At 43.8% G+C, this 116,221-nt stretch overlaps 1 protein-coding gene across 1 annotated transcript; it reads left to right on the forward strand.

Annotated features, from left to right (window-relative positions):
• Nucleotides 1-21,319: 21,319 nt before the first annotated feature.
• On the forward strand, nt 21,320-91,847 carry SYT12 (synaptotagmin 12). The gene is made up of 8 exons (XM_063118740.1): nt 21,320-21,424; nt 38,263-38,324; nt 40,122-40,315; nt 45,091-45,480; nt 78,717-78,932; nt 79,917-80,037; nt 83,173-83,306; nt 91,411-91,847. The coding sequence occupies exons 2-8, from the start codon at nt 38,291-38,293 to the stop codon at nt 91,582-91,584; spliced, it is 1,263 nt and encodes a 420-aa protein (XP_062974810.1). The 5' UTR covers nt 21,320-21,424; nt 38,263-38,290; the 3' UTR covers nt 91,585-91,847.
• The last annotated feature ends 24,374 nt before the right edge of the window (nt 91,848-116,221 follow it).

Below are 116,221 nucleotides of genomic sequence, written 5' to 3' on the forward strand. Positions count from 1 at the left end.
TTTTGGGGTGGGTGATTGCACCAAATTCCTCAGATCTTTTTCATGTCTAGAACTTCCTAGTTTTCTACAGAGGTAAAACACAATGGCTAGAAATGTAACTCAAACCTGCAGTTTTCATAACAAACTAGTGGGGCCGGAGCCACTCGTCAAAATATTGTGTACTATTGGAATTTGCTCTGTAATGAAGGGGCATTAAGATGGCTGCTTTATTGTGATTTTACAGGCAAGGAATTCTTGCTTCTGTTTGGGTTGGCAGCTTTGGAGTTTTCACATTCCCCTATAGTGTTGCTTCTTACTTGCTAGAGGGGAATGTTACTAAACTTATTCTCCAGCCTGCAGGCATCTCAATTATGCTGCATAAATATAAACCACTCTTTTTTTGTGCCAAATTAGCACATGTCATCTAGATTATGATCTGCAGTTTTTATGTGTTTAGGATGGATACTGCCTAAATGTAGGAGATTAATCAACATAATTTTCTTGTCCCCTCAATCTTCAGTTCTCTGATATAAAGAAAACATTCCTACAGAGAGAGGGGGGAATTAGAAAGAAGGGGAACTATTTCCTAAAATTAGGCCATCCATACACCAAATTATTTGCTCCGTTTCCAATTTCTTTAACCAATTTGATCAAGGATAAGAAACCTAGTTTGAGGAGTGCAAATGTTGGGAGACGGATGGGATGCTTCCTTAGCCTATGATATATACCCTTGTGAATTGCCACATGAGTAATACGTTCAGACCATATTAACATTGAGAAAGTGGTACATAGCTGCCAGGTTGCTTATTCAAAAGCCCATTGATATAGACTTGCAATGTGTTGGGAAATTACTTTGAGTTTTTTTTCTTCAGACTAGATCTGTCACACTTCCAAGAACCCTAAGCCTAAGAGAGATGGCCACAGAATTAGCATGGTTCAAGAGGCTGCCTGCCTCGTCACTTCTTGCTCGGATATCAGTTTCTTAGTTTGTGTAACAGAGAACCAAAACTCTTGACCCGTCTTCTGAGTTTCTGCAATTTGACCTTTGGTTAATGGAAGCACAGTGGTGCTCTCTCCCAGCATTCCACCATCCAGAGTTAAGAGTTCATTGGGAGCTTGTGTTGCAGTGCCATAAGATGTGGAGTGGGTTCAAAGAGTGCAGAATAAACTGCAGCTGCCTTGTTATTAATATTACCTACTGTGGATTTTTATTTAGCTACTTGTGTAAACAAAGGTGTGAGAGCTGTCCTCTATATCATATCCATAATCCCATAGCTTGTGCATCATGGTAAGGGTCACAAACACATTCTGGCTTCTTGTCAATATGGGCCTTTCACTTAATCACTTGAAATCAATTAACAGCAAATTTAAACCTCTTCTAGCTGTTTAGCTTAATATGTATTTAAAATAATGTTAGTTTATACAGTATTGGGTGCTTGTGTAATATTTGCTCATTAGAACTGATTTTGACTTCGGTGTTCAGGTGATATCCAGAAATGCATGCAAGCAAATGAATATAATGGTTATTCTTTTTATTACTCTATATCAGATTTTAATTAAAGTTTGGCTTAGGGAACTGAGCTACATTGCACAAGAGGAAAGCCCTCTACTGCCCAGAGAGCTTCAGCTTTTGGATGATACAAAATGTAATAAATAGGAAGATAAATAAGAAATGTCCCATATAAATGTCTGTTACACAAATTAGCATTCATTTAAGCAACTCCTGTGTCTAAAAAGTATAATAGGCCAAAAGACATGCAAGGAAAACAAATCTGTATACCAGAAAGCTTACATAGGAATAACCGCTCCAAAAGGAAAAGTTTGAAAATGTCTTAATATTGTTGTGAATTAGCACTTTTGCCATCATATTTATCTGTTATCCCAGGCTCTTGTCAGAGTGGGCCAGGTTAGTACTGTTTTCAATTGGCAGATTAGGAAACAGGTGGAGACACTGTGGCCTGTCAAGGTATATTCAGCATGTAGAACCAGTGTGGTGTAGTGGCTAAAGTGTAGGACTGGGAGTCGGGAGATCCAGGTTCTAGACCCCACTCAGCCATGGGAACCCACTGGCTGACTTTGGGCCAGTCACAGACTCAGCTCAACCTATTTTATTTATTATTACACTTATATACCGCTCCCATAGCCAGGGCTCTCTGGGCGGTTTACAGAAATTCTAAAATTGAGGAAAAAACAAGTATTCAAAATTTAAAACTCTAAAACACAGAACATACACACATAAAGCATTAAAAACCAATTAAAAACTAAACGTGGGTAATTAGGATGTGCCGCCATATCCCTGTGCAAAGAGGAAAGTCTTAATCTGGCGCTGGAAAGATAGCAGCGTTGGTGCCAGGCGAGCCTCATCAGGGAGATCATTCCACAGTCTGGGGGCCACCACCGAAAAGGCCCTATCCCTTGTTGCCACACTCCGAGCCTCTCTCGGAGTAGGCACCCGGAGGAGGACCTTAGATGTTGAACGTAGTGACCGGGTATATTCACGTCGGGAGAGGCGTTCCGTCAGGTATTGTGGTCCCAAGCCGTGTAAGGCTTTATAGGTCAAAACCAGCACCTTGAATTGGGCTCAGAAACATACAGGCAGCCAGTGCAAGCGGACCAGAGCAGGTGTTATATGGTCAAACCTTCTGGTTCCCGAAATCAATCTGGCCGCTGCATTTTGCATGAGCTGCAGCTTCCGAACCGTCTTCAAAGGCAGCCCTACGTAGAGCGCATTGCAGTAATCTAACTTGGAGGTTACCAGAGCATGGACAACTGAAGCCAGGCTATCCCTGTCTAGATAGGAGCGTAGCTGGGCCACCAACCGGAGTTTGTAGAAGGCACTCTGTGCCACTGAGGTCACCTGAGCCTCAAGTGACAATGATGGGTCTAAAAGAACCCCCAAGCTACCTCACAGGATTGTTGTTTTGAAGATAAAATGGAGAGGAGGAGGAGGAGGAATTGGGTTCCTTGGAGGAAAAAAGGCGGGATATAAATGCAATAATAAATAAAAATAAATGTGAAGCTGGTAATCCTTGTTGCAGAATCAATCAACAAACATGGTCTGTGGCTGCCCAAATGCAATGGCAGCCTACCCCAAATCTATGCCCAGAGAATGCCTTTGTGTCTTCATCATCCCAATAACATTTGATAGCTATGTTGGTTTTTTCACAAAATCTTAAAAATTCTAGCATGGAATAGAGTAAAAAAAAAGTATAAGAAGAGGGAAATATGGTTAAATAATATAGTAGGACAGGATAGTGGGCATAGTGAGCTAATGAAGCCTCACCATTTAAATGGAAGCTGTGATAAACCAAAGAATGCTCTATCAGCCTTTAGCAGATAGTGCCTTGCATATTTCTAAATATCTCTTTGCAACTATTATGATGGAAGGGCAGGCCATGTATACTCAGATGCTGCGCTTGCCATGTGACCATAAATCCCCATACCCATGCTGCAAGTCAATGAGCCCTCCTTCATTGGCACTCCCGGTTAATTTGAGCTCAGAAATATGTGGCTGGAGCTGCTACCTAATTGTCTTAATTTTGAAGGGTTTCATGCTGAATTAGAAAAATGATGCTTGGTGTGAAATGGTGAAGGAATTGTTTTTCGGAGTCCATCGGAAAAGTCAGCACTTGCACGAAGCCCTAACCTGTCGTAAACAATGCTGGGGAAAGGGATGGGATGGACGGGCTTCAATTTACAATGGTATTCAACTCCGTGTCTGCCTACCGTCCTCACAAAGGAAGTGTCCCCTTCTAAAGATAGAAAATGAAGATATTCTAGATGAGTTGCCATGAGCAAACCGCTATTGGTGTTGGCTTCAGTGTGAAACTCTGCTGTGGCAGTAAATGTTTCCGAAAAAGGGTTGGGTGTACAATGTATATTAAAATATATCAACTGAACTCAGGGCAAGGTACAGTAATAACAACAATCCAACAAAAAACCAATCCATTATCAACAACAGTTCAAGCAACCAAGCTACAGTCAATAAGCCCCAAGAGCTGGGTTTTATCTTGTCGCTGACCAGCCAGGCCTCTGAGGGGAGGAGATTCGGTTACTGGAACCACAGCCCTCATGTCTCTACGTAATGTACAGCTCCCAACGGTGGGATGCAGGAGAGAGACTGCTCCTCAGTATTTTTGAAGGTATATACATGGAAAGGTTCTCCCTCAAACCTGTATAAGTCTTTAATGTCACTAACAGCTTGGAGTGGAGACGTATGGGTAGTCAGTGCTGTCCCATTAAAACTGGTGGTACATGATTTCTACAGACTTCCCAACGGTAATCTAGTGGCCACGTTCTGCACTAGCTGCAGTTTCCCAATTCTCAAGAGAAGCCCCACACATTGCAGCAGTCTGAAGAGGACATTACCAGTGCATGAACTATTGTGGCCAGATTATCCCTGTCCAAGAACAATTATAGCTGGTGGGCCAAAAACATTCCGAGTCACTACAGCTACCTGAGCCTCTGGTGACAAAGATGAATCTAAGAGTACTCCCACGCCATACACCAGTTCCTTCAGGCCGCATCTAAGGCAGGTTGATGGACAAACCCCTATATATTGATATAGCTCAACAGTACCCTTAGAGCATCTGGTAAGCTGGCCCCATGCTAAGGCATCTGAATAACCTTATCTCACTTCCTTGCTCTCCAATATGCCTCCAAAGCTTTATGCTAGTTCAAACCACCTGGATCTTTTGAGATGTTAGTTTAGGGTTATTAGGAAAGTGGGTGAAGCCAGTTTTGTGACAAACCCACTACAGCAGGGAAGTTGAACCTCTTTCAGCCTGAGGACAGAATTCCATTCAGGAGAAGATCTCTTGGGTCTCTTTCCAGTGGTGGGTGGGGCCAAAGGCAAAAGTGGTGGGGCCAGAAAAAAAGAAGATGCCACTATATTTTAACTTAAAGCTCTTACTGCCAATAAATAAGTCTTAGGAGAGACCTTTCAACCTTTTAGAAAGGGTGGGAGGATACTGCACAAAAGCCATGAAATCATCAAAAGATTGGTGGCTGGGGGAAAGGGGGCGTGGCCTTCTCGAGAATCCCAGAGGGCCCGATTTGGCCCCCAAGCCCAAGACTGACAGCCCAGCTTTATGCCATGCTCATTTACTAAAAACAAACCAAGTGTAATATTTATTTGTTTATTTAAACTTTCAATAATGCCTTTCTAGGGCAGGACATGTATGGAGGTTCACAATAAGAAAGATTAAAAAATATAAATGTTAAAGAGAAATAAAATGGCTCTTTAAAACAGACAGAAGGGAAACTGACAGGATTAATGGTCAACAGTAGTTAAACTCTGCCAAATGCTCTTTTAAGACCCAAGTTTAATGACTCATTTTGGGGGCTCCATTCTGCAGTCTAGGTGCTGCAGTTGAAAAGATCCATATCACCTGTTGCTACCATTGGATGGCAGTATGGAAAACATCAACTGGGTTTTGGATGTTGAAGAGAGTGCCTAGGCAGGCTCATCTGAAAGGAGATGGATCTTTTGCTCCCAGATGTTTTGAGTCTTAACTGTACTTCTAGATGGTACTAGGATACCACACATACATCATCTCAGTAATCTTTACAACGACAACCCAGTAAGGTAGTTTGGTATCCCTATGCTGCAGATGGAAGGTGTGTGTGAAGTGGAGATAATGGTCACTTGCTTAAGCTAGCTGGGGAGTTCGTGGTAGAGATGAAATTTGAATCTGGTTCACCATGTCACACCAGTATGCAGCGTAAACACATACATGCTAATTTGCACAGTGTATTTTGCCCCCTTGCCTCTCATACCCTTTTTTTAACTGAGGAAATCTAGACTTGCCTATGTTGAGTTTAGCAGCAAAACTAAATACAAGCTACCACAGTGGAGAGTGCTAGATCTATGCGACTAGGTTTTGTCCAGGCCGCTAAGCAGTGATTGGAAGGCAACTTGCATTAACAGCGGGTTTGTTTTCCAGGTGACCTAGAAACACTTCCATTCTATTTCCAACTGATTTGGAAATATTTTCTTTGTAACTGTCTCTGTCTGAAGATGAGCACAGTTGACATTTCCTTGGAACAACAGTGTGTCCTAAAGTCCACTCTGTTGCACAGGCTGCAATGTAATTAACCCCAAAGAGAAAACAAATATTATGGACTCCTCAGACTTATTAGTGTTGTACTTCAGGGAGCCCAAAAATGAAAGCAAATTTCTGTTTGGAAAAAATTCTGATTGGAGAGGTCAGCAATGATTCATTTTGCTAAAGCATATTAGTACCATTTAGGTTCAATGGTCCCCATTTTGGAAACCAAAACAAGAGCTGACTTTTAAATCTCGATTTCGGTTTTAAATACTAATTCATTTCCGCTCTAAAAGACACCTTTGATTTGAACATTTCTTTACTGCCTGCTTTTCCAGGAGAGCTCATCCAGGTTTACAATATAAAAGAATTCAAACTGTGTTAAAGATTGACAATGTAAGGCAGCCACAGGAGCAGTCTTCTGACTGCTTTAAATTTTTCAGGAGCAGTCAATCAAGTTAATTTGGGTCCAAAGCTTTCTTTGCAAGTCACACTTTGGCGGCTCACCAAAAGGTAGTTGAAAAAGGAATTCAGATGGAAGGAGACTAATCAACAAGTAGGATCATATGGAAGGGCCCTATGCTCTCCCTGACATGCACTGCACCCAAGCAATTTAGGGCTGGGGTTCCCAGCACAGTGGCTGTGGATGCCTCCTTTGGCATCTGCCAAACTCTTTATCCCTCTTGATGATGATGATGATGATGAAGATGATTTTAAAAAAAATGTTTAATGGTGAGGCAAGCATGTTGCAAAGCAAAGTGCTGGCTCCAATGCCATCTTTAATTCTAGAGGCCCAAAGGCATCCTTGGAATATAAAAGTGGCTAATGACTGTAGTCCAGCACTTTGTTTTGGAGCATGCCCAGAAAGAAGACAAAAAAAGTTGGTACTAGGGAGTGTCACTGGGGGCTAGATGGGTTAATGGGAAGTGATGGGAGCAGCTTTACCCGTGGGCTGAATTTTGCCTTTTGGGGTTGTGTATGTGTTTATTTTGGTGTAGCGTGTGTGTTTTGCCTGGTGTTGTTTTTGTAGTGTTTGTCTTGTCTGCCTAAGCATGTGGAGGAGAGTTTTGCCAGGCTTCTGAGTTACTATTTCACCCGGGTTTGTTTACTTGGGTTCTTTTTTTATTCGGCTGTGTGTGCGATCTTGCTTGTGTGTGTGAGCTCAGTGTGACCTCACTTGTACATAGGCTCATGGGCAAATTGCTTTTGCCTTCTGGGAAATAGATGTTTTGTGACTGCTTGCACCCACCATGGCAACCATTTTGTGAATGGGCAAGCCCTCCCCCATAGCAGCCATTTTGGAATGTCCATAACATCTCTCATAAATTTCCAAATGTGCCCACCTGCCCAAACTCATGGTGGGGTGGTGGTTTAGGACATTACAAGTTAAGAGCAGCACTTATTTGGTAATCAGCCCTGAGGTAATGCAGTCAGAATACCTCACACCCATTGATAGTCTAGTAGCTGTGTTCTGAAAGTTCTTGATGCTTTTCAGACACAGCCCCCATGGAAATCATGTTGCATTAATTCAACCTGGACACAGCAAGCTGCTGAAAATGAGAAGTTGACCTGAGTGTTATCAGTATTAATATCTGGCCAGCCTCACTCAGAGGTTTCACATGGGAGGTTTCACATGGGAATAAGATGGTACCCTGTGGCACTCCACAGGCCAGGGGCTGAAGCAGTAGTCTCCCAGGCTTACCTCCTGAACCCATCCATCCAGGCCAGTCTGGAGCTGGTGAAATATGGGTACCTCTGTCCCAAGAGATGTTCCAGAAGGACCATCATGGCTGGGGTTATTGAAAACAGCTGAGAAGTCCTCCATGAGTTAACAGGGTCACACTGTTGCCACCCATCTCCCAGGGTAGGTCATCCATCAGTGTGACCAAGGCCATGTAAGTCCCAGAACCAGGATGGAAGCCGGATTGGTAAGGATTTGGATATTTGGAGTTGTTCAGGAAGACCTGGAGCTGCAGCATGATGAAATTGCTCTTCCAATGAGTGAAATGTTAGTGAACTTCATTAGACAGGATCATCCCTGGAGGCGCCCTCTGACCTATGTGGGTCAAAGGTATCTTCTCCTCCCCCACCCCTTGCTTCCTTTGAGCCAAGTTATCAGGGCTATTGCTACTGAAAAACCGCACCCTTTCCTAAGAAAAGTAGTCTTTTTGTCCAAGGCATGGAGGGCGGGAGGGGCTTTGCTGCTTAAATAAAATACCAACTAGCTAACTAGAGAACAATACATTTTTGATGCTTTTATGCCCACAACTAGGCGTTAAGGAAAATATCATCACAATAGTGGCAATGAGGTTAGTTGCTGAGGGGGGAAAATGGCTCCTAAATATAATTGGGAAGGAATGAGGAAGAAGGAAAGTGTAACAATGTGAAACCTCATTAGCAGGGCTGGTGCGAGACTATTTTGCACCCGAGGCAGGTGAGCTGCTTTCACCCACCCACCCCAGCGTACCTGGGCGCCGGGCGCCATCTCGCCCGCCTAGCGGAAGCGAAGCCAGGATGCTGGGGTTGGGGAGCCAGCGGGCGGGCGGCTATGGAATGGCACGCCCAGCTGGAAGCTGCTCTAGGAGAGCAACTTCTGGGCGCACCGTTCCGAAGCCGCCTGCCCGCCCCAGCATCCTGGCTTCACTTCGGCTGGGCCCCCATCCAGCTGAAGCAAAACCAGGACGCCGGAGTGGGGTGTGTGTGTGGCTTTGCTTCGGCTGGGTGGGTGCCCAGCCAAAGCAAAGCCAGGACGCTCGGGCGAGTGGGTGGCTTCAGAACGGTGCACGCGGAAGCCGCCTTCTCAGAGCCGCTGTGGGAGAGCGGCTTCCAGGTGCGGCGTTTGGTGCCCCCTTACCTTGGCGCTCTAGGCAGCCGCCTGAGTGGCCTCTATGGTAGCACTGGACCTGCTCATTAGTAACATTTCTATAAATTTTAACAAATATATCTATCATCCACAAGGGGGTGGTAGTGTACAAGGATTCAAGAAGCATAGAAGGTAGCTAGTAAAACCAGTGTAATGGACAGGAGAAAGCCCAGGCCTACTGACCAAGTTTAGCTACAGCAGTGTGCAAGGAGTGAGTTACATCATGGCAGCTAAGGTATGTTGTCTAGTAAAGGATGAGGTCTTTCCTTGCTTCCCAGGCAACTCTCTTCCTTGTTGTGTTTTACTTCTCTCTTTGCGTGATGGCTTCTAAATTCCCTTGTTGTCCTAAAAGGCCAACGCGATGTCATTCAAAGGGGACTGGATAGGGATGACCCTTCCCTGATTGTTCTGCCCCAGGATCCACAACCAGAGCTTGATTTGAGTTAAATGTTGCCTTCTTGAGTTCTCTGCTCTGGGATATGTCTAGTAATAGCATCTTTGACCTTATGCAGAGTTTATGTCCTGTACCTCTTAACTAGTGCCATCTCACCTTCATGTATGTGGGATGAAGACATAGTACTTACTCCTTTTTCAAATGTGTATCCCTCCATCCCAGAAATGCAGGGTGGCATAATCCCCTGCTTTTGAAATCGCTTGGGTGAAGAAACCGTGAGCTGTCCTAGCCCACTGATCTACACAAGCACTCTAGAGCATAGAGGGCACAGGTTCCAGGCAGGCATGAGTATCAAATGGCTGCCAGTCCATTTCTGGGGCTGATTCAAAGTGCTGGGCCCTGCTTTCATGGTGCTGCATTGCTGCCATGTTGCCACTAACTCCTGCGGTTTAGCTGTTATGGGGTGACCACCCCCTGCTCAGCTTTTGGCAACCAATCACCAGTTGCCATCCGCCTGGAACGCCCTTGGCTCAAAGCCAGAGCGAGGTCGCTTCGGAGGGGAAATTCGGGGAAAAGCCCAGCGGTGGCTGCAAATCAGCAGCTGCATCATATAACCAATGCAGCACTGATTTGCAGGGGTTTAAAGATGTATAGACAGCCCCCAGGTATTGACACTAAAAGCCCTAAACACAGTGGAGGCTGGTGATCCAATTTCGGTGGGGCTGTAATTCCATTCTGGCTAGAACTCTGAAGAAGCTATCGAGGTTCTATCCAGCAAATAGGTTCAGCACCTTGGATAGCTTTTGCAATCCTGTCCTATCTTTTTTGGAGTAATTTCTCACTCTCATGGCATTACCTGTCCTTGCTAGAAGAGTCCAGATGTCCATTTAGTCCAGTATTTTGTTTCCATCACCAGCAGCTAGCCAATCAGATGTCCCTAGAAGTTTACAAACGGGATTTGAAGCCGATGTATTTTTCCTATTATTTGTCACCAACATCTGATATTCTCATCTTCACAACAACCCTGTGAGGTTGGTCAGGCTGAGAGATAAGAACCAGACATCAAGCTTTGTGGCTGAGTGGGGATTTGAATCTGATACCCTTACTCAGGAGTGGGGAACTGTGGTGCTCTAGATGGTTTCTGACTTCAACCCCAGCCAGCATGGCCAATGGTCAGGAATTATGGGAGTGGTAGTCTAGCAACATCTAGAGGGCCATGGCTTCCCCACCACTGTGCCCTAGGGAGCAGCTGCCAGTCAGTGTCAACAATACTAGGCTAGTTGGACCAGTGGTCTGACTCAGTATAAGGCAGCTTCTTATGTTCCTATGTACACCGCAATAGTGCAACACTTATGTTCCAATCCTGCAGAAAAAAATGGGGCAGCCCACCCTCAACCCACTCCGGGTTGCTGTTGTCTCTGCCATCGGTCCCAGGTCATTGGGGAGACGAGCAAAGCAAAAGGCCTTCTTCTTCCTCCTCCTCTCTTTTTTGGACCCCTTTCAGGTTGTGAGTTTCTGCTGGCATCCTGAGTTTTATTTAGCTCAGGCGCTGGTTTGTCTGTCAGGGAAGCTCGGTGTATCTGGTTCAGTGAAAGGCACCGTCTCTTTATGGGGCTTTTGTCCCTTCGCATAGCTTAATGCTAGCATGCCTTTTATAGGCGCTGTGCCTTATAGTCAAGGGGATGAAGAATGCCTTGGAATAAATAACAGCTAAGTAGCATTTCTGCTAGAAATGGGCAGAAAACTATCCCCCCCCCCCAACCACATCAATCAATAATCTTTACGTTGAAAAATCGAAGCAGACGTTTCTGTTTAATGGCTTTCCATTTCCCATTAAAATTTCCATTAGTCACATTTTCCATTAAAATGTTTTCATTGTATTTGCTTTGCCTCTCTGTTGTATTTCAATGTTGTCTGTGGAAATCACTGAATGTTGGACGTGCAGCAGTCCCTGAGATTATTTGCTTTAGACTAATGTTTTTTAGATGGACGTTTTGGAGGGTGGGCAGAGCAGGTGTCCTGATTCAATGCATCCCACACCCCAAAATGCAGAGGGACAGTGTTAGGAAACGAGCAGGGTCCGCATAGCAGACAAGATTGTACAAAGCACTGCAGAACTTTAAGGCTGGGACACAATACAAGGGGTTGAAACTCAGGCACGTGGGTCAAATTTGGCCTGTGGGATTCCCTAGATGGCCACGTCCCATTCCGCTGACCCCCCCAACATTTCACCTGACCACTGATCATTGAGGAGTTTCCTGGCTTTTCTGTATCACTCACCCCCATTCTAAAAGGTTTCCTATTCCTGCCAGTAACTCAGGATTAGTTACTGGCAGCAAGAGTTTGAAGTTAAAATGTGCTGGTATATTCCCCCTTTTGACCTCCCTTCTTTTCCTTGTACCCCCACCCTCCAATGGAATCCCACCTCTGAGAACGTCTCTGAAATTGAATCCAGCCTTTCAGCTAAAAGCTCTTCACCTCTTCTATACATACTCATCTGAAAATAAGTCCCACTGAACTCAGTAGGGCTTACTTCTGAGTAGGCACCTAAAGGATTGATCTGTAACCCCTTCCCCGCTGCCAAATCCAATTTCCTACACTTCTCAATAATAAATTATGCAGTCAATGGTATGAGATGCTTTCTGCTAACTCTCCTGCCATTCCTCATTGGCTCAGTCAAACTTTTCTACTTCCATCTCCTCGTTCTGAGAGAACTCATGTCCTGCTTGTGGGTTCCTGGTTGATAGCTGGTTGGCCACTGTGAGACAACATGCTAAACCACAGTGGTTAAGCATTTTGAACTAAACATTATGGCTTAACGTGTCATGTGAACCATTCCTAACCATGGTGGCTACATAACCACAGTTTAAACATGCTCACTAGCCATTTGCTACAAAAGGGTTAGTGGCGTAACCATGGCTTAGCGTGTTGTCTGAACAGGCCCTGTGTGAACAGAATGCTGGACTAGACGGACCCTTGGTCTGATCCAGCATGGCTCTTCTTATGTTCTTAACAGGAGCGACTTTACCAAGTGTACGATGAAGGAAGAACACTTGCGCATTCTGGTGGTGAAATCCCAACATTTCACAGGGCTCATCTCAGTGCCCAAAGTCAGGATTAAAAACATAAGAGCAATGCTGGATCAGATCATGGGTCCATCTAGTCTATGAAAGCAGTATATGGAATGTGGATTATGCCCCAACAGTTATCAGTGCACTCCAGTAGTTCTGCTAAGAAGCATTAGTATAGATCTAGCCTAGTTCCGCAGAATGATCACTTTATTGAACGTTGGTTCCCTTTCATATCATATGTTCATAGGAACCCAGCCATGCAATATTTTGCTCAGTCTTGCTCCACATTCTGGAAGAATGGGATCTCTTCATAATGGACACCCACAATGGGACCCCTCCCTCAGTAAGTCTAACTTACCACCACCATTGTCACTAGCAGCTATTGCTCCTCACCCTCTTTCTCATCACTGTCTCTACTTACTTGCTTGTCTGGGCCAGAGCCAGGGCTGGTGCCAGACTATTTTGCGCCCTAGGCAAGGTGAGCTACTTTCACACACACACACCCCAAAAAAATGCCAACTTTGATTTTTAAGAACATATGTTTCCTGGAAAAAATAAGAAGCACAAAACTTGAAACTGCTAAATTTATTTTAAAGTGCAAGAAATACGTCATGCCAATAATAGCAAACAAATTGGAAAGGAACGTCTATGGGTCTAAAATGCATTATTTAATAGGTATATCACCTCCAAATCATCCCCCCCAACTCACACGTGCACACATACACACACTCAGCATCACTCACTCCAAACAAACACACGCATGAACACATGCATTCACTCAAAGACCTCATGCACCCCATTCACCCATACATTCTCTCTCTCTCTCTTCTGGGCACGTTCCGGAAGTCCGAACATGGAGCTGCCCCACCCCCACCCCAGCGTCCCTGGCTTCGCTTCGGCTGGGCGGGCGCGGGGCACCATCTCACCCGCCCAGGCCCAGCTGAATCCTTGGGCCGGCTCACAGCCAACGCACGTGAGTGCTGCGCCATGCCTGGCACCCCTCTTAGTTTGGTGCTCTAGGCAGCCGCCTGAATGGCCTCTATGGTAGCACCGGCCCTGGCCAGAGCAAGAGGCAGGTGAGCAAGCAGGCTGCAGTGGGGAAAGAGAAATGACCACTGCAAGGGGTCTTGTCAGTAGGCCCCTACTGGAGGGCAGACTCTTGGCAGGTGCCCAGCCATGCCTACCTTTGACGCCGACCCTGTTCAAGAATACCATCTAATGACTACACTTTAGGTATGAATGTTTTTTCATACTTATTTTCTGGCAAAGTGAATCACTTCATTGTTGTTCAGTCTGTTTGAAGGGAAGAATCGACAACAAAAATTGGATGACATCACAAACCGGGGAGGGGGGGGAGAGGAAACTCCAGATGCAGAAGGTTTATTGGTAGGTCCTAAGCATTTCCTTAGCGGCATTATATATAACACCATTTTCAACAATGATCCACCAATGCTGCGGAAAGATTCTCAAAATGCGCTGGGCCTACCAGTACATCTTCTTCCAGCACGTGGAGTTTTGACTCCTTTTTAACCAGATTGTTTGAAAAATTCCTGTCTGTTAGAGCATTACGACGATGGAACTAATGACCTAGGGAGGTCATGGGCTCTCCCACACTAGAGGCCTTCAAGAGGCAGCTGGACAACCATCTGCCAAGGATGCTTTAAGGTGGATTCCTGCATTGAGCAAGGGGTTGGACTCTATGGCCTTATGGCCCCTTCCAACTCTACTATTTTATGATTCTAAGGCCTATTGTTTTTTTCTTTGAATTTATTATAATTTTTAAATATAGTTGTCATAGTATGAAGAGGAGGTTGTTGAGAGCTCCTAGACAAGGGGTGCATGGCCCACATGCGGCCTTTGGCTTTTCCCAGTGGGGACCCTGCCCAGAGATCAGAGATAATAGTAGGGTTTTCCTTCAGATCTCTCATGAGTGCTAGCAAGAGAACCCCCTGGCAATGAGACACCTGGGGAGTCAAAAGGGGCAAGCAAACCAATGACAGCGGTGAGAAGGTGCAGCTGTCGCCATTCGCTTGCTCACCTGCCACTTCCCCCTAACAAGTTTGCAGGTAATGCTGGTGAGGAGGAGCATCTGGCAGCAATGGTAGCGAGTAGTAGGAGTGAGAGTCCTTGCCCTTGGGTCTTCTCAAACCTTGAGCTGGTACTGTAGGGTGGCAGAAGTGTAATATTAGGGTCTTTGGTACAGCAAGACTGGAAGGGGCTCAATGCGGAGGGTCTGCCATACCTTGAACCCCAGGGCCCAACACGATTGCCGTTTATTGTTTGACCCCTGATGTCAAAATGACCTTGGATGCTTTCTGAATCCGACACTGTCGCTGACACAGGATCCAGCCAGAGAGACGGGATGGAATGGGACCACTGATGAGGCTGCTGTCGAAACTGAACTGCTGCTCAGCCATGAAGCAAGATCGGGTGGTGGGAGTAGCTCCTCACATAGTGAGCGCTTGGAAGGCCTCCTTCCCAGTCCTTCCCTTCTTGTTACTCGCTCAGAAGAGATTGGAAGTGACAGCTTAAAAACCACAACAGCTAACTTCACATTTCCTTTTATCTAAAAGGACAGAGCCAGCAAAGAGCAGCGTATAAGCTTGAAGGGAAGAAGTTATTTAAGCCAGGTGTCAAGGGGCTGCTCAGCAGCAGGCTTGAAGAGTTCGGTGGTGGATACCCACAGGGCCCCCTTCTGCTCAGGTTCTCTCTGACTGCGAAAAGCAGTTCAAATCTCTCTTCAAACCCCACCTTTTCTGTGAAGCTTTTGGCACAACCCCCTTGGTTCTCATGCACTGCTTCCAAGCCTCGTGCCCTCCAGATGCATCCCATTCTTGATGGGAGTTGTAGTCCAACACATCTGGAAGGCATTAGATTTGGGGAAGCTACCCTACCTAGCCTGGAACCAAGTCTTGTGTATTTGAAACAACTGCATAGTGCTTCCCTGTACACCCCACCTCCCCTTCCCCTTTGTCAGGTTATACACTGAAAACTCTTTGGGGCAGAGATCTGTCCTCTTGTACCTGTAAAGCATCATACACAGGGGGCCTTACTACTACTACTACTACTGATTATGATGATGACGACAACAACAAAAAGTCTCTCTTTCTCACAAAATATAATATATATCAACTATGAGATACTTAGATACATGACTTAACAATGGGGCCATCCTCATTGGGGACAGCAGCTACATCTCCACAGAAAACATGCCTTATACCATATCCAAGCCTGGACCTTTGCTGGGAAGCCAGCCATCTCCTCAGAGTGACCCACTTCCATGTAACACTCAATTTTTGGTTAAGCAATTCAGGAATTGGTGTGGCCATGCAGGAGCACATGCATACACTCCCGCCCTCTCCTTTGTCACTTTCGCTTTCTGAAACAACACAGGAACACCCCATTCCTAGGTTGTTTCAGGATGTCCAAACCCAGGAATTCTAGGTTGTTTGAGGGATAAACAACATAGTTAACCCAACAACAAACCATTGCTTAACTCTGGGTTGTTTAACCCCCAAACAACCCAGAATTTCTGGGTTTGGACGTCATGAACATATTTCTGGGTTGTTTCAGAAAGAAGAAGTGACAAGTGGGCGTAAGGCAGCATCCTTGCTTGCTCCCATGTGGCCACTCCAATTCCTGTGTTCTTTGACCCAGGAACTGAGCATTACATACGAATCAGGTCATGTCTTTACATGTTAAATGCTTGCTACTCTTTATTTACTGCTACTGATACATTACAACCAACACCACATACACATGTACTAGTGCAGTTACCCAATTAAAGTTGGGGTTGGGGCTTGCTCCTCCCATATCTGCCAGCTTTCTGAATTGCTCCTCCCAGATCTGCCAGACATAACGTGGAAGGTAGATCTCCAGATGTTTTGGACTCCCAGAAGCCCAGTCTGCCAACATGACCGGGAATGCTAAGTGTTGACATCCCAAACATCTGGAGATCTACTTTCTGCCCTAGAGTGCAAGGCCTGTTGCTCTGGTGGAGCTTAGAACAAGAGCACTGCTTACCTGAAATACAGGAATTCAGCAAGGAAAGAATTTTTACAAAAGTATGTTCTATATCCTTATTGTATATAATAATTTTAAAAATAGAAAAGCTATCTATGGAGAAAGATCATGAATGGACCATGAGGAAAGCTATTAGCCAGCCTTTGGTCTTACATAGCAACCAACAAATATTTCCCATAAGCCCTATGTCCAAGTTAGAATCTGGCTGTCCAGCTGCAGCAGCATCCATCTAGATACATGGTGCTGGAAGACCATTTGGTGTTCGTTTTGTGAGGCATTCAGTTGCCATCTGCACTCAGACTTATTGTTGCAGTATTGTCAACATTTTATAGAGTGCTTTTGTGTGTTTGATAATGCTTCCATGTGCCTTATCTCAGTTAGCCATGCAAACACACACTTTGCTCAGCCAACCTTGATCCTTTGGTCTTACATAGCAGAAGCAACCTTTAAGGAAGGTTAGTATCCTTATGCCCATAGTGCAGATGAGAGAGAATGATTCACTTTAGGCTCCTTGGTGTGTCAAGGGCTCAGGCAATATTTGAACTGGTGACTTCCCAGCTCATACCACCAGAAATGAACTGGAAAGTAAACATATCATGCTGCTGCTGTTGTGGGTGATTTGTCTGTTGTAGGAACTCTCTCCACCTACCGAAACAACCTGTTTTTGTCACCAGCAGTGAAAAGTAGTTGGAATGGGCAGCGAGTAATGGAAAAACACTCCACAGTCCTGACAAAATCTTCAATCCCCCTCCCCCCCCCCACCCCATTCTCATATGCAAGGTCTAGCCCTACCACCAGGCATAATGAGGTTACCTACATTTTGGGAGGCAGGGTAGCATTAAAGGACAGCAGATTTTAGTTTAGAGTTTTGTGTATTTCTGTACGTGCATTAGCGGTAATGTGAGTTGAACAGTTAATGTGCATAGCAACCAGCCATTGTTCATGGAGAATATGCATATAAACTGTTCCTGAAGAGGGAATTGTGCACATTCTCGGGTCATTATGCAGAATCTCCAAATGGCCTTGGAGAATGGGGGACACCATTTGCATTTTCTGCTTCAGGCACCAACATGTCTATAGCCACTCCTGCCAAGGTGATTAGCAACATAAGAGGGCAGGCCTCCTCTCCTTGGAAGAGGGAACATGGCAGGTGCAGCTTTTCTCCCTCCCCTGGGTTGGGTTTGAATTGGAGGAGACCTGTGTGTGTTTGCTGTTGCCCTCCCTTACCAAGCAGCTGCAAGCAACTTCTGCTCTTCCCTCAGGTATTTAAGAGGAGGCAACCAGAGGTACCTTGCCTGAGAGAGGGTTTGGTTTGAATTGGAGGAGACTTGAGACTCCCAAGTATGTGTGCTGAGCCTCTTATGTCTACCCAGAGTAATTCCTGGCTTTCTTGGGAGCTGTGATGAAACAGTACAGCATACGTACCCTCCCATCCTTTGCACACATGCCAGGGAGGGCAGGGAGGCACTTAGGACACTCGATGTCTTTTGAAATTGGCAGGACTTGCTTCTGAGTAAGCATTGCATTATTAGCCCAACACTAAAACCTTAGCATTGCATTCTAAACCAACAAACATGCCCCATTCTTAATGAGAATGATCCTGCACCCAAGCATTGGATTACAGACTTTTACAAAAGAAAGAGTATGGGTGGAAGCCTTATTTCTATGGGATGGAAATGATGCAGGGGATACATTAGCTTTCCCTTTGCTTTCAGCACATGGCAGGGTGGGGGGATCTCCCTTAACTACAACCAACCCCAGGCAGTCAAAAAACAAGTGGCTACCTCCTATATCTTGACAAAACTACATGTCCTAGCCATGGCAAAATAGAAGAGCACTGTGTGGGGCTCAAGTGCTTTCCCAAATTTTAAAGGTTTTTTTTAATTGGTAATGCTTTTCTTTCAAGATAAGTCTCCCCTGCCCCAAACCTCACCCTACACTACATATTCCTCCCCAGTTATCAACATTAAAACCCAACACAGCTAATAAGAGCCCAAGCAGTTAATAAGAGCCCTGAGCCCAGTTATTAACATTAAAACCCATCACAGCTAATAAGAGCCCGAGCAGGATATGCCAATATTGTGATTCCTGGTCAGACTGGATTGCCAGAGTAGGGTGGCCAAAGGAGGGGAGAACTTTCCTCGAAATATTCCTCCTTCCCACCTGCTTTCCCAGTGCAATGGGGCTCTTCTCCTACACCCTTCCCATCGTTATACAATCAGGGCCCAATGACCAGTCCAAAATCTCATCACCTGGCCTGGACTCAATGTTTGGTAATTCATTAACTGATAATTTTGTTTTCTCAGAATTAGGATGGAAAAAATAGTTATTTTGGACTGCTAATGGGCCTTTGGACTGCTTATGAGTCACAGGTACCAATCCCAACTGTTTATACCCTCCTCTGGGAATCAGAGCTAGCAGCTAGCAGCTCTCCAAACTGTACTCCAGCACCAGCAGCCACAGCAGCAAGAACACCCTCGGAAGAATTAATTTGCTTCTTCCATGGACCTCTTCCTTTTTTTTCTCAGGACAGTAGGCTATGAAAAATGAGAGGGGGAGGAAAGAATTAATCTGTACTTTCTCCACATCCTCCTTTTTTTTTCTCCTGAGAATTAGGACAGGAATGGGGGGTGGGGAGAATTTACTCACAGTGCAAGCATATTATTATTATTATTATTATTATTATTATTATTATTATTTATATAGCACCATCAATGTACATGGTGCTGTACCGAGTAAAACAGTAAATAGCAAGACCCTGCCGCATAGGCTTACATTCTAATAAAATCATAATAAAACAATAAGGAGGGGAAGAGAATGCAAGCAGGCACTGGGTAGGGTAAACAGGCATTGGGTAGGGTAAAACTAACAGTATAAAGTCAGAACAAAATCAAGTTTTAAAAGCTTTAGGAAAAAGAAAAGTTTTTAGCTGAGCTTTAAAAGCTGTGATTGAACTTGTAGTTCTCAAATGTTCTGGAAGAGCGTTCCAGGCATAAGGGGCAGCAGAAGAAAATGGACGAAGCCGAGCAAGGAAAGTAGAGACCCTAGGGCAGGCGAGAAACATGGCATCAGAGGAGCGAAGAGCACGAGCGGGGCAATAGTGTGAGATGAGAGAGGAGAGATGTTTACCCATCAATGAATTCCACCATATTCAATGCCTCTTATTTATTTCATTCCATATTACAAAGGCAATGGACTGCAATAAAAAAAACCCAGCTTCATGAAAGCGGTATCTAATAGAGCCATACTACTGCATAGTTAAAGCAATGGTATTCCCCGTAGTAACCTATGGCTGCGAGAGCTGGACCATAAGGAAGGCTGAGTGAAGGAAGATAGATGCTTTTGAACTGTGGTGTTGGAGGAAAATTCTGAGAGTGCCTTGGACTGCAAGAAGATCAAACCAGTCCATACTCCAGGAAATAAAGCCAGACTGTTCACTTGAGGGAATGGTATTAAAGGCAAAACTGAAGTACTTTGGCCACATAATGAGAAGACAGGATACCCTGGAGAAGAGGCTGATGCTAGGGAAAGTGGAAGGCAAAAGGAAGAGGGGCCGACCAAGGGCAAGATGGATGAATGATATTCTGGAGGTGACAGACTTGACCTTGGGAAAGCTGGGAGTGGCGACAGCTGACAGAAAGCTCTGGCGTGGGCTGGTCCATGAAGTCACGAAGAGTCGGAAACGACTGAACGAATAAACAACAAAAACTGCATTATAGTGGTATTGAACTGTACTGACAACTGTTGGGATCCATTCACACATACCATACGGTGCTATATCCTGCTTGGTGTGGCTCCTGCCTTTTAGATACCACTTTCATAGTGCAATATCCTGCTTGGTGTAGATTAGGTCTAAGAGCCTACCTTCCTGTTTCTGCCTGCACTGGTTCAAAAGCAACTGTTTCCTAAAGAAAATGTTCCATCTAATCTGTATGTCAAGGAAATGCTATTGTAATGACTGTACCTTTTTTGAAAGCCTTTTTCCTTACAGTAATTTGAATTTGGATAATACATGCTATATTTTTTTTAAAAAAACTCCACACTAAATTATCAATATATGACTAATTTCATTATATATGTTTAGGATGGCAGTTTTAGTGTGAGATATACCATTATTTTTCTTTCAGAGATCTTAACATGCGGGATACAACCCGCCCACCTAGAAATATTCTTTGCCCCTTCTATGCCCCCCCCCGATTTTTTTTTATGTTGCTGCCACTGCCCCGGTAGGTCCAAATCGCCCCCTTTTGCCAGAAATGCCAGGTGCCCCCTCTGCATCCGCTCCCGGACATTGGTCCCAAGTGACCTTGGCGCTGGGAAAAGGCTGGCCTGGGGCAGCGGAGGCTCTGCTTTCTTCGACCTCTCCCGCGCGACCCTTCGCCTTTTGCAGCCTCTGCAGAGAGGTCAGGAAGCCATGTGTGGCGCAGGCCAGGCGCCAGCCGGTGTACGCTCGGCGTGCCCTTGGCCGCCCCGGGCGAACCGTTCTGCGAGGCCCATTCTTTGCTGCAGGCAGGGCAGCGCCCCGCCTGCCTTGGGCGACTTTCCCTGGCTCTCTCCTCCTCCCCCTCGGACCTCGTGGATCCCCTCAAAGCGATCCCCTCCCCAGGGAGCCAGTGGAGAGGGGTGCGCGCGCGCGGAGCGCTCTCTCCAGGCATTGCAGGGGTACGTGGCGCTCCCGCAGTCAAGCAAGGGGGTGGGCTAGAAGGAATCCAGCCCGTTGGCCGCCGCCGCTCACTTAGCGGCTCCACGGCTCCGAGCGGGGCGGGGGCGCCCTCCCACGTTCCCCGAGTGAGTGAGCCCACAGCCCTCGCGCACGCTCGCTCGCTGGGAAAGGAGCCGCGGACGAGACGGCGAGGAGAGGAGGTGACTCAGGCTGCTGCTGGAGGAGCCCCACGCGTAGAACGGAGAGGTCCCTTCGCCTTCTCCTCAGGCCGGCGGCGGGGCAACAGGAAGGAAGGAAGCAGCATGCCGGGGCTGTGCCACTGAGGAGCCCAAGCTGAGCTGCAGAGTTTGCAGGTCGTTAGTGCTGCACCACACTCCAAGCGAGGTAAGTGGTGCCGCCGCCGCTGCACCACACAAGGCGCTCGCCGGCGTTTGGGAACTCCGCGCCAAGCCGGAACAGTCCAGGCGGAAGAGGGACTGGCCAACGCAGCCGGCGGCCCGTCCGGCAGCGAGGCTTGTTTTGTGTGTGTGCACGCCCCCCCCCCCCCGCGTTATGTCAATGTAACGGAGCCCGCCGGCAGGTTTGACCCTTTGGAAAGCTTTTACACGCGCGCGCGCGCACACACACACACCCCTCAGCGTGCGATCCGCGGCGCCCTGCTGCTGCGGGCTGGTTTCTCCCCTCACTGATTTTTTTCCTGGTGCTCCCACTGCCCCGGTAGGTCCAAATCGCCCCCTTTTGCCAGAAATGCCAGGTGCCCCCTCTGCATCCGCTCCCGTGCGCGCGCGTGTGTGGAAGGCTCTGAGCAGCAAGGAATCTCCTTGCAAAGTTTGCGCCTCGATCGTGTGCGCGTTTCTGCAGGCAGCGGGCTGGCTGGGCGTGACTGCCGTGCGGAGCCTTCGTTGTTGTTTTTTAAAGCGAAGGTTAGCTGGAGTCGGAAAGGTCCAGTTAGCCTAGCAAGACGTTTATCAGCCCGCCATTTGGGTAGAAAGATGGAATTAGTGGCAGGGAATAGCAAAGGCTCGGATCCAGGAGGAGCAGCGCTGCTTGGGATAGAGCCCAGGCGTGGGAGGGAATTGCATCAAAGCCAAGGACGAAATGAGACTTTTTTTTAAAAAAAAACACCCCATCTATATTTTTCAAAAAAACAAATCTCACAAAACCAGGAGCCCCCAACATTGTGGTAGCTCGTCCAAGATCAGCTGTATCTTTTCGTAGAAACGCATCAACTGTGCAGCTTTTGAATGGGGAGGGGGCGGCTTTGTGTGTCACTCCGGATGCAGCTCAGGCTCTCCCTGCGCTCCGAGGCGAGCCTTCGCCTTCGATGTCAGCTCCTAATCCTGTAACCTCCTCCTGCCTTGCGTGCAGAAGGAGCAGTTACAGCTGCCTTTCGGAGCAAAGCTTCCCTGGAAGTTTTCGCCTCCTGGCTGGGAGCGCCCTTGCAAGCTTGCACGCTTTGCTATCTAGGTCAGGGCGGCGTGCCCGTGATGAAGAGAGGGCTTCCCCCACCCCGCCTCCTTCGCCCCCGGCTAACAGCAGGATCGGGGGCGCTTTCATCTTCCTTGTATACGTCCGTGTCGTTCTTCGTTCTTTATTTATTTGTTGGGGGGGGGGGCAAAAGCAAGAGACACGGAGCCTGCTCCCTCAAATCCCGAGATATATCTGATGTGGAGGGAAAGTGTTTGGGGGCGGCGGGGAGAGGGGTTTGAGGCGACCAGATCATGGATGGGAAGAAGTGATGCTGTATAACCAAGCCATCTTGTCTGCACTTGGCCTTTGAAGCAAGATTGCCTAGTTTAAAAAGGGTTGGGGTTGAAATGCTTTTACCTCTGTAGTTCCCATGTACTGATTAAAGCTGTCAATTCCTACTGCTGTCTCTCTATCTCCCTCCCCCTGCCCACACACACCACCTTTGGCTTGTTTCCCCCCCATGGGGACGTCTGGAGTGCTTCCAGTCTCTTTTTTTTCTTTTCGTTTTACCTTCTCAAGAATACCGCCTGCCTTTGTAGGGGATGTGATGTGTAATATAGCATGAATAATGAATTGCCTGGTTCAAGAAATACAGTCCTCACGTGAGAATCAAGAGCCTCTCTGCTGATGGCAGTTTCAGAAAAGCTATTAGGTAGAATGTGGAATAGTGTGGGTTTTTTTTAAAAAAAATGGTGGGAGAATTCCCTTCTATAAAATTCATTCAAAAATTCTTAGCTAGGATCGGATGTATTTAATGGGTTAATTTAAAATGTGTTCCCCTCTTTTTTGAGAAGCCCTCAGTGTGGCTTGCAATTTGTCTATAACGTACATATTTTTTTTGTCCCCATTGGTATCCCATCCTTCCTGCTAAGCCCTCAGGTCAGGCAGTAGTCACAAAGCCTGGGTTCACACATAACGAGTGGATGAATTTTCCCAAGGGGCTTCTCATTGCAGCGACAGGCACCATTTTGAACATTTGAGCCGTGGTGAACCACAATCCCAAGATCACTTGCTTGTTTGGTCTGAGCTGGCAGTGACCAAACAAGACAGAGATCTTGGGATTGTGGTGGACAGCTCAATGAAAATGTCCACCCAGTGTGCGGCTGCTGTAAAGAAGGCAAACTCCACGTTACGCATGATAAGAAAAGGAATTGAGAATAAAACGGCCAGTATCATACTGCCCTTATACAAATCTATGGTGCGACCACACTTCGAATACTGTGTACAGTTCTGGTCACCACACCTAAAAAAGGATATTATAGAGCTGGAAAAAGTGCAGAGAAGGGCAACTAAAATGATTAAGGGGTTGGAGCATCTCCCCTATGAGGGAAGGTTACATCAACTGAGATTGTTTAGCTTGGAAAAAAGGAGGCTAAGGGGAGACAAGATAGAACTGTACAGAATTATGCATAGTATGGAGAGTGTGGATAGGGAGACATTTTTCTCCCTCTCCCATAATACTAGAACCCAGGGTCATCCCATGAAGCTGATTGGTGGGAGATCCAGGACAAATAAAAGGAAGTACTTCTTCACACAATGCATAGTTAAATTATGGAACTCACTACCACAAGATGTAGTGATGACCGCCAATTTGGATGGCTTTAAAAGGGGGTTGGTTAAATTCCTGGAGGTGAAGGCTAACAATGGCTATTAGCCGTGATGGTTGTGTGCTATCTCCAGTATTCGAGGCAGTAAGTCTGTGCGCAACAGTCGCTGGGGAACATGGGTGGAGGGTGCTGTTTCACCATGCTGCTTGTTGGTCCCTGGCTGATGGCTGGTTGGCCACTGTGTGAACAGAGTGCTGGACTAGATGGACCCTTGGTCTGATCCAAAATGGCTCTTCTTATGTTCTTATTTGAGCCATGGTGGGGTCGCGCTGTAGCTTGTTGTTACATGCAATCCCAGAAAGGGTGGGTTGCTGGGGTTGTTTACTAGCCATCCAGACCCAGGGGGTGTTTTAGGGTTGCAGGTAGCTTGTCAACCACCCCAACAACCTATTCTTACCGAGTTTGCATGTAACTAGAAGCTATAGTGACCACCATAATGAGAAGTCCGAAGGGAAAATTCACCCACGGTGGCTTCCCATTATGTGTGAACCTGCCCAAAGTTTCTCCATTTCCTGGTTTTTGAACTCAGATACACCACTGTAAGTCACCCCCTCCCCCATTAACAGCTTGAAAGAACAAACTACCAACTCTTTTTTCAATTTATAGAAAATCCCCTCCCATATTGCTTAGTCTCTAGGCCCTAGAGGCATATCTTACCTGCTGTAGACAGTAAGTGATTATTTATGAGCCTGCTATATAGATTATGAAAGCAGCAGCAGTAGTGATAGCAATTGTCTTAAGCTGAAAAAGAGAGGACGGATGGCTAGTGGCTGTGTGCATTTTCACAGGAAAACTCACTTTTTAAATCATGGTCCTGGAGGCTGCAGTAAATTGCTTTTTCTCCTACAGAGCCTCATGGGCAATCTACATTTCAACCCACTTGCCCCAAGAGTGGCTGTAGCTTATGATGCTAACTCTTTTCCATAGCTAACCCCTTTCTTGTAGCTGTTGCTTTCACTGTCCGCTCAAAATCCTGGATTAAGCAGATTTACGCCCGCACTTTCAGTTGCAGAGTGCAAAGCCAAAGGTAGGCTAAAGGCAGGACCTGGGTTTTCATCTACCAGCCTCCCCACCCCTGATGAGTTTTATACCATCTGAACCACCATGTGCTATAAACAGAGAGTGAGGGCATTGGAGGGGAGGTGCCATCACAGCAAAATGTCACAAGAAACCCCAGATCACCCCAGTTGGCAAGAGAGCTAAGTCATATCCTAGCAGACAACACCACTTGGCATGTCTGTGTACCCCCCGCTACGACTTCAGTTCCAACATATGTTTCTGCTTATTTTATAGTGTTTTTTTTAAAAGATGATAATGATGATCATTTACATTTATGTAGCTTTTCGTCCAAGGAACCCTAAGGGGTGCACATGATCTTCCTCTCTGTTTTATCCTCACAATAATCTTGTGGGGTAAATTAGGCTGAGAGTCAGTGACTGGCCCAAAGTCACCCAGTGAGCTTCATGGCTGAGGGGGGACTAGAACCCACTTCTCCCCAGTCCCAGTCCAACACGGTAACCACTATACCACACTGGCTCTGTTGTGTCAAGTTGCCCCCCCCCCCCCGGTTTTACTGCACGCTTGTCACCATTAAACCTATATTTTACTGATGTGGGGACAAAATCACAGGGTATGTGTTGTTGAAATCTGTTTCATCCGTGGTTACCAGGTGTCACTTTTGCTCATTGTTTTTAGGGGCTGAAATCTTTTGCATTCCGGTATAACGGAGGGCATATTTTGCAAAGGCCTTCTTCTACTTGGGACATTCATTCGGCAAATGTCTTTTGCTTTCAGGCTGTTCTTTCAAACGTATTCAACTTTAGCTGTGGTTGGTTTCTATGAGCTTCTGTGTTGGGAAATCACTAGGAAAACCTTTCTTGGTGTCTCCATTGTCACAACTGGAACTCAGTTGGATTTTGTCACACAGATGCATGAAGGTCATATCGTTTTAGAACTGCTGCCTCTAAAAAGCAGAAGAAGCTGGGAGTGGGGGGGGGAGCACAGCTCCATTTTTTAACACCCCCTTCGTAATCCGAGAGACTAGCCTGAGGTTTATTAAGCCACTCTTTTTCGGCGTTTCTGATTTCAAATGTGGTGGGATTCCTTTTGGAATGTCCTTTCTTGCCCATGTAGGAAATTGATCCAGCCTGAAGTGGTTCTTGAGTATCCACTTGAGTGTTGTCCAGCCTGTCTGCAACATTCCTGCTTCCAGGTACGTAGCAGGCTGTTGTGTTCTCCATGCCAGTGCTTGGGTGAAGGTGGGCTGTCTGATGTGGGAGCTCTACTCCTGTAGAGCTGTAATTCCTATAATGTGCAACTAGCGTGGGCCATGGGCGTGTTAGCTGAGGATAGCCTTCTTCCTGGATGGAGCTTTGTTCCAAATGCAGATAAGGTATGCAACCAATGCCATTTGAAAAGGGATTCCTGTAGTCAGGCGTTATCTATCAGGCCCACTGGGAAGAAAGTACGATTTGATAGAGAAAATGTAGAGGCAGCTTCAAACAGACAGCTTAAATAGGGTGGTGAATTTAAATGGATCAGTTAAGCCATATTAAGCCTCCATGTGGACATGAATCATTTGGATTAAGAATGTTTCTTTAAAGTTCAGCCAAATCCAATTAGGAATGGAATACATTCAAATTGGGCAAGATTAAAATATCCGACTGCAAAGTAGCTTAATCGACATTATCAGATTTAAACAAACCGGTCAGATATTTAATATAAAAAAAAACCTGAGTCCCCTGACATAAACATTTAGAAATGAGTCCATTGGTCTTGGTGTGGGTTATGCTGCCAACTTCAATGTCTGATCTTTTATAGTTTACTCCAAAGTAACGTGGGAGGCCTATATGTTGTGCAGAGGCTATGGGAGGATCGGTGCCTTCACCATTTCAGAGTCTTGAACACAGCACTGTTCTGTGCATGTCTGCTCAGAGGTGGGTCCCAGTGAATTCAGTGGAGCTTACTCCCAGCTAGGTGTGCATATGATTGCAGCCTTCATTTTTGAGCATCATCAGATGGGGAGGGGGGAATTGTATTTCCTTACCATCACTTCCCCCCTGCTTCTGTCCCACAATACTTCCTCTTTCTTTACACAGAGAAGAAAGAGAAAGTAAACAATGTCCACGTGGCCCATTCAGTAGGCATTTTTATCCCACTGCTTCTCCTGCGCACAGCAGGAAATGGCAGCACGTTTCGCTACAGCTGAACAAAGTCAGATTTTCCAGGTCTTTTTTTGTGATTGGAAAATGAGCAGAAGTGCAGGAGGCAGACGTCATCAAAAGGATTCGCAAAAAAGAAAAGAAAAAGTGAGTGGGCAGTAACGAGCGTGCAATAAAACACTTATCTGAAGATGCTCTTTAACTTTTGGAGTAAAGCCCTTCTAAAACATGATTACACAAGGCTTTAGGAGGTTGTAGGTGCAGCCTCTTGAATCCTAAGGCAAGAGGTTTTATTTTCATTAAAAAAAGAGCTAGTGATAGATTCCAACTTTTTATTTGATTCCTTCCATTGTATTCAGTCCCCCAAGCTAAATGTTCCTCAGCCCCAATGTTCAACAATGTAATTTACATCACTCAAAAACCACCACAACCCCACTACATTGTAGAGCTCCATGTCTCTCTTTGCACAGAGGAATTAAAAAAAAAAGTCAGAGGAGTGGCGGATGATGACATCATAAGACATCAACTCCTGACATCATCCAGTCCATTAGCTTGGACCAGTTGTGAGTAATCCAGTCCCTGAACCCAAAGTGGTTGCCCTCCCCTGTTCTACAACCTCACCTTTTATGGAGAATCACCATAGTCAGACAGGACAACTAGTGAGAGATGACCACAGAGCACAGCCACCGATGTGGAGGAGTGAAGTCCATGGTTAGATATATATGAGAGGATCCATAAGGGATTTTGGCCCCAAGCTATTTACAGTTGTAAATGGAGAGGAACTTTCATGACGATCAGAACATCAATTTTAGCTCTTTTGGGGGAGGGTATGTGAAATAACTTAAGTCTTTAATAAACAAAAGTAATTGTGTTCAATTTCTTTTTGTTTCCTCTTATGATAGCACACTGTAGTCAGAGCACCTTCAAAATATAAAGTAGCACGGGCCACCAGTTGAAGTTTGTCTTCATTGATTCAAGTTTTCTTTCATCGAAAAGTTGATTAATCTTCTGATTGAAGATGCAGCCTGAATTTTAATCATGGTTGCACTTCCTCCTTTAGAAGTAATACTTGGCTGTTCCTTTGTTCCAGGAAGTCTTTTCTTCTTCCCGTGGTTGTTGTTTTTCCTCACCATCCATTTTGAAATATTTATTGTTTCTTTTCTACAAATGGAAAGTGATTTCCCTGGCTTCATTTAGCTCTGCCTGTCACCACTCTCCCGTCTGGAGCAGCTTATAAAGAAAACTAATGAGAATTTGTCTTCGGTTGCCTTTGTCTTCATTAGATTTTCATCAGCCACCACAGGCTCTACCGGTGCTTTAGTGAAGCTCCCGGCAACACAAATAGTCAGTATTAAATAATGTTGCTCTAGGATATGAATACAGAACTTCCGCAGCAACTTTGCAACCTCTGTATGGAGATCTTGAGGGATATTCTGATGAGTGACACAAAGCCCTGGAATAGTGAGTGAGGAAACATTCCTTTTTAAGGAGAGGGAACACTCTGCTATGAGACAGCAGCATATGAAATTAGCTGTCATGATACCCAGCCCTGGCACCTTCCATAGTGCAGCAGAGGATTCTGATGAGGAAGAGGCGCAGGGTACTTCCTCAGGGGTAGGACAGTCAGGGCCTTAGTCAGAGTTCTGCTAGCAGAGGACCTAACCCTGCCATTGTCCGCTGGGCCCCCTCCAGCCTTGCAGACTAGAAAACCAGGCAAGGTCCCTTAACAGTCCAGTCAGCTCCTCCAGGAGGAGTGGAGTTGGCCACACTACAGGTCTTGTCAACCTCCATAAGGGCTTCAGTTGGCTTCAGCTCCCTCCTGTGCCCTTTGTGAGGTTTGTGAAGTGGCTGAAACTATAGATCATCTTTTCTGGGATTGTCTGATACATAGTACAGAATGGGGCTTGCTTATTAATGAGCTCCAGGGTTGAAGGCTTTTCTTTGGAGTCTGCTCTCCAACTTAAGGAATAGTGCAGTCCTTAAAATGCTATGGTGATATATTAGTTACAGGCATTTATGCTCACTTGTGTTTCCCCCCCTCCCCATTTTCTGGTAGGTGGTGGTCATTGGGAATTTTTGGCCTTGATTGGCCATAACATCTCAAAAGAAGCAGTGGCAGCTTCCTGCTGAGACAACAGCTTCCTTTTGTTTTACTGGGAAAGTGTTCCAGCCTTCAGGACCCACTTGGAGCTGTCCATGGTCCTACTTTCTTCCTGCCTTACTCTAACTGCCATCGGATCCTACCAACATCTTTGTGTCTTAAGGAACCACATAATGGGACGCTGCCTTATAATGGCTCTGATTATTGGGCCATCTCATTCAGAACTGAGAGGAGGCAGTCTCAGTCTGGATGAATCAGTGATTGCACTCATTGGATGATTTCAAGGCAGAGGGTTGTGAACAAATGAGAAGTAAGGGCCCTTTTATCTTGAGATTCCAGGGGTTGAAACTGGGGCCTACTGCATGCAAAGCCTATAACTCTGCCGCCGAGTGATAGAATCCCCATGTAGAATACACTTAATGTGGCTTATGTAACAGTGGCAAATGAGTGTAGGTCTTTTCAGGTCAGAGCAGTTATGCTGGCATCCCTTACAGTAGCACAATGTAATTTGCTTTAGTGGATTGGCACAGTAGACTACTGTGCCAAGTATATATGGTTCAGTTAATGAGGTGCTGGGTTTGGACTGGGGAAATCTGCATTCCTACTCTGCCATAGCAAATGGTATTGGGGATATTTCTTACCAGTGATTCCCGTCTGCATCATAGAAATAATAAAGTGATCTACATAGCCTGTGCCAGTGGAAGCTGGTGGCTCCGATGTCAGTGGGGCAGTAAATCCGCTCCGAGTTTCAGTCAGAACCCATCAGAACTCTAAAGGAGCTAAGTTGAAACTGCGGCCCCCGGCCTCCACTGCTCTATTGGGTACTTTTGAGGATGGATGAGAAAACAGAAACACTAAGCTTTATAACCTGGTCAGGCTATAAATCTAATTAAATGCAGCAGTTTTTAAATTGCTTGTTGTCTAGCAGCTGCCAGATGCGAGCCCTACTCATGTCACAAATGACATGAATCTGTTTGGGTCAGTCTGTTGTCAGTGTTTGCCTACTGGTTTTATTTCTTTGGCTGAGTGCAATGTTTCTCAGGCTATGGCAATGCTGAGTTGGCAAGCCATCTGGGACTTGGGTCTCAAAGCCTCTTGGAGAGGGGCACAGTTTGCATATTCACATTAAACATCTCAGTACTGTTATTGATATAGTGCAGTGCAGACAGCACTTTGCAGAGTACGATGAGCAAAAGCTAGCTCCCTGTATCAAGGAGCTTGCAACACTGGGAGAGGAAGAGGCAAAGACAACAAAGTAATAAGAAGGGAGGAATGGGAGTGGTGAGAGAAACAAAAGATGAGCAAATGGCTGTTATATGCACCCAGGCAAGTGTGATCCTATGCATGTTTACACAGAAGCAAGTCCACTGTGTTCAATGGATCCTGCTATGAGGAAGGTGTGCATAGGATTGCAGGCTTAGTTTCATTTGGGGATGATGGATAAGAGGTTACCTTAAAGGCCTCATAGAAAGTCTTGCATCTAATTTATTTCATTAAAATAGTGTAGCCTTTCCTAAGCTAATGCCTTCCAGCTATGTTGGACTACAATTCCTAGCATGTTCTGCAGGCTGGGGATGATAGGAGCTGTAGTTCAACACATCTGGAGGCCATCAGGATGGGGAAGATTGAGCTAGGAGATGAGAACAAGTCAAATTCTTTGGCATCTTTCTTGTTCTAGTTTGGACAGCTCAAGCTCGCATGGTCACACTGTTCAGCACCATGAACAGCTCCTGGGATTGAAGATGATCTAGCACACATATTGCATTTACACGTGACTGAGTAACTTGAACAAAACTTTCCTAGATATCAGATCATGGCAAAGCAGTTGATACCTCCACTTCTTCCGTGATACACTTCATTAAAATTGGATGTCCCTAGTGTGTTTTGGAAGAGTTTGTTTGTTTGATTGATTGGTTTGTGCCCCACCTTCCTACCAAAAATGGCACTCAAAGCTTACAATCAGTAATAAAGCTTGATAAAACCAATAATAAGCAAATAGATTAAAACACAGTGGTGCCCAGTGACTGAAATGTTGGTTCATAAATCTACAAACAGCCCAAATAGAAGTCCTGAATGATGAGATATACGCACAGTGTCATCCACTGAACTTTTAGGCAGTTGGTTTCACCAAGAGCAACCTTTAAAAGTTGAGAATTGCAAATCTCACTGTAGGTGAGTATTTTCCCCTACTGTTGATCTTCAGACAGAACAAATTTCAATGGAGCACAGTAGTGGGACTCTTATATTGTAATCTTGGCTACTCTGACTTCTGTAGGTTTTTTTTTTTTAGGATTATGCCTCTTATCTTTTAATATTTATCTTCAGTCCAGTTCATTAAAAAATGGCAGTAAGGTACTTCAAGAACATTTCATTTCCTAGGCAGGAAATTAACACAACAAAACCAAAATGGAATTAGAAAGGTTATTTAGCCATACCAGTTCAGTGTTATGTGTGAATACAGGGCTAGCTCACACATATATATTCACCACTTGATTAACTCGACTTCCATATGAAGATGAACTATCATAGATCAGACAGCACTGACAGAATTTCCATGTTGCTTCGGCTCATCTCACTTCAGTGATATCAGTTTATACCCTCAGCTGCCAATAATGAAAAGATGTGTGTATTCACACGTGAACTGCTTCATACACTACAGTGCATTACATCCAACCTTGTGGTACCAGACATTTGCTTGTGTGGTGGGCCTTTTTCCCTCACTCCTCCCTGCTGCATCATCCAAAAATCAGACCTACAGGGTTTCCCAGTCCTTGGGAGCAGATTTTGAGGGCATGCATGAGGCTGTGGGGGCAGTGGGGTGGTTGGGGAATTACCCGTATCCCCTGGTTCTGCTGACAAAAGAGTTCCATCAGCAGAATTACACCATTGGTTCCAACCCAGTATCTGTATGATGATGAACAAAGTCTAGGATTGATGAAAATAGCACTGTTAAAACAGCCTTCCCCAACTTAGTGAGCTCCAGATGTGTTGGACTATAACTCCCACCATCCCCAGCCAGCATGGCCATTGGTCATGTTGGATGGGGATGATGGGTGTTGCAGTTCAACACACCTGGCTGGCACTCGATTGGGGATGGCTGGGTTAAAATTTTCTTTAGGCAGTAAAAACGACAACAGTGCTTTGGTTTTATTTCTGTTTATTCCTCACAGAATTCTGGTGATTTAATGTCCACAAACACAATGTACTATAAGCTGCATGACTGATGATCCTGAAGTGGTGTTGGTTTTTTCACTCCAGTGCAACTAGGGATTCTGTTTCATCCATTTTGCTGTTCCCCCTCAGTTTGCCGGTATGACATGCTTGCGACTGTGCTAGGTGTGTGGTCCCTGTTGTTTGACTATGGCTTTGTAGAGCTTCCCAGGATATGGTTACCCTTTTTTAGGCTGTAAGATGCTGTTTGAAATGCTGCCTTTTTTATTCGCCATCCCTAACATATTCTTTTATGATGTAATTGGATGAACAACACAAGAGAATCTCTGTATCAATCAGTGATCTCACCATCTTCAACAGATGAGGAAAAGGTGTTAAAAATGGTAGATTTTTATTTATATCTTACTAAAGTTGTAATCTGCTTTTCAAAATAACCTCCCCCCCAAAGCAGCTTACAAGCTTGGGGAAAAAAATTAAAGCAAAAATAGAAAATGCAATAAAAGCAGCACACAAATATTTATACATTTATATCTTGGGGAGGGAGCTCCAGCTGTAAGGGGCCACTGCTGAAAAGGTCCTCAAGCCTCCTAATCTATGTCCTGCTAATCATAGACAAATGAGCAGAGCCTTGGTAAATGATCTTAATATTGGAACGGTTTCCAATGAGTACAGGAGCTTCTTCAAGTAATTCAGTTCCAGATTTCTTCGCTGGAATCACTGCCACAGAGTGAGCCATATAATGGTTTTCTTACCTGTGTTTAGTCATGCTTGTCATGAATCTTTCACTTTCTGCACTCTAGTCTTTGATCCAACCCTTTCATTGCCTGCAGTTCTTCCAAAAACGAGGGAGCTGACATGGTTGAGCAATTAGGTCAAGGATTGCTGGGTGTGATCCTATTGGTGGCCCTGGTCATCTCTATGCGGGCCAGAGTTGAGATCCCCAGCAGGATCACTGGTTAAGTCTACAGGAAAGTCCTCCCATGATCTTTGGAAACCTCCCCCTGGATCAATCAGTCTTAACTATGGCAGTATTTTATGCTCCCCATACACTAACAGGACCCAATGCTATTGTAATGGGGAACCAGCAATTGTTAAAGCAACCTGAAATGGGCAGAAATGGGGCAGATCAGCAAGTCTTATAGAAGGGAGCTCCAGAGATATGCCCCAATCTGGAAACTAGCATTTCCACTTATTTCTGGAGTTCCTGTATAAACCGCTAACTTCCTGTTGCACAGATGATAGGTCCCGCTGGTACTACACAATCAGTGGGAGTACAGTGGCCCCAGCTGGACATAACTGGGAGAATTCCACACCTTCATTGTCTAAGCAGGTTTCAGTTATACAAGCCAGATTGGCATGACGTTCTTGAATAAGGTCAGATATAATTAATGCCAATCTGGCATTTGCAAGCAGAATCTTCAGGCCCGAAGGGACTGCATCTTCGTCTCCAAGATGACTGCAGCTTGGAGATGGAGTAGAAGAAGAAATGGTGCATCCATGTCAGTTTCACCTTCCTCTTGATGGAAACCTCTTCTTCCGGCTGCCACAACGCTGTCTGCCTTCAAGAACCCTTACGGCAGTCTCTTCTCCCTCCCCACGCTCTCTGTCATTGGTTGTAACTGTATGGTAAACCAGCTTACAAATTACAATTGAGAGGCAGGGTATAAATATATTAAATACACAATAGGGCACCTATGCATTGGGTGGGTGGAGCTTTTCAGATTCTTCTGATAAACAGAAAAAGCATTATTCTTTCTCTCTCGGGTCCTGTGCTTATGGACATGCTGGGAGATGGTGAAGAGGCATGGTAAGAGAGGGTCTTTGGTCAAGTTAGAGACCACGTTTCCTATCAGTAAATAATCAGAGGGCATCAGAATTACTCCCCTTCCCCCATATTGGCTCCAGCCATAGGAGGTACATCCAGTCTTCCCTTTCCCATTGGCAAGTAACTTTGGCAGAGGGAAGTAGTGCACAGGAACTAGTGCTGAGCAGGGTTAGGGATTTAATCATATGGTTGGTGGAGGAAAGTGAGCTGCATACTCAACACAAGGGGCTGCAAACCTTCCCTTTGGAGGTTGCTTCAATAAAGTGAGACTTATCCCTCCCTTCCCCTTCAAAGTAACCACCTTTTATATCATCATCATCATCATCATCATCTATAACTTAAGGTGGCATAGATAATCCTCCTCTCCATTTTATCTTCACAACAACAACCCTGTGCAGTAGGTTGAGCTGAAAGTCTGTGACTGGCCCAAAGTCACCCAGAGAGCTTCATGGCTGAGTGGGGACTAGGACCTGGATCTCCTGCCTCCCAAGTCCAACACTCTAGCACTACACCACACTGGCTCTCAGGCCTTAGCTAGACCTAAGGATTATCCCAGGCAAGTGGAGGGGTCGACTCTGCCAGCTCCCGGGATCCCCTGTGTGTCATTTGGATGCACAGGGATGATCCTGGGACGATCCCAGGATATAGGCCTGGTCTAGCCATGGCCTCAGTGTCTGTATCTGTTTCTCATCTGGAATTGGTCATTGGGGAAAGGGGTTTCCCTCACAGTTCATTCCTCCCTCTTCCAAATTTCATAAGGATCCCATCGCTTAGTATTCTGTATGGCCTTGGAACAAAACTAAACACAGGAGGATTCAGAGCAGCACAATGTACCGTGGGAGAATGCTCCTCGAGGCCCCAGCGATAATAAACAGGTTTTGTTTGGGGAATCCATTTACCAGCTCTGGCATAATCTATTTTTCACTGACCTCTAAATGATTTGGCTGTATATTATCCAACGCAGAATCATTTGTACACAGAAAATGAGGCAGGTCAGGGGGAAATAACAAGTACAAGCTAAAGAGAAAGGTTTAATAAGGTGGCTGCAGAATGTGAATGAGGTGGAAAGGGAGCAATGTCCAAACTGGAGAAGAAATCAGATATCCAAGTGGGTGGAGGGGAAGGGAGGAGGGGGTTGATTTGCCAAGAAAACACAGAAGGAGAACTCTGAAGCAATAAAAGTACTTACTCCCTATGTATTTATTTATACCTTTCAAAAACTGGAAACATAAAAGCCAATTTGAAAAATGTTAGCAGCTTAGAAAACATGAAGGTTTCCTCCAATCAGTGCAAATTATATGATCCTATTCAGGGGGAGAGAATTGAGCATGTGTGTAACTTCCTTCAGTCTTAAAGGTGCTTAGTTTAGGAGGACTGTGTGCCATTGTATTTAAAAGATTTTCCTGAAAGGTCTTTCAAGTTTATTTCTTGGAAATAAGAAGTAACCTATCTTCACGATTGCATTCAATAATTGCCATCCCTTCTGTTTCTGATTCTGTCAAAAGTACCTGCAGAGGTTAATGACATTCTATACTTCTGTAGGGTAACCAGTTACAAAAGAGGGCAAGGCTCCTGCAGCTTTAACTATTGTGAAGAAATGGGAATTTCACCAGGTGCTGCATGCATACAAATGACACCTGCTGAAATTCCCATTTCTATACAACTGTTAAAGATACAGGAGCACTGTCCTCTTTTCTATATGGTCACCCTACAATTGTGTGAGCTTTTGAAAGCTAGAGGCATCAATACTATTGAAAATTATCTTGGTTTTTTTCAAAGAAAATTGCCATCAAATATGCAAGTTTTATTGTGTTTGTTTATTTTTAACTGCAAAGCCATCACATGTTTAACATGTCAACAGTGGATGCTCTCTTGAGGGGCTTGAGATGCAGAAAGGTTGACAAAGTGTCCATGAGAATTTGAGGATTCTGATGAAAGAACTGCAGAGGGTGGAATCCAGAGTCTTTATTCCACCAGCTGGAGCACCCTGAATTGAAGTTCTTCTCAGAACACTCGTGCTGGCAGAAAGGGGTTGGGAAGGTGATCTTTGCAGGGGACTGCAGAAGGACGGGGAATTGATGAAGACTGTCTCCTCCCCCATTCTGCCAGTGGGACAGCTTAACTAGATCCAAAACCTCTCACTGACTGAAGAGCTCTTCCATCTGTGGACAGCTTTTGCTGGATCCAACCCAATCTCTTTACCCAAAGTTGCTGAGATAGAAGAGTCTTTAGGACATCCCATTCTTTAGGACATCCCAGGCCCAATACATTAGCTTCCACAGCTTGCCACTAGAAGTTGTGATGACAAATCTTGATGGAGATCCTGGATGCAAAACACTGGGGGTCACGAATTGCTTGGAAGGACAGAGGCCAAGCAGGCAAGTCACAGGCAAATCCTCATTGATTTATCACCTGGATGTGAAATGGAACAAGGTAGTAATTCTTTTCCAGCAAACAAAGAAAGACCCTTCAAGAATGAAAGATAAATCAGAGCTCTGCCATTGGCAGGTTATGCTGTAGTTCTTTTGCAAGGTTCCAGCAATCAATGACCTCTAATCCTGGATGACCTATTTGAGAAGCAGGTTTTAATAAAGCATTTCCACAAAACACTGCATCCTGGTGACTCATGCAGTTGCCAAAGCCAAGGCAGACTCCTGACTCACACAAGTTACTAGCACACCGGCTGGAATTTTAAACTTGTTTTGTCTACCAGCTCATCTGGTTGCTATTGATTATTGAAAGCGTTTGATAATGCTAGCTCCAAGGCCTAAGATGTATTATGTGTCTGGTACAATTGCTACTGGGAACTTGATGGTGTGGCAGCTACGTCACCTCGCTCTGCCCCCGGCAAACAAACTGGGGATGATCAAAACCGTGTCCCCAGCTCCATCCACCAAAGGAACTTGGTACCCATATTAAAATCAAGAAACGAAAAAGTACACATGGAGGTTTTACTCTTCCTGTTTGTCTGGTTTCCATTTCCCAGTAGGGAAAACCAGTGTTATGATCCCCATATTTGCAGATCTGATTCTAATCATGGCAGTGAGCCTTTCCCCACTCCCACAAGGACTTCCACTGTTTGGCTAGAATCAGCCTGAACCGCACGGAGCTGTTTAACATGAGGCTAACTGTGCAAACCCCCTGTGGTCTGAACATTCAGTAGCAACTGTGCCACAGTGGTGATCATATATGCGCCAGGCCTGAAAGGGTGCTCTCAAAATGCAGATTGGTTCTTGAAAGGAATGTTAACCAGTAGAGTTCTTCTCTCTCTTTTTTTTTCCTGCCAAAGGTAACAGCTGCATGGCACACAAATTCATTTTCCGTTTCATGTTGAGAAAAGCTGCACTGGTTCAGTTTCTGCCCATCACACAACCACTAAAGGGAGAGGGCCTGGGCTGGGAAACAAGGTTGCAGCCCTATTAATTACCGCTTGTTTCAGTAATCACAATGGGTTGGAATGACTAAAGCTCCAATCCCTATATGCATGCCTACCTGGAAATAAGTTCCATTGAGCTCATGATGCTTACTCCTGAGTAGACCTGTAGAGGATTGCACTGTAAATTGGTCATACTTCATGCTGATTCAAATCAACAGGGCAAGTTAATAATGACTAATTTAAGGCCCGTTATTTTCAATGAGTCTAAAGTGTGATTAGCTTAGTCTGAATCTAACCCAATGATTCTTGGATTAGAATAGAATACAATGGAAGGGTTAATGCAGAAAACACATGGGAAGAGTAAGAAAAATCAACCCTTTATTTGTACTCTTAAAACCTTAATGCTCCCTTCTTGTGTTCCACTATGCCAGGGCCTACAACTGTTTTGGCACTGTGGACACATTTGTATTTTGAGCACCACAACACATTAACTGTTATGATCTTCTTCTAGGCAATTGCTGTCGCCCAGGAAAGTCACCATGGACAGTAACATTGCTGGACACCGACTCAGTGGTGAGTATGTCGAACACTGAAATCTCTACAGCGGCTGTGAGTGAGCTCCTAGGTGGTGTTAATTAGTTCTAGCGTACAAAGGTGTTAGTTCTAGTGTACAAAGCCCTAAATGGCAAAGGGGCCAAGAACCACCTTCCCCACTACTGACCAGCCTGGGTTTTAAGAATGTGCCGAGGCTACTTAGCTCTTGATGTTTGTGGCCACGGGGTGGGTAGGCTACCACATGTGGCAGGTCCTTGTCAGTGTCAGTACCCTGGACATAGGACTCCCTCCTAGCAGAGATCCAGCTGTCCCCCATGCAGTTGTCATTTAGGCACCAGTTGAAAATGCATCTATTTGTGCAGCCTTTGAGGGGTATAAGCAAGTGCTTGTCTCTTTATCTTTCTGCTTTTGCTGAAGGTTTTATTGTATTTTACTATATATTTGCAGTCTTAGCATAATGATTTTAATGGTGTTTGTGTGTGTGGTATTGTGTATATGAAGGTCGTTAGCCACCTTGGGCTCTTTGTGAGGAAGGGCAGGATAGAAATTCAGTCAGTTAATCAATCGATCAATCAAATATACCAGGAGCCCACAGGGTGAGCCATGTAGTAAGATCTGTGGTAAGGAGATGAGCAGGGAGAATATCTGAACACATAAGGCTGCCCTGTTTTTAGTCAGGCTGTTGATCTATCTGTTTCCTAGAAATGAGCTACATTCTCCCAACTGCTTTCTAGAGGTTTTCCCAGTGAATATCTCTGTTGGGAAATGGTGCAGTGAATGCCCATGTGCATGTGTGCCCATATGTTTATGGGCCTCCAGATCTTCTAGAAAGTATCCGAGGAAGCTGTCCTAAGAATATCTGGATACAAAAAGAGACTTGGTTGTACAATAGCCAAATAACTTGTGTATTATTTTGGTTCAACGAACTTTCTTATTGCCAACCTCTTGTAGATCACTCTCTAGGTGTTTGTTCATGAGATGCTCACATTTATCATAATTAAGCAGAAGCAATTTTCCGTGCCAGTATGAAATCCATAGCATGAAGCTGAAATCTTGGCCATATATCTTTGTTGAAAAGTTGACTGCAGTGCCAGTCTGGTGAACAAGCTGCTTGGATAAGTATGAAAACATAATATTTCAAAAACAAGTAGGCAAAATACTAAAGTTTATTCCTCCCCCCTCCAAACCATGAAGAAAGAAACACATTTTAATACTCACCAGTAAAGGGGGGAAATAGATCAATTTTAAAAGCCAGGGACATCCAAGCTGAAAGAAGGAAAATGATCCTTAGAAACATCTGGTGGTAGTATTCAAAGATCAATATAAATATTGAACAGGAAATGAATGTGAAATTCTTTAACAAAAGCTTTTTCATATCAAAAGAAGAGATACAAATATTATTGTCGTTTTCTTACATTTGAGAAGTTCAGTAAACTCACTGAGAGAGTTGTTATTTCAGCAGCAAAGATCCAGTTATGTTAAGTGACCACATTTCTTCTTAAATATTTGAATGTACAACAATGCTATAGTTCAGTTTTGTACATAAAAATGTGATGAATGTTGTTGTAGATTCAAATCATTTTGTTGCAATTTTGAGTGAAGAAAAATGCTGTTTACAATGGCAGAGGGGTGGGAGAATTAAAGATGATCCGCCCTAGGATTCTCAATCTCGCCCTCATCCGAACATCACTAATCCATCAAAGGAAATACCACACAAACAGCAATTTTGCTTGATAGCTATAGACTGTAGCTGTAACATTTCAGTATACTGTGATGGGTGCTGGCTTCTCTCATCAGAATTCTGTTTTCTTTCAGTCATAAAAAATCCACCTGGATGGGAAATAGGAATCTACATTACTGGTGCGCTGGCTCTGCTGGGAATAGCTGGAGTAAACCTGTGGAAGCTTTGGAAGTCTGGCAGCTATCCTGCACCATCTCCATTCCCAAACTATGACTACAGATACCTAGAACAAAAGTATGGGATGACATATTCTCAGATCAAGCAAAAGGTAAAGATGGAGGCACTGCTGAGAAACCATCCCTTAACACATTTAGAGTATCATCAGACAAGCATTTTATCACACACTTGTTACTGCCCGCTCACGATTTTTCATGGGCCCTTTTGACGCTGCCGTCTGTCTCCCACGTGCATCCCGCCCCTTCTGCTCATTTTCCCATCGTAAAAAAAGAGTCAGAAAACCTGACTTTGCTCAGCTGTAGCGAAATGTGCTGCCGTTTCCTGCTGTGTGCAGGAGAAGCAGCGAGATAAAAATGCCCACTGAATGGTCATTGATTACTTCCTCTTTCTTCTCTGTGTAAAGAAAGAGGAAGCATTCTGGGACAGAAGCGGGGGGGGGGGGAAGCAATGGTAAGGCAATGTGATATCCCCTCCATCTGATGACTCTCTTCCCTATCCATCCTCTCTGTGTGACTAAAAAATATCTAAATGTGATCAAGAGCTCCTTCTTGAGTTCAGCCTCTATATTCCAAGTTCAGATAATTAAGGTACAATTCTATGCATCTTTGGGCAAAATTAAAGTCCTGCAATTGCCAGCATACTCCAGCCAGCTGGCTGGAGGGATGCTGGGAGTTGTAGGATTTTTTTTCCTGTTTAAGTCTGCATAAAATTACACCTTTAGGACATATAGGGAAATGTTGTTGTTGTTAAAAACATGAATGGACAGATCTCTGCCCCAAAGGGTTTACAGTCTCCATAAATCAACACAAGGGGGACAACAGAGGAAGGGCAGGGAAAAAGAGGCAGGGATAAATGGGAAGAATATGCAGTTATTTTCATTCTATATAAGTTACAGTAGGGCTGGATCTACACTACTGCTTTAAAGTGCTTTATTACAGTTTTGACAACTGTATATGGAGTGTTTCCTGGGCCCCAACAGTTGTCAAAACTCTTATAAAGTGCTTTAAAACAGTAGTGTAGATCCTGCCTAGTAGGCCAGGGAGGCAGCCTGGTGCCTCCAGAGGTATTGGACTATAAGTCCCATAAGCCCTTGCCATCATGGGCAATGGTTAAGGATTATGGGAGCTGTAGTCCAAAACATCTGGAGAGCACCAGGATTAGGAGGACCCTGCTTTTTGTAACTGTTGGTATAGCCTCCAAAGTTGGTGGAACACTGAGCTGGGATTCCCCAGAAGATTTAGGAGGAAAGGTTCATATTGTTACACATGTCATGCTTCCCCCAATTGTCAGGCATTCCAGATGGGCAGCGCTTTGCCAGATTTTATTTTCTTTGGAGGGAGAGATGACTGGAGACCTAACGTGTTTCTGTAACATTTCAGTTTATTTACAAGTATACACATTGAGCATAGGGCACAGCTTAAACATACCTACCCATACATCCAGTGCCCTATATCACATCCCCAGAGAAAAGTACTGCAGATACCCCCAGAAGGTGTCTTTCAGAGCTCAAAAATACCTTCCTCCCTCTGGCTCGGTTCACATGTAACAAGAAGTCATCATGGGTGAATTTCCCTGAGGGACTGTTGGTTGTGGTGGCTATCTTGAATGTTTGGGCATGGCAGGAAGCACAATAGCTTCTTGTTATGTGTGAACCTGGCAAGAATGGGTTGTTGGGCTGGTTGACAAGCCACCCAGAATCCATGGGCTTGTCCAATACCGCAACAACCCACCCTCACTAGGTTAGGACCTAACAAGAAGCTATGGCGCACTCTGAATATTGAGAATGGCAGTGGATGCAGCAACAAGAAGTCCCAGAAGGAAATCTACCCATGGTGGCTTCATGTTAAGTGTGAACCAGGTCTCTGTCTTTTTGTCTCTCTCTCTCTGCATCTCTTCCAAATCAGTTATTTTGCTCCTTTTTGCAGATACAAACAGGCCTAGATTATATTGGCTAGATGGGTTGGGGTAGATGGGATAAAGGAATGCCCTCATTCAGAACAGAATGATCTAGGATCTTCTTTTACCTAGCTATTGTGAGAGCATCTATTGGACAAACAAAAGGAAGGTATGGGTCAACCTTCCCCTACCTGATGCCCTTCAGATGTGTTGCAGTATGCCTCCTATTAACCCAGTCAGTGACCATGCTGGCTGGGGATGATGGGAGTTCTAGGATGGCACATCTGGAGAACAACAGATTGGGGGAGTTTGGTATATTCAGACCTGGCCAGCAGGCTTGACCAGTTTTAACCAGTCCTTCCCATCTGGCCCCATTAACACTCTCCTGTCCAAACTCAAACACCACAGAAATTGACAGTCCCATAAGCAGTTTGCAATAAAAACATGAAGTAGCCATGCCACATCAGTGTCTCATTGTTATGAAATGAATTGATGGGTGTAGGTGGATTTCTGTTGGGTGTAACTTCATGAACACACTCACTGATCACTAATACCATCAGTCCTTATGGAGGATATGCTGGGCCTTAAAAAATAACAGCATTGAGAGTTCTTGCTCAGAAGAGATTTGGGGGACAAATAGAGGCATGAATCATATACTCAGTGAGAGCTTCTCCACGTGAATAATTTATTGTATGTGTGTGATTGGTCACTCATGGAAGTTTGCGGGTCCTTTTCATGATGTTGTTAACCTCTGATGCCTCTCCCATTGTTTTCAAGTGGGAATCCACCATTTTATAACACCCTCCCACAAATGCTGTAACAAATTGAAATCATGCAATAAAATAGCGCCGTCTGCTTGCATAATTGAAACATATGAGACGGAACTGGCAAAAACAAAGCAGGGAGTGTGTGTATTTTGCCGATGGTTAAACCAGCAAAGACTCTGGAAGACAGCCCCAGTAAGGTTGCAAGGTTTTTGCTAAATGTGGAGAAGCTCAGAGTTACTGTGTAATGGTAATGCTGTGGGCAAGGATTAGTGGGGGAAAAGATTCAGAATTAGACTTGCCTGCTATCAGAGTCTTGATTCTCTTCATTCTGATTCGGCTTGTTTGTCCATTTATTAAACTGGACTCTGATGTTGGGACTGGTGTCTTAGTTATTCGTGAAATCCAATCCAAACAAATAGGTTCTGTAAAGCTCTCTTGGAGAAGGAGTTCATTGGAAACTAGTGACAATCCTTCCATTCACTTTAATCAATGAGGGTCATTTGTCCCACATGGCTGGGTTGCATAACTCCTCCCGGTATGGATACATGAAATTTGTATGGACTACACTTGCTACTGACTTCATGTCGCTTTGGAGATTTTTGTTCTCTCACCCTCTGTTCATTTGCCTCATAAATAGGAATACCTGACATGTTTTTATCTGGATAGCCCCTCCATAGGCAGGCAAACAACGCTGACAGGAGAAGGGTTGTGGGCAAGCAGGAATTGGATGCAGTTCTAAAGCCTTCAATAGGGCTATTAACACCAACAAATACAGGAAAACTCAAGGCTGCATAAATTGGGTTATTGATCCTCAGTCAGAGTTAATATATTCCCGCAGAGGATGAGGGCTTAATGGCTCAAAGCCATACTTCTAGCCACCTTGTTAGAAACAGTCTAGATCATTTCTCTCTCGGTGTGTCTGTGACTGTGTGCGTTTGACAGCAGCTCTTATTAGCATAACTGATTAAAATAGTGTTGTTGAAGATTATTGCAAACTTTTTGATAATCAAACTTCACAATTAATAAACACTAGGAAGGGTCAAACTCAGTAGCAGAGCACTTGCTTTGCATGCTGAAGGTTCCAGGTTCAGTCCTTCACATCTCTAGATAGGGCTAGGAAACCCTGGAAAGCTACTGCCAGCCAGTGTACTGCACTAGATGAACTAATTGACTGGCTCCCTATAAGGCAGCATCCTAGGAATACATGCCGCATGATATTGGCTCTCCACAGTTACATTCACAGTTTAAAACAGGAGTTTCCAAGCCTTTTAGCTCAGCGGGCACTTTTAGACTGCTGAGAGAGTGTTGTGCATATTCTCACAAAATGGCCACTGTGGTTTTTTCCCCCCTCATTTACAAAATGGCTGCCATGGTGGGAATGGCTAAATTAGGAGGGGCAAGGAGGCTGGTGGGCACCATCTCTGGGCACATTTTTGCCTGTGAAAAAGCTCACCCTAGAGCACATTTATTCTACTTTTAGTATTGTTGTGTTCCTATGGCGCTCCCTTTGAAAAGCATATGCATTCACAAAAAAGAAAAGTCGAATTACAATTATGACTTTTCTTTTTTTTAAATCAAACTATAGGAATTGACACAGGGAGTTGTTTTCCTGCTCATGGACCTGCTACCATGCAGAAAATATTTCTAGCTGCTTCTGAGTAGCAGTCATAATGCTTGAACTGGCATATGTCTTAGCTTCAAGTATTCTTGATTTAGTAGCCCACACCAACAAGATCTCACTTTTAACTGGGGTTTTAATTGCCTTCTATTTCCCCTTGTTGGTTTTCCACCCCCATGAAGTGTGGTATATTTCAATCAGCTTTGCTCTGAGCATTTTCTTTGTGCTCATTGATAATTGTACATTATGGCCTACAAAAGCTTCAAGCAGGGTTGGTTGGGGATTAACTGGTTGGGGGCTATTTCTTATAAAAGAAATTTATAAAATTTATATGCTGTGTTTTTAATTGTGCTTTTTAGTGGATTCATGTTTGTGATGTTTTAATTAAAATTAAAATTAATCTGTATTTAATTAAGATTTTAATTAATCTGTATTTGATTACTGTGAGCTGGCTTGACCGCCATTTTAGGCAGAAAGGCGGGATATAAATGTCATAAATAAGAAAACCCACAGTGGTAAATATTTTGAAGTTGAAGTGAATCATGAACTCTGACTGGCTTTCTGTTCTCTTCTTGTTGTCTGTAGAGAGCTGCAAGCAACTTCCGAAAGGCAGGGGAAAGGACATCCCCTGTGCGCAAACCTAGTCTGAAAATGGATGACACTTTTGAAAATTTTAATGAGTTAGGCACTCTGGAGCTGATGAACAAAGAGCTTGAGTTGGCTCCCTATGGACCCCTGAAAAAATCGATCTCCACTGACTCTCTCAGTTCCATCTCCTCCATTGGGAATAACTTTGGCCAAGAGTTCACAGTGGGGCAAGTGGAGGTCAACATGGAGTACAATGTGAACTCCAATACCTTGCATGTCACGTTACTGCAGGGGAAAGATCTCATGGAGAAGGAAGATGTCAACTTTGAATCCTGCTTTGTGCGCATCAGTTTGCTCCCAGATGAACAAATCGTTGGCATTTCTAGGGTAAGTTTCTCCACCACCTTTGCTTGTGTTCAGGTGCTAGTAATTGCTTAGGCTGGTGCTTCACCAGGACTTCCAGTCATGTGAGCAGTGTTTATTTTTGGAGAGGTTATGTGGTATAGTTGCTGGTTTAGTTGTATTGAGTAGAAGGATCTGGGCAAGTAGATTCTTTTTCTGTTTTGGCCTCCAGGATAGTCGATCTCTAATGTCGAGTTGGATTGAAGTTCCTTACAGCAGAGATTCTTCGCATCTTGGCTGTGACCACTTGCATTGTAGAAATTGTGTAATGTGGAGGTGCAGAACCTCAGGTGCTAATCTGGCCCTCCGAGGTTCCTTAGAAGGCAATGCCCCTCCCCTGGCTCCACCCCCAGTTCCCTATGGTGATTTCCCAGTTTTTCTCCATTCCAAAAGGTTAAAATGCCTCCCCTTACGCTTCGTTACTGGCAGGAAGAGATTTAAGGTAAATGGTGCTAGCATTGTTTTTGGCCCTGCCCCTTTTGCCTTCGGCTCCACCCACCACTGGAATACGGCCCCCAAGAGCTTCTCTGAAATTGCATTCGGTCCTCAGGCTGAAAGAGGTTCAATACTGCTGTGGTAATGTAAAAACCAGCTGAGGCCCTGCGCATATCAAACCACCTCTGCTCTTTCTCTGCTTCAGTTCTATCCTCATGCTCTGGTTATTTTCAATAGTTCTCATAATTGTTGAACTGAGGCACATCTACACTTATGACTGGGTGCTCACACAGAGCACAAATTAATGGACCATAGGGCTATCCTTGGCTACTAGTCATGAAAGTGATATGCTACCCCCAGTATCAAAGGGAGCATGCTTGTGTACACCAGTTGCTGGAGAACACGAGCAGGAGGGTGCTCTTGCACTCATGTCCTACTTGTAAGTTTCCTGTGGGCAGCTGGTTGGCCACTGTATGGACAGAATGCTGGACTAGATGGATCCTTCATCTGATCCAGCATGGCTCTTTTTAGGTTTTAATGTTCTTATAGAACTCTTTGACAACAGTCTTTAAGCTTTTCTGTAATTCAACATCATTCCATGGCATTTTCTGTGGAATGTTTCAGATTTGGAACAAAGCTAAAGTAAAAATGGGCCTCCAGAGGAACTGCTCTGCCCTTCCTGGTGCTCTTACGCTTGTCAAGTGCAGATAACTTGAGCTTCTGTTTACTTGGGTTTTGTGAGGGTTACATGCGGTCTCTGTGGTTTATTTATTTATTTATTTATTTTTGTTGTACGTTGCTTTGGGAATTCTTTAAATAAACATAATTAATATGCTTTATAAATAAAAACAAATAAGTCCATAAATCCAATGCAATCAGTAGAGCAGCTATTTCAGCCCTCCAATATTAGAGTTTCGCCGTGTCTACACCAGCCGTTTATTCCAGGATAATATCAAAGTCATCCCTACCAGGCCACATGACGCACAGCTGATCCTGCTGTGATCTCAGGTCAACCCCTAAATTATTCAGGAATATCGCTGACTGCTTTTGTGACACTACAATCCTGAAGTCTGAGGCTGGTGTTGCCGCCCCCCTTCGTGAAGTTGTTGCTGTTTGGCGCGGGTTCCTGGCTTGGCAAACAGTCAACCTGGAGTCAGGGGCATGTGCAGCGGTTTCAGAGGTTGTGGGAGTGGACCCACCTGCCATTTTCAGCACATTTTTCAATGGTTATTGGCATGTTTTGGCACCAGCTGTGATTTTGCATTTGTGAGCATCCCTTCCAGTTCATAAAAAGCCCCATAAGCACCTCATCGGCCTTGCCCTGCCCACTTCTCCCAATTCACATGCAGGAGTGCTGTCAGGGGACAGCATTCCTGTCATTGCACGAAACTTCCCTTGCGTGTGCCCCGTGAACAGCGATCGCAGAAGCAGGGAACCATTGTAACCATCCCTCCTCTGTTGTGAAAGGCCTGTAGGTGTAGATTAGCCCTTTGTCATTGTTTCTCTTTGAAATTAGCTGACACAGGATTGGTTTAGCTACATTCATGCTACAATCTGTGATGGCATCTAGAGTCCTGGGCAGTCACTGGATGCATTGAGGTAGAGAGAAAACCTTGGATTTAACCTTTCCAATGTCTGTAAGCAATTGCTGCTCAATGAAATAGCAAACATTATGTAATCACACCTCCGGGTTTTGAATGAAATCTTGCTGATACAAGCTGGCTGAATGCTCTCAAAGCTTTTCGCTCAAAAGGAGCAAGACTGCCCAAGCTGCTTTTGAGTTGGGATAAGGAAAATCACGCTGCACCAGTGATTTCTCCACCTTTGCAAGACTCCAGATATTTCCCATAGTTCAAGAAGGGGATAATGAAAGCCCTTTTTGATCAACGTGATGAATTTGCTGAATAGGCATAGGTTGCCGGAAGCTGTGTGATCACAGAACGATCAAATTATAACGCTGGCATTGACCTAAGGCTCAGCTCGTCAATTTTCCCCTCACTTCATTCCTAGGCAGGATCCACCACACAACCCTGTAGCTTGCAATTAGATCCAGCACTATGTAAAAATATGACAGCCTGCAGTGTAGCTGAATTTTTGTACCTATATCCAGAGAGGGAGCCATGTTAGTCTGCTGCTCCAGAAACTACAGAGTCTCATGGAACTTTAAGGACTAACAAAGCAGACTCTTGTTGGTGGATGGTTAGATCATGGCTTGTTTGAACAAACCATAGTTTAAACTAACCACAGTTGCCCCAAATTTAGACATAACAAGAAACTCTGATTAGGTTAAAAGCTGGAGCAAATGCTTCCAGTTTTCTCCTTCATGGCTGCTACTGTCTTGAGCTGCATGGACATTGCGTGTGACCATGCTTGGATTTGGTCTATTGTATTAAGGCATACATTAGAGGGAAAATGATCCCAGCATTCTCTGTCAGCTAGGTGCCTTTAGTGTGGCACCACCAGTGTGGGAGTTACTTACCTGTCAATTTACTCCACACCACTGCCATAGCATTGAAAGTAAGGATGGGAGAATTAGGGATTCTCTAGCTTGCTGAAATTCTCTGAACTTTACTTCAGAACTGTTCAACTTCTTGCCCTGTTTGTTTGAATGAGAAAAGTGCCCATTTTTCAAAATGTATGCTTTCCTGCCATTGATTAAAATGTGAAAATGTGGATTTTTAAAAGCGTGCATCTTAAATGCACACTTTTAAAAATCCACACTAAAATTGTGCATTTTTAAAGTGCCCAGTTTGCAAACACAAGTTCAGGAATTTGCAAATACTTTTGGAGAATATGTGCTCCTGTTCATGTTTGTGTTCGGGGTTTGTGAAGAGGGCATTTCTGAGTGATTGTTTTACTCGGAATGAAATTCTAATACCTCCCTATAGACCCTGCATGACAAGACCCAATCACACGGGTCCTTCAGACAATTGCATGGAATTCTAATCCATGCAGTTGCCCCCTGCCCTCATAGTGACAGATCTTTAAACAAGCAGTTGGCATAATGTCAGGGTAGATAAATATGAAGTGTTAAAGGCTCTGTCTGATTTTGAGGTCGATCATTATAAATACTGTCCAGGATGTCTATTATGGAGTTGATCTTGCGGGACAGGGACTAACAAGTTACCTTAGGTGCTGGGATCCAGATCCTGGCACCATGAGAGGCTATTGTGCATCTCACTCAGATAATATCTTCAGCTCACTTGGCTGATCTTGTATTCCCATTTTATTGCTCCTAACTAGGTAAATACTGTGATTTATTTAGTTCCTCAGTTAATGAATATTTGTATCCATCTTTTTTATTTTATTTTTCAACTTAGTAGGTAATCACAAAACTCCATTCAAATATTAGAACAAAAGTAGAATGGTGATTATCGCTGATCAATTTCTATCAGTCATTCCTGACAGGGTGAATATCTGTAATTCTGCCTGTTAATCAAACAACACACATTTTTGTTTCCCATCCCACAGGAAAACAACAACACATTGTTCAGCTCACTAAAAAACACCCAGAACTCACTAAGAGTTTTTAGGTGTTTATTTAGCAAGAAAATGGTCTTGCTCAATGTAAGCATACTGAGACTGGGTTTGGATGTCACGATAACCCACTATGGGTTAAATAAGCCATGGTGGCTTATTTTACCAATCGTGGGTTATAGTGTTGTCTGGTGGGATTTTTTTTAATCCATGATGACTTATTTGACCAAATTAACCCACTCTGATAGCCCACTCTACAGACCATGGGTTATTTAAGCCATTGTGGGTTATTGTGTAGTCTGGCAGTGATGATGGGTTATTTCACTTGCCTAGAGAGTCATGAGGCAAGAGCAGCAGAAATCCCTGCCACTCTTGCCCAGCAGGGTGCCATCATCATTTGCCAGTGCGCCCAAGCCTCTGCCCACAAGCTTCTTCCTGGCTCCAATTGCAATCGAGTTAGGTCTCATTCTTGGTTTTGCACAAGAAAGGGACTGGGAACCTTGCCGATACTTCCCTGTAATTTTTTCCATGTGTCCAAATGGGGTTTCCCATTTACTCTCATGGGGAAATGCCTTCCCTGGCTTCTCCCCCCCCCCCACCTCTGCACCCTTGCATGTTGCCCAAACATGCCAGGGTGCAAGTGTGGAGATGACATTGACTGGTATTTTAAAACACCAGTTTTAAAATCTCTTCACTGGCTGCCAATTAGTTTCTGGGTGAAGTATAAAGTGTTGGTTATCACAAACTTGCAGGAAAAAGCTTTCTTGTAGGTTGGGAGGGGTGGGGTGGGGGAGAAAAGGGGGTGCCCTGTGGGTGTCTGTCTCCCCACCCTGGCATGAATGGGGATTCCGCTGGGAAGTGGGTCTCTAAGACCCATACACCCACCCCCTTTTCTTCTGAGTTGTGCCCCCTTTCTTCTGAGGAAGCAAGGGTGCCGGGCCGGGGCGGGGAAGAGTAGAAATGGATGCAGCCACCCCTCCTACCCACCCACCCACCCTATCACATCCTGGCACCCTTGCTTTCACCAAAGAACCAGGGTGCTTTCCCAGCTCCCCATAGGGATCTCTTTTTCCGCCTTGCTTTTGAGAGCGTTCAGAGACAGAAATCACAAGGGGGAATAGATCTCTGCCTACATCACTGTGTGTGTACCCCCTCCCCATTTGCTGGAAGTTTGCAGTTGCCTCCTGACTGTTAACTTCCATTTGCCAGGTGGGGGGTCATGGACTATTTCAAAAATAAGCTACTGTGAAGAGCTTATGAACTCATCATGGGTTATCGTGATGTCCGAACTCAGCCAAAGAGAGAGACAAACAAACATGCTTTGAAATAAAAATACAGTGTAAATGCTTGGTGCACGTAATCAGCATCTTATAATCACACTAATACAGCATGATCAGATAGTTCTAGAAGAAGGAATCTGCCATTTTCTAAAATAATGAAAATCTTGCTGTACATTCATTAAAGAAATTATGTAGCTAAAATGTTAGGCAGCATAAAGGTTTTTCTGTTTTTTTGTAAATCAACATGTTTTAAATAGCTGTGTCACACAGTTAGTATGCACTTTTGTTTAGGAGATTCCTGAAATGTGATTTTAAATGAATTATTTAATTCAAGTGTTTTTTTCTTGGTTACTTAGATTGACTTTATTTATGTATTTATTTGTTACCTGTATTTATATAGCCACCGATAATGCAGGTTTCTTGGGTGGTTCACGAAACAATTTTAAGTAATTCACCCAGTGCAATGTCTAAGGCTACCCAAGTCTCTGTTTTTGTTTGTTTTAGATGAGATATGGAATTCATGGTTCATTAACTTCCCAGGGTCTGTTTTCAGTTAATAAGTCTCATCTAATTCTCAACTCCAGGATGTGCTTTCTTGTAACTTAAAAACAGTTGTCTTCAACTCTCCAACTCTTTTTCAGCCTACAGAATGGATTTAATTGGTCCCATTAAAGTTCAATTAACAGATGGTATCCCAAACAACAGTCAAAGGAAGCCTGGCTTTATCATTAGGTTTATTCCTCAACACCAAACTTGGATCCTACAGAAAAGGCTTCTGTTGTGATTAAGATACAGAGCTCCGGAATAGAAAGAGAACAACATATATTGATTGTGCAAATTTAGTTAGCCCTCTCTTCCTCCTCAAGTGAATAATTGAATCCTTTTAAAACAGGCATCTTGCTTGAATTGGAACATCTGGACCGCTCCTCCTCCTCCTCCTCCTCCTCCTCCTCCCCTCCACCACTTTGTCTGGGTCTTAAATGTGTTATATCGTAATCACTAGAAGTCAGTGTAGTGCTAGCAACACATTTAGCTGCATTGTATCAGGCGATTGTGAAGCAAACAATGTTACGTGCAGTATTCTTCAACATTTTCAGAGCTAGGGTCCCCCATTAGCTGAAACATGGATATGGGGATCCACTTCTCAATGTTTCACCAAACATTTCTATGGTAGTAGTCCTACTGTCACAAAAGTCCCAGTCACAGCTAAGGTTGCCAATTTCTGAACTGGCCTTTGTAGCTCTGCTTTTAACACATACTTGATCTGCAGCAATTAAACAGGTACTAGTGCCGCCATGTTGTAAAAACCTCCTCCTAATTCCTGCATATGAAGCTAATATTGAAGATGCAAAAGCAGACAAGGCTGTTGTTGTTTTTCTAATTATTTGGCAACCTCTACCACTGTAATGATTTGTAAGTCTATAGATCAAAATTATTTTCAAACAGTGATTCAATCCCCACGCCCAATATTTGAGTGATGAGTTGTGGAATAAGAATATTATGGCATATGTTCAACATATGTGATATGGTTTAGTATCACAGTTATTCACAAAAATGGTACGTTAATTATTTTAACTACAACATGAATCTGCCGATTAGTTATCACTAGGAGATCCAGATGTATCCTTATCAGACAATAAACTGCTCTCATGATTAGACCACTTGCAGCACAGTCTTTTGCATAAACAAGCAGGCAAAAAAGCTCTTTGCACTTGTGTGGATGTAAATCTCTTGTTCAGGTGTAAATCTGATTGCTTAATCTAAGAGTAAGCAACTGGGAGGTCTTGGGCCAAATCTGTGGCAACAAGCCAGGTGGAAAAGTCACTAGTAGATTTGTCTCCCCGTTCTCAAAATGGCGCTCTGGCAACACTAGCGGATGACCAGGGACCAGAGCAATTTACAGACTGCTTACTTTGGCATTACAAGTTTTCTTACAAGATACAAAGTTTTTTGTTTACGTGGGTTTGTAGAGTTTATTTACTAGTATCCAAGTCATTTCTGGCAAATCTGAAAAGTTTCCCATTTTCCCTGCCCCCTATTGCCTATTGGTGGCTTTATAGATTATTTGCAACATGCACAAACAGTAAGTCACTGAGGAAAAGGCTGGCGTTGGTGCCAACTCCCGTGTTCCTCCAGCCGTTCATTGCTGCCAGTACTATGGCCTGGTCACCCTGTTGAAAACTGCAAATGGAATGGAGAGCAATGTGGATAAATGACATTTCTGGACATGTTGATATGAGCTTGGCAAAAGAAGAGAGCATTTAGGAGCCTAGATGTGGAAAACATAAGGCCAATTACTAGGATTGAAAAATAGGTCTGTTACTGTTTTTAAAAAGGATTGTTTTTCCCTGCTTCTAATTCTACCGGGGCCACAGGAGGCCGCTTGTTTTACTGTACTGTTGAAAGATGTATTGCAAAATCATATTTCATGTTTGCTCTTGCTCGCAGGCCATGTGCTTTGATGTCTAGTTTATTATTGGGCTGTGGCAACCGACTGGCTTACCTCCATGCTGATGAGCAAGCGAATGAAAGCAGCTTTGCAAATTGGATGAAAATTCAGGCTGAAGTCTTAAATGCACTTGCCAGGGAAGCGGTGGGCAATGAGTAGGCAATATGCGGCTGCTATGGCTCTGTGTGTGTGCGAGTGTGTGCGCGCGCACACCCTGTGCTAGGTCGGGCACACCGCTGGATTCCCACTGATTCTGCTGAGGGACAAAGTATACAGGTAATGCTCACCTTGTTTCTCAGCAGAATTGCACTCCATAGCCTGCCAAACAGCGATTTTGTTGCACATCCAACCACGCAGCCACTTCTGCCAGTGGCGGGGAGGGATCCGTCTAGCAATGGCTTCCAGAGAGGATAGTAATATGCCCCACCCACCCATTGAAATTGCCCACCCCTGGCTAGGGAGTGAACCCCATTGGACATAGTGCGACTTGCTTCCAAGTAAACATGCATAGGATTATACTGTCAAATAAAATAGTGGGTCGACTACTCTTCTTGGATGACAGCTGCAGACCTCTGCCTTTGCCACTGATCTCTGCATCCTCTCGGGATTATAAAAGCTTCCCATTCTCAATGCATATTCCATTCTCTAGATCCCATTTAGAGCTCTTCACTTTCAGTGCCACAAAGGGACTCAGATTTCTGTAAAAAAAGAAGGCAGCTATGTAGGGATGGGGGGGGAGAGAAAAAGAGAGAGAGGGAGGGAGAGAGAGACTCATGTCCTTTTATTCTTGACTCGTTTTAGTCATTATCTTTGAGTAGCTGTTAGAAACCACCACATCCCGACTGGTTTGCTTTAAACGTACTTCCAGGCTGAAGACTGATCATAGGTTTTCCTGAGAGCTGAAAATGGTGCATTAGCGCTATCGAGGCACATGGTGCATCCGCTCATCCCACACCCTCCCCCGGCAGAAATCACAGGCTGAACAGATTTGCAGGATTTTGTAGTGCTTCAAAACCCTGCAAAACCTGTTTGATGACCCTCCCTGGAGATGAAAGTGAAGTAAATGAAAATAGTGTGTACAGCACATTAGTTCCTAACTGCGTGGGTTTATTGGCAAAGTTTGTAGGTCTTGAGAACAAGTTTCTCTTGAAATGCATAGAACATAAGAAAGGCCATGCTTAGGGTGACCATATGGAAAGGAGGACAGGGCTCCTGCATTTTTAACAGTTGTATCGAAAAGGGAATTTCAGCAGGTATCATTTGTATGCATGAAGCGCCTCTCTTCATCACAACAGTTAAAGCTGCAGGAGCCCTGCCCTTTTTTGTACCTGGTCACTCTAATATAGCTCCTGCAGCTTTCTGTTATGATGAACAGGGAATTTTACCAGGTGCTGCATGCATACAAATGAGACCTGCTGAAATTCCCTTTTCAATACAACTGTTAAAGATACAGGAGCCCTGTCCTCCCTTCCATATGGTCACCCTATGGGCCATGCTGGTTCAGACCAAGGATCCACCTAGTCCAGCATTTTGTTCATACAGTGACCAACCAGCTGTCAATGGGAGACCCACATAGACATGAGGGCAACAGGGAATCAAGCATTTTATATCCCCTCCATTCTTTCCTTCCTGAAAATAATAATATTACAGTTGTCTTTCTTCAGTTTCTGTACAATCCAGTACCTTCCAGCTGTGTTGGCCAGGAAATGATGGGAGTTGTAGTCCAACACATCTGGGGACTCCTAGGCTGTGGAAGGCTGGCCTGGCTTTTCCCTCTGAAGCAGCCATGTAAAGCTTTTGCTTCCTTCTATCTCATTGGCCCCTGCTGCTCCCAGACTTGTCTCAGTTTCCTCAATCCTTCCCAGAAATTCTAAGCAGCTGCTTACAGCTTGTAATATAGCTGTATAAATATATGGAGCTCCCTTATACTATGTCCGAAGAACATCAGTCCATTTAGCCCAGCCTCTGGCTGGTAGCAGCAGCAGGAGGTCTCTTGGAACCTTCAGGTGTGGGGCTCTTCCCCAGCCCTGCTGCCTGAGATGTTTGAACTGGGGATGGCAGCATCTGAGCCCAGAAGCTGATCTACCAGTGAGTTACAACCCCTTCCTTAAACTGTGGCATCTCTCTCCTGCAGCCACAGGTGACAGCCCTGACTCCTTCCTATGGCAATTTTCCCAATCTTTCCGCTTCTCAAATGCTCGACCTACAGTTCAACGGCTCCTCTATTGATACTCCATACAATAAAGAAAGAGCCCAGCTTCCCTACAGCTGCATTTTCAAACATCCATGCTCACAACTGAAGTCTACCCTTAAAGAGTACAAACTCTTAGAGCCTTTCAACACAAGGCTGTTAATAGCTGTTAATTCGGTGTATCTGCTTCTGGTTTCGTTACAGGATTGAGATCCGAGCGCTACGCAAAGTGTGTTTCCTTTCCTGTTTTTCCGCTACATAACCTCTAGATGGCACTAGTGGAAGAGTGCAAATACACAAGTGGAAAAGGCATTTTCTTTCCTTTTTAAAATTAACTACTGCACTTCTCCTTCTCTAAAAAAACCCGTCACCAAAAGTGTTGTTTGCAAACAGAAGTGAAACTGGAGGGTCGCAATGTTGTCTAAAGAACCCATAAATGGCCGTGAGTAGGAAATAACAAGTGCTCAAGAAATCCCTTATGTAGAAAAGCCCTTTGACTCTAGAACAGTATTTGGAAACGCTTCCCCTTATCACCACAACTGGGCACCCAGAGCCTCACCCTATGTAGAGTCAGGCATGCTAAAGCCCATGGATGTCAACAGGTTTAGGAATGCCTAACTCTGCATAAGATTGGGTTGTCACAGTCTTGTGCCTCTCCAGAACAGCACTGAAGCAAACGAGACTATGATCCCCCACAATAGACTGTTTTTCTTGAAGTGGCACTCCGTCTGAGGTCACCGCTCTTGATAAACATAAGGATGGGAACGCTGGCAAAATCTGCCACAGACCTGAATGAGGTTGGATTCCTGAGAATCTCATTTGCTGAGTCTACAGCAGACTGGCTCTCTTGCCAGCTCATCTTCCAAATTTCAGCAGGTTTCCCCCTTCCCCCACATCTCTGTAAACAGGGCAAAATACACCAAACTGCAGCTTCAGTTTCTGTATCTCGGGCAAATGACAGCTATAGTTAGCATATTTTACAAAATTTGGGGCCGTAAAGTGCTTAGTTATGCATAAATTTAGAAAAATCATGAGAGAAGAATCATGTCTCCCAGGAGAAACAAAATAAATATGAGCCCCGGCCCTTGTTCATCTTGATTTGCTGCTTCATTAAGATATATGGAAATTTAAAGTGGACCATTATCTAATATCAATATTGACCTTTTTATAAAACATCAACCAGGAAAACATTCAGTGCATGTTTTATTCCCCACTTTATATTGCTTGTTTCCTTGCCTCCTAAAATTCTAAATTTGCTTGAGTTGAGCAACAAAAGTGCTTCATGCATTTTCTGCAATGTTAAGGAAGCTGTTCCTAAATTGTGTGAGTTTTAAGATGATTGCATTTGCAATGTTCAACTCAGATTTGGGGGTGGGTGGGTAGTACCAACATCATTATACCCATTTTAATGCCACTCTTGTGTGTCCACAGTAGACATTTCAGTAATTTTCCGTTACAGGCCTCTCCCACTTGCAATAACTCCTCCAAAATGGAATCTCAATACCCTGCGAAAACCCATAAATATAATTTCTCCCGGGACTTGTCTTTTCGGTAGGCTGTGTGTAGCTCTGTGTGTGTGTGTGTGTGTGTGTGTATGTGTGTGTGTAGGTGGGGTGGGGTGGGGGGAAACAGTCAGACATGCTCCTCAGGTACAGAAAAGAATCTGGGTTTCCAAGAGAGTCCAGCAAGTACAAAATATTATCTGACAAGTATCTTTGCAAGTAGCTTTGGTTGAAAGAAATTCCTTTTCAAAAAAACACTATTCTCTCTCGATTTACACGCTACTGTTATTTATTATTTATCACCTCTATTTATAATTCACTGCCAGTATTTATTGTCTCCCCCATGTCCTGTGACAGGTAATAAAGACACATTAGTTTCTTTCCTTTAATGCTCTCCAGTCTTTTAAGAAAATAAGTAACATTTGTAGATCATCTTTCATTGAAGATGATGCAGTTTTTTGCAGAGATCGGACTTCTCTACTTTTGATAAAGGCTGCAAGAAGAGATGCTTGGTAGTAATGGCAACACATCCTCTTGTGCATTGATTTTCACCAGGCCGTGTAGACAAGGATGGGCTACACTCAATCCACGGACATGAGCTTTTCCTACACACGTTCCATTCTAATGCAGGTATTACACTGCTGATTTTGTTGCAATGTTTAAGAGACTGGCCACGGGCTTGGGTTAAAAGATTCTCCTTCATAAATTCCCCTTTGCCTTCCCATCTCAGCATTAATTAACCATGGCAAAGTGTTATGGCTGATGTGGTGCTAGCCAAGGCTAGCTTTAATCAGGAATTTACAAAGTGGATTGGCATCAAGCCATGGTTAAAAGCTAACCCTGGGTACCATTAATCATGTCTATCTGTGGTGCAGATATTCATCATGTTTAACTCAGACAAAGTGGGAGGGAGGGAGGAAGCTCACAATCCAGCCCCGTTCTGCACTGGGCCATTTTAAGAGTAGACCACATGTTCTACACTCTAAATGTCATCTAAAGGGCAAATGTAGTTTAATGTAAGCAAGTGTAAAGTGATGCATGTTGGGGCCAAAAAATTCACAACTTCAAGTATAATCTGAGCTATCGGTGACTGACCAAGAAAGAGATCTTGGGATTGTGGTGGACAGCTTGATGAAATATCAACCCAGTGTGCAGCCACTGTAAAGAAGGCAAACTCCATGTTAGGCATTATTAGAAAAGGAACTGAGAATAAAACTGTCAATATCATATCAATATTGTATTGCCATTATATAAATCTATGGTGCAGCTACACTGAGAATGGTTTGTATAGTTCTGGCCACCACACCTAAAAATATAGAGTTGGGAAAAGGGCAGAAAAGAACAGCATCTCCCCTATTAGGGAAGGTTACAACACCTGGGGTTGTTTAACTTGGGAAAAGGAGGCTAAGAGGGGAAATGATAGACGTATACAAAATTAGGCATGGTGTGGAGAATGTGGCTAGGGAGACATTTTTCTCCCTCTCTCAAAATACTAAAACCCGGGGTCATCCCATGAAGCTGATTGATGGGAGATTCAGGACAGATAAAAGGAAGTCCTTCTTTATACAGCACATAGTTAAACTATGGAATTCACTACCACAATATGTAGTGATGGCTTTAAATGGGGGTTAGACAAATTCTTGGAGGAAAAGGATATCAATGGCTACTAGTCATGATGACTGTATGCTACCTCCAGTATCAGTGGCAGTACACCTATGTAAACCAGTTGCTGGGGAACATGGGCAGGAGATGTTGCTACACTCATGTCCTGCTTATGGGTTCCTGGTCAACAGCTGGTTGGCCCCTGTGTTAACAGAATCCTGGACTAGATGGACCCTTGGTCTGATCCAGCATGGCTCGTCTTATGTTCTTATCTATCTCATTTTAACTCAGTTCTCCTCTAAGGAGCTCAGGGCATAACACATAGTGTTTTTTAAATTTTATTCTTGTAACAGCTCTGTAGGTTGGGTTGGGAGTTTGTACCTAGTCCCTGGTCTCCCTGTGAGCTTCATGGCTGTGTGTAGCAGTGAATAATTAAACAGCTTTCATCTGTAAATACCCATAATACAACATAGGATCTGCCCTGCTCAGTCACACCTGTGGTCCATTCCACTTAGTTTCCTGCCTCCAACATTGGTCAGTACCAAACAAAATGGACAAAAAATCAGCCAGTTAGCCACAAAGCCATTTCCAATTTTAGCTAGTAAACCAATTTTCACATCAAATCTATAGGGAAGTAAATGGCACCTTAAAATCCATGCTATTTTTCTTCCTAGCCTCTTTGAGTAAGCTACTGATGGTCACATCTTTTATTCTTTCTCTTTGAAACTAAGGCTGGAATCCTTTGCATAATTTCCCGAACTCCGTTGGATTACTTGGGTGGCTGGCTGGAGAATGGTGGGAATTGTTGGACGTTTTCCTGTCTAAATGTTCATAAGATTGTGCCCTTAAAGAAACTAAAACTGGGCAATATCTTTTTCTTCCGTCTTTCTTAAACAGAATGCTTAGAAACCAGCACAAAATATTCCTTGATGGGGGTTTACATGGCTCTCACCCTGAAGTAAAATCTAAAACATGCAATTGTTAAACCAGACGAATTCAGGAAATGCAAAGGGTCATGCAGGCAGTTTCACCTGGGATGTGCACATATGTAGGGCCTGAAGATCCTAATGGAAATCCTAAAAAAAAACCCAGTCTCTTCCCATGCACAGGCCTTCTTCCCCAAAAAAGCAGCATTTGGGAGGTGCTTTGTAACACTTCTGTTGCAGAGCTGCCCATTTCTCCCATTTTTTGCACCGTGGATGGAGAAAGTGTGGCTGTCCAGATGTTGTTGGACTGCAGCTCACATCAGCCTTAGCCAAGCTAAGACAGTAGGGAGGGATGATGCAGCAATACCTAAAGGCATTTTTCCCATCCCTACTGAACACTGTCTTCATTATGTTACAAAATAGCAAATCGTAATGTTGGAAGACTTGGAGAGGAAATTATGGACTTGGGCAATTACGTATTGTTTGATTCCATCTAAGGGCATGATTGCAGTCTGTGTGAAGAGTTATGCTACCTTACAAACTAGAGTGGAATCTAATCCAATGCCCTTGGGTGGGTGGGGGTGCCATGGCATCTCACTGGCATCCAGCCCTTCTAATGCCACGCCACATTGGTTCTCTCTTCTTGCATGCCTCTGGTAGCACATCCAAATCCCCTGCTGCAATGCAGCCTGTCTCTTTGGCAGCCTCCGGAATACGAGATGTCTTAGGAAGCCTGTCAAGGACTTCTGAGGGGACAGAAGCTGTATGTGACCTACAACACATTTGTTTATGGCCACAGCTGAGAAATTCTAGCATTAAACTGCAGAGAAAACAGTCATCCCCACTGGGCTATAGCATGTCAAGTGGAAGCCCTAATTCTTTGACAAAGTTGAGGATTTACACAATTCATGGTTGCTGGGGAAACAGGAAGTTTTAAATTCCTGAATGATATGTATGTGAGAGTTCAGGGATTGATCGGTATGGGACACTGCAATTGGAGATTATTTGAAGATTGATGAAGTGACTCATCCATGGTTGTTATCCTGTTTAACCAGTTCTTGTTTACATGGGCAGGAATTCCAGACTTTTTGCCACATCATGTTCCACACTAGTCATTGATCTAGTTCACATGATTACCGCAGCTCACCAATCCCAGGTGCAGCTTGTTGTATCATCTGAACCCAGGCAGCAGGGATTGTTTGAGGTTAAATAACCTTCAAATAAGCCATGGTCTGTTGTAGGCTTATTTGAGGGTTGTTTAATCTTCAAACAGCCCCTGCTGTTCAAGTTTGGACAACACGACAAACTATGGCAATCCCCACCAGGAGTTGAATATTCAAAATGGTTGCCTGCCCGTGCTGCACCTGCTGTGGCTTAAATAAGCTGTGTTGGGCTGCGATGATCATGCAAACTGACAGACTGTGTTGCATTTTGAGAAACAATGGCTACAATATACTTTACAGCATAGGAGGCAAACCTCCAGCCTACAGGTCTAATCTGGCTCACAGAAATTCCCCATCCTACGATGCTCACTGTGCGAAACCATGGACTTGGCAGGTGCTGTTCCCAGCTCTGGCCAAGTCCATTGCCCCATGGGGAAAATGTACACTGCACCAAGCCTAGAATTCAGAGCATCAAGTGGGAGAAATCGTGGTTCCCTATCATTGCTTCTCGGCTCCCGTCCCACAATACTTCCTCATTTTTCCTAGAGAGGAAAGAGGAAGTAAACAAAGACCACATGGTCCATTCAGGAGCCATTTTTATCGCGCTGCTTTTCTATTTACTAATCTAGTTAATCTAATATTAGTTAATAAATATTATTAGTTTTACTTAACTACACAAAATGTTCTAAAATGAATCTTTTCCCAAACACCTTAAAACCCTTTCCCCTGCCTAACATGCCAACACAGGTTAGCAGCATGCATCTTTCACTAAGATAGGAAACCCATATCAATAAATTCAGATAAGACACAAGCAATCTAATAAATCAATTCAAGATTATAATGACATAATCTACTTAATGCATAACAAGTACAGAGCAAAATCAAAATTATCAGGACCTGAAACCTGGTTAACCCATACTGCTAGTTCTAGTCCTGTTGTGCTCCAAGAACCAGAGTAGCTTGGATTAAAAATACTTCCGGTGTGGGTGGGGTTGTCTTCTCACCAGGCTAGGTTCCCTGTGAACTAGGTTCACAGCTTGGTTCCCTCATGTCTTCTCCAGAGGAGGCTGGCAGCAGTAAAAGGGTACAAAAATCCATTTTTAGACTTCATATACTTTCCATAGATGGGTATTTGAAGAGACATATAAAGCCACAATTGTGAAGCATAAATAAAAAGCTAATCCATAGAATGCCTCTTCTGCACCTTGTTGGAACTGTTAGAACTGTCAGACAACAACCTCATTGCAGCTTATCATTAGGCGTGTGTGTGTGTGTGTGTGTGTGTGTGTGTGTGTGTGAGAGAGAGAGAGAGAGAGAGAGAGAGAGAGTTCAGTTATTAAGTTGAAAAATGAGAGGTGCTCAGTTCCCTCTTCTAGAATGGCTTTCCCAGCTTACTTTTTAAGATACTGAAATATTCTTTGTGCTCCAAACATATAACAAAAGGATCAAGAGAGCATAACTACCTGAAAGGCGCACTGTCGATGGCAAAGAAGAACCAAGACATAGGTTACTCTTGGGCCATGGAGGCTTCTACAGGTTCACGTCCAATTTCTCATCAATGATGTGAGGCAGAAAAAAATTCCAAACCAGAAATTTTCCAAGTGCTTTATTTGTCTGTGGAAATTTTTCCATTCTGTAGGTTTTCCATTCCATAGGTTCTTTAGTAATAATGAATGGTTGCCAAATGCAAATATAGTATTTGTATTTTTGGACTTTCAAAGTTGCAATTTAATATTTTTCATGTGATTCTCTTTTGCAACTTTCATTGAAGTACATGTATGTCTCGTGAAATAGAACTGATAGGTAGTGACAGTGAAGTTGAAGGTGTCCTGACAACCTTAGTGGAAGAGAGTTGAATTCTGTTGAAACAGATGCATGGCTGCCAGGATATTATCCACAGTTCTTTGGACTGCTAAAATTTATTAGGGTGCAATCCTATGCATCCTTAGACAGAAAAGAAATCCTACAACTCCCAGCATGCCCATGGCTGGCTGGGGCATGCTGGGAGTTGTTAAGACACACAAAAAAAGTCTCACATGCATAGGATTGTGGTGCTGTTAGTCTGTCATAAGTTTTCAGCACCTTTGGTTTCTTCTTCTTCTGCTTGTGCTTCTTCAATTTAAACAATGCAAAGGAAGTACATCCTATTGTCTTTAACGTTTTTTTTCAAGTATTCCAATACTTGTAAAAAAGATATAGAGTGATATATTCTGCACTCTGTATCAAATAACATTTAAGGGAGCAATTGTAGACAGCGTCTGAGGGAGACACAGGTTTTGTTAGATTTCTGGTTCTGAGCTCAGAGACAGCACTCCAAGCTTGGAGCCAAGAAACCACACCTCCTCCCTCTCCAGGGAGTGGCCAGCAAGGAGTGAACTGCAGTGGCTGCCTCTCCATGCTTAAATCGAGTGTGGAGAAGAAGAAAAGGGGGCAGTTCCAGTGCCAGGGAGGGAAGGACACTGTGGAAGCCGCTTTAAACAGTTCCCTAAGCAGCTCGTGATCTCCTCCTTCGTGCTCTGGAGGCTACAGCTAGACAGCCAAAATCAGCCATCTAGCCCCAAAGGGAGAGTGGACGGAGCACGGAGGAGAGGATCCCCTTTGTGCTGCAAGCGCCCTGCATTGGATAGTCATTAAGTCCCCAACTTCGGGGATTTACAACTAAGTACTCAGAGGGCAACCCATAGGATTGTGCTGTAAGTCACAGTAAAATTTCTTTATTTCCCTTTCACCTCAAATATTTCAGATCAAATACTTAAGGTGTATTGGGACAAAATAGGCTCGTGGGGTACTTTTTTTTTAAAACGCTTCCTTTATTTAATGCAAGTGAAATAAACATGCTAAATTTGATCACTCTCCAGGGCTACAGAATTTTTTCCTGTTTAAACTGAACAAATTCTGATGTGAATTACACTATGCAAATTAGTCTAATTTGCATTTTAAACATTTCCAGCATTTTTTTTCTGGAAAGTTTTCCAATTCAAAAATTTCCAGAAAATCCACATCTGACAAGTTCTGTGAAGGAACTGTACAGATCGGAAGGACAGGACAGCCCAAACCAGGCATGGAAACCATGCTCCTCCTCCCACGTGGTTCCTCTACTACTTGCTGTTCAGCACAAAACCTGACCTCTTACAAATACTTCCTATGCTGCAGTGGCGGCATACTAATAGGCTCTAAGGTTTTAAAATGCAAAGAGACCGTATACTGTGTGCTGACGATGATTATAAAACTTTTGAACTGTCTCACTGTGTTTCAGTTGTTTGCAAACATTCATCTCAAATGGCCTTTAAAAATGAGTGAAAATGAGTTATATCCCCAGAGCACAGACTTGGCAGACCAACTATAAACACTGCTGCTGGGCTGGCGATGAATTGAGCACATAAGTAGTCTGTGCTAAAGCTGTCTCTTTGCCTTTTTACCCCCATCCTTTCGCATTTTTCTTTGTGCCCCCTTGTTTATTTCATTCACAGTGTAGCGTACTCTACTTATCTGCATACAGGGAGGCGCTAATATACCAGGCATAAAATGCCACCCCCCTCTCCCATTGACTATTTCCCTAATGTGGCAATTCCTAAAGCTGCAGGATACCTCTTGGGCAAATTTTGCACCGTTACTCACAAGCATCCCATCTGTTGCATTATGAATCAAAGAAGTTTACTTATTGAGAAGATCTGCAATGGGTGATGGATGCCCTCGCTGGAAATCAAGTTGCACTCCTGCTGTTAGCGCCCTATGGAAGTTGTGGGTAAAAATAACAGAACTAATTTTTGATGGCAAATTGCTATGGAACTCTACAGTGGACAAATTTAGCTTGAAAACAAGCTAAATTTGGCCCTCATAGCATTCTGTAGTCTTGCAGATAATTTTCAGTGGCAAATCGGCTTACTATGAATTTGGGTGGTGGGAGTTGCAGAGTCCACATGTGGCCTGCATGTAGCCCACTCCTGATTTAGGGCATGGTTGAAAATTTATGTAGGATGCTGGCAAGGCCCAACATGCTTGAGCATACTCCGGTCCCCATAACTCTGTGGTAGAAGGCATACTTTGGGATGAGAAAGTCTCAGGCTAAGTCCCAAGCACTTGCATTGAAAAGGACTTTGATAACAGAGCTAGGACAGACCACTGCTTGAGACCTTGAATGTATCATGTCCCAGGACCACAGGGCCTCAGAGAGTGAAGCCTCCAGAGACAGTGACTCTGAGGAGGCACCAGAACTAGTCCCTGGTCCTTCTGAACTAGCAACCACTTGGTTAGATCTCATTTCCAATCCATGGAGCCTCCAGGAGGTGCCACCCTGAGGAGCAGTCCCCAACTATCTCCTCATACCGCCAACCTTCGCTCCCAGGAGAAGCCAATGCCTACAGGAAAAGGCTCCTGGCCCTTTAGGAGCCAAATACATCACCTGAGGTGATGGAGGTTCCAATAGGTCTCTCCTGACCTGACTATAAATGGAATCCTTGCTAGTAGCTTCCACACAGTACTGGAGTAACTTGACGGTACTCTAGTGCCAGGACTGCTGTCTGTGGTCCTGAATTCCCAGACATGCTCCCGCTGCCTCTCCCATGGCATGCCTCCTTGCCTGAGCTACCAGCCAGAGCAGACAATAGAACTCCAGGTGAAGCAGGACAGGAAGCTGCCAGGCAGAGTAGGCAATACTCAGCTTGGTGGAGCACTGGCCTGGCTCAGTATAAAGCTGTTTCGTATGCTTCATATTGGTGAATTGAGTATGGATCCTAGAGTATGCCCCTGAATTCATGATTTCATTGGCAGATGATTCCTTGTAGAAGGTGTTCTGTAAAGAGTGTCATGCAGGTCTTCTCATTTTCTGTATTTCGGATTCTGCACTCCTCTCTCCCATGCTTTGGATATATTTTATGAAAAGCTACTAAGCCAATGTTCTTGGCTTTTAAATCTCTGGGGACTTCGTTACCTTTACTGCAGATACACTAGCTAGCCTTTACCTATCCAGTCACTGCAACTATTCTATCAAGACTTGTTTTCTTTTTTCCATCTCTGCTTTTTGTTCTTGAAAATGTTTCTTGGATCATTAACCCTTAGGGCAAAGGCTGTCTCCCTTTTATATTGCATTGCAGACTTGTAACATTGCTAAGCAAATGTTAATTAGCAGCTGGATGGAAGAAATCATCACAAAGTGTTGATCAATGGCTCAGGTTGATACTATAGAGGGCTCTTGCGCTTTTAAGAATTTCACGAAAAGGACATTCTGCCAAATGCATCAGTCTCTGTCGCTGCAGCAATATGAAGAACAAAGATACAGCTGGTAAAATTCAACCCTGTCATACAGGTTTTCAGTCCTGCATGATTTTACTTTGGATTATTCCTTGTGATGGCAAAAATCTAAATAATCAAAATTGTTACTGTCTCCTCTTTTTTTTCAAGCCCAAGGATGTGGTATGTATAAATTACGTGACTTCAAGAGCTAATGGCTTTAGGAAAGCAATATTGCAGGGCTAAGTGTCAGGGGTCAAGCGTTTACCACTCTGCACTATACATTTGGTCTCATCATTAGTATTGCAGCCTCTTTCTTGATTTATAACCTTTTGCACAATTTTAAATAGTTTTTTATCAGCATAAGGAAATAATATGAGTACATCACATTGGTACCATTTTCAGCAGCAGCATCTGACAAATAAAGCCATCATATACTTCAGCGTGTATACGATAGCCCTGATGCTAATGATAGCTAGATAGTTGCAGAATGTGATGCTACCTAGGCAAAGTCATTGTGCTTAATGATAATAGCAACTAAATAAATGATAAAATAAAAGATTGTGCAGAGGCAGTGGTTGGGTCCTGGTACTTCCAGATTCCATAGATTTGTTTCACTGTGTTCAGAAAGCAGGCACACTAGCTTGCTTGAAGTGTCTGTGCCTTGAAAAGTTAATCCACCAAGATGAACATGATCACTATTCTATGTCTGATGGAATGGGAATGCTCCATGCAACATTGATTGTCCACTACCTTCCAATATATGGGCAGCAATATCCTCTGGAGAAATGGGGTAAAGGGGGGTCCAGGATCCCTTGATTCAACCCATCCTACAGCTAAAAGGCACAGGGAAATTTCAGAAGTATGAGCAGAAAGCACAAGCCGATCCCATCCCTTTGATGGGGCAAAGGAGACGGTAGGATGCCAGGAGGCAATGCTAACTTTTCACTACCATTGAACAGTGTTTGCTCATTGTTGTAGGAGCTGATAGATAAAATATGCATGTATTTTGCTGTATAAGAAAGAAGTGTGCCTCTAATTTTAATCCAGAAAAAAACTCTCCTATCAAAAGTTTGGGAAACACCAAGGCCAGATCTACATCAAGCAGGATATAGCACTATGAAAGCAGTATATAAAAGGCATGAGCCACACTGCTGCTTTATAGCAGTACTGAAGTGCACTGCAAGATCTACACTACTGCTTTATAGTGGTACTGAAGTACACTGACAACTGTTGGGGCCTCCATCTACACCAAGCAGGATAGAACACTATGAAAGTGGTTTGAAAGCGGTATATGGTATGTGTCAATGGGCCCCAACGGTTGTCAGTGCACTTCAATACTGCTATAAAGCAGTAGTGTGGCTCCTGCCTTTTATATACCACTTTCATAGTGGAATATCCTGCTTGGGGTAGATGAGCCCCAAACTGTACTAGCTACAGTACATGCTGGTTGCCATTTTCCAGCTTGAAGGTGCTCTCGTCACAGAAGCTATTTTACATTATACAGGTAATTAACTGCCAAGGGCTGCAAGATACTCTGCCAAAAAGCTCCAACATTAAGCGCTGCTGAGAATTGAAGTGCTGTAATGGAGGAAGTGAAACAATGTTGTCGAGGAGAAAGGTGTTTAATTTATTAGGAACTAGAGAATGGATGTTGGAATGAAGGATGCATTCTGGCAGAACTAAAATGGAACCAGAATATTGGCACTGAACTTCCAAATTGTGGTTGAAGAGCATCTAAAGAAAATGTTCACGGAAGGATGATGGGTGTAGAAGAGGTCAAGCTATGTCTCTGGGTTGAATTTACATTTTTGGGTTCCAGAAGCCTACAAAAGCAGATGTGAGAGAACTTCTCATGGAATAGCATATCTGCCACTAAAGAAAGAGAATGACATCTCTTGGCAGTTTTGAAACTTGGTACCTTAACTATAACGGAAGGGAAACAGTCATGCTGGGATACAAAAGCAAAACGTCAACCAGGGGTAATATTTTTGGTGAAACAATTGGCTTCACTGCATGATTCTATAGATTCTGCAGCGATTCTACAGAATCTTCACAGACAGAATTTCCACACGTCTTAGTGGGGATTCTGAGTGGTTAGAGATGATTATGTTACCAGCTGTTCCACCACCTGATGCTTGATCCTGGTGACATGGGATGGACAGTCAGTTCTACACCGATATGAGAGATGTATGAACTGATTCAGGTAGGATTCAATGATATGCATGAGTCAATGGACACTTTCTGATCATCTTAGGGAGTTCTCCCTTTCTAAAGTATCAGAGACCCCTCCCCCCATAGAAAAGGAATGTTATCTGATGGGTGGGTATGCTAAGAACTTGAGGATGGGATGTGCTTTGAAGAGGCCACACACACACACACACACTTATAATTTTGAAGGTTTTTTTAAATGATTGTGTTACTACAGGGGCTAATTTTTTAGGGATTCAGGGTATGTTTATCATACTACATCACTGCAAAAAGATGGAATACATGTCTTCTTGTACATCCCAATCCTTGCAGCTATGTGATGCTAGCAACCCAGCGTTCAACATACTTCCAAGCGAGTGCCACTGATTTCAATAGAGTTTGCTTCCAAGTAAAGACCAAAACATGTAACATTCCTTTTCCCTTCCTTTCTGAAAATCTTCCAGCTGAGTTTGGGGAGCTGGAAGTGGTTTTGCTCTCCCTGCACTGTTGCCTTTGTGACAGCTGAGCTAGGTACACAGAACCGACATTCGGCCCCTGCAACGTGACCTGCTGTGGAGAAATGATGAAAGTTTAATGCTCGCTTCATTACTAGCACTTGCTGTGTTTGTTCTCTGGGCTAATTTTGTTTTTCCTAAGCACTAGAGGGGATTGTGTCAGGCAGTCAGAGATGCTAGAAGAAGCAGAATGGAGGAAACGCAGCAGCTTATCAAACGACAGATTGAGCCCTGGAGCCTTCATTAGAAAGGTGCTCCATAGGAGGAATTGGGCCTGGAAACGAGCAGAAAGACTATTTCTCCATCACAGAATATCAAAGCAAAATTTAGAATACCAAAGGGGTGTTCCAGACAGGTCGCAGTGAAAGGTCTGCACTTGCTTATCTTGGAAATATCAGGCGTATGTGAAGAAATGTGATGAGATTGGTAAACTTGAAAATCAGCCCATAAAATGTACTAGCCCACAAACACATTACTAGCCTGCTTGCCCATATGTAATGCTAAGCCTTTTTTTAAAAAAGTACCACCTTTTGTCAAGCTTTACTCCTTGGTCTCCTGGAGGAGATTCTCAGGCGAGCCACAGGAGACCAGGCAAGTGGCAATTTTCAAACCTGAAGATTGATCTTGTTTAACAGGTGATGCCAATACAAGGGCATTAATACCTTTTGCATTTGGGAGTGTTCTCATAAGCCTCTCAACTTTGCCATTTGCAGAGTTGTGGGCAATGTGGTGACTGTGCTTAAGTCCGCAGTAGTCTGCTAATTGCAGGTTGTGAAAGAGGGAACCACTTTCACTCTCATTGTCAAGGTTGCAGCCCTGAGCACTGAGAACCTTAGAAAAATCAGACACTGAGGACCTGTTGGCTACTAAGGCCAATGCAAGCTGGATCAAATAATGTCTCAAGTCCTGTACATGCATCCCAATTCTCCTCGAGTGCCCTCCTTTTTGCCCTGCCTCTCTAGTATAAAACTTATTAGTGACTAGCCTCACTTAGGGTGCATGCAGACAAACATGCAAATGAGCTGCTGCAGGTTTTTCTCCTGAAGTTTGAGTTCAGTTCCTCACCATCACCACCTTTGGAATGCAATGGATAGACATTCAGGCTGGCAAATCAAATGTTGATTCGATCGGCTGTCTTGCCCCTCCCCTAATGCTTCATACAGGTTGTCCACTTCCTTTTAATTTTTAAAGCACCTTTTTCATTCAATTAAATGGTTGAGCTTTTATATTGTATTTTATATTATGGTTTTATACTGTTGTTTTATACTTTGAATGGTTTTAATTTTTGTGAACCGCCCAGAGAGCTCCGGCTATTGGGCAGTATAGAAATGCAATAAATAAATAAATAAATAATTTGTTCCCCTCCCCTTTAAAACAAAAAGTAGAATCATTTCCTTAAAATTAAGGTGACCATATGAAAAGGAGGACAGGGCTCCTGTATCTTTAACAGTTGCATAGAAAAGGGAATTTCAGCAGGTCTCGTTTGTGTATATGAAGAACCTGGTGAAATTCCCTCTTCATCACCACAGTTAAAGCTGCAGGAGCTATACTAGAGTGACGAGATTTAAAAGAGGGCAGGGCACCTGCAGCTTGAACTGTTGTGATGAAGAGGGAATTTCACCAGGTTCTCTATACATACAAATGACCCCTGCTGAAATTCCCTTTTCAATACAACTATTAAAGATATAGGAGCTCTGTCCTCCTTTTCATATGGTCACCCTATTAAAATGCTGAAAAAGACCCTTTGGGGAAGAGCAGGGAAATGGGTTGGGGACCTCACCAGTTCCCTGCCTACCAGTGCTGTGCACAACTGCTGCTGCTATAGACAAGAAGAATGGATTTCCTCTGAGCTCAATCCCAGGGAGAAGATTATCTGTCTGATCAAATCATGGTGAGTGCACTTCTGCAGTAGGTGCACTGCTAACATTACGTACAACTGGACACACCCTCAGGTTCCTCCAAAACCCCAGCGATGATCAGGGAATGCACACATAATAAACACTATAGTCAGCATGTCCACAAATATCTGTTTAAACTGGAGTCTGCTTAAACAATTGTGTTATTGACACTTATTGTGTTATTGACAATAACACAATATGCAGCTTCTTATACTAATGAATACGAAAACAAGTACATAAGATGAGATATCAAGTGAAAGTATTCATTTTTCTGATTGGTGCAGCCAAGTTGAACATTTCAGATTACATTTTCCTCCCCAAATCAAAGCACATGCTCAAATGCAAAATACTCAAGGTTTAGATAATGAGGATATAGGTTTTCTTATCTTTCGCATGGGACCCACAGTCTCTCATCCTTTCATTGCGCTGGGCTCATTCATCTCCTTGCTGCTGACTAGGGCAGACTCAGCAGTGAAGTGGAATAATCACAGCCCCTCTGGTGAAGGGCCTTTCTGTTTTCCAAGTGTCAGAGAAAATTAGGAGCCAGTCAGGGGGATCTAATGTAACTGTGGTGACACAATGCAAAGCCCAAACAGGGAGCTCCAAAGATGATTTTCAAAGTAAAACAGGAAGAATTGTATCTCAGCCCATCTTGGTCTGATACACAACTGTCGGGGAAACTCATAGAAATTTCAGGGACATCTGTCAGTGCTATCTCTGTAGTGATTCTCAAACAACAAGCTCCATTTCATTTGGTAGGGGAAGGAGAAAGATGTTCTCATCATTTTCTGCCTTTGGAGTCCTTCATGGCCTCCTGTTTCCTTATTGGATCCAGTTTAACTTCTTTTTGTTTGTATATCTCTGCACTCCTTGGCCACTTCTTACCATACTTCCCTTATTCCTTCATTTGGGTTCTTGACATTTCTGCAGTGCCTATTTCTGTTTAAAGATTGCTTTGCTTCTGCTTTCCACCTCCTTCCTTTCTCTCTTGCTGTCCCCTTCCTCTGGAACTCCGGGGGGGGGATCTACACTACTGCTTTAAAGCGCTTTATAACAGTCTTGACAAAAGTTGGGGCCCAGGACACACTGCATATACAGGTTTCAAAACGTTTTCAAAGTGCTTTAAAGCGCTTTAAAAGCAGTAGTGTAGATCCCCCACTGGTACCTGGCCATCTGCACCTCTCCCTCCTTTGTTAGCATGTAGAAGCCCCTGAAAACTTCTCTCGTCTCCTATGCTGCTAATCTCTGAACTATTCTTTATCCTTGAGATCCTTTGTTGTTCTTGGGGTGTGTGTGTGTTTTGATTTTTTTGTTTGTTTATGTGGGACATGGGGGGAAGTTGGTTAAAATTTAGGCAGGATTTGTGATTTTTCATTTTCTGGTTCAGTGAAGAACTTTATAGATGATGATGATGATGATGATGGCTAAAACACCCGTAAGAGGACATGAAGTAACTCCATTTCCAAAAGCTAGCAACAGGTGGCTTATAATAGGCATAGCTGAACACAAGATCTGTAACTCTGAGGATACTTCCAGATGAGACTTCTATTGTGAAATAGCCCTGCTACTTTCATGGAATTTTATGTAGGGTCCAGCTGACTATATCTTCCATTTGCACACACACCCCATGTTTTCCTGCTTCTTATTCCATCTTTTTCTTTCCATACAAAAAATCTGCAAAGGAGGAATAGGCGGAATTGCTGCACATTGCCTTCTGATGGGTATGCTAGGAGCCCTCTGTCTAGAACTACCTTGTTGTGTATATAAATGTGCAAATCCTGAAAGCCATTGGGCCTGTTCAGACGACACTTCAGGCCCTGTGGTTAGCATAACTGTGGTTCTCTGGAGTTAGCATTAACCACAAGTTGTGCTAACCCTGTTGCAGACTATGGTTAGTGAGTGAGCAGAGTTTAGCAAAACACGTCGCACAAGACACCTTAAAGCCTGCTGCTTAACCGAAGGTTTAAGGTGACTTCTGAACAGGCCCATTGAGATCCTTTGCATCAGAAGAACCCATTTTCCACACGGGATTTCTGTGGTGGTGGTGGTGGGTCTTAGGTGAGCATTCATTTTGCTCACCACAAACCCACAAGCACTGTGGAATCCACTCAGGGCCTTTACTTCTCTGGCCAAGTTCAGAAGTTGTGTGAAAGCCCAGTATTTACACAGATGGCACATTTCTCATCTAGAAGGTATGATATCTGGGCCGGAAGTCATCTTCTTTATCATAGCATCTTCCTAGGACTGCTTTCCTATATTTGTGATTGTACACTAAATGATGAGTAAGTAAAGTAGGATGACCAGGTGTCATAGAACCAAAGCCTTTTGTACCTTTATTAGCTGTACAGAAGAGGGGGATTTTGGCACTGTGTTTAAGAGCAGCATGGAGTTTTTTTGTTTTTGTATACGTATATGGAGAAAATGCAGGAATTTGCAAAGAAAGTGGGAAGAGCTTCTGGATGAGGTTTTATTGTGAAATTTCCCTGCCTTGTTCATGAAATTTTACAGGTGGGTGTCCAGATGTCATCACCTTCCATTTGTATCCCTCCTGTATTTTCTCACTGCTCCTTCTATCTTTTTTCTTACCATAAAAAATCCATTAAGGAGGGAAAGATGGAATCCCTACACAATAGCTGGGTTCATGCAACATGACAACCCACAGACAAGGTTGAGTGTGGGTTGTCGCTGAATTGCGGGTTATTTTTTAAACGTCAGTTGTTGTGTAGTGTGAACCCAGCTGTACTAATGAACCATGTTTTCTACCACAGACAACCCACATGGTTTGTTGTTGTGTTGTGAACTATGGGTTGTTTGTAGTTAACAAGCCATGGTTTGTTACCAGCTGGGTTCACACAACAAGCCACAATTCAACAACCCACATTCAACCATTACTCAACCTTGAGTGTGGGATGTCATGTTGTGTGAACTCAGTGTCTTTTGATTAGTAGCACTAGGAGCCCTCTGTCCGGAAGCACTCAGGGTGGTAGGGAGTAGTGTGTCCATTAAGGCATTGCCAAAAAGGAGGACACAGGAATGATTTGCATAACATTTGTATATGGCAGTGTATAGGTGTATGTCCAAATTTAGACTTAAAATACAAGTTATCTCAGCACAGTGGAGAAGACCTGTGAGCTTCCTCAGTCTGCTGTCCAGGGTGATGGTCATCTTCAAGGCCCCTGTTCAACCTTCTAAATGCGGTTCTTGATCTTTAAACTGGACTTGGACCAGACAACTCTTCAAATAGAAGATGCCTTCAGATAGAGAACTGTCCTCTGATAGCCCAACAAATAGAGAACTGTCCTCTTTAAAGAAGAACACACGGACATCCTAGTAGGGAGTGACAATAGTTTGAATGTGTAGATTAAAAGAGGATTTTGTCAAACATGGATCCCAAATCACAGAGTGGAGGCTGGTGGCTCCGATGTCAGGTGAGGTGGTGAATCTGCGCTGGGCTTCCGTCAGAACCAGTCAGAACTCTAAAGGAGCTATCCAAGGTGCTTTCACACCTTTAGACTTCTGAGTAGTTGCGACTGAAACCTGGAGTGGATTCACCACCCCACTGACATTGGAGCTACCAGCCTTCACTGGCTGGGCACATGGTAGGAAAAAACCAGGCTAGAGCCCTGTTGCCAAGGCACATTCCTCTCACATTGGTGGTCCTGCTGTTGACTAGCTAGACAAACCACTTCCCCCTGTTGGTTTTTGACTGAAATTTCAGCTTTTGCTCCAGCAAAGTGGAAACTGATACAATGAGAAAGCCAGTGCTGATGAGTTCATCACAGATGGTGATCGTGGTGGCTGGGAGGTTGTGTTTTGAGTGGACATAGTTCACAGCGTTTCCTTTCAAATACCGAAGCGACAGCCTCTTTGGGTTTGCACTGCAGGCTTGATCATTTATTTAGAAAACCTCCCACGCAACCTGGGAATGGGAGACAGAAGCAGATAAGGAGGGGGAATGGAGGGAAGGAGGTTCACTTCATAAATTTACATTCTCAGAGGCAGGCCAAGAAGAAATCGCCTCCTTTGTACCTCAATTCTTCCCTCAGCATGATGTGCCTCTTACGTTAATTGCAGTGTGTGTACAGATTGATAGGAGTAAAATGTTCCTTTCTTACTATTGATCAGCTTATGAAGCCTGAGGTGTGTGTGTGTGTGTGTGTGTGTGTGTGTGTGTGTTTGTGCATTTACACATGTAATCTGTTCGCAGAGCATCCAGGGTTTGATCCTAATTCTGATGAAAGGGATGATAGTTTTATATTGTATTAAATTCATAACATTTATACCCTTTCTTTCCTCCAAAGAGGTCATGGTGGCATGCATGGTCCCACCCCACCCGATTTTATGCTCTTAACAACCCTGTGAGGGAGGTGAGGCTGATAGGTAGGGATTGGCCTTAGATCTCACAGTGAACTGAGCCAGGATTTGAACCTGGATCTCCTAGGTCCTAGTCCAACATTCTAACCGCTGCACCATACTGGCCCTGAGGTAGGGTTCTGGACTGAACCTGAAAGAGTGATAAAGACAAGTGCATCAGTGGATGTTTACTTTTACTAGAGTAGCCAAACATGAGGCTAGGGTGAGGATGTTCCAGCTAAGAAGGGCAGGGCTGCCACAGGGCCTTGAGCTGATGAGCTTCACTCTCTTTTTTTCAGAAATAAACACTGGATAACTCCTGAAGATAGTGGAATGCAAAATTAGTGTTAATTTGTCCCATTGATACCCCTAACTTACTGTGTCTGTCTTTTTCCTCCTTTGCAACTAATAGCAGCATGGTAGGAGCAGGGGGAGGGAGAGGAGAGTTTATTTAAATTAAGGAAACAGTACAATGGGAGAAGTAGTTAGTCCCCCTCACCTAGTTCTGGGGCCATAATCCAAATCACCTCCTCTCCTTGGCTGCTTTCAAGCAATGAGAAGATGCCCAGAGACTAGATAACGGATTTCCCCATCTCATTTCATTTGGTCCAAAGAGCTGGGTTATTCATTGATTTAAATATGTATATCCTGCCTTTTTGAATCAAAGGATATTGAGGGCAGCTGACAATATTTTTAACACATACAAATACTCATTAAAACAACAACTCAAACGTAATACACAAAAAGCAATCTGCCAGTAGCTAATCAATCAGCTAAGCAGCAGTAAGCAGAAAACCAAAACCCAGCAGAAAGAAAAGGAGCAGCCAAGGAAGGAGATCCAAACTTTAAATTCAAGAGTGTCCTGAATGCCCTCCAGGACATCACAGCCTTTCATTGGAGTTGGAAAACTGACTAGGCACGGGGGTGTGGGAATGAACTTTCCGTGGGAGGGAGCACCAAAGCCTCGGTGCCAGCCCTGAAAAGTTCCTGTCCCTGATTCCTTTTAATATTGCTTTTAATGGTTGGGTGTGGATGTGCATGCACAGGAAAAGTGGTAGTGAAACAGGGCTCCGCTGGTGTGGAAGCAGGACAATCTGTTCAACTGGTTCAATTTTCCTCACCCTTGCAGATTCCATGAGCTGTGCCTGCTGAGATGCCAGCCTTTGCACATAGGTTAATGAGACAAGATACTGGCCTTCTGTTGCTTCTGGTCAGCTTGGAGAGAGAACTGCTTCCCAGCATATGTTTTGGAAGTCATCCTGCACCTTCCCCTGCCTTAAGACATGAAAATGTGATTGGGGGAGAAGTTTTCACCCAACTCTTTCCCTAGGAGGATGTTTCTAGGGGCAGGAAACACCCCCAGCAGCAGCTCAAAGCTTGCAGGTTTTCTCCTTGACAGAAGGGTGATTGTCCCACTCTATTCATTCCAAAATCCCTCTTATGGCAATTCCTTCATTAGGCCAACAAAAAAGTCACCCAAAATGATGCAAGCATTCCGGATCTCCAGACACATTCATTTCGTGTTTCCTTAACAGCCCCTGGTGCCTGCCAGATGATTTTGACTACATCTCCCTGAAGCTTTGAGTCAGCATGGCCACCAGCTGGGGATGATGGGAGTTGTAGTCCAAAACACCCAGAGGGCACCAAGCCAGGGAAGGCTGCTCTAAAAAATAGTGTGGGAATCAACCCAACAAAGCCCTAGATGGGCTGAAATCTAAGGATGCTGACTCCTGGCCAGCTGGGGGGAAAATGGAGAACAAGTGGGTTGGGGTTTTTTAAAAAAATGTTCAGGTTCAACACCCACATCCCCTATTTTTTTAGCATATTTTCCAGATCTTTACATCTCTAACCGGGACTCAAGAAAGGGCAAAATGTTAAAGCCTACTCCCCTTAATGCCTCTCTGCCACCCACCCCATGCCATGGTTCTCTCCTTCTTGAGGTGGCTGCTCATGTTTAAAAAAATATACCTATCACACAAGGCCAGATCATATGACAAGCATCATGGCTACTTGGCCCTTCAAGTCATGACAGAGCATGGGTGGGAGGTGGCAACCTTGGGAGGGAAGTTAATTCAGGCCCTCTGCCCACATTATGATGCCAGCTCTAATGTCTTCCATGGTATGTATCTGCCTAAAGGTAGTGATTGGCTGTGCCTTCGGCAACCACTCACTGGCACAAAATCCAGGATTTTGGAAGCTATTATTGCTTAAGTAGCTAAATCATGGATCGTTCAATGCAAAAGCTTTGGAAAGTGAGCACAAGGAAAATGCTCTAATCAGCAAAATGCACTGAGCGCATTATTCAAAGAGGAACCACAGGCAGAAGCCAATGTTATGGATTTTGCATGTAGAGCAGGCCAGAAACGGGGAACTTTGCCTAACCCTTCGACCCCAGGGTGTAGAAGGTGTCCTTGGGTGAACACCACCACAGTGGTGTTGCTGGCAGCGGGAGGTGGTTATGAAAGTTGACCTGTCAGTATAGCACCAGAAATCAGGAGATCACTAAGCAATAAGAAAGTAATGAGCACCAATCAATACTGAATGGGAAATCCTGAGAGCTGGAAATATAGGAAGTGCCCCAGGCAACCAGGACAGATAGCTGAAAGAAGCAGATCCTTAGAGGGCATGAATCCACACTGCTTGCTTGCATTTTGGGATACATTCATTAATGCAAGTATTTCCAAAATGAAGCTAGAAAGAGTATCTGCAACCTGAATAAACTAAGTGCATTTGCATATGGGGAGCCAGTGTGCTATAGTGGTTAGTGCAGACTGGTGAGAGCTGGGCTCAAATCCCCACTCAACCACTGGGTGCGCCTGGGCCAGGCAGGCATCATGTCTCTGTGTAGCCTACTTCTTAGGGTTGTTGTGAGGATAAAATAGAGGTGGCAGGAGAGCCATGTAGGCAATAACAGTAAGAATATAGTTACTTTGATTTTGTATATTCATTCTGCTTCTGTTAACTGTGGAGCGGAAGTCCAGCTCAGCTGCCCCCTGGCTTCTGAGATTTTACAGCCATAAAAATGTGTGTGTCTGTATGCATATTTTTAAAGAAAAGAACATTGAAATCTTCTGGATTATTAGTTCTACACCAGATACCAAGTGTGTCCTTGTGTACTATGATCCCATACATGTGTGATGCATGAACTCATCGTTACAGTGTACATCTCCATTTGCTGGGCCTTGAAATTGTACACTCTGATCCCTATCTGATGTCCTTGTGTGTTGGTGTTTCCTGGAGCAGAGCTTTCTCATGAATGTATTTGGCTGGCTTTCAGCAACCGAGATCCCTGTAGCATTCATATCTCTGCACATATTGCAGCTCCAAGCCTACATATAGATCTTGTTTGCCCCTGTTGCAAGGGGACTGGCTCAGGGTCTTGTTACTTCTGCGCCTTTTCATTGGAGGAGTTCTCCTTGACACCAAACTGGAAACATGAGCACTAATCCAAGTCTTGCTATTGCTGTAAAATAGGATGGTGATTTCCCCCCTCTCCCTAATTTTCTGGCATCCCAGGGATTTTGCAAATATTGCTGTGAGGGTGGTGCATCAACATTAAATTGAGGGCTCAACAGTCAGGCAGAAGGTTTTGCTAGCATGTTTCCCAGCATCCTTTGCTGCAGGCAACCCCTACAATTTCCAGAGGATCTCCGAAGGAGAGGAAAAGCTGCCTCCTCATAGGCCTCCTTGACTCATTTGAATAATTATATTGTTATGTTATACGTGTTCTGTGTGGAGAGAAGGAGCAGAGACCCTGAATAATCTGAGGAGGCATGCCTCTCTCCTGTCCTTATGTATCTCTGCCTGTGATTGTGGCTTTTACTTACTAAGGTCTCATTTATGATCTACCAGTTGGCTCCTCTCCCCCACATGTGAATTATTTCCACGATGACTGATAGCACTCTTTAAAGGGAAGTAAGAAACAAACAAACCAAAAACCCTGCTGGGTTTAGAGTGGATTTCTCACCTGACAAATTTGAATCTTTCCTCTGCTTCCTTTCTCCGGTGCAGATCCAAAGGAGCGCCTACTCCGTGTTCTTTGATGAGAGGTTTTCAATTCCCCTGGATCCTTCTGCACTGGAAGAAAACAGCCTGAGATTTTCTGTCTTTGGCATCGATGAGGATGAGAGAAACATCAGCACTGGTGTAGCTGAGCTGAAGTTGTCAGATTTGGATCTCTCTATCCGGCCTTTCAATGCCTGGCTGTATCTGCAAGACATGAACAAGGTAGGCTTCACCTCTTGGTTCATCCTTCCCATTAAGCAGCCAACTCTAGTAATGGGTGGGCAGCAAATTGTTAGTTGTTTAATTTTTTAATTACTGTATATTTACTGTCATGGGAGGGGAGAGGAATTGTGGGATTTTCTGCTTCAGGTGTCAAAATCACATGGGTTGCTTTGGGCTTTAATCACCTTAGGGTCGGGCAGGTGGTTTTAGCTCAGAAGCAAAATATGTCAGGCCAACTGTTGTCTCCCTTTTCAGGGACTGGATTGGATCCAGGATCTGCCCTTCTGCAAGTTGATGGGCTCCTCTTGCAGCCCATCAACTGCCTGAGATTGGGGGGATCTCCCTCCCCTCCCTAAACACCACAGCTCACCTCATCCAGAGGGATCTCCTAACTCTCTGTGTAGCCTTTTCAGGGGGTAGGAACGGGCGGGGAAATCCACTTCTGCCAGCACACTTGATCCTGCTTAAATCTGGATCCAATCCCAATGAGACCACAAAAATGAAGTTATCAGTGCTGCTAGTCAACCACTAGGTGTTCTTCCCAACTCCTTGTCCTCTGAGAGGAGCAGAGCTCTGGCCCAGTGGTAGAGCACCTGCTTTGCACGCAGAAGGCCCCAGGTTCGATCTCTGGCATCTTCAGGTAAGACTAGGAAAGAATCCTGCCTGGAACCCTGGAAAGCCACTGCCAGTCAGTGGCAACCATACTGGACTAGAGGGATCTGTGGTCTGACTCAGTTTAAGGCATCTTCCTATGTGCCTGTGTTCCTAACAAAAGGGATAGAGGGTTGAGGAGGGTTTTTTCAGCCCCTTGAGAATGGTGGGACTCTTGGCAGCCCACTTAGGCTCCTCAGATTTTATGTCAACTATCTCAATCACTTTCTAGCATTCTGCACTACCAGAAGACAAGGAAGTAATTTCTATCCTTAGTTCTTTTGCAAGGCTAATAGAATAATGAGCAATTAATGGACTCCTTTTCCCCTCTAGGCAACTGATTCAGTGGGTGAAATCCTGCTTTCTCTTAGCTACCTACCAACAGCAGAGCGACTGACGGTAGTTGTGGTTAAAGCCAAAAATCTTGTGTGGACCAATGGCAAAATGACAGCAGGTCAGTAAAGAGTCTGGAAAAGTTCTTCCCTCCCTCCCTCCCAGCACCCCAAAATGTGGGATAGATTGCAAATATGCTGCTTTACCCCTCAGTGGGTAGATTGGGAATGCCTGTGGCATAAATATGGTAAGTGGTATATAAATCTATTAAATAAGTAATCTATACCTAGTGATGCACAGAGCCATTGCTTGTGCATCTGCAGGCTTGTGAAAACATCCTTGTCTTTTAGCTTGCAAACCACAGGCCCATCCAGTCTGATCTAAAAATTCATTTTCTGTTGTTGATGCCAGGAAAAGTTTCGGCTGGATTGTATACTTTTCTGTATCATTTGTCTACTAAACTGGTATCCCACTGTTCTGTAAGATGAGGGGAAGAATTAAATTTGTCTGTTATTGTGCACACTAGAATAGTTAATGTAAGAGTTGGATTTAGTCTTGCCTGCTGTGTACAGGTTTAATAGGTGACATATGGCCATGGCCTGCTATAGACAGTGCATTATGCTATGCACAACTTACCTTGGCCCATAGAGTGAGATGCTGAATGTTGCTAAAATGCTGATTTGCCAGATTCCTACATATTTGAAGGAACGCCTCCTCCCATATGTACCTGCCCGGACCTTAAGATCACCTACAGGGGCTCTTCTCTGTGAGCCCCTGCCAAAGGAAGTGAGGCAGGTGGCTACTAGGAGGAGGGCTTTCTCCTCTGTGGCACCCCAGCTGTGGACTGAGCTCCCCAGAGAGGTCCGCCTGGCGCCTACACTGTACTGCCTTCGTCGCCAGCTGAAGACCTTTTTATTCTCTCAGTATTTTAACACTTAATTTTAACTTAAATTTAAATTTTACTGTTCTAACTCTGTATTTTAATCTTATATCAATTTTTGCTGCATGGTTTTATCCTGGTTGTGCTTTTTATACTGTATTTTGTATTTGTGTTGGTTGTTGGTTGTTTTATTATGGTTTTAATTTTTGTGAACTGCCCAGAGAGCTTTGGCTATTGGGTGGTATAAAAATGTAATAAATAAATAAATAAATATTATGACCTAGATGTTTGAATACATCTCTACATTTCTTTCAAATGGCAACCTGGACTGGGAGTGGTGCGGTGACGGCGGCAGAGCCAGGTAAGGGGGGAGGGGGGCTTACCTGGCTCATTCGTGGTCCGCGCGGTGGCTACAACTGAGGCCTGGGCCTGAGTTGAAGCCGTTGCCCCGACCGTGACGGAGCCAGGTAAGCCCTCCTCCCCCTTACCTGGCTTGCCCCCACCCCCTTACCTGGCTCTGCCACCGTCATTGCATGGACTGCGACTGTGGTGCCAGGTAAGCCTCCCTCCCCTCCAATTACCGGGCTCCACCGCTGTCGCCGCACGGACTGCGCCACCGCCAAGTAAGCCCCCCTTCCCCACTTACCTGGCTCTGCCATCGTCGTCACACGGACTGCAGCAGCGGTGGATGGAGGAGCCAGGTAAGCTCCCCTCCCCTACTTACCTGGGTCTGGAGCTTCGGAACGGTCCGAATCGCTTTGGACCGTTCCAAACCACTCTGAACCGATCCGCACTTCCCCCGATCCGCTCCGGAACCAGGCGTCAGAGGTGCGGATTGGCCCGCTCCGCTTTGTATTCGGGGATCCAAAACGGAGCGGAGCACACCCCTACTTTCAACTGATTGAATAATTTGGAATTCAGAATAACCATGTAATACATTGTGAGTAAATGTGATTTACTTCTCAGTAAATCCTTAGAATATTCTTATATTTTACCTGGTCACAAAAATTGATTTTTAATTGACAAATACTGAATGAATGCATATATCAAGCAGCACTGAAATGAGAAGGGCTTTGGGTTTTCCTCCAACGTGAGAAGAATTAACAGTTATGAGGAGGTTTCTGCTTAGTCACTCATAATGGGCTGTTCTCACCATCGCAGGGTGGTTAATAAGACACAGTGGCTTGTTAACCACCCCACGTGTCCGCTGCATGCTGAACCAATTTACATAATTAGCCATGCTGGTTGCAGCTTGTTGTGACGTGTGAACCTATTGGAGGTGGTGCCTGGGGTGGTTAAAGAACCATCCTAGAATCCTACAACTGCCCGTGGTTCTGAGTGGTTTGTTAACCTCCCGAAACAACCACCTTCACCCTGAAACAACCACCTTCATCAGGTTCAGACATCACAACAAGCCATGCCCAGTGAGGGTAATTATGTAAATCGGGCAGTCTGCAGAGGGTGGTTAACAAGCCACCATGGCTTAACCACATTACAATAGTGCAAACCAGGTCACAGAGTAGAGTAGTTCCTAGCTAGACAGCAGATACAGTGAACAACTGATGTCCATAAATTCTCAGTATGTAATCCACCCTAAATCTATAATAATAATAATAATAATAATAATAATAATAATAATAATAATAATAATATAAATTTATTTCTTACCCACCTCTCCATTCTGATCGAGGCAGGGAACAGCAGCAATACAATTGTTTAGCAAAAGTGCATAATAATGAAAAACACATGAAAAAATAAAAACATTAATGACTTTACTCATTAATGTTAAGTATATTTTAGAGTCACTGGTTCTTTCAATAATGTAGGATCTAACAACCCAAAAACAGGTAAAACGGAATTTCACTGGTCCTCTCCAGAAAGGCATCACAGCAGGGCAGTTACCAAATATTCTGGAATGTCTCTCTCCTGGTCCTCATGTTTGTAAATAACCATCAGCAGAAATTGAAAATCTGTGGAAGGTGAGTCTCTTTGAAAGGTCTCAGAAGTGATCAATTAGTTTCCAGTTTTAATTACCTGTTGTTGTAAGCGAGTGCACAGCCTTCTATCTTGTATTTTTTCACTCAATCCCAAAGGCTCTGACTTTAACACTTTGTATAAAACTTTAAATCTGAACTGCTAAGAAAACATTGAACTAAAATGTAATTTTCATCAGATGGCGCTAAAGAGTATTTTGCATCTACATACACATGCTTATAAAGTCAAGACCACCAGGGTCTACACACAAAGATCATTAAGGGGCATTTTATTGGAAGTGGCACCAAAGTAAAATATTACGGGGTTTCAAAGGTAAAGTCTGAAAGCAGAAAACCATTTCCCTGGGGCCCAATTAAGATGATCTTTTTACCATCCAATCAGATCCTTTCGTCAAAGTGTACTTGCTGCAGGACGGGCGGAAGATCAGCAAGAAAAAGACTGCAATGAAGAGAGATGACACAAACCCAGTGTTTAATGAGGCCATGATTTTTTCAGTGCCAGCAATTGTCCTACAGGTAAGAGCTCCCCAAAGTGGGGATACAGTGCACATAATGATGCAGTGCTCAGCTCATCGCATCAGCCATGCAGCTCATAGCAGCAGTGCACTGGGGCAACCGATCCCTCCTGGTGGTTTAGGGAATCCAACCCTAGCCCAAACACTGCTGAGATGTTGGCAATGCTGAGTCAATACTTCTTCTAGCTGTACCACCTGGAAGATGTTTCTTCAGGACATGGATATGATTCTGTTGCTACATTCCTGCCCTTATTTTCAACCTCACTGGTGTGTCTATTACAGCAGTGGGGAACATGGGGCCTTCTGGATGTTGTTCAACTTTAGCTCCCCTCAGCCCCAACCAGCATGTCCAGGGACAATGGAAGTTGTAGTCCAACAACATTTGGGGGGCAACGATTTCCCTACTCCTGGGCTCCTAGATCCAAGTTTGATCACAGCTTGATTCAGGGGACTATTTCACATTTTCATTTGAATATATACTTAAACTGAGTCAGGCTATCTGTCCTTCTAGCCAGTGGGGGTTGATGGCTCCAATGTCAGTGGGGTGTTGGACCTGCTCTGGGTGTCAGTCTGAACTCTAAAAGAGCTAGTGTGGAAAGCTCCTTTAGAATTCTGGTTGAAAACCGGAGCAGATTCACATCAGAACACATCAGTTGGCCTCTGCTGATTTATAAGGTATCAGAGCTTACTTCACAGTACTGAGGGCACTTCAGAATCAGGCTGTATCATGTATCAACTGAATCAACTTCACCACCCCACTGACATTGGAGCCACCAGCCTCCACTGCTTCTAGCCCACTTTTGTCTTCATGAGTGGCAGCATCTCTAGAATCTCAGGTAAAGGACTTTCCTATCCTGCTGGTTGAGATCCCCTTTTTTTAGCTGAGCATCCCAGGGACTGAGCCTGGGAATTTGCACATGCAAAGCGCATGCTTTACCATACCACAGAGCTATGCTCCTTCCAGCCATTTCAGCTTATGCTGAGCCACAGCTGTGTGCAAGTGAACCACCCAGAGAGCTCCGGCTATTGGGCGGTATAGAAATGTAATAAATAAATAAATAAAATAAGTATGGCCACAGGGCAAATGTTTGGCATGCTGATTCAAACCTCCCTACATGTGGGTGTGTACTGGCAGAGATGGGCCATTGCTGGGCCCTTAAGCCACACTCTGTTCCTTGGCCTCAGAGCCAGGTTGCTCAGGGATTTTAAAGGCAAGGGGGTTCAAACAGCACATCTCTGTTCTAATTGCAGGGCTAGGATATGACAAGCTTTCACAGAACAACCTATATTAGCAGCAGCTAAAGCCAGTTTGTAGGATCAGGCTGCCTAACTCAGAAATGTGGCAGAAATATTAAGGGCTCATATGATTCTGTTTTAACAATTTCCTGGTTTTCTCCCAAAATCTTACTTTAATGGTATGTATAGGAGCATACCTTCAAAAGCAGGTTCATCTCAAGGGCAATTCACAGGGCCATTTGGGTGCATGAGCAATGGCTAGCCCATCCAGACTTCCCCATGCTGAGCCACTTGTGTGGATGCTTGCCACTGGTTGAATCCAGTTTTTGTCAGCCCCCACTAGCCCACATTAAAGGTGGGCTGTTGCAGTGTGTCAGATGTTGAACGTATGTGACCTTCAGAAAAATCCCAAAAAACAACAATGGAGGAGCCCTAACAATTGGTTAAAACCAACGAACCAACAAGGACCTGTGAGTAAATTACACAACTGAATAGAGCTGGAATGGTGTGCAATGAAAGCTGAATGATACACACACTTTTTTAGTTAATAAATGTGCCTTATTTACAAATAATGCTCAATAAGTAGAATCATAGAATAGTAGAGTTGGAAGGGGCCTATAGGCCATCGAGTCCAACCCCTGTTCATTGCAGGAATCCACCCTAAAGCATCCCTGACAGATGGTTATCCAGCTGCCTCTGAATGCCTCTAGTGTGGGAGAGACCACCACCTCCCTAGGTAACTGGTTCCATTGTAGTACTGCTCTAACAGTCAGGAAGTTTTTTCTGATGTCCAGCCGGAATCTGGCTTCCTTTAACTTGAGCCCGTTATTCCGTGTCCTGCACTCTGGGATGGTCGAGAAGAGATCCTGGCCCTCCTCTGTGTGACAACCTTTTAAGTATTTGAAGAGTACTATCATGTCTCCTCTGAATCTTCCCTTCTTCAGACTAAACATGCCCAGTTGTTTCAGTCTCTCTTCGTAGGGCTTTATTTCAGGACCCCTGATCATTCTGGTTGCCTTCCTCTGAACATGCTCCAGCTTGTCTGCATGCTTCTTGAATTGTGGAGCCCAGAACTGGACGCAATACTCTAGATGAGGCCTAACCAGGGCCAAATAGAGAGGAACCAGTACCTCACGTGAATTGGAAGCTATACTTCTATTAATGCAGCCCAAAATAGCATTTGCCTTTCTTGCAGCCATATCACACTGTTGGCTCATATTCAGCTTGTGATCTATGACAACTCCAAGATCCTTCTTGTTTGTAGTAATAAGTAGACGACAACTCCGGATTGTGTTGCGCATTTCAATACTTCATCAGTGAAACTAATTATATTCCAGGCCACGCTCTGTTTCACTCTCACTCCACGTTGACGTAGGAGAATAAACTATAAAATAATGAAAGGGGTGGGTGGCTAAATGCTTCTGCACAAATTACAAAAATTGTTAAAATAATGAAGTAAATGAGAGTATTACCTTCATTAGTCATGAGTTTTTGAATCTTCTGGATTGGCCCACAGTGCCTCAGTAATCACTTTGCAGGGAGTGCTTCTCACCATCTACAATATTTAAATGGTGAGAATAGTTGTAGGCTATATTAAGTCAAAATGAAGTTATGAGAATATACAATTAAAATGTAGAGATTACTTGTCTGTAAAACTTCAAAGACCCACTTTATACTATCCTGATCAATGACCAACGTGTGGGAGGAATGGTATGGCTTGAGCATGAAAGACGCCGGGAGATACGTTTTATGTAGTGAAGGCAGCTGTGTCGTTAGTGTAGCCGGCTAGCTAGAAGGGCTGTTCGAACAGAGGTTCAATTAAGCTGTGTCCGTATTAACAAGGTCCAATATGTGAGGGCGTGAAGTTGGCTGACAGTAGATATTTAACACAGTAGAACAATGCAGTGAAAATTTGCTTTAGGATATTAATGAATTGCCTTTAAAAGTGTACCTTTTTAGTTTCGAATATGCTCTGACACAAATGTTACCATTAACAATATGGGTCATAACACCCAAGGGGACTCAATGACAAATCAGATCTACCACCTTTTCTGTAAACGTTTTCTATAAAGACTCTGTTTCTCTTGTGCAGTAGACTACGTTATTTAAATTTATGGTATAAATTGCTACCTTTAACAATGCAGATATATACATTGCGATTTTGTAATGAACAGGTACACTTTTTAAGGCCATTCATTAATATCCTGATGCAAATTTTCACTGCACTGTTCTGTTCTACAGTGTTAAATGTCTACTGTCAGCCAACTTCACGCCCTCACATGTTAGACCTCGTTATTACGGACACAGCTTAATTGAACCTCTGTTCGAACAGCCCTTCTAGCTAGCCGGCTACACTAACGACACAGCTGCCTTCACTACATAAAGCTTATCTCCCGGCGTCTTTCACGCTCGAGCCATACCATTCCTCCCACACGTTGGACATTGATCAGGATAGTATAAAGTGGGTCTTTGAAGTTTTACAGACAAATAATCTCTATATTTCATTTGTATATTTTCATAACTTCATTTTGACTTGAAGAATATAGCCTACATCTATTCTCACCGTTTACATATTGTAGACGGTGAGAAGCACTCCCTGCAAAGTAATTACTGAGGCATTGTGAGCCAATCCAGAAGATTCAAAAGCTTCTGACTAATGAAGGTAATACTCTCATTTACTTCATTATTTTAACCATTTTTGTAATTTGTGCAGAAACATTTATCCCCCCTTCACTCTTTATTTTATAGTTTATTCTCCTACGTCAACATGGAGTGAGAGTGAAACAGAGCGTGGCCTGGAATATAATTAGTTTCACTGATGAAGTATTGAAACACACAACACAATCCGGAGTTGTTGTCTACTTATTACTTATCAAGCATTATTTGTAAACCTATCAATATTAATGTCAGTGTTGTAACTAGTTTTCTTTCTATAACAATTGGATTAATTATATGCCCATTTAGATAGAATCAGCTGTGTTCATACAGGTTCATTACTCTGTTTATTCAAAGTATGTCTTTTACATTGTGTAACCCATATGGCACATTTATTCAGTAATAAAGTGTGCGTAGCATTCAGCTTTCATTGCACAACTTTCCAGCTCTATTCAATTGCGTAATTTACTCATAGGTCTTTCTCTGTTTCTTCAGAAGAATCCAGACAAAGACATTAGTAGACAACCATATACAGCTAAATGAGTAGGCATATAGCATTCATGTCTCTTTATTCCTGCTGGCTTCTATAGGATCCCCCCCCCTGCCTGCCCACCCCCAAATCTTTTTGAGTTCACAAGTTTTTCTTGATGGGCAGTAGATTCTACCTACAAGGCTTCTTGGCATGCAAGGCAGAGACTTTCAAATTAAACTCAGGGAAGGCAAAGCCAGCAAGGGAGATGTAAACAGAATCACTGCATCACCTGGAAGGTCAAATACATAATTTCATCTGCTTTTCAGTCACTCAAATGTGCCTGTGCTGGAAGCTAATAGAACATCTCTAAAAGAATCATCTTCAAAGAAGAGATAATGAGGAGGAAGTTTTGTTCAGCAGTGGCACAGAGACAAGAAAAAAGGATGGGTTACCATAACGACCAGGCAAAGGCCTACAGCTGTGGCTTATCCCTTTCCTTTCTTGAGGATGAGAAAATCCTGAGGGCTCAGACAAACAGCGCTGGAAATTGTGCTCATGAGAATATGTAGGTCCTAAGTTGGGGGTGGAGAGGTAAAATCTCCCATAAGGTTTTGGTACATCAGCAGGCCAGGGGTCCTCTGGATCGGAGTCACTTAAACCAAATGTAAAATGTTGCTTATTCATCATCTCACCAAGATTGGCAGAGATCAACTTTGCCGCACAGATTATGTGTATAGAGAGGCTTCTTTTCAGGGTTTGGTTTTGTGGAGGAAGAGGAAGGTATCCAGTTCCTCCTGTTCTCCCCCTTCATACCTCTGGATTAAGGAGATCACAAATTTAAATAAACAAAATTAATATATCAAGAAATATCGAGAGAGAAGGGGAGCAGGATGGGGGTATTGTTTACTGTTTGCATATGGGGGGGAAGAATGTAATAAACTGTTGATAACAACAAATCAGGCCATTTTTCAGTGTTGACAAATATCATCATGCCAGAGTTACCTTCCTCCATGGAATGAAGGCATGTATTAGGGAAAATACTCAAAATTTCAGTTAACCTACATGGCACATCCTTCATTTTACCTCAGCCTATTTAACTGGTGTGCTTGTGACCTATTCTAGGGTGACCATATGAAAAGGAGGACAGGGCTCAAGTATCTTTAACAGTTGTATTGAAAAGGGAATTTCAGCAGGTGTCATTTGTATATATGGGGAACGTGGGGAAATTTCCTCTTCATCACAACAGTTAAAGCTGCAGGTGCCCTGCCCTCTTTTAAATCTGGTCACTCTACCTATTCTCAAACTGCATTTAGAGCAGGGTGGGGTAGCAAGGTAAAGTCCAAGGGGGGGGGGGGAAGCTGCATATTCTCAGTGTATTTTATTTATTTATTTATTTATTACATTTCTATACCGCCCAATAGCCGGAGCTCTCTGGGCGGTTCACAAAAATGAACCGTATGCTCTATTCTCTGTTTCCCGCCCCCCCACCTACAAATAAATTCTGTGTAATGACTTCCCCATCTCTGTGCCATGTTCAGTAGTTCTTGTGGGATGCCAAGCATGGCTCTTTCACTCTGCTCTTGATAAAGAGTTCTGTGATGCCAGGTCATGTATTGTAGGGATGCAGAACCCCAATCTAGCCGACTCTGCCTCTTGGGGTTCCTCCATGCTCCAAGCCCCGCCCTCTGGAGGAATCCCCTCCGAGGGCATCCTTGCCGGTATCATCCTGTGTACTTGGTTTTTGCAAGTCACTTTGCATTGTGTGTTTGTTTTCAAAATAATTTAGGACAAAATGGAAACAGGACTGGGTCCTGTAAGGGTGCAGAAATAATCTCCATGGTTTACACAGTTTTATGCTAAACTCGCAATATTCTTTGGCTCAAGCAGATATTTATGTATTCATTTATGTATTTATATTCCATGTTTTCTCCAAAGATCCCAAGGTAGTTTACATAATCATCTTCCTCTCCATTTTATCCTCACAGCAGCCCTGTAAGGTAGGTTAGGCTGAGAGTCACTGACAGGCCCAAACTCACCCAGTGAGCTTCATGGCTGAATAGGGACTAGAACCCAGGTCTCCTGAGTCCTAGCCTAACACTCTAACCATTGCACCACACTCTGTGTGTGTGTGTGTGTGTGTGTGTGTGTGTGTGTATCTATCTATCTATCTATCTATCTATCTATCTATCTATCTATCTATCTATCTCTTAATAGAACTGACACTTGAGTTACTGTTTATTCATGCAAATGCTGAGCTTTTTCTGAGCAACAGTAACCAGAATGGGTAGATGTAATGTCCCAGTGTTTCTAAGGTATTGATATAGCATTTACTTGTTCATTATTTGGACCTTTGTGAATATCATCCCTATACTCTATTGTTGCTGCTGCTGTTGTTGTTTAAATAAGTGCCTTCAATGTACGTTGTGCTTTACAAAGGATATGTCCATGCTTGATATGGGGAAAATATGCAGTGATTTTGGTTTCATCTATTTAGGTTTAATTGCAGGCTTAGTTACAGTAGGGCACAGAAATTCCTAATGCAGAATCACACCCTGAAACTTAGCTGCTTAAAAAGTTTCTAATGGTTTAAAAAGGATAGTAAAGCTAATGATGGGAAGGGCTGAATATATGAAATTTAATCTGTGTTCTACACTATCCATAGCTACTTTTTCAGTTCTCCCTGTTTATTTTGATCCAGCCTTATATGGGGTCAAAACTAACTGACTCAAGTCAGTTCAAATTGTCAAACCTTTTAGCTTGATTCTGGTATTTGTACTTGTTCTCAAGTAGCAGCTGACATAATGTGCCTAGAAGGTCCTAGAATCATAGAATCATAGAATAGTAGAGTTGGAAGGGGCCTAAAAGGACATCGAGTCCAACCCCCTGCTCAATGCAGGAATCCACCCTAAAGCATACTTGACAGATGGTTGTCGTCTGTTACCATCAAAGCAATTGCCTCTTAACTTGTTCATAAATGATCTGGTGTTAGGGGTGAGCAGTGATGCTGTCCACATTTGCTGATGGCACTGAATTATTTAGGGTGGATTTGAAAAAAGGACAGTGAAAAGCTCTCAAATGTTCTCTCCCAACTGGGAGAATGGGTATTAAAAGGACAAATGCAGTTCAATGTAAGCAAATGTAACGTGATGCCCATCAGGGGAAAACGTCCTAACTTTATGTATACAGTGATGGGGTCTGAGCTGGCAGTGAGTGATCAAGAAAGAGTAGTTGTATAACATCCCCATGAGCAACATCTTTTAGGTCATTTAGACCACAGAAGGAGTCACACATACTAGCCAAAGCTAGTGGAAGAGGATAGGATTGTAAGGGAGAGGGCAGAGACATTGAGTTCCATCTTGTTTCCCAAACATATTACTGAACTTTACTTCAAGCTACTGATTGCTCCACTATGGCCCTGTCCAGACAATACTTTAAGCCATGATGGTTATGCATTTTGAGCTAAACTTTATGGCTTAACATGTCATGTGAACCATTACTTAGTGTGTTGTGTGAACCATTCCTAACCATGGTGGCTGCATAACCATGGTTTAAACATGCTCACTAGCCACTTGTTGCAAAAGGGTTAGTGGCCTTACCATGGCTTAGTGTGTTGTCTGAACAGGCCCACTATCTTAAAACAATCTCTTCAGTTATGGGCATTCTCAAATTCAAGGTAGCAGATTTCTGAGCCACTGCATATACTCTAGTGGCTTGTCGCTAATATCTGCTTGTGTCTTGACAGGAACTGTCCCTCCGGGTGACTGTGGCAGAATGTTGTGATGATGGGAGAGGCGAAAACATTGGCCATGTTGTCATAGGTCCAGCTGCAGGAGGCATGGGCATCACGCATTGGAATCAGATGTTGGCCACTTTGAGGAAGCCTGTGTCCATGTGGCATCCACTTCGACGAAGCTAAGGCCATACTTGCACCTCACTGTGAATAATCCAGCATGGTGCCGAAACTCTTCCAGCAGGTAGATACTGTTGGCAAATGAAATTTAAGAACAAAAACTATTTTTTCCAAATAATCTTCACAAAACGGAGTAGCAGCAGCAGCAGCAGCAACAACAACAACAAGAAAAAAAAGACCAGTTGCCAAATGAAGACCGCACAAGCCTTGGGGAAGCTTCAGAACTAAAACCATAAGGGCAGAAGCCACCTGAGTACAAAAGTATGCCCTGCCGTAGCTTGTGGATAAATGGAGCAGTCTTTTGGCTCCATCACTGTATCATCACCAGCTTGGAGAACCAATCTTCATGAATTTTTTTTTTATTGTGTTTTGCAGTCCCATGTGGTTTCTCCTCTAGCCAAAACAGTTGGAGGGGAAAGCTTGTTCCATATTACTCACGTGGCTTCACCCAGATCTTAAACACCTCTACTAGGAGGTCAGGGCCATTGAACTGAATGGATCTTGCTTTAAAGTAGGGATGGTTGGAGTCACAGTTTTGTATCTCAGTCCTTGTCATTTTTATCATGAGGCAGTCATTTCAGAGGAACTTGATTTTAGGGAAAATTACTTCCAGATAAACATGCCTTGGATCACGACCTCCTGTAAGCATAGGCACATGTATCTCCATCAAGGTACATATTATGGAACTGCAGCCAAATTAGTCTGTTGCAGCAAAGAAAGCCAAGAAGGTGGCCTATGGCTGGGTGGGGAATGCTAGCATTTTAGGACTTTTTTCTGCCTAGGCATGCATAGGAATTAAGCTCATGAGCTTTTACAGTAAAAGGCCTACTTCATTAAATGCATGAAGTGGGCCTGCTTCTTGCATCTGATGAAATAAGCCTTAGCTAGACCTAAGGTTTATCCCGGGGTCGTCCCTGCCTGTTCTGGGATCCCCTGTGTGTCATTTAGATGTACAGGGATGACCCCGGGACAATCCTGGGATAAACCTTAGGTCTAGCTAAGGCCATAAACTCTTGCTACAAAAGCTCTTGCTACAACAAATTAGTCTTATTCAAATTATTCTGGTTTAAAGTAGATCCGAGAAAAGCTGGAATAAACCCAAATGTCGTGAAATCAGCGGTGTGTAAAGCTGGCATTGAGCTCTGAAGTTGCTGATAAGGAGTTTCCATGTCTGCGATCGAGGAAGACGAGGGTAAAATGTCTCCCTGCAACAAAGGGAGGCAGATCTGATCCCATACCTCACCAAGAGCACACCTTTCAGTTCATTGGGGCTTACTTCCACGTAAGTGTATTGAGGGTTGCAGACTTACAGTGCAGTCTTATGTCTACTCAGAAGTAAGTCCCATAGTGTTCACTGGGGCTTACTCCTCCCATTTAATCAGCTCATCAATCGCACCAGTACCAGGAAGCACAACAGCCCTGGATAAACAATGCCATTTCCCTGCCCTCTTTTGTATCTGGTCACTCTAGGCAGGGCTCCTGCAGCTTTAACTATTGTGATGAAGAGAGAATTTCACCAGGTGCTGCATGGGTACAAATGACACCTGCTGAAATTCCCCTTTTCGGTACAACTGTTAAAGATACAGAAGCCCTGTCCTCCTTTCCATATGGTCACCCTAAGACTAGGTGTCTTTTGATTCAATACCACGTGAGCTATAGGATTCTAAATATTTGCAATGGCAATTTCAAAACAAAAGCAACACAAAGAGGTTTCCTAATTCAAACAGGGCCTTCAATGAGAGTTTGCTTATAATTAATTCACCTTTTATTTTCCATAACTTATTGTCTGCAGAATGTTCACCCTTTATCATAAGGGGGGAGGGAATCAACAGGAGCTGAACAAGCCAAAAGGAAAGGTTTGATCAGTGCTTCCCAGAATCCGTTACCACGGGAAGCTGGTAGAACTGGTTAGCAGTTTGATGGGGGAGACTGAAAATGTTTTTTCCCCTTGTTTTAATGATGAAGTATTAACTCTTTTTAGCCAGTCTTTGAAATGGTTGCAATTATGTGAATTCTGCCATTACAGTTTGAACCACGTGACTTTTGGCTTCTAGACCTGGAGAACTGGCTGCTTGGCTGTTCACGCTTTAAAAAAACAAAACAGAAAATTAAGCTCTAATTGTCTGAAAAGCATCACTGGCCACTTTGACCTCAAATTTTAACTCTTTTTTAAAAAAAGAAAGAAAAGAAAATGCTCTAACAATGCAATCCTATATATGTCTACTGAGAAGTGTGTTCCATTGAGTGTCCGAATTTATTAATTTCAATCATGCATGAGCACAATTATTATTATTATTATTTATTTATATAGCACCATTAAAGTAGTAAGTTTATGTGGAATTCCAAAATCCATATAGTGTAAGGAAAGGTGGGTGGTGGGTGGGTAAGGGCCGTGGGGGTGGGGAAGGATGACTAGCTTTCCCTCCTGCCCCCTTTGAATTGGCCTATTTATTTATTTATTTATTTATTTATACAGTTATGTCCCACCCGATATCATTGAGATATCAGGACAGTGTACAGATAAAATCAAACATTATAAAACAATAAATACTATGCACAGCTAAAAACATATTAAACCATTAACAAGCCAGAACCAGTGGAAAATTTAAAAACAATTAAAACAATTAAAACTATGTGCAGCTTTAGCCCTCAAAGACATTGATAAAAGGCCATGTTTTAACTTGGCGTGGAAATGAAGTCTGTGTCGGTGCCAGTTGGGCCTCCAAGGGGAGGGCAGTCCACAAATGGGGTGCCACAATAGAGAAAGCCCTCTCCCATGTCCCATGGTGTTACACTATATGGATTTTGGAAACTTTTTCTCAAGGCCAACATGGCTGCCTTTGTTTTTTAAGGTGCACACTTGACATTTGGACTTCTTCAAGAAAACACCTTCCTCTCCTGTCTCTTGAACCTTAGCAAATGCCATCTATTGCTTTGCTGACGTTTAAGCCAGTACTGGTGTGAGAGGTTTTTGCATCAGTTGGGGAAGAAAGTATTTCCCACTCTGCTTCATAAAGCTAACCAGCTTCTTTTCATCCTCCTTCTGCACAAGCAAATACCACAGTGCAGCTAGTTTTAGCATCTGGGCAGAATGAAGGACATCTGGATCTGCTGAGCTTGTGTGTCTCCAGAGTTCTTTTAAGAAGAGCCTGGTGATTTGTGTATTTACTCCATTCAAGTGGGACCTTTGCCGTGTGCCAAGGAGGATGGGAATGCGGGTGGCAGAGGGGTTCTGTGAATTCAATGTGGAGTTCAACAAAGTGAAGTCCACCATCTGAATTCCATGATGCTTTGCCTAGTAATATGATAAAGGATGTTGCAATGAAACCATCTAAATCAGATTAAGAAAACAGCAGAAACAATCAAACGTAAGCATCGCAGCAGGATGGAAAGTAATAGCAGCAGTTTAAAACCCAGTTCAGCTGCTGTTTCAAAGGATTTTGGAAAATGAAAGCTGCATTCAATAAAGAGGGGTATCACTGCTAAAGAAGCCTTCTCACTGGTCACCATGGCTTGACTTCGGAGGGTAGGGACACCTAGAGAACAACTTTGGGTGCCTGTTTCCATGCAGAGGCAGACATGGGTGGGGGAAGATGGTTGTTTGGATCCCAAGCAGTACAGAAACCTTCCCAGCCAGCTTGGCCAATGATGGGAATTGCAGTCCAACACATGTGGAGGTTACCCGGTTGGTGAAGGATGAGGGATAGGGTTGGGGTGTTGCCTGCTCAGCCTTTGCCCGGGGATCTGGCTTTATTTCCTTCAGACGCTGGCTAAAACAGTAAACTTTGTTCCACCCCTTTGAACCAGAACCTTTTTTTCACTGCCTTCAAACTTTTCTTCTTGAGGCTGTTAATCAGCTGTTTATCCATTGCATCTACTTTTGGTTTCATCACAGAATTGAGATCTGAGCACTTCACAAGGAGCATTTCCTTTCCTGCTTTCCCACTACATAACCTCTAGGTGGCCCTGAGAAAATTGTGCTTTCTTTTGCTGTCACAATTAAATGCCGCATTTCCCCTGCTCTAAAAACTCAAGAAAACTGCTGGTTAGACACAAAAGGGACACTGGAGGGTCACGACATCATCTAAAGAACCCATAAATAACTGAGTAGCGTATGACAAGTACATGATAAATGCCTTGCGTAAAAAAGACCTTCATTTCTAGAGCTTTTTGACTTCAGTGAAGCTGTGATCAAGAAGTATAGCTTTCCTGTTGCTCCCTCCCCCTTTTCTGGGATGCACCAGCAGAGACTATAAGGAAGATCATCACCTCTGTCCTGTGTTAATATGGGTTTTAATGAGAAAGGCAATTGTGTGGAGGTCAGGATAAATTTGCTACTAGTTTTCACTACTGGGGCCTCATGCTTACCTTCTAACCTGGGATTCATAAGAAGCAACACATGTAAACAAGACCTAAATCTATGCTTTTCCTCCTCTTTTTGAAATGGGTTGAATTAGGAATGCTGCAGCTCTGCCCAGAATTGCACCACCACCACACCAACTTTCTCTGGGTTGCCTCTCCCCACATGGCTTCCTCTTCAAGTGTATCCTCTCCTCCCTACTGACAACCTTGACAGCCTCTCCGAGCCCATTAAGGCCAAAAGCATCTGCTGGGATAGCTCCATAAAGAGATTGCTCCCTTCAGCCTGCACTCTGGGATGATCAAGAAGAGATCCTGGCCCTCCTCTGTGTGACAACATTTTAAGTATTTGAAGAGTGCACCCCTATAGCCCTTGTAACAAAGAAACCGCCCTTGCGTTTCTTCCCTTGCAACAAAGGTGAGGGAGCCTGCTTGCTGGGACTGCCAAGGGATGAGTCTGGTCCCACAGCCTGGAAAAGCTTTGCAAGATTTGTCATGATATAAAGAATTTTGCACTAGCCCAACTACAATAATAAAGAATGAAAATAACCAATATTTAAATCATAGGAATGCTACAGTATTTGTATGCTCAGATAACACACCCACGAACTAGATCAGCGTTAAATCATTGATGCAGCACTTGGTTTATTAATTTAGTTGCATTTCTAAGCCAGAACACCCCAAGGGCTTGTGGAGGGAGAGCAACATTCAAACCAACATTCAGTAAAACAAAATACCCTTGAGGAAGCTTCAGGGCCAACATCAGAACTAAACTTTCTCCTGATCTTTTTAACTCGAACCATTAAAAGCCACCTGATGTGCCGTGACTCTGGGAAATATCCAGGCTTGGCCTTTAGTAAGTCTCTGGGGACAGCTGTGCGGCCGAACTCTAGAATGCCTTTTCCATGCCCTTATAGCAGACCTTTCCCAACCTGGTGCCCCCCTCTAGTTGTGTTGGACTACAACTCCCACCATCCCCTGTAAACATGGGGGACATGTGCAGGAGGATGCTTTTGAACTCGTATGCTGCTTGTGGATTTCCCATGGGAAGCTGGTTGGCCGTTGTGTGTGAACAATCTTGGCCTGATCTAGCAGGGCTCTTCTTGGGCTCTTCTGTTCATGGCACCAGGCTGAGGAAGGGTGCTTTCTAGCGTGAACTTGGCTATGAAAGGTATAATCAAGAGAGTGTTCTCAGATTATCTTAAAGATGAGGATGGGATTTAGGGGAGAAGGTACCAAGGTACACAGGACAGAGAAACTGGAAGAAGGGCACCAATTGCAGAAAAAAGGAGGGATGAAACCTCCACACGAACATAAAATATGTGTTTGTTTTTATTTCACCCAATGCATTTCAAACTAAGTTCTTCCTCAGAGGCACTCTTGAACAACAATTTTCAAGCTGAAATTTTGTGGACAAGGCACCAAGATACATAAGGTCTACTATGATGTCATGCAGGTTTTGTAGGTCAAAGCCAGCATCTTGGAATGTATATATGTATTTATTTTTACATTGCCTTTCCTGGCCCTAAGCCTGCAGCTTACAACAATTGTGACTGTGACACCCAATGGTACCAGTTCAAATGCTTCTCAGCTGGTGTAAAAATATGCTCCAGGCTATCCATGACTATCCACAAGTGGATTGTCCTTTCTAAACCAGCAGTCCTTCCCTCGTATGGGTCATAATCCCATACTCTCCCCTTCAAGCTGATAGAGATACTAATGAGGATTACTAGACCTGAATTGAGCAAAAAATGGTTTCAACCTTCTTGCAAGGTGAGGCAGTGAAAAGCACTCATAGCCACCGTCTATCACAACCAGATCTTCTAAGTGGTACCATTGAGGAGCACTCCAAGGCTGTGAGCCAGTGTGAAGAGCAGATGCCCCTGTTTATACCTGCCTCCAGGCCACATTACCTGTGCTTCATCATGATGATCTCAGTCTTGTCCGGCTTTGGCCTGGCTCACATACATGCGTCCAATACCATGGGCAGATTTTGTGTGACCCTCTAGGAATTGGGTAGGATGAAACAGGCAGAGGGCCATAGCTCCTTGATGGAGCACCTACTTTGCATGCAGAAGGTCCCAGATTTGATCCCCAGTATCTCCAGGTAGGGCTAGGAAAGAATCCTGCCTGAAACCCTGGAGAATCTCTGTCAGTCAGTGTCAACAGTTCTGAGTTAGATAGACCAATGGTCTGACCCCGTATGAGGCAGCTTCTTATATTCCTATGAAAATACAACTACTATGTACCATCAGCATACTAAAGATCATTTTTGCCAAAAAACCTACATACATAATCATCTGTCTTTTATTAACTTTTGGAATAAATAAAACTCTGAACTTGGAGAAGCCACTTACCCTGCAGGTCTAAGGAATATGGGATGAGAACTGTAATTACATTTGTACTTTGAATATTTGATATTCCAATGTGTAGAAAACCTGTTGGATTTTCTAATTCACTGCATTCTAGGAAACTAGAACAGATTTTGTATGTCTGTTGAGGGGGGTGGGGGATGTTCAGTGACTCTGTAATATAAAAGTGAATGTACCACCACACTATTTCTGTATTATATGTATCATTTTGGCTGTGTCGGAACAACAGCCTCTTCGTGTGTAACATGTTTTCTGAAGTTTTATGTAACATATTTTCTCCACTGTAAGTGCACACTTTTTATGACACTTGTGCATTCATTCATTTATTGCTGAAGCTCTCTGGGCATTTTACAAAGCTCAAAACCTTAAAAAAACACATTATAAAAACCATTTACATGCAGATGTATAAACAGATAGCACACACAGAGTCACACATATATTTAAAACAATATTAACTTCTTTTTACAGTAAATGTGCAGTAACCTGGGCTTGTTTGCAACTTGTTTGTTTACAGTAGATCTGAAATTACCTGGGTCATATCTTTCATTTAGGGAGAAGACCTTGTCGTCATCGTCATTATCCTCCTCCAGATATACACCCTACTGATGATGCTGAGAGGTTCAGAATCTAAAAAGGGACAGGGAAGAAACTGTCTTTAAAACTGTCTTTTCATGCGGTCACCCTATTAAAACACATCTCTAATAGATGTCTGGCAAAAATAGGCAAATATGTTCAAAGTCAGCCTAGGCTGCCACAGCATCAGATGTTCCAGGCAGATGAAGTTGGAGGAAAAGCCCATGAACATGACAACTGTGAAAATACTACTTTGCACTCAGTTATCTCTCCTTTCATTTGTTATTGTTTTTGAATATTGTATCATAAAACACAGATAGATAGATGATACACACACACACACACGCATGGAAAAGTTAAGTTGCATATAGAACTTCAGCATCTCTTTCAGATGTGTTTTGAAGACAAATCCTCTTCTCCTTTTTAGAGCTTTTTCTAGGCCTTTTACGAAGATCTGTGATCAGATTAATGTCTGTCTGCACAATCAGATTAACAAATGATTTAAAATCCGGATAATGGTGTGTGCAGGAGTGGGTGGGACAGTCCTAGTAAAGTTAATAGCTATTTCTGAGACACAAAGGCCATGGTCCAAAGAAATAATTTTCACTCAAGCAAGCTACATATTGATTGTTGTAGCAATGGGATCTCATAAATATTAGAGTAATGCTACAGCAATGTACACTTTATTATTTCACCACACAGCAAACACAAACGTAACGCTGTCCTCATTTCAAAACACGAAGCCCTCTTTCCTTTCCAGTTCCCACTTCCAAAAAGGCAGCCCTCTAAGGAAAACAAAACGTAAAAGAACAGACCCTGTAGCTGCTAGAAAACAAAACAAAACCAAGATTTGACTCTCTAGCTACACAAGACTTATCCACACAGCAATGACTTCTTTGGGGTATAAATATAGGGCTTGCATTCAAAGAGAAATGACATCCAAACCAGGCTAGAACATTAGGTGTGCATTACACAACCTACTAGCAGTGTTTTCTGGAACAAATTACATGAAAAATCAGTGGCTGCTGTGGACATAATTGGAGAATTATGTGGTCACTTTCAAGGATATCATCTGCTGTCCATTACATCACAGCACCCACTCAGTTATTCCAATTGGGATGTAATTGAAAAGTAAATAAATAGTCTGAGGTAAATGGGCAATTTGACTTGCCCTTGCCCCAGAAAAAGGGAACTGAATCTGTGTATGTGTGTAACATTTTGAACCCATGAGATACTTCCGTTTAGTTTTCTGATAGGATTTAGTCATGACTACTTTTTGCTGGACTGTGGTCAGTATTTTTTGCCATAAACGTAGCATCTGCCTTCTCCTGGGAACATGGCCTTTCCCATGTTACAGAATGATAAAAGGGGAATGTCTACAAATTCCAAAAGAGTTGCAGTGTTTGTCTATTGTAACATGAAGAAGAGGAAAGCAGCAGCAGCAGGGAAGTGGCACCCTAAAGACTAAAGGGCTTATTGCGATAGGAGCTTGCATAGGCAAGAGCACATTTTACCTGTTGCAAGCAATAATGTAGGCTCTGGCCTACTAAAGCTCATACTATAGTATGAGATGGGAAAAACCTTTTTTTTTTTTTGCCCTGAGTATTGCACTGTCTTCCCAGATGCATGTCGCCTGACGCCTGCCAGCAGTGGGCAGAGCCAGAACCCCAAATAGACAATGCCAGAGTCCAAAGTGGGCAGACCCACTCCATTTACTCACATAAACAACCTATTCACCCCACACACCCCATTCGTTCATTTATTTAATCTCACATACACACTTCATTCTCTGTCTCTCACACACACTATTTATTCATGCTTATATATATACACACTCCCCCACCCCACATCTCTGCTGCCCCCTAGGAGGGGTATTTTTACCCACAGTGAGGTACAATGTGTGTGTTTAATGCTAGGGTGACCATATGAAAAGGAGGACAGGGCTCCTGTATATAACAATTGCATAGAAAAGGGAATTTCAGCAGGTGTCATTTGTACATATGGGGAAATTTCCTCTTCATCACAACAGTTAAAGCTGCAGGTCCCCTGCCCTCTTTTAAATCTGGTCACTCTACCGATTCTCAAACTGCATTTAGAGCAGAGTGGGGTAGCAAGGTAAAGTCCAGCGGGTGGGGGGAGCTGCATATTCTCAGTGTATGCTCTATTCTTTGTCTCCCCCCCCCACAAATAAATTCTGTGTAATGACTTCCCCATCTCTGTGCCATGTTAAGTAGTTCTTGTGGGATGCCTGTTGGGTGCCAGAATTTTTCCTCTGGGATTCTGTCCATGCTCAGAAACAAACGCACACCATGCAGGTCTTACACAGCAGAGTTAGTTTATTCGCTTCAGGCTTCTTTTACAGTTCCGTGCAGTCCAGTTCCATTTTACAAAAGTGAGAAACTATATACACATACATATCTACACAGTTCTTATCTACATTACAAACAGCTGTGATCAGGCTAACCTGGCCTCAAGGATCTTTGGTGTACTCTCATCCTTAACCCCTTAATGTCCTAAGAGAATCCTGGCAAGGTTCCCTGTACAGCTCCCAGTGTATCCCAAGGTAATTGCACACAGATAGTCTTTCTCTGTTTAACCCTGAGATAGCCATACATACACAATTTTAATGACTAAGCAAGTATCTTACTTTTCATATACTTAACAATGCCAAGCATGGCTCTTTCACTCTGCTCTTGATAAAGAGTTATGTGATGCCAGGCCATGTACTGTAGGGATGCAGAACCCCAATCTAGCCCACTCTGCCTCTTGGGGTTCCTCCACGCTCCAAGTCCCGCCTTCTGGAGGAATCCCCTCCGAGGGCATCTTTGCCGGTATCATGCTGTGTACTTGCTGTTGTGATGAAGAGGGAATTTCACCAGGTTCCCCATATATACAAATGACACCTGCAGAAATTCCCTTTTCAATACAACTGTTGAAGATACAGGAGCCCTATCCTCCTTTTCGTATGGTCACCCTATTTAATGCTCTCTGTCCAATGTGTCTTGATGAGAATGTAAACTGGCCCTGCTCCTCATCTGATCTGCACTAGTAAGTCGAGGTGGATCTTCATCTATGAGGTGGATTCAAATGGTGCCTTAGGTGGTGAAGGGGCCATAGCTTGGGGAGAATGCCAGGGGCTGGATTGGGGAGACTTGTGGGTTGAATGAGGCCTGTGGGACAAAGGATCATCATGCCTGCTTTAAGATGCCACAGAGCTCTTTGTGGTAATTGCAACAGCATCAAAAGCACAAACATTTGAATTTACTTCATGTGAGCTGATAGGACAGGTAAGGGCAACTTGTGGCCTTCCAGATGTCGAGGCCTACAATGTTCTTCCGCTAGCTAAGTCTGCACAGTAGCATTTGTCAATATAATGCTATATGTTGCTTTTACTATACTTTTCAGACTCTGTAACCACTCAGGAATCTCTGTTAGAGCAAAACTGCAAGAACTCTTAATTTTCTGGTGAATTTTTCACCAGGGATTTAGCTTCCAGCTGTAAATTTATAAGCAGTTACCCTTCTGGGATTTACCTCTCTTTCCTGTGCTCTTGTTTCAGCTTCAGCTGATGATTTATATGTTTAAGAGCTCCATCTCAACTACTTCCCCCCCCCCCCCAGGTATGCACCCACAATTTTGATCTCTGTTTCATTAGTGACCATATGGAAAGGAGGACAGGGCTGCTGTATCTTTAACAGTCGTTTAAAAAAGGGAATTTCGGCAGATGGTGCATGCATGCAAATGACACCTGCTGAAATTCCTTTTTTTATATTTAATCCTTTTTTATATATTTAATTTTTTTAATTAAATTTTTGTGAACCACCCAGGAAGTTTCAGCTAATGGATGGTATAAAAATGCAATAAATAAATAAATAAATAAATAAATTACAACTGTTAAAGGTACAGGAGCCCTGTCCTCCTTTCCATATGGTCACCCTACAGGGATTGAACCTGAGATGTTCAGCTTGGGAAATGAGTGCGCCACCCTTGAACTATGATCCCCCTCAAATGTTAGCTGCCCTTCTCTGCCCACGTCCCAATATTTTTACAACGTTGTGCATACAGAAGGCATGGAGAAGAAAGGATGCGGAATGAAAAACAAGGGAGAGAAATTTTAAAATGACACGCAAACTGATCTTACGCATGCTTACTTGTCAGTTAGTCCCACTATGTTCGGCGCTGCTTATTGACAGGTGTGCATAGAATTGCAGTATAAGAGAAGGCCAACCCATTCCTGCCTTGCTCACATTTTCTTGTTCCTGTGAGCGCCCCCCCCCCCCAGCTCTCCACCCATGCACACATCCCCATTTCTTTGGCTACAGTGAATATTTTGTCCTAGTGGTGGCTTTTGAAGGCCCCTGACCAAGACATCCTCAGTGGACACCTCTCCCCCCCCCCCCCCGTCTACCTTCTCATCACCATTGTCACCATCTGTATGACTGCTGCTCCTCATCTTCACTACTACCACTTGCTTGCTTGACTGGCAGAGAGGCTCAGGGAGCAACTAGGAAGTGGCAGCTACTGCTGGTCCTTCTCACCACCACTATTGTCTGGGCCAGAGCAAGAGGCAGGTGAAGAGGAGGAGCTACTCTAGGGGGCTCTTGTCAATGGGCCCCTGCTGAGGTACGCACCCTGAGCAGGTGCCCCACCAAGCCTACGCTTGATGCCGGCCTTGTCTTGTCCCGTCAAATTCTGAAGGCACTCATTTCCATCTAAGGAAAACTCCTTTGGAGCCTCCCCCCTCCCGTAGTTAAGGCTAGGCCTGATGAGAGCCTCTTGCCTCCCCTTACAAAGAAGGCTTTGTAAACTGGAAGAACACCGGGCCTTTATCTGTCCACTCATCCATTTGCAATCATGGAAGTCTAAGATAGATATGCATGAGCCAATAGACCTGTAAGCTTGTTTGTGGGTTAGTAGCACCTGTGAATATCATTGCCGGTGCGGGGGGAGTTGCCCTTTTCTTGTCAGTGTTAGTCATGCCAGGCCTGCTGGCTGTGTTTTCAGAAGTCGCTGTCTGCACCACCTACTTGCCATTGTCACCAGCTCTCTCTGGTGACCACCTCCCGTCCGCCCACCCCCAAAATTTCAGCTGTCACGGCATGGCATTTCAGGGTCTGTCCCACTCACTCCCTGAATCTAAAATGACATTTCCTCTTTTTCATTTGCTCTTGTGGAACAGATGGTCATGAATAATAAGGGGTGTATTCTGAGAGCTGCTGTCACTCATCATGCATGGGCCTCCTTCTCATTCTTATAGGAAAATGAGAATGCCTTTGTTGAGTCAGAGCTTCCTATCTGTAGCTGGAAGGAAGCAAAGGAATCTCATGTGTCCTCCATTTGGCAGGGTGCATTTAGGCTCAAATTCAGGCAGCAGGTTTCTGGTGGTATGGAATCAATGGCTACTAGCCCTGATGGTTGTGTGCTATGTCCAGTATCCGAGGCAATAAGCCTGTGTGCACCAGTTGCTGGGGAACATGGGTGAGAGGGTGCTGTTGCACCATGTCCTGCTGTTGGTGCCTGGTTGATAGCTGGTTGGCCACTGTGTGAACAGAATGCTGGATTAGATAGACCCTTGGTCTGATCCAGCAGGGCTCTTCTTACGTTCTTATGACTCTGAAGGAACCATGTGCAGATGACACAAAATTGGGTGGGATAGCTAATACCCTGGAAGACAGAAACAAACTTCAAAGTGATCTTGATAGGCTGGAGTGCTGGACTGAAAACAACAGAATGAAATTTAATAGGGATAAATGCCAAGTTCTACATCTAGGAAATAGAAACCAAATGCACAGTTACAAGATGGGGGATACTTGGCTCAGCAATACTACAAATGAGAAGGATCTTGGATTTGTTGTAGATCGCAAGCTGAATATGAGCCAACAGTGCGATACGGCTGCAAGAAAGACAAATGCTATTTTGGGCTGCATTAATAGAAGTATAGCTTCCAAATCGCGTGAGGTACTGGTTCCTCTCTATTCAGCCCTGGTTAGGCCTCATCAGGAGTATTGTGTTCAGTTCTGGGCTCCACAATTCAAGAAGGACGCAGACAAGCTGGAGCGTGTTCAGAGGAGGACATGCCCAGAGTGCAGGACATGAAATAACGGGCTCAAGTTAAAGGAAGCCAGATTCTAGCTGGACATCAGGAAAAACTTCCTGACTGTTAGAGCAGTACGACAATGGAATCAGTTACCTATGGAGGTGGTGTGCTCTCCCACACTAGAGGCATTCAAGAGGCAGCTGGGTAACCATCTGTCAGAGATGCTTTAGGGTGGATTCCTGCATTGAGCAGGGGTTGGACTCGATGGCCTTGTAGGTCCCTTCCAACTCTGCTATTCTATGATCCTATGATTCTATGTTCCCAATATGATCTTGCAGATCAAATCCTCTCTCGTCTTACCAACACCAGCATCTACTCTAGGCCACAACAGAGTCAGTCCAAGATATTTTGCTGCCAGAGGTGAAGAACAAGATGGTGCCTCCTCCCATTCCATGTATAAAAGCTGACTAGACTGGCAGTTGAATCATTCTTCAATATCGGGGATGAGTAGATGCCAAGAAAATTCTAGAGGAACATGCATTGTGAACTAGGACACCAAGGAGGCACCAAAGAAGCACCTTTTGAAATAGGAGACCTGGAGCCTGTCTTCACGGCACCACTTTGGCTCTGCACGGCCAGTAAACCCTGCAATTCCACTGCTGTGGGGCAGCGGTGCAAAATGCAGACAGCTGAAGGAGCATGGGGTTTTCTGGTGACCATCTGGGTACTGGCACCTGCCCCCCGCCCTCTTTGACTTCTGGCGACCTATCAGCTGTCGCCATATGCCCGGCCTGTCTCTCAGCTCGACGCTGGAGCGAGATCACATGGTGGAAGGGCCGTGGTGACCTTGCTCTGAAGAAAAAAGTCGGGTTAAGTCCCCAACTTTTCTAAAGAAGCATCATCTCTTTGCCCTGTGGTGGCTGCAGATCTGTGGCTATGTCATATAACTGACGTGGCGCTGATTGACAGCCACTGCAGGGCAAAGATGATGTCTAGAAAATCCCCCAGGTTTCTGTTGCCCCTGCCCTCAGGAAGACATTTTCAAGATGTGTTAGGTGATGTACTTGAACTGATGAATTCGCTTTCAGACAGCAGTTTGATGTTTTCCTCTCTTTTTGTTGCTTAATAAAATTCTGTACTAAGGAGACCCAAATTCTCTATCAACTAACTCAGTTTTTCTGCCCAGAAGGAATTATGCAAATTGCCTCAATGTACGCGGAAGTGCTTATTTTGCATAAATGTTCCCAATCTGTATGCATGCTTTACAGCTCATTCCTAAACATCAATTGCTCAGAAATAGGTCCCACTGGTTTCATTTGGCTGTAGTCCGTTTGTTTAGGATTGCAATTTTGTAATATTATTTTTTTAAATGCAACAAATTATTTTATAAGGAGTGATATGGTGGCAGGAGAGCAGGTATAGGATAGTGATGAGCAATAGGAGATGTATGGTTAGGGGGAAATGGTTGGAGGTTATGGAGGAAGGGTTGAGAGACATTACCCTCGAAACAGTGATGTTCTCATAAAACAGCAGAGTTTCTAACCTATCTTTGAACTCTTGTGGACTAGAAACTTACTTTCTTAAAATGAAAGTTGAGATCCTCAGAATTCCATGGCAGATATACCAGACTCTCTTGTCAGGTGCAAAACTCTGTACATTCAGAGGCATGGAAGAATCCTAACTGGAATTAGGATTATTTGATTAAGGGTGCAGTCCTTTGCACACTTACTTAGGGTTAAACCCTATTGAATATAGTGGGAGATGTATGGGACTGCATTTTATATTATACCACTATGTTATATGACAGCCATTAGCCTTAGCCATTAAGGCACAATCCTATGGAATTTATTCACATGCATGTAATGGGATTTCTGAAGGAATATGGTTAGACTCAGACACTGTAAAAATTGGGTTTCAGGTTCCTTGTCCCTGCTGATTTTTATTTCTATTTCTTAAGATTATTATTTTTTAACTGGGAGGCTAGCATGCTACAAAGAGAAGTGCTGCTCTGAAGCATCATCATTTATTTGGGTTAAAAAAAGTGATTTTTCTGTTTGGAAGTTGAGACCCTACCTCCGCCTTGTACTTAGGTTCTTGAGCAGAATGCTTTTCTTTTAGTCTCAGTTCTTCTGGGAAGTGAGTGTCTTGTGACTGGCCATGTCCACCATGGCAGCCATTTTATGAATGAGGAAGCCCCACACCCACCCAACCTCGAACCATTTTGTGAGAGCACCCACAACACTCTCAAATTTCCAACTTGACCCACTGACAGCAAACCACTGGGGACCCCTGCCAAAGAGTATGGAAGCTAGACAAGCCATTCAGTATTTATCGATGGTCAATTGCTTTTTCACAGAGTATGTTGGGTGACATTTTTTTTAAATGAACCACAATGAACATGGGTCTCTCTAAGACCTGGCAGGTACTATGTGAACATGTTAGTCTGCTTGCATGCTGGCTTGCATTTTGTCTTCTAAAAGGTTCTGGAAGAAAGTTGGGGCAATTGCGGGGGTGGATTTAGTACATTAACTAAGAAGCAGGTGATGCTTTGGAAGTTGGATGATTTATTTAATGGCTGCAGCTTTGGATGAATTGAACAAAATGAGCACAAATGATCAATTTATCACTTTGGTGATTATATCCAAGTTGTCCACCGAGTACTTTAGAGTTTGCCTTTTCCCATTCCAGTTGAGTCTGCTTGTTTTGAATATATTCCTTCTTTAAAGGTTCAGTAATAATTTTAGGCCTTTTTTCTGGTCCGAAGCCTACAATCTTTTTGCTAGTTCATAGTTTTACTCAGAAGGGTGAAATATTCACAGGCTATATATTAGAGCCTGCCATTTACAGTTCCTTTACAACTGAAAATTGTGCGGTGGAGTTCTTGTGGTTTTTAATTTTGATGTTTATCGCAGAGATGCCTCAGTTTGAAGAACCAGAAAGTAAGGACCAAACTACATGTGATGTTAAAGTTTAAATGCACCAATTACAGTTGAGTGTGTGCAACATTACTTTGGAAACACAGGAAGATGCCAAGGGGTGGTGACCATCTCCCCATGACAACTCTGCAAACAAAAAGAAAGGTCTACCAGGATCCTTCATGGCTTCCTCTTGGCCGGGTCCAGGATGTGGAGACAAGCTGCCCTGTAACATGAGCAGACACCTGGGTTGCAATTGCTCTACATTCTGCTTCACTAGTCTTACTACTAAACACAGAGTCAGGATGATTGAAATGGGGTTCTAGACATGACAGCATAAGAAAGAGCTTCTTTAGATGAATGCTTTATGGCAGGATCATGACTGGCCAGTCATGGATGTTCGCAGGTCCTTTTGACAATGCAGTGATCCTCCTACGTGTCTCCCACTCCTTCTGATGATGTTGTCACAAAATAAGACTCTGAAAACCTTACTGTTCTGAACTATAATGATATTTGTCGCTGTTTCCTGCTGAGTGTAGCAGTTGCGCTATAGAACCCCCACTAGAGGGCACTGTCTAGGGCACGTGGTTGCTGCTTTCTTCCCCTTTCTTCCCTGTGTGATTCTGCTCGTTCCTACTATGGAAAGGAAGTAGAGCGAGGGTAATGAAACACGATTTCCCCCATTTGAAAACCCTCAAAGATGATTGGCGTTTGGCTCCCAAGGGATGGGGAAAAGTTAACAGTGTTTGCAGAGCTCCTACAGCTTATATGGACAGAGTAATAAGCTGTTAGTGCAAGGTTGGTAACCCAATTTGGGATTTGGTGGGTGCTTTCTCTGGGCTGGTTCAAGAATTTTGGGGTGTGATGTCATGGCAGATGGAGAAACTGCACAACTGATCTTGGCTCTGCAGTGCAGGAGTGCAGGAAGCCTGGGAACCAAAGATGAACCTCTGAGGTTCTCCAGAAGACCACTCCTCCTTCCCTTGGTCCTGCCCCATTTCCTCCAACCACCAATCATTTGATAGCTTCTCGCCTTTTGTGCCGCTTTCCCCCCATTCCAAAAAGTTGACATGCCTCTCCTAAGGCTGAGTTGTTGGCAGCAAAAACATTAATGTACACACCATGCTGGTATGTTCACTGCTTTGGGCCACTGCTTTCAGCACATTTCATTAGGGTGTGCACCCAGGGGTTATTTTTTTTCAAGGCGAACATTGAATACTCAACCATAAATGACATTATTTTTATTCATTCATTTATTAAGCACTGTAGACACTGATGCCCTACTCCGCATTTGGTTTGCCTGACCATGGGAGGGCTGTTGCAGGTGAGGAGGGGGTAATGAGGAGATGCACCTCAAGCCCCAGCATTGGTGGGGATTTGTAGTGACACTGGCCAGAGGAGGGGATTAAGAGGCGATATTGGCCTTCAGGGCCCTTCCTCCTGCCCTCTTTGAAGCGTGGCTCCTGGCAGAGCGATCTCTTTTCACTCTTGCTGCCGGGAGCAATGGCACACTGTTGGGGGCAGCCGAGCAGCCAGAGGGCAGCTGGAGGACTGTACCTGCTGCATCTGGATCCCCCTCCGGATCCCTACTCAATGCCCCCCCCAATTCAGCACTTATTCCTTGAGACACCCCTTGGGCACACCTATGCTGGTGGCTTCAGTGTCAGTGAGGTGGTGAACAACAACACTCCAGGTTGGTAACAACAACACTCCAGGTTTCAGTCAGAACCAGACAGAACTCTAAAGCATCTATCCAAGGTGTTTCTGCACCTTGGATAGCTCCCTTAGAGTTCTGACGGAAACCCGGAGAAGATTCACTACCCTACTGACAACAGAGGCACTAGGCACAACTGCAGCTATTCTAGGGGGCATGTGAATAGTAATCATAGAATCATAGAATAGCAGAGTTCGAAGGGGCCTACAAGGCCATCGAGTCCAACCCCCTGCTCAATGCAGGAATCCACCCTAAAGCATCCCTGACAGTCGCTTGTCCAGCTGCCTCTTGAATGCCTCTAGTGTGGGAGAGCCCACAACCTCCCCAGGTAGCTGATTCCATTGTCGTACTGCTCTAACAGTCAGTACTGTTTCCTCTTTCTAACCTCTCTCCCACTGCATGATGGCAAGGCTTTACAAGGTGTGGGTAGGGAAAGCACTCTGCTTAAACTGATTTTTTAAAAAAAGAAATCACCTTGTGGAGCACCTAAGGGCTCAACCTTTTATTTATACTGTCCATATCTAAGTTCTGCCTTTATAGAGCACTTTGAATATAAAAGTGCTACATAAATCATACTGTTTTGCTTAATGTGCAGTCGAATTAAAACTTTAACATGATTTATGTCAGTTAATTACATTTCTTCCTATCTGGATGGCTTTGGGTGTCTGTTGATCTAGTTTGCTGTAATTGCATTGATCATGGTGAATTGGAGGACAGAAGGATAGCATTAAAAAAATGCTCTGATGAGGTCTAAAACCTGACTGTACTCTCCAGCTTATATAATATTGCAGGGTATAAAAACCAGTAACAAAACAAAACAAAACCATTCTGGCAGGTCTGAGACACATGCCACTATCTGATATATTTCTGGTTAGTTACTCATAGATGGGACGATTCCTAAGTCTCTCCCTCTTGCCCCTTTACACTTCCATCACAGCTGTGTAGACAGCTGATACGAACATTCCCATGCCAGCATAAGGCTAACTAGTCCACCCATGGAGAGGAGGACAGTGAAAAATTCATATAGGCAAATTTCTAGGCAGCTGTCCACGCAGTTTCTCCAGACCAGTCACCCGCTAATGCAATGCCAGCATTCAAACGTTAGTTGCAAGCAATTTAAAGGGCAGGAAGAGGTTAGGTTAGCATGTATGAAAAAGCAACAGCTTAGCTGCAACTTAGTTTAGCATTTGTAATATTCATATCTTGAAATCATTCTCACAATCCGGTTGACACATGGTCCACAGATACCACAGCTACTTCAATAATCACAAGTTGCAGGCCAATATCTTGGTACACAGAGAGAGAGAGAGAGAGAGAGAGAGAGAGAGAGAGAGAGAGAGAGAGAGAGAGAGAGAGAGAGAGAGAGATCCCATCTACTTTATGAGTTTTCCCCAACCTGGCATCCCCCAGATGTGTTTGATTGCAATTCCCATCATCCACAGTCAGCATGCAAAAGATCCCATTGTAGGCCATATGCTTTGCATGAAGAAGATCCCAAATTCAATCCTTGGCATCTCCAGGAAAAACAGCTGCCTGACACCCTGGAGAGTGGCTGCCAGTCAGTGTTCACAATACTGGATTGGATGGACCCATGGTCTGATTCAGTATAAGGCAGCTTCCTGTGTTCCATGGAGCTTGAGCATTTTTATTTACAAGTCCACTCCTGTTCTGTTCTTAAGGAAGTGTGCAATCCAAAGCTTCCTGCTTTGTTGAAGTGGAATGATCCTGCAAACTTGATACGATGCAGGAAAAAATAGTGTCTTGAGAGCCCATATATCTCTCCTATGCTTTGACTGCAGCATTTTGGAGCGTGAGCAAGTCATCTGCCTCTTCTCTACGGAGAGCCATCCTCATCTATGCTCAGTGACTTCCCACAAATTCAAAGTGTAACCCTGGATTGTATTTTATGCAAACCTTGCTCTTCATTTCCTGGCACAATTCTAAGATTTCATTCCATCGACTCCAACTGGCAACACTTTAACTGGGGTTTTGCCCTGGAACTGACACAGCCTCATCAGTCCAGTCATCAATGGGAAGTAAATGGAGACAATCAGAGTCAATTGTAGTGTATTATTGCTGACACGGGGCAGAGTGAAGATACAGAGGCCTGTAATGAACCATCCATTCAAGATGATGTGAGGCCTCAAACACAAATAGAGGCTGAAGGAATAAGGCAGGGTGTGTGAATGTATTTCAAGTGCTTGGTTTGCTACTGCCCATCGGACTATGCCCCAGTCAGCAGAAAATCATGGCAGCTCACAACAGCTCTAAGGAGATGGTGTCTAGAAGTACATGTGGGAATAATTTGACTTCATAGTACAAAATTATTATTATTATTATTATTGTTATTATTATTATTATTATTATTATTATTTCTTGCTCATGGTGGTTTTTCTAGACAGACATGACGGGTAATGCCAAGTCATGCTGTCTTTTACAGAGTCAGGAATTTCCGGACAAATGAGCATGTTTTAAGTATGACTGCTTTCTGGATGTTGGTGTGGATGTATTTTGGTAGGCCCAGCTTCTGAAAGTTTTCTGTATAGTTTTTTGATGTGATGCCAGTGACTGATGTGACTAACGGAATAATTGTGACCTTTTCCTGTTGCCATAGTTCCTTGACTTCCATGGCCAGTGGTGTATATTTTTGTCTCTTGTCCTCTTCCTTTTCAACAACATTTTTGTCATACGGTATTGCTATGTCAATGAGGTATGTGTGTTTTTCTTTTTTGTCTATGACTGTTATGTCTGGTTGGTTGCAAGGTATTGTTTTGTCAGTATGAATTGTTCTGTCCCAGTATATTTTAGGATCTGCATTTTCCAAGATTGTTTTGGGTGAGTATGTATAGTATGGTGTAGGGTTGTTTGATAAGGTTGAATTTAATGGCTATTTTTATTATTATTATTATTATTATTATTATTATTATTATTATTATTATTATTATTATTATTATCCGTTCTAAAAACAACAACAACAACCCTCAAGGAACCCTTACAACAAACTTAAAATGTTATGTTTACATTTTAAAACACAACCTTTTAAAACTAGGAACTGCAGCTCTTGAGGAGAGGATTCCTCATAGTTGTAGCGAGAGTAGTGCCACCATGGAAGCCAAACAGACATACTTAATTCCAGCTATAAAATTGGGTGGAGCTTATTGGAGAATACCAGAACCTTTCCCTAAAGCAATTCTATTTCTACGTCTTTTGAGGTAGGGGAAGAAGCATTTTAGATTCAAGGCCTAAGAGCTAGCATGCACCCACCTGTACTCCTGTGTCGGCCTTGAGCTTCAAGGAAATTACAAGCACATTAGAATCCAGGATAATATTTTTCTTGTCACGCCACCCTTCTGTTTTGCACTGTTCACTTTTGCCACCATGCATCTTTTATAAAGTGCTACCATGTGCTGTCCCCCCTCTCCCACCCCAAACCCTGCAAATTGCTTTACACCTTCCTTTAGAGGGAACTCCCTGATCATGTTGGTTGGCTTTTTCAGTACTTTCTCCAGCTCTTTAATATCCTTTTCGTCTGCACTGTCATGCAGCCTTCCCCTACATGGTGCCCTCCAGATGTGTCAGATTACAATTCTCATTATACCCAGCCAGCGTGAGTGGCATGAGGGGCATTCACCTGGGCCCCAGATTTTCTGAACTGTGCCCCGGATTTCTGGGGCTGCCCCAATTACTGTCATTTGCCTTAATACAAGCCTGCTTATTTCCTGTGTAGCCTTGCAGTTACTAGGAGTCTTTAGGACTCACTCCCTTAGCACATTAACAGAGCATGTAGCTCGAAGACATCAGTCCTTTAAATTAGAGGGGCGACTGCCACCTTTCCTTCCACAGTCTGCTCTTTATTTCCATTAGGTCCCAAGTCCAAAAGTGCCTATCAACACTACCATCACCCAGCTTCCTTAGAGTGTACTTGCTCTTCAGATGTGTCAGGTGGCCAATGCCTTGTGATGATGGGAGTTGTAGTCAAATGCATATGGAAGGCTGGAGAAGGTGAGCGTGATGACAGTGACACTACCTCAGGCTTTGCATGCAATTTGTAGCTCTGGCAGGGTCCCACTGCTAGAACTGCTATCCAAAAGCCACTTCAACATGTAAGTGGAGGGAGAGTTAGGGCTGCCTGCCACTATAGACCCAGGACCTGTCAGTAGCCCCAATTGAGCCAGAATTCAACTGGCTAATATACATTATCATGAGCGACTGAGGCAAATCCTTCTGAGGCTGACAGGATTCTGCACAGCCAACACTGCTCAGAGTGAAGCTGTTGGCTGACAGATGAGTGTGAAGGGGTTGAAACGGGGTCTGCTATGAAAGGCAGCAAGCCTTAGTCTTTTCATAAAACACGTTCTTCCATGTGATTGTTTTTAAGCAGGACTGAAGAACTCTTCCTAGGATCAGACTGAAGATGCAACAAGACAACAAACTCTTATTAAAGTAACAAGATGAAATTACTCCTATCTCTAGTCTTGCCAGCACTGCAGAACTCTCACAGACGCAGAGACTGCAAATAAGGATCTTCTTTTATATCCCCTTTAGCAGTGTAGATCTAGAAAGGAAGGGATGGAGGGGGTCTTGTAGACCACCACCTTGCTCCACACAGGAAATCCACCACTAGAGCATTCCCAATAGATGGTGGCCCAGCCTCTGTTTAAAGATGTCATGTGAAGAAAAGCATCCCCTCCCGGCAGTTGGTTTCCATGTTGAACTGCTCTTGCTATTAAGAAGATTCTCTTAATGTTCAACCAAAATCTACCTCCCTGTCAAACTCATTTTGAGGGGGGGAAATCCCATGAAGGAACCACCCCCGACCCAATAATCTGGAAATCTCAATTATGGAATTGTTTCTAACTCCACAATTTATAGAACTCTTCGAGTCCTTTTCTTCTCTCACTAAATTATAGTTCCCTCTTACCACCACCACCACTTGTAGCATATAGCCAAGACCCAGGTTTCCTAGCAAATGTCTCTCCACCACCTCCTTATATTATTTAATATTATATTATTTCATCTAAGATTATCATGTTCTGAAGGGCCCTCATAATTTCAGTCAGGTTGATTTACCATCACTGAGTGGTATTTGAGTGACTTTAAACGTTATATTTTGGAGTTCCATGCTATGGGAAAATGTTGAAAATTTTGAGCAATTATAAAAAGTTGAGCAATTATAAAAAGAGGATATCATTGAGCATGTCCAGAGAACGTTCCACCAAGTAACTGCGTTATGTTCCCACACCTATATAGATAAGGTTTAGCTCCCAATTTCTCACCCAGCAACAGTATGAGGAACATCAACTTGTCCAGTCTTGTGGTTCAGTGTGTTAGGTGTGGAATGGAGCACAAAGAAGCTGCAACCATGACATTCTGCCAATGTAAGTATGGTTTGTCTTTGAAGGTAATTTATGCCTGGACCAAAAACTAATCCCAGTTTGAGTTTTCAAAAGTGATGCACTGGTCTTGCGTTCAGTGTGGTCAACCTATAAGGTGGTTAGTAATGGCTGCAGGTGTTACATTCATTGGTCTTTTTAAATCTTGTTTTATTTGTTTGTTGCTTTATTATAATTACTGATGTATCAGCTGTAATCAGTATAAAAAACATGTTTATATGTTCAAATATTACTAGTGCTGCTCCATTATACAGATGTCCAAAATATGGCAGCCAGGCTGGTCACTGGTACAACTAGAGGTGACCACATTACACCAGTTTTAAAATCTCTTCACTGTCTGCTGATTAGTTTCCGGGCGAAGTACGAAGTGTTGGTTATTACCTTTAAAGCCCTACATGGTTTGGGTCCAGGCTACCTGTAGGATCACCTTCTCCTGTACAATCCGCCCTGCACACTCAGATCCTCTGGGAAGAATCCACTTCAGCTAGCAAAAACTAGATTAACAACTGTTACCCAGAGGACCTTTTCTTCTGCTGCCCCCAGATTGTGGAATGGCCTGCCAGAGGAGATTCATCAACTTGACAGTCTTTTAGAGTTTAAAAAAGCAATAAAGACTAATCTATTCTGGCAGGCTTATCCAGTGACATTTTAGAATGTTTTAAGGATGTTTTAAAGATGTTTTAATCATGTGTGGTATGTTTTTAATAACTTTTTAACATGTATTTTATATCATGTTTTTATACTGTTTGTTTTATACTTTGAATGGTTTTAGTTTTTGTGAACTGCCCAGGGAACTTCGGCTGTTGGGCGGTATAAAAATGCAATAAATATTATTATTATTAATAATAATGTGTATGGACACTTAGCCTGAGAAGAAACCCTCTTGGTTTCTTGTGTATTGATGGTCAATGCACATGATCCTTCTGCGGAAGTTAGCATGTCTTGGGTGGCTCCTACTAGCTGAGAGAAGAATGGGTGACTTAAGGCATCTTTCAGCCCAAGAAAGGTGTTCAGCCTGTCAGAGCATGTTAGTGTATATTCCCCACATAGAAGAAAAGGAATGAATTGCAAAGTGAGCTGTCCAGGGTCCTGAAGGACCTCAATACTCTGAAAGCAGCAATTCTACCTCAGAAATTAATCACATCCCATTGGGACAAACTCCTTCTGAAAACAGTAAATAGAGAAGCTTTCCTCACCATGGAGCCCTCCAGATGTTTTAGACTAAAATGCCCATCAGCCTCAGCCTGCACGGCCAACAGTCACAGATGGTAGGCGTTTTA

This window comes from Elgaria multicarinata, chromosome 2, assembly GCF_023053635.1.
Source record: "Elgaria multicarinata webbii isolate HBS135686 ecotype San Diego chromosome 2, rElgMul1.1.pri, whole genome shotgun sequence".
Lineage (NCBI taxonomy): Eukaryota > Metazoa > Chordata > Lepidosauria > Squamata > Anguidae > Elgaria > Elgaria multicarinata.

What these genes read in the sequence shown, in the direction of transcription:
- SYT12 (XM_063118740.1), top strand. Translation starts at nt 38,291, where the DNA reads ATGGACAGTAACATTGCTGGACACCGACTCAGTG. An exon ending in ATCTGCAAGACATGAACAAG is followed by an intron (nt 78,933 to 79,916) that starts GTAGGCTTCACC and finishes TTTCCCCTCTAG; the next exon opens with GCAACTGATTCAGTGGGTGA. An exon ending in CAATGGCAAAATGACAGCAG is followed by an intron (nt 80,038 to 83,172) that starts GTCAGTAAAGAG and finishes CCATCCAATCAG; the next exon opens with ATCCTTTCGTCAAAGTGTAC.